Below are 144,179 nucleotides of genomic sequence, written 5' to 3'. Positions count from 1 at the left end.
ACGTATCTTGCGCGCCGACGTAACGGACCCGCGACGACGCACCTGGCCCACCGACGTCTCGGACCACCCGCGACGACGTATCTTGCGCGCCGACGTAACGGACCCGCGACGACGCACCTCGCGCGCCGACGTCTCGGACCCGCGACGACGTATCTTGCGCGCCGACGTAACGGACCCGCGACGATGCACCTGGCGCGCCGACGTCTCGGACCCGCGACGACCTATCTTGCGCGCTGACGTAACGGACCCGCGACGACGCACCTGGCGCGCCGACGTCTCGGACCCACGACGACGTATCTTGCGCGCCGACGTAACGGACCCGCGACGACGCACCTGGCGCGCCGACGTCTCGGACCCACGACGACGTATCTTGCGCGCCGACGTAACGGACCCGCGACGACGCACCTCGCGCGCCGACGTCTCGGACCCGCGACGACGTATCTTGCGCGCCGACGTAACGGACCCGCGACGACGCACCTGGCGCGCCGACGTCTCGGACCCGCGACGACCTATCTTGCGCGCTGACGTAACGGACCCGCGACGACGCACCTCGCGCGCCGACGTCTCGGACCCGCGACGACGTATCTTGCGCGCCGACGTAACGGACCCGCGACGATGCACCTGGCGCGCCGATGTCTCGGACCCGCGACGACCTATCTTGCGCGCTGACGTAACGGACCCGCGACGACGCACCTGGCGCGCCGACGTCTCGGACCCGCGACGACCTATCTTGCGCGCTGACGTAACGGACCCGCGACGACGCACCTGGCGCGCCGACGTCTCGGACCCACGACGACGTATCTTGCGCGCCGACGTAACGGACCCGCGACGACGCACCTCGCGCGCCGACGTCTCGGACCCGCGACGACGTATCTTGCGCGCCGACGTAACGGACCCGCGACGACGCACCTGGCGCGCCGACGTCTCGGACCCGCGACGACCTATCTTGCGCGCTGACGTAACGGACCCGCGACGACGCACCTCGCGCCCGACGTCTCGGACCCGCGACGACGTATCTTGCGCGCCGACGTAACGGACCCGCGACGACGCACCTGGCGCGCCGACGTCTCGGACCCGCGACGATGTATCTTGCGCGCCGACGTAACGGACCCGCGACGACGCACCTGGCGCGCCGACGTCTCGGACCCACGACGACGTATCTTGCGCGCCGACGTAACGGACCCGCGACGACGCACCTCGCGCGCCGACGTCTCGGACCCGCGACGACGTATCTTGCGCGCCGACGTAACGGACCCACGACGACGCACCTGGCGCGCCGACGTCTCGGACCCGCGACGACGTATCTTGCGCGCCGACGTAACGGACCCGCGACGACGCACCTCGCGCGCCCACGTCTCGGACCCGCGACGACGTATCTTGCGCGCCGACGTAACGGACCCGCGACGACCTATCTTGCGCGCTGACGTAACGGACCCGCGACGACGCACCTGGCGCGCCGACGTCTCGGACCCACGACGACGTATCTTGCGCGCCGACGTAACGGACCCGCGACGACGCACCTCGCGCGCCGACGTCTCGGACCCGCGACGACGTATCTTGCGCGCCGACGTAACGGACCCGCGACGACGCACCTGGCCCACCGACGTCTCGGACCACCCGCGACGACGTATCTTGCGCGCCGACGTAACGGACCCGCGACGACGCACCTCGCGCGCCGACGTCTCGGACCCGCGACGACGTATCTTGCGCGCCGACGTAACGGACCCGCGACGATGCACCTGGCGCGCCGACGTCTCGGACCTGCGACGACCTATCTTGCGCGCTGACGTAACGGACCCGCGACGACGCACCTGGCGCGCCGACGTCTCGGACCCACGACGACGTATCTTGCGCGCCGACGTAACGGACCCGCGACGACGCACCTGGCGCGCCGACGTCTCGGACCCACGACGACGTATCTTCCGCGCCGACGTAACGGACCCGCGACGACGCACCTCGCGCGCCGACGTCTCGGACCCGCGACGACGTATCTTGCGCGCCGACGTAACGGACCCGCGACGACGCACCTGGCGCGCCGACGTCTCGGACCCGCGACGACCTATCTTGCGCGCTGACGTAACGGACCCGCGACGACGCACCTCGCGCGCCGACGTCTCGGACCCGCGACGACGTATCTTGCGCGCCGACGTAACGGACCCGCGACGATGCACCTGGCGCGCCGACGTCTCGGACCCGCGACGACCTATCTTGCGCGCTGACGTAACGGACCCGCGACGACGCACCTGGCGCGCCGACGTCTCGGACCCGCGACGACCTATCTTGCGCGCTGACGTAACGGACCCGCGACGACGCACCTGGCGCGCCGACGTCTCGGACCCACGACGACGTATCTTGCGCGCCGACGTAACGGACCCGCGACGACGCACCTCGCGTGCCGACGTCTCGGACCCGCGACGACGTATCTTGCGCGCCGACGTAACGGACCCGCGACGACGCACCTGGCGCGCCGACGTCTCGGACCCGCGACGACCTATCTTGCGCGCTGACGTAACGGACCCGCGACGACGCACCTCGCGCGCCGACGTCTCGGACCCGCGACGACGTATCTTGCGCGCCGACGTAACGGACCCGCGACGATGCACCTGGCGCGCCGACGTCTCGGACCCGCGACGACGCACCTGGCGCGCCGACGTCTCGGACCCACGACGACGTATCTTGCGCGCCGACGTAACGGACCCGCGACGATGCACCTGGCGCTCCGACGTCTCGGACCCGCGACGACCTATCTTGCGCGCTGACGTAACGGACCCGCGACGATGCACCTGGCGCGCCGACGTCTCGGACCCGCGACGACGTATCTTGCGCGCCGACGTAACGGACCCGCGACGATGCACCTGGCGCGCCGACGTCTCGGACCCGCGACGACCTATCTTGCGCGCCGACGTAACGGACCCGCGACGACGCACCTGGCGCGCCGACGTCTCGGACCCACGACGACGTATCTTGCGCGCCGACGTAACGGACCCGCGACGACGCACCTGGCGCGCCGACGTCTCGGACCCACGACGACGTATCTTGCGCGCCGACGTAACGGACCCGCGACGACGCACCTCGCGCGCCGACGTCTCGGACCCGCGACGACGTATCTTGCGCGCCGACGTAACGGACCCGCGACGACGCACCTGGCCCGCCGACGTCTCGGACCACCCGCGACGACGTATCTTGCGCGCCGACGTAACGGACCCGCGACGACGCACCTCGCGCGCCGACGTCTCGGACCCGCGACCAAGCACATCGCGCGCCGACTACTCGGTCCCGCGACCAAGCACCTCGCGCGTGGATGAAACGCAGTCGAGATTCGGCAGTACAATTCAGGCTCACTTGGAACCGCACTACATATCGATGGACGCTTCTCGTGGGCGAGCCGAGACAGTGCAAGCATCACTCAGTTCTGTTTCGGCGACCGAGAGAAAAATGAAGCTCACACGTGAGAGAGGAAGTTGTGCCGATGTGGAGCTGGCGGATGAGTTTTTGGTTGTGCAGGTCACAGCATTGAATGCTTTGTACAAGGATGCCTTCTGCCAAGAATGCTCTAAGCCGGGCCTGACTGTTCATTTGGGAACAAGGCATGGATTGACTGCACGATTGCTACTGACCTGCAATGCCTGTGGCATTGTTGCAAGTGAATGGTCATCGCCGCGAGTAGAGGTTGGTAAGGCTTTTGACGTGAATATGCCTGCAATGCAAGCTATTAAAACCACCGGCAGAGGGGCAACTGCACTGACTGACTGTTGGTAAGTAATGAATGTTTCCCACAGAGGCTTGCACCATAAGACATTCCAAAGACATCTGAAATCATATTCAGGCCTGCTGGTGAGATGGCTGTGGCAAGTCTCTTTTCTGATGATGTGGCAGCCGTGCGGAACGTTTACAGCGAAATGGACCTGGCATTCACAAAAAATGTGACGGTAGTCTACGACGGGACATGGATGACACATGGTCATACATCCCATATTGGTGTGCCCACAATAATTGAATTTCGCACTGGTCTGGTGCTTGACTGCGTTGTGCTCTCGAACAGATGCCATGGATGCACGCTTGGGCCGAAAGAAAACGATGAAGGCTACAGTGAGTGGAAAGAGAATCACGTGTGCCAATAGAACACCGATGCAAACTCAAGCCGAATGGAGATAGAGGCAGCGTTGATCTTGTTCAGAAGGTCACTGGAAAGGAGTGACTTCCGCTACACATCTATTGTTTGTGATGGGGATAGCCATACTTTCCAGGCCCTTTGTGAAGACGAGGCTTATGGCTTCATTACATTCACCAAAGAGGACTGTATCAATCAAGTGAAAAAGAGGATGGGTACAGCCCTGCGAACACTTGTCTCAAAAATCAGAAGTAAACCAATTAGAGGGAAGGGTGGCCTGACCCAAGACCTAATCAAAAAGCTCACCAATTATTAGGGCATGGCCATACATAACAATAGTGAAGTAGATGATATGCAAAGGGCCATAATGGCAACCTTCTATTATATCACTTCAACAGATAAAGATCCTCATCATGAGCTCTGCCCTCCAGGGCCCCTGAGCTGGCGCAGACACCGGGCTGCACAAGCTGAAGGTGAACACCAGTACAAATTGGCAACACATGTTTCAGCTGCGTTGCTGCCTGTGTATCGACGCCTCTAGGATTTTCAGCTACTCAGCCGTTACCAAGGCAAGAATACCCAGAATGCAGCCGAGGGTGTCCACTCTATCATTTGGTCAATTCTACCAAAGGAGCAAAATGCTTCATTGATCGCAGCGGAGACAGCTGTCAATGAGGCAGTCTGCAAGTACAACGCCGGAACGCTTCGTGCATACAGACAGTTTTGTGCCTCACTTGGCTTGAAGCCAGGAAAGTATTCCCTTCAAAGAGCTGCGGAAAAGGATGGCCTACGAAAAAAAAGCATCGAAAAAACATCAGATGAAAGGTCACATGCCCAAGAAGCCCCGGTGTGCTAAGGACACCAAGGAATACAATCCTGGTGCATTTTAGGAGAGTGGAGGCAAGGCAAAACTTTGAAGGCCTTTTTCTCAAAACTGTGTTTTTGCCTCTCTGCTAAGTTTGCGGAGCTGATTTCTTTGTTACCGTTTGGCCTATTCTGACTTTTTTTTGTCTTGCTCCTTGGACTACAGTGCAGGTCGTGATATCCTTGCTTTTAGGCCTTGACGTTGTATAAATTTATGATGTGGCTATTCGTTCACTCCGAAAGTGTGCTTGATACGAAGGTAACATAAAAAATGACACTCAAAAAATTTGTGTTGAAAAAAAGCAAGAATGTCACGACCTCCAGCGTGCATTTAGCTACGCAGTCAGTACTTAACAAGCCTTCTATCACGTTCTTTAAGTTCCCCAGGCTCTTCACAAAGTTCGAGGTTGAAACATTCTGCCGAATGAAATTTAATAAAATGTTCTCAAGGTATCACTCTGAAACTTTTATGGAAGTATCAGGGAGACATTCTAAACATTTGTGCCAATTTTCATAAAAATCCATGAAGAAATAAGGAAGCTGATTTTCAAAGCCACGTCCCCCCTTAAACGATTTCTAAGAATCGATCTGTCCAAGATCTGGCAACAATGCTCTTAACATGCATTGTGAATGGCAGTCTGAATGTTGGCCGTGTAAATAGATCAGAGTAATCGACATGCCATCTACTACAGTGTGGCAGCAGTGTTCAGAGTCTAATCTGAGTGAATGTTAGCATGAGGCTGGGGCGCACTTGACTGGGGATGCAGAGGTTGAGGGAGTAGGGGCGAGGTAGGGGGGTCAGGGCTTTGTCAGCCACATACAGACATCTTGGGGAAGGGGGGATGTGTCCTTCGTGCCCCCCCCCGGTATATACCACTGACGTTGCTACAGGAGTTTAGCACTTGTGGCACATTTCTTAGTCAACTTTAGGCGATCCCTAAGCCCAAGTGATGGATTGTCTAAGGGTCACTCCAGGACAAAGTCTCTGAAGAGATATTTCCTGTGTCCGGGTAAGGTCACAGGCAAGCAGCAGACTTATCGGGGAAGTAAGGCACATATATACGTGTCCCACCAGAGGCAAGATTCCAGTGCGTGGTGAAGAGCATGGGGATTATATGGAAGGAATACAGTTAGGTGTCACAAATGAGGCAGTTGATTGAGCCAATTGGTCTGCCCAAATGGTTGAACCAATTCCATCTGTGCCCTTGTACTCAGCGCACCTCAATACTGAGATGTGAGGAAGTGTAGTCTGTGAATTTATTGACAGATTTTAGCATTATTAACAGTAACTTGTTTGAGCTGCTTCACTGCAGTAAGTAATTGAATCTTCTATCGTAAGTGATAGAGAGGGACTTACACTATTATGATGTTGGGTGCTGTACAGATGGACTAGATGGCATCATGAGAGGCTTGCAATTAAAGTAGTAGCGAGTTGGGCGTTTCTGCCTTGTACGTGACGAAAAATCCAATAGCGGGGTGAGATGGGCTCACATAGTTTTATTGTGCTCAGCATGTCACACATGCTTATTTCTGGTAAGCCTCACAAGATTCCATAGTGCCATGTTGTGTAACAAGCTTTTTTTTTTAATCTGGAAATATGTAGGTAGAAAGAATCTGATGGGCTCAGTGTATACCAATTGTCATTGATCGTCACTTTGCCCTCCCTAAAGCCGCATTGATAGCTTCCTAGAGAGTGTAGGAGATGATGCGATTTATCATTTTCTTAAAGACTTAATTTGCATAGACAGCTATGGTAAGTTTCACAGACCTGTTGCTAGCTGCCAAAGGTGGATCCTAATCTTGCTCCTTGAGAAGAGGAATTACAATGGCTTTCTTTTTTATGCAGAACAAAGATGCCTGAAATGACAGATTTTTTTTATAATTTAAAGAATCATTAGTGTTTCAGGATTCAAGTGTTTTAATACCTCGTGTATGTATAATTCCCTCAAATGCCAGGGGCAGACTTATTACAGAAATTTAAGAAGGCTTTAAGCTCAGAATGATAATAGCTATAATGTGGACCATACTTGAAGTTTACTTGTTTTCGTTCAGCCATTTCACATAAAAGAATCTTAATAATGTGCATCACTATAGGAAATAGGTTCGAAATGTGAAGCTCCCACTCTCCCCAGGTGCATTCTTTGCCTGACCTCGTAATGTGTTCCCTTAATTTGATAATTGGCCCATGGCAAAGCATGGGTTTGCTTCTGTTTAAGCCTTCCAAGCCCAACAAGCAACCACGACTGGGTCACCTTTCATTATACATTATCTTGAATACATTTTCAAGATCTTCGGGACCGGCCCAGTTTACTATTACTCTTTCAAGGATCCGCTCAATTTACTCGACGATACGCACGAGGATGCGGCTAATCCCGGGAACGCAGGAAAAGAAAGCTTCTGTTTATAATTGAGCACAATGGTGGTGGCCACATCGGTTTCTCCGCGATCCGAGTCAGTAACATTTGCGCAGCTATGATGACATTAAGACGCACGGCGCTGCAGGAAATGGGGTGTCAAAACTCGTTCACTGGTTGCTTCGATCTCGAAAATGAATCGTGGTGACAGACTTTTCTGGTAGACAGCTAGCAAAGAAATCGTATGGGCCCGACCCTTTGAGGAAACATTCGAGTGACAGTGCGAAGACTGCAGTTTCACGTATCCGTCACACTGTATATAAATCCATATTGCGGCGTTTGGAGACTGCTGTAAACACACCGTGTGGCGACGTAAACGTGGGCATGTACGCTTGCAGCGCTTTTCGTCTGCTGCTCCAGAGAGGAAACGGGGGAGAAGCGTGCGTGTGCTTGAGGCCCCACCACATTCCTCGGGCACTCGGGTGACGCACGAGACGCTCAAAAAAATTGCTTTCCATCTCTACAGGCACCTGATAGATAGTATAATATTTTTCTGCCTTTTAATATTGAACGCTGACTATTATTATAGAAAAACGCATGACAGTATAGTTGAAATCATTTTGCGATTATGTCTTTAATCGAAATGTGTACATTCTTTAACGCATAAGACAACTTTCTTTCATATCTTTGCAAGTTAAACGCACTGTTTAGTAAGATTTGATATATTTCAATTGTTTTTAGTTTAATTTATTAAACTGACGTCACTTGAATTCCGTGCGTTGCAGGAGTCGATTCGGTGTGGAGTCGTCTGGGGAGCACCGCTTCGCACGAGACGCTGCATTGTCGGATTGAGCTCTACAACACCAGGCGGCTGCACCACACCGGCCTCTCACGTTTACGCCCCCGACCATCCGGTAATCCGCCCAAACCGCCCCGGTTTGCCGGAATAGCGGACACACTAAATGTCTCTAATGTCTCAGAACGTCTGAAATTCCGGATGCAAGAGCCCTTCGCCATCTGATTTTCCGGACTTTTTGCCGCGGCCGCAGGTCCAAAACGCCATTAATCAGAGCCACCACTGCCGCCGTTTTGATTAGAGAGTTCTAGAATAGGGGCCCCAAAAAATATAGCGTCGAAGCCACTGGGCATGCGCGAGACGCAAACTGCGCTTGCGCTATTTCCCCGATTTAGCGGGAGCCTTAATAGCGGCCCCAAAAGCTTTGTGGCAGCAAACATCGCGGCACCCATTGAAGCGACGGCTCTAACCTAGCACCAAACTAGGTTCGATTCGTGGTAACGCGCAAAGTTCGCAACCTAGGAGAAGTGACTGCGGTTATCGCTTCCTCTCAACTAGCGCGTGTTATGAAGATTGATTCATCAGACGCCGCTGACTCCGAATTCGATTGTGGATTTTATGGCTCGTAGGCCTAACATGGCTAAGCTTGGCTGGTGAAGGCACGTAAAGTTGGTTTGCTCAAAACTAAGCGTAACTAATTGTTTGCTGCTTACAGAATAACCTCTAAATTGTAATTAAACGCGAATACACGTAAGTCAAACCAGCGCTGGATAAGCGGTGGGGGGGTGTAAGGAAGCCGCAGCCCAGGGCCTCACCTCGAACAGTAGAAGGGGGTCATTTATTCTAACCTGCTTAGTATATGGAACCATGGGCAATTGAGCTTCGAGCGACATGTATGAAGCCAAAAAAAGAACAGAACGAGCAGACGGTGCTCCCCGCCTAATGTAACAGCATGCGTTTAACCTGATCATTTGGGGAGAGCTTGTCGAACTGCAAAAACAGGAATCCGCCGCCACCCCAGTGGGGCCCTCTTTCTTACGAAGCGACCTGCGTTTGCTTGGAAGAGTTTTCTTGGTTTTCTGTCCAGTGCTGTCTGGAGAGGAGGGGCAAGGGGGAAACGCCTAAAAGATGTAATGTGGGATGAGGACCTAAATCTTCCTTGCCCCTCGTCACCACCACGCCACCCTCCACCTCTCAAATAGTTCCGCCGCTGTCCTTTTCATAGAAAGGATGTGCTGCAGTACCCAACAGTGCCTCCCATTTGACTTTTCTTTACCGTGATGATAATTTGGGCAGGGGAGGATGAGTCCGATAGCAGATGATGAGTCTGATGGCAGAGTCTAGACAGGAAAAGAAAGAAGACGTCACACGTGTTTTTGTCCACGTGCCGAGGGGCATGGAATGTTCACTGTTCGGGCTAGGGTTGTGGAAGAGTGAAGGGAGAAGTTGGAGAGCTGGACACAAAGGCCTGTCTCCAGGGCCCACTCCTGCCTAGTGGCTGCGCACCCTCGCGCGCGCTCGTCAAAAAAGTAGGTCAGACTGGCCACCGAACTTTCCAGAAAGTAGAAAAAGATGACTCAGAAGCGACGGAGGGCGCGAACTTCGCCCGCGCTAGGAGTCGCCCTCTCCCCTTCGTTCTCGCGCTCGGCATCGACGGGGCGAAAGAAAAATCGAGGTCCTCCCAGAACAGACGATTGCTCCTAGCCAATAGGAAGACGAGACCGGAACGGGAGGAGTGAGTTTGTACGGAAAAGGGGGGAATTTGTACAAGAAACTCTGTGCGTATGTGAACGCCTGCTTTGGCGCTAGTAACAAACAGACGCGGCGCGCGTCTATAAGAGGAAGTTGATCGCGGGCTGCGATTCAGACATGAGCCGCCGGTTAAGCTTGCATAAGCCCGCCCGCTGAGGAGCTCCCGGGGGACACACCACTCTCCGCCAGCCCCGAACGATCCAGGCAGCGTGCGCCAGTCATCGGGGACGGCCACCGTTGGACACCTGCGGTTGTGTCAGACTGACGAAGTGCCCGGTGAACAATTAGCATCCATTCATGCGAAAATGATCGTACGGAAGCATCAAAGTGGTGTTTTAAACGAAAGGCGAAGTTAGAGAAGAGCTTGAAAAGAAGCTACCAAAGATGACAAAGTACCTACTGAATGCAGCTTCCGCGGAGCAGTGTGATCGCTCTACCCAGAGTCCGTGTCAAACTTCCAATAGTACCGACTGTGCTTCTGTGGAGGACTTGCCAACTCCATCACCACGGTTTCCTGGCAAGAGACAAGGTTAAACTCATCTTGGATGTCTGGATCCTGTGAAAATGGTGCCAACCTCGGTCGTCCATATTTATGAGCAACCGACGCTAACCGAGCCCTGTCCTGTTCCTGAGTCAGCAACGTCTATACTACTCGACCGGGCCCCTGCCACAGAGCTCCAGGTGTCCGGTCCGCCACGCCCGATTTCTACTACTGCTTATCAACAGATGCCAAACCTCCCCGATGAGCCTCCTTCTACTGACGAGCGCCAGGAAACAACACTCCAAGAACCGACTAACTACTTTCCTGTTAGTTTGGCTTCAAATAATCATGTTCCCACCCACATGTGCCTCGAGAGGACGAATGAGACGGCTTCTCGTTGCAGCAACAGAGACGTACAGACACCCCCGCAGCAAGAGGTACGTTGCGAGATTCTCCGAAGTGACCCTGTTTAGTGGCCGGACGTTATTACTGACAGCTTTCATAGTGTATGCCTTGAGAAAGGGCCATTGTATTTTCAAAATCGGGCAGAAAATTTTCTGTCTTCCGAACGGCAATACAAAACTCAGAAACGCTATATGCCACCTCTTTTTTTCGTGCGAAAGGCTGTAAATGGGGAGGCGTACGAGCGACACTGTTTAATCTACTCGGAGTCCAAAGGTTCCGTTTACTGTTTCATGTGCAAACTATTTTCGATTTCAAGCAACCCCAGTGCTTTCACCACGCACGGCTTTTCTGATTGGAAAAGAGCAGAAGAAAAGATTTGCGCTCATGAAAAAAGCGTGAAGCACCGGAACTACGTGGCAGCATGGCTCACCCACTCTATCTCGAGCAGCACAATTGAGAGAGAGAATCAACTTTTGTACTGAACCCTTAGTGACGGTTGGTGCGCGCTGGCACCAGATGGGGTGGAACCTTCTCAGGTCCCATATGTGTCCAGCAGTTCCTGGCCCCTAGCCGCCAGCGCGAGCTGGGTCGGTAGGTCGGGGCTGGACAACAAGGTCTCCCATCGCTCGGGGGGGTTGGGGCTGGGGAGGGTGGGGGGTAGGGATGGTGGGGGGTTCTTGAGCTTAGTGCACTCGGCAAGGATGTGTGCTAGAGTGCCTTTTGACCGTCTGCAAAAAGGGCATGCAGTGTCATGCTCTGTTGGAAACATCTTGTGCAAGAGCACGGAATGCGCTAGCGACCCCGCTTGCGTGCGTCGCACGATTGTTTGCTGCATTCGGCTGAGTTGCGGATGCGGACGGGGAAGCCTACATCTGCCGCTTCTGTACATTTGCGTGATTTCTTTGTAGCTTGTCACGGGGTGCGGTAGCTTGCGTATGCGGTCTGGGAGTCTGTGACCACGGTCCTGACTCCCGGTTGTGCGAGTGCGAGGGCCACGGCCACTTCTGCTTCGGCTGCATTCGTCGTCCGTATCGACGCGCCTGTGACCAGTTTATCGATGGTGGTGACGACCGCCGTTGCTCTGGTTCCGTGCTTGGGAAGCGAGGTGTCCGCGCAGAGGACTTCGGGGTCCTCTTCCAGCTGTCAAGCCAGTGCCTTGGCCCGCGCAGAGCGTCTCTCGTTGTTCCTCCCCGGCTGCATGTTCCGGGGGAAGGGCTTGGTCTTAATAATGTCTCTCCACGTTGTGGGGAGCGGCACCGTTGTCGGTTGCTGTTCAATTTGCCATCCTATCTTGCGTAGGACGGCCCAACCGTGCTCTGTCCGGCTCAGCCTTACTCTCTGGTGGGATAGGTGTGCTTCCACCAGCTCTTCCACCGTGTTGTGGGCACCCATTTCCAGCAGCTTCTGTGTTGACGAGTAGACTGGGATGCCCATGGCGAGTTTGACTGCTTTCCTTATCGTCGTGTTCAGCGTCTCGCGGTTCACCTTCGCAAGCTGGAGGTACGGGGCGGAGTACGTTACGCGTGACGCGACGAATGCCTGCACCAGGCGCAGTGCGTCTTCTTCTTTGATTCCTCTGTTCCGGTTGGTGACTCTCCGGATCATGCTCAGGACTTGCTCTGATGTGGTCTTGATTTTGTTGACGGCTGCGTGCGCCTTGCCGTCGCTGCGCAACAGCAGGCCCAGTATCCGGATCTGCTGCGTTGGTTTGATCTCTGTGCCGTCGATGGTGATGATTATGTTCTGCGGCGGCTCTTTCTTCGGTCTTCAGGGCTGTACCATGAGCAGCTCCGATTTCTGTGGAGCGCAGCTCATGCCGCAGGTAGTGGCGTACCCGTGGACAGTCGTTGCCGCTCTCTGCAGGGCTTCCTCCGCCCGGGCATCGGACCCCGCGCGGTTTGTCCCCACCGTTATATCGTCGGCATAGAACGCGGGGTCCACGCCCTCGATCTGATTGAGTAGTTCGGGCAGAGGCAGGAGTGCTAGGTTGAAAATCAGAGGCGACAGGACAGACCCCTGTTGGGTACCCCTGTCTCCGAGCTCCACAGGCTCTGACCGTTCATTTCCTATCCGGATAGTTGCTGTTCTATTTGTTAGGAAATCTTTAATATAGCCGTAGGTCTTGTGGCCACACCCTGTCTTGCACAGGTTCTCGAGCACGCTGGCGTGGGACACGTTGTCGAAGGCCCCTTTGAGGTCCAAAGCCAGTATAACCTGGGGCGCGTGCCTCGTTGCTCTTTTAATCACTAGTTCGTGTAATTGGGTCAGGACGTCTTGGATGCTCAGGTGCTGGCGGAATCCATACATGGTCGCCGGCATCTGGTTTGTCTCGTCCAGGTGTGCTTGAAGTCTTTTGAGAACCATGCGTTCCATGACCTTGCCCACACAGGACGTGAGCGAGACAGGGCGCGTGTTCTCGATCGTCAGAGGTTTGCCGGGTTTTGGTATGAACCGTACCTCGGCCTCTTTCCATTCTGCGGGCAACTTCCAGCTTTCCCAGGTTCTGTTGATGTGACCCAGGAGCCCGCGTGCCGCCGCATCACTCATGTTATTGAGCAGCTTGTATGTAATGGCGTCCGTTCCGGGTGCGCTCGTCTTATTACTCTCGTCTATGGCTGTTAATAACTCCGTGATGGCGAACGGTTCATCCAATGCCAGATTTCCCGGTCCCCCGTACTCCTCCGGTATCGGAAATCGCCCTCTCTCCGTCTTGAGGTAGATCGCCTTGAGGTCTTCAATGAGCCTTTGGCTGTTGCCATCGTAATTAGCGTTCAGAACTTTGGTTAGGCTGCGGATGGTAGCGGTCTTGCTGTTCAACGGGTCGATCAGGTGTCTGAGCATGCACCAGGTCTTGCGCGTCGACAGCTTTCCCTGCAACCTGTCGCACGTACTCATCCAGTTCTCTCGGCACAGCTTGGTTGCGTATTCAGCGATCTGTTTGTTGAGGAGCACGATGCGTTTGACGAGCTTCTTGTTTCGTCGTTGACGCTTCCATCTTCGCGTGAGCGAGTGCCGCGCCTCCCACATGTGTGCTAGTTTGGCGTCGACGAAGGGCGTCTGCATCGTTGTCACAACTTCTTGAGTAAATCTGTCGAGCGCGATCTTTTGTTCTCGCGCCCATTCTGCGTAAGTTTGATGTCTACCCTCCTCCGCGTTTTCTCCGGAGGTCTCGTTTTCTTCGTCCGTGTGCTTGCGCATTCGGTCCCAGTCGGTGGTCCGGGCTTTGCCGAGGGCTGCCCGGTACCTTGGTCCCTTGATCGTTACACTTTTGATGCTGTGGTCGGAGCCCGGGTCTACGTCTTCGTTCCGCCAGGCCACTTCTAGGGAGCCCGCCATCCACGACAGGTCCGGGGTGGTGTCCCTGTTGACGCTGTTTCCCTTTCGGGTGACGACGCCCGGTTCATTAAGGAGCGCCATTTCTTGGTCCTCCATTGCCTTTGCTAGAGCCTTGCCTCGTTTATATTGGTATTTGTAACCACATGTTGTGTGAGGAGCGTTGAAGTCGCCTAGGACCAGGAGCGGCCTGTTCCCCGCCAATCTTTTCGCCTGGCTCACTGTTGTGTCAAAGTCGTACTGCCTTTGTGACGGCCTGCAGTATGCGCTCATCACAAACAGGTTTCCGGCACTGCCAATAGTCCTTGTGTGAACCTCGACCAGCGTGTGTTCGCAGCCATTTTGCGCCGTGAGGTGCTGGGTGGCTGCTATGTTGGTGCGCACCAGTAGCGCCGTCCCGCCTTCCGTCGGATCCGTGTCGGTCACGTAACCCGGGAGTCTGGGTGTGCCGTGTGTCTCTTGTAACGCGATGATATCCGGTTTCTGGTCGAGCCCATCTATGTGAAGTTGTAACTCGGCTTCCCTGGTGCGGATGCCCCTGCAATTCCATTGGTAAATGATCGTTGTTTCCCCCCCGCGGATTTGCTTTTTACTGTTCGGCGTCTGCGCCATCTTCCTTTGACGTTTTCATGCGACCGCGCCTGTACGCGATCGATTCCTTGACTTTATTGGCGCGTTCTTTCCTTAGCGCTGCGAACTTGTTCTTCACGGTTATCGTCGCTGTCTTCGCCGCCAGTCGTTTGTGCTTGACTGACAGGATCTTTATTTGACCCTCGAAGACCGCTAACCTGGCATTCATATTGCCGAGATTCTCGTTAATTTGATTGATGGCTGCGAGTATCGCTGCCAGTTTGCCCTCTTGCGGCGGTTGCTGTTGTTGATGTGACGTCTGCGGTGCCGCTGCTGCCGTCTTGCAGTCAGAGGTGGTTTCAGCGTCCATCGCTTCTTGAACATTCAATGCTTGTTGCATGGGCTGCGCCTCTCTTCCCCGCTCTTGGCAGGGCGAGAGGGGTTCCCTCCGCGGCACCTTGCGTTTCTCGTTGGCGTCCTCGGGCGCCGTGCTCGTTTTGGTTATTTTAGTCGCTGAGCTGCCGCTAGCTAGCGCATCTATTTTGCTCATGAGTGCTCTGATCTGCACATTCTGTTCCTGAATCTGGGCGTTTTGCCTTTCGATTAGTCTTTTAAGTTCTGTACATTCGCCGCACTCTTGGCGTGTTGCGGCGTTTTGGTTAGAGGGGGGAGGTGGGGTACGTAGGGTTGAGGGGTGGGAACTCTCTGTCGTTCCCTAGATCGACGGAAGACCTGTTGGTCCAGCCCACCTTTTTCTCGGCGAGCATCACTCGTTGGTTCGACTCGACCCGGGTTCTTGATCTGGTCCGGGACCTCGAACGGAATCACCGACGTCTTGCGCTCGAGCTACGACTGCCCTTTTTTCCCCATCGTCTCCCAGCAGCGGCCGTCCTTGCAGCCAGCCGAACGGCTCCGCGAAGAGATTCTGCGTTGGGGTCGACCTGCAGGACCTCTTCTTGGCTGCTGTCGTCGATGGCCCGGCGCCGCACCACGTACGGAGTCTTAAATTTTGCCTTACAGGCCCGGTCGGCGGTGAGATGTTTGCCGTCGCACAGGCCGCACTTGGGCACGCACGCACGCTCTTTGTCCGGGTTGGCGATGCCGCACCCCCGGCAGATGCGATTTTGGGGATTGGGGCACACGTCCATTCGGTGTCCGACGCGGCCGCACTTGTAGCAGACATCGATCTGCTTACGGTGCAGTGAACATTTAACGAGCAGGTTCCCGTAACGCACGTAATTGGGAACCTTGTGTCCCTCGAAGGCGATCACCACGGACTTGGTCTTGCCAATCCGTTTCGCCTGCAACGCCGTCGGGTTGTGCTTGTGCACCACAAGGTCTTGAATTTCTTCGGCGGTGTCCTCTAGCGGGATGCCCCATATAACTCCTTCAACTGTTCCACGAGGCGCCGATTCATAAGTGCTCACCACGTGGGCCGTTCCCCGAATGTCGATGCGTTTCACCATGGCGTACTTGTCGGCGTGCTCCCTCTTCGAAGTACTCACGACGATTATGTTCTGTTGATGGTTTGGACAAATAATATCTTCTCTTGCTGCAATCGCATCGACTTGGGCCGCCCCAGTAATGGCTCGGCTGATTTCGACTGGGCCACATCGCTCACTTGAAGCCCGCCGCGTGGCCGCATCACAATCTTCACGTCTTCACGCCGGAGGTCCGGCATTCTCGCGCCCTTGAGCAGCTTGCCCTTATTTAGTCGCTCCATCCTGTGACGAAGGCTCTTGTCGGTGGTGCCATAGATGTCATCGCCACGTCTGTTGCTGACGTCAACTGCGGCTTCGGCGCCATCTTGGCTTGCGTGGCTCCTTTGCTTCAACTTCTCGCCGGCGGTTTTCCACCCCTCGGCTCTCGTGAGCTGATCCGGCGAAATTTCTTCGCCATCGACCTCAATTCTCATAGCGGTCGACACGTTTGGTCACTGTCCGCTTGCCAAATTAGCGATTGGTCCGTAATTGGCTGCGGCTCGATGCGGCCTGAGAGTAGGCCTACCGCTTCCCTCGGCCGAAGCCGAGGCCGGTGGGCGCTCTTCGTGGGTCACAAAATCGGCTCTAATTACCGAAGAAATGGACGCCTACCTCGGAATTGGGTATCCCGGTGGTCCACGTAGGTTCATACATCCGATCGATGCACTTTCATGAAGATCCGAGTTGAATAATCGGCGCAATTAGCGAAAATTCAGAGAGCTGACGTGGAACACGTTCATTCAGCAACGCAATGGCTCATACTCCCCCACAATGGACACGAAGCTGGTTAGGCATCTTGTCACTGAGACCGCTTACTGGACAGAGGTGTTGAAGCGCGTAGTCGTTGTAGTTAAGCTTCTAGCTGAGCGCAACCTAGCGTTTAGGGGCAGTGAGGAGATTTTCGGTTCACCGAGAAATGGCAATTATATGGGAGTGCTTGAGGCTATTGCCAAGTTTGATGCCTTTCTAGAGGAGCACATCAAACGCTACGGGAACAAAGGAAAAGGTCACTCATCGTATCTGTCAAAAATCATTTGTGATGGATTTATCGAGCATATGGCAAAGGCTATCAAGGAACGTCTCGTTGACGAAGTGAAATGTGCAAAATACTTCTCTTTAATTGTTGATTCGACTCCAGACCTTACTCACGTTGATCAGCTGCCAGTTGTTTTACGATACTATATTGACACGTGTATTTATACTTATCGGGCGACCAGGTTTCACCGCCTAACAAATCTTATCGCACATCGCGGGACGCGCTTGCATGTATCCGAAGTTTCTGGAAAGTTATCGATGCTTCTATCCGCAGTCTGTTGTTGCCGAACCTTGTGTTATCTGATTTATTCGCCTGACGCGAATGGTGTAGAACTTTGTAGAAGGCATGCGGGTCCCAACGATTAATCTGGAACATTCGATGACTGCTGTATAAAAGCCGACGCGCTTGACCCGCTGATCAGATTTTCGACGATCGCCGACTGTGTTCGCCGCTATCGTTGCGCTTTAAGTGTAGCCTCTTTTGTGGGCACAGGTTCGTCCAATAAAAGCTAGTTTTGTCTTTCACAGTACTGCTACTGTGTTCTTTAACGTCACTACCAAGTGACAATATAAATGGGAAAGTGTACGAATGCTTTCTTGCATTTGTTCCAATTGAATCGCATGCCGGGTTGTATCTTTTCGATACTGCGATGTCCCTCTTGACGACCAATGGCACCGCAATTGATTGTAGCGGCCAAGCTTATGATAATGCGATAAGATGTCAGGAAAATACAAAGGACTGCAAGCTCAAAGCAAGCACCTGAACGAATTGGCAGTCTACGTCTCGTGTGCTGGTCATTGACTGAACTTAGTTGGCGCATATAGCGTTGACAGTTGCCTTGAGGCAGTCAAATTTTTACTGCAATTCAGAGATTGTATGTGTTCTTTGCTGCCTCACCCAAGCGAGAGATGTATCTTTTGGACAGCATGGGCGTAACTGGCCAGCAGCTTGTTTTGAAAAGTCTTTTCGAGACCAGGTGGTCAAGACACGCTGAATCATGTAAGGCCATTCTGAAAAATTTCAATGCAGTCTTGTGTTGCCTTGAAGCTCTATCAAAGAACGAGGAAGAAAACCGTGACACTAGGAACGAAGCGCACTTTCTCTTCAAGAAAATGACAAACTAGAGACTGCATTCACGGCGATTTTCTGGAGTTAAATCTTGGAACGCTTTGACAAAACGAGCGTAGCACTTCAGAAACCAGGCCTAGACATTTCAACTCCTGTAGACCTGCAGCTCTCTAGAAGGCTTTGTTAATTCTTTGCGGCCTCTCTTTGATACCTTCGAAGAGAGAGCACGCACGCTAAGTACCAATCAATGTTATCAGGATGAGGGCAAACGCATCGTTTTGAGTAAGCACCCGGACGGGAAAAGCGATAGTGCGCTACAAGGTAGAAAAAAGTTTATCGTAGAGACCTAAATGTTGTACTTGACAGCCTAGGCTCTGCTTTGCGAGTGCGAAAGGCTGCCTACACTGAATCCTGCGAAAGGTTCGCATTCTTAAAATTGCTGACAGAAGTTGGGAGCGAGGCCTCTCTGGCACACCAGGCTGAGAAGTTGGTGAAAACCTACAAAAATTATTCGGAGCCAGCATTTCCCGCTCAAATCATTCTGTTTGCGAACTTTCTGCACAACTCTGTGTACCAGGAACGAGTCCCCTGGGAATAATGAAGTTGTTGCACGAAAGAATCCTTATTGATGTGTTTCTGAACCTTTATTGCTTTGCGAATGTACTTAATGCATACCCGTGGCAAACTGTGAGACCGAGCGATCGTTTTAAAGTTGTCGCTGATAAAAAATCGCCTTGACGACAAGGTGAACTCACTTGCTATCATGTCTATTGAAAGTGTTCTCCTCCGCGATCTATCCTTCGAACAGACTATATGTGATTTTGCCAAAGCAAAGGCGCGAAAGATGCCTTTTTAAAAGAGGACTGCTTGCGCTATACACGAATAGTTCCAATAAGTTCATTGTGTCGCCTCCCAGCCTCCACGTTGCCAATGAAACGCTGAGCAGTGTAATTCAAGATATGCAAATCTTCGTTGTTCGTCTCTTAAATTCTTTGTTCTTCTTGTGATATTTAGCGTGCTTATAAAGAACTGTATTTTTGTTGTTTTTCATACTGCCACGTTTATTTGGTGTCGTCCTTGCTTGCCTTACTTTTAACGAAAATATTTTCAAATAATGTTTTGTAATTACAGTTGGTAATTTTCATCTGTATTCTAGTGCATATTTATGGTCATTGTATGCCTTAAGTATTGTATATATCTATTGCATGTTTATAGAGTAACGTGTATAACGATTACTACGTCTGATGCTTGAATTTTAATAAATAATGTTTTGGATACAATCATGCGTCGCCTCACGGGATTAAACTTAGTGATGCAAACAAAGCCTACCTTCAGAAGGATCGACATCTGAGCTGTGTTGTCTTTTCTACGTTTTTGTTCCTCTCGAGTGCACTAAACTTTTCAGCTTTTGCTGAAAGCGGAATGCAGATTAATCACAAAGTGAACATATGTGTTGGTGTTTACAACAGCACGCATATTTCAAGCAAGTTTTGTTGTTTTCCTCATAATAATCACAACAATAATAATCCCGTTGATCGCACTTCGTTCTTTTTAATTTGGCGGAATTAAAATGAAACATGGAATATTTCCAGTAGCGTAGCAGGCGACAGGGGGCGGGAGGGGCGTCAGTATAGGAAAAAGGGGCCTGTATGCGCATTAGCCCAGGGCTTCCATTTTTCTTAATACGGCCCTGGTAAAGATTACTATACCTATCATAAAATGGTATATTCTATTTATTTCTAATAGCTTTTCTCTGACGCCGTAGTGGCGCTGTCAGCGCAAGACGCTATCCGCGAACGCAAAGCCGTACTCGAAAACTCTTCACTCCTGCATGCCCCAACGTTAACACCCGCAAAGATCTTTGGCGCCCCAAATTATTGGGGCCCCTATTCCAAAGCTCTCTATTACCTCGCCACCGTGGTAAACGCTAGGCCTAGCTGCTTCGACATTCATTATAAAGCTTCTTGCCGTTCGGCGCCCTGTTTTTCATTGAAAGAATTCACCGCTGTAAGCAGCGGCACTGACTCCGTTTTTGTGGGCCTCGCGATTGGCTTCGAACCTCGGAAAGTACGGCGCGTTGCACAATGCTGGTTCCCAAGTCAGCTTTGCCTCCATGCAAAAGTGTTACGCGGTGAAGTATAACCAGCGTGGGAATGGGCAATTTTCGCGGGACACAGTATCTATTCCTTAATAATACACGCGTCCATCCACCATCTACTGTCACAGTACAGGCACCGATATGCTTAATAAGCATGCTGGTAGGCGTTTTTGGATGTGCCTGCGGCGATTTGAGCCTTTAATGGCAGTAATAGACGTGCATTAATTTTTACGGACTGCCCGATTTTACGGACGTTTTCGCGGCTCTTAGGGAGCCCGAAAAATCGGACGTTGACTGTACAGCAGACGAAGAGGATGCTTCAAATGGTCCGTGGCGCGAACGCGTGCTAGAAAGAGGACGAGAACAGAAAGGACCTACGCACTGAGGAATGAACGGGAAATGAAATCTGCCGCCGCTTTTTTTTTTTTTCAAGGAGCTTCAGCTAAATAAACAATGTGTTGGCTGACGCTTGAATGCAGGTGTTCCTCATCCAAACCGAAATAAACTCGCTAAAGAAGTGAAATACTACATTGATTTGTTGTGCTATATGGGCTGAGAGTACGTCAGGAGAGTTGAGGTTGACACAAAAGCTGTTGAGAATCTAAGTTGTGACAAAGTTCACACCTCACACCAATTAGGTTGCTATAAATTGATAAAGGTAGCTCGTATTACCTTCAGTCACGGCGTCCACATTTGTAGACGCGACCTGTTTTTGCCATTTCTGTGCAATGATAACAAGGAATAGAGCATGAACATTAAGGTAATGGCAAATTGAAGGTTCTGATAACCTCCATGTTGCTTCCGAGTTATATGTATCGTTACAGAGTATCACTTTGGTGAAGGCACTACCAGCATGTTGATCATCTCCAATGAAAATTGTCATCTGCCATTGGTGTCATTGTTAGTCTGCGTCGCTTAATAAATCCCAACCAAGGTAAAAATAATGCTATACAATGCTCTGGTGGTATCTGTCACGCAGTATTGCATCATGGTGTGGGGTACAACTGGTGTGACAAACAAACAAAGAAGAGTTGTGCGTTACTTAGGTGATGTCCATTATAGATTCTCCACAGAACCACTTTTTTCTAAATATCAAATTCTTCCTGTGTTTTGTTTTTACAATTATAGGTTGATGTGCTACAAAGGTTTAGTAAAATTTGGCATTGATGATACAATTCATCTGGCAAAACTTTGAGAGAATACAAATATTCATCAGACCCGACATATAGAAATGTGGTTCGTACCCACCCCGAAAACTTCCTATGATGAGCAATTTTTATTTTATACATTACCTTCACTGTTAAACTTATTAGACTGACAAAATTTTGATCCCTCCAGAAACCGAAACTCTTGCTTTAAACGTTTTCATCAACTTATTTATTTGCAAGACTAGACCATGCCTTCTTTTTCTCCTATTTTTGTTCCCCACTGTTGTTCATGTGTGTTGATTATTTCTTGCCGTCTTGTACCCGTTGCTTTGTGAGGCTTTTTTCATTTGTTTTGTATGACGGGCCGTCATCTTTCTGTTATGCCACCTTGCAAGGGGTTGGGACCTCGTCAAGCCATACGAGCTTTTAGTCCCGTACTCCTCCTTTTTTAAGGAAATAAAATGATTGATTGATGTGTTACGTTCACTTGATGTGGAGCATGTCATTAGCAACCTCTTTAAATTAAAATAAAAAATTAGAATTAAAAAAAATTATACATATATATATATTTTTTTTTTCTTAACATGCTTGAGGCTAATGAATAACTTGTGCACGTAATTCGAGCGGTGACTTAATCCTTTTTATGAAGAAGTGTAGCATGATGACTTTACAATATTCAAATATTTATTTACTCTGTAATTATAATGGCTCATCATAAAATGCTCAAAGAGTCATTCTATCACCTTGATTTACTTTCAGTAAAGTCTCAAGCACCACCTATGTTTCACACATGTATCGACAGTCGATCATAATGCGTGACTGAAGCGGATATTCGAAAGGTAGTGACTACAGTGACGGGGCCCGGCACTTTAAGATCTGTACTACAGTGACGGGGCCCGGTACTTTAACATATGCGTGCACTACAGTGACGGGGCCCGGCACTTTAACATCTGTACTACAGTGACGGGGCCCGGCACTTTAACATACACACTACAGTGACGGGGCCCGTCTCCTTAACCACAGACGGGACCGGCACTTTACGTCGACACTGTAGCGACGTCAATGGCCGCACTTCTTTCAAACATTCTATGCAAACAACTTCGAGCACTTCACGGCAGGCAGTGAAGTTTATTAAGGTCCTGAGGAGCGACTCCGAAACCCCCTTATGAGGGAGGGGGCCGCCGCGAGCCGTTCCGACGTTGGGACGGGCAGGCCGTGCCCGGAGCCGTGGTCCGTAACGAGGGACACCGCCAGAGCATGTGTTCTAAAGTGCAGAATGGATCTCCGCAATCCGGACACCTGCCCCGCACGGACGCGGCATTAGGTTGCCCCTGTGATCCACCACGGCCGCCGCGAACCGGTCGGACGAACCGTATTGGGCGACGTCGACGAACGCGACCGATCGTGGTTCGTCGGCGACGGATCCGAGAAGTGCGGCCCGGGCCCGGCGTGTGCCTACATTGCGTTGCGGGTGCACGTTGCGCGGGAACGGCGAGACCGTGACGGCCTCCCGCGACCACGCGTCGAGCACGCACCGCCTTTCCCTGACGGGTTAAAGTCCAGGTGACTAACTTCTGTGACCCAACCTCATCGAAAGTGTTGTGGACCCCCAGCTGCATGAGCTTCTCGGTGCTGGCGCCTATGGGGATGCCAAGCACTTTACGGACCGCGGTATTTTATTCCAGTACTGTCCACAACACCACGTGAATTTCACGATGTCATCAACTTCCGTGCAGTAATCGAATACATTGATTGCACACATACGGATCGAACGACCGCAATGGGTACTTGTCCACGAATGTACAATCTTTTGCGTATGCACTGTAACACGTATGATGATTATAATAAAGAAAGAAATTTCACTCTAATGGAAGGGGAACGGTAAAAACGCATTTAAAAAGTCACGGCCCATGTTCCTGCTTGTGAGCACCTGACAATCAATATTCTACTGAATTAAGAAAAAGAAGCAGCGGGTAATTGCTCGCTTAGAAGACCGATAAACATGCAGTTCGATGAAATTTGAGAAATAATGATATTGAAGCTTCCAAGACTTTAGAAGAAAAGAAAAAGAAAATTAAGACTGAATCATCGCGACGGAACATCACAAGTCGCTGTAGGCGTCGAAGACCCTAGCTATAACGAAATTATTTTTGAACAGCTCCGATAGTGTCCATGCAACAATGGTAGCTTGCGTACTGTCAAATGCTCATATGCTGCGGCATAAAGCTCACGGCACGGTGCGAAAACGTGCTCGGAGCGAAAGCGAAACATTGCGCGCAGACGCGCAGCGAAACATGCATGCATGCAGACGCGAAGTCTGTCACCGCGAACCCGTGCGATCGCTGCATTGCAGCTTCATTCTGTTATGCTACATTTATTTACACAGACAGCCATCCCACTATAAGAACATATTTCACATAGTTTTCTCAGCGATTGCTTACGTTTCACGCAAACCGGTTCGGTGGAATCGATTGCGGCGACCGCTCGCAGTCCCAGTTTACTGTACGTAGTAGGCAAAGAGATAGCGTTTGTAAACCATTATGTGCTTTCTGTTTGTCCAACATGATTATTTTAAAGGTAAAATACTGCCATTTCGAGAGTACTTGCAAAATTGTTCAGGAGGGCTGCCGCGTAGTATGTTTATTTAACCTTTATTTAACGCCGACGCATATGAGGCGCTTCCGACAGATGGCGACTCCGTAAGTCGACCTCGCCGTCGGTGTAGTGTTGTTGTTAAAGCGACGGGCCCCGTCACCGTAGTGTGGATGTTAAAGTACCGGGCCCCGTCACTGTAGTGCAGATGTTAAAGTGCCGGGCCCCGTCACTGTAGTCACTGCCTATTCGAAAACATTTGTTTATGTATGCATCTCGTTTTTTTTTTTCGTATTTGAGTGTTCCACTCGATTTGCAATGAGTTTAACCATTTCTTTCAAAGTTATTTTATTTGCTGTGCATTTTACTAACCCCCTCGCTACAGATTTTTTTATATAATATAAATGATACTCCTTACTATTCAAACTGGATTAAGTCATTTCTTAGCATGCTTACTAGAGAGTGACAGCATCTTGTCAGCCTGTCTTGACGTAAAACAAAGTTCTGTGTTACTCAGGAAAGGTTGCAAAGGCACTCAGGGAAAACCTGTAAAACTCGGGGATTTTGCAAATGTCAACTTGGTAGGCACCCCATTTCAGGATTGCACTCAACAAAAGTCCTGTGATATCCATCCAAACTAGTATAACAAAAGGTGTATAGTACTATCTGTACTGACATGAACAAACAGAGAATACTTATAAACTATACTGGGTGTTAAAATAATTTTATGTGGCTAATACATCTTTTCTGAGATAATTGGATTCAAGTATTATTAGTCCCAGTAAATTAGAGACACATATCTTCAAATTCTTAACGAACATGCTAACAAAATTTACCGCATTTTTTTAAAAACTTGGAATCATGCCATTGCCAAACTGCACCTACCTCATGCAGGAAGAATATCTATTTGACAGAAGCTTCACAAGTGGCACCAGTTTAAGAATATTCCAGATGCACTGGCATCCTGCTGTCTATTCTCCTGCATAACTATGTTTGTTCAGTGGAAAGATTTTGCATGCAACTTTTAATTCCAATACACATTTCTTGAAGCTGTTGCCAGTTAAGATACCTACTAACGAATACTTTCCCAACTGGCTAGCTTTGACTTTTGTTACTACATGGCCTCTAAAACTAATACGTAAAAATCTTTAGCAAGCTGTTTGCATGTTCATGAGCAATTTCAAGATATGCACCTGATGTCCACCACAGCAAATAATGGATTAGCGAAACAAATGTACAAATATATCCAACTCTTTCTTTATATCTACTTGACTTAAACGCACCATAGGTATAAAAGATACTGCAGTGTTGCAGTATATGGATAATACCCGACGTCCTGAGAGCCAGAGGGATTGGCATCCAATCCCAAGTTGCAGCAGAGACGACACTGCGCTTGCACTACTTGAGAAGCTTTTGTTTCCACCAGATTAGGATAAGAGCAAGACGTTTCTGGCTTGGATGCAAGTGAAGAAAGACCTAGGTGCCTCTGTAACGCCAAACAGCTCAAGTGCTGACCAGTAAGAGAAGCCCATGGGTTGAAACGTATAAATCTGTTCCCATTGCAAAAGGTGCACCTTTCCTTGTGCAGTAATTCATTTATTTATTCACTGTATCTTACACTCTCTCCAATGAAGCATTGCATAAGGGGGGTTATATGACCAATAATACATAACACTACATAACTTTCGTCACAAGCTTGACATGAATTTTTTTCAAAAGCGCTGTATCATGGATTAGTCGTTTAAGTCCATAATTTGTATACTTTGAGATGTGTTGCATTTCCTCCATCACTTGCAGTCAAATGCTCTTTTAGTGCTTATTTCACAAACATATTTTGTTGTGTTGCATTTTGTTTTTGGCTCACTTGCATTGGAACCTTGTTTTGTGTTTTGCAATTCACTTTGTTGAGTTATGTTTCGATGTTCACTTGCTTACTAACTCTGTTCCTTACTCGTTTGCTTGTACAGAAGACAGCAATCCGATCTGAGCAGGTCCATCGATTTGCTGGAATGCTGCTGCTTTGTCTGGTCAGAGTTGTCCAAAACAAGCACGAGAAGGAGCAGTGACACATGACACATCACTCTTCCTTCATTTTTAATATGTTACGTACTGGATCCACTAGGTATTTGAGGACATGATGAAGACTTCAGGAACAGCAATGATATTTAGGCAAAATTCAACATATTTGTTCCAAACCTTTGCATTGTTTCTTTGACCACTGATTTCTAAGAGCTATCTCCGGCTTCGACTATTGACAAAATCTGGCTTTGATAACTGCTGCATCTTTGGGTCAAATAGTGCGTGCTGATGTTGGGCAGTGTTTTCAAGATAGCAGCATTTAGGGAACCTTAAGAATTGCATGGCTGTTTGTTATTCTCTCTCTCAGCGACGCCTCTAATAAATAGCAGCATAGCAGCTTTCAATATAGGTCAGCGGGATGTAAACATTGAGGCTGACACGGCCATAGAGGGTGACAGGCTGCTGATTTTGGGTCGAACTGGCAAACAAATCAATAGTTTGCTGTGGTGCCGAATGACATTGGGCACAGAAATCTTGGCTGTTGACTTTGCCAGCAGAACCTGCTAGGCAATTACCATAAGTGGCTTTACTGCGTTCACACCCACGATAACCCCCTCCTGGTGAAGAAACCCAACCACCTGAATGGTGCCTGGCTACTGGCAGCACCTATTTTTTTGTCACAGATGACAATTGGCCATGACCACTAGTTTCAATCTCTGTTTTACCCAGAAAACGAAAGATTCCTGATATTCAAGAAGGTGCTGATCACGAAAGTCGATGCGGTTGGTGCATAAGGTGACTAGGACAGTTCATGGCTTCATCTCCTGTGTCCGACTTGAAGTTGCTACCCTGGAATAAATATGCTAGATAGGTTACAGAGAAGCTGGTGAATGCAAAGTGTCTAGGCAGAATGTTAACATCTAAGGTGATTCGAAGCCGCGTCCTCAAATACCTTGCGCACTCGGTGCTCTTACGTTTATGATGTCATCTGTTATGCTAGACCTCCTTGCTCACCCACAAGCACGATGTGCTTATATAGTGTGGCAGCACATGTATGTGGATGCTTTTCTGCAATTATCACTGTTAATACAGTCGACTCTCGTTACGACGGACCCTGATAATCCAACAAAACATGTGTTTTACCCGAAGTCCGTAATATCCAAAATGCCCCACTTCCGAAACTTTGGTCGCGAAGTGTAACATTATTGCAAAGAGTGAGTGACGAATATCCAAACAAACAAAAGTCACAGTTTCACCCGAAAGGCGATCGAAGAATCGATTGCAATAGCAAATTAGTAGACAGCTATGCGAAGTAAGAATAGTAGTTTAATTGCCCGTGAATTGATCGTTGCGCTGTCTCTCGCTTCAAGGCAAACAAAATGTCGAAAGCATAAGCACAGTGCATACAAAGCTGCCAGCACTGTGCGCACTTTGTCCACATCGCAGGTCGCCTTGAAGATGAGGCCCGTGCGGGCACTTACTTTGTCCACAGTGCAGATATCTTTCAAGATACGGCGCCCGCACGGCTGTGCCAATAACAGCAGCCACCAGAGTAGAGCTCCCCCTCCTCCTTTGCCTTGCACGTGATACATGGCACCCCACTCTCCTCCCTCGCACGCGCAATATTGAGCTGCGATCGTCAGCCGACTCTCGCAAGCCAATTGCCAGCTCGTGTCGGCATGGCAAGTTTGTTTTACACACCCTATTTCGACAAAAATGACCTCTACTTTCGTCCATTGTAGCGCGGTCCATTAAAAGCAAACTTTGCATTAATAAAATAGGTAGAGCAAACAAAGGTTTCAATATGGTCCGTTATAACTGAAAGTCTGTTGTACACAAGTCCGTTGTAACAAGCGTAGACTAATTTACATAGAAGCACAGTTTCAGATGCACAATTCAGTACAAAACAGCTTGCCTGACAAGCCTCAAACTTTGTTACTTTTAATGCAATAGCATTAAAGGCCCCGTCCTGCAGAAAATCCGGCATCGGGCATCCCGCATCCAGCGTTGGATGTCACTTCGGCAAAAAGAATTTCGAACCACGCATACCCAACCACACAGACCCTCCAGGTGGCGCAAGGAAATTACTGAATTGAATTTCTCAAGGTAAAATACGTAAAAAGATCGTAATGTACGACTTGCACAACCTAAAGGCATGATAGCATCGGACTAAAATTTGAATATACAAGACAACATAATTCTGTTAGTGAGAAGCAAAAAAAAACCACAAACCCTTTTTCAGCCTTTCAACCATTCATAGAAAGGTCATGGTCTCGCAGATTTGCGCACGCAAATATCAAAGGCTATAAATCAGTGCGCCCAGTTCCTTGCAACATCTCTAGACGACGCTCGCCTCCGCCGCATCGTGGCCCACACAAGAAAGCGTTTCTGCCAGAAAGCTCGCCTTCATGCATAGCATTCGCTGCCAGCATTTCTCGGTAAACATTACAGTTACATAAGCTGCAGTTGCCAGAAAGCGCAAGAAGCACTAGAGGATCTTTTAATGCTATCGCGTTCCACTCTTAAAGGCGAAGCTTAAGCATCCTCTAAATTTTTCCCTGCATTGCTCCCTAGCAATATTAGTTACCAGTTAGTCCCAAGCAGACACTGTCCAAATTTCAAGCTGTCACAATAAGCTAGTACAAACACTTGCATGCAGTCTTTTATGGCTTACCAATACTCGACTCACTGCGAACATCCAACTTTTGCATTAGGTCATAGGGCAAACCAAATAAACACTGAACTCCGCCTTCTACTCATTGTACGATGGATCTTTCTCAGTGAAACTGGGAGTTTTGCTTTTTGTGCAGTGAATGCTGGCATGCAGCAAGGTACTTGATATGGAACAGTCAGCAACACATTAGGTCATAGGGCAAACCAAATAAACACTGAACTCCTCCTTCTACTCGCTGTACGATGGACCTTTCTCAGTGAAGCTGGGAGTTTTGCTTTTTGTGCAGTGAATGCTGGCATGCAGCAAGGTACTTGATATGGAACAGTCAGCAACACAGCCTGTGTGAGAGAGAGAAACAACTTTATTTAGTCGCCTGCAGAACGACACCATGACTAAATGGCACCATGATGCAGGCCCTGACGTCTTCTCAGTGCGTGGTCTCTACTCAACTCCAGCGCGTGTTACTCCCGCAGTCAGTTGCCCTGAGGGGCAATGTTCCGTCGGTTTCACTCGGCCTTTGTCTTTCAAGAGCCACAGAGACCTGCTGGACAGCGCAGGTTTGGATTTCGTGGTCGTAGCATTCTGCCACAGCCTGTGTTGGATTTACGAAAGTTTGCTTTGAAGTGCAACAACAAATGATTACAAAATAAAAGTTGCCTTGCATATACCTCGCTCATATAGACAACCACTTCCTTATGCATTTTTTTTTCTTTTTGCCAATAATCTATAACTTTTCTTTCTCACGTCACATTTTACCGGCCCCACATAGGAAGTCAGCTAGGAGTTTGTATGGCTGTGGTGGTAAAGGCTGACGGCAACATCCTGCAATGCAGCCCCAAAGCGGCCATGTGACCAAGGTGTCGGTGATGAGTCGATAACAACAGCCTGCAAACAGCTTCACGGTCTTTGACGTATCACTTGCTTACATCGACATGTATATCTGCAAAGGGCATTCCAGAAAGGAAATTTATTACTCCAGCTGACAATAAAGCTGTTGGTGACCTATGCCCTGATGTAGCCGTACTGAGAAGTGGCAACTATGGAATCAGCCTTCAGGTGGCAGACACTATTGTCATATTGTACAACTGCCTTTACGGGCATCAGGATTGACCAGAGAAATGTCCAAGACACAAAGAGCTGGAGAAGAAAAAGAAAGCAATGAAAAAAAACGAAAGCATGCTTTATTGGGCAAATGAAACATTTAATGATGTTCCACACTCCCAGCTCACTAGACACGTGGAGCTTTTCATTGAATGCATTGGGTAGTCAACACTACCCATAAAACAAACTTTCTAGTTTGATCTTGCAGCACCCCTTTAATTTTCATAATGTGTACAACATAACCCAAAAGAAAATTTATTTTCGACTCAATCTTCTTTCCACTTGTGCAATGCAAAAGCCACCACGCTGACAACTGCTTCAGTGCTTGAGGAATCAGTAAGCTCGATTGACAAGCACGTTATTGAGGAACTGCAGTCATTATCTGCTCAGTGTGACCAGTCCACTTGAACACCGCCAGCCAATGTTGGTTTACGTAATGCGAAAAGAACCTTACTAACTAGTGACATGATGTGCAGTGTTGGTACCATGAAATCATGCCAAAGCAAAAAAGTGTGACAATTTCCACAAGAAACTACAACAAGAAGAGGTAAACTTGGCATGAGCAACTTTGAAAATGAAAACTGTGAGAAAAAAGAATGAAAAAGAACACATATGATACTAGCGACTAAATCAATGTTGCTGGCAGTAAAAGTAAATTTACGTATACACTTGCCGAGATTCACACATGCAATGTGTCACAAAAGAGGGACTGCTAGACACTACACAGTTATTATCAATCACAACCTCCATGATTTGTGGAATGTATTGCTGCACTCAAACTGCAGTTGTCGATTGCATATACAAACACAGCCAGCTTCATTCTCTCGAAAATCTGTTGGATGGGTGAATTCAGTGTCATGTTCAGAGAGTGTCACTTGATCAAGGACTGCAGTCCGAAGTGAGTGGTGGTTCTCATTGTGGAGACCATCAGAACAATGAGTGTTCTACAAAGTATGTTGTCTTAACAGTAGCACTTGTAAAAGGTAAAAAAATAAAACAGGAAAAGCAACTGAAGAGCTTGGCACTTTTGTGCTAGCACAATTCCAATCGACAAAAAGAACAAACAGTCTTGCACTTCCTATTGCTGAACTTCAGCACTGGTTGCATTTTGCAGTACACTGTCGTCCTTTATGAAAGGGAACCCGCGAGCGCGTGACCTGCGCTCTGCAGCGGCTGCCTACAGCGCCCTCAACCGACAGCTAAAGAAAGCACGCTCGCTTTTGGTGTCATCTATTGGCAAACAAAATAAAGAGCCATGGCCGGCGGACAAGCGCGGCTAGATTGCGCTTCCTCTCCGCTCGCACAACGAGCGATGCCTGCAGCGCGTTGTCTGCTACCAACAAATCGAGCGTGGTACGTGAGCACGGTCATTATTTTGTTTGCGAATAGATGACGCAAAAAGCGGACATTCTTTCTTTGATGGCGCTGTAGGCAGTCGCTGCAGAGTGCAGACCACACACTCACGTGTTCCCTTTCATAAAGGACGACAGTGTACGTGTACTATTGCAGAAATGCATCTCAGGCACGCAATGGCGTTGCCTGTCTCAGCAGTTTCTTTCAGCGCCAGTTGAGATGCATCTTTTATAATGAAAAAAAAAAGCAAAATTAAGGACAAATAAGAACAATTTTGAGTGCTTTTTGTACCACCAAACTGCTACTGCCATTACCTCCGAATGACAGTGTTTTGCTGTGTACCCCCTTAACATCAAAGTGGCATTCAGCGAAGCAAACTACGCTAGCTCAAAGTGACACTAAAATTGCCAGTCTAGGTGTAACATTCCAGCTTAAGGCTTGTAGCACGCCAGCAGATATTGATATGCATACAGCTGACAAGCATTAAAGATCAGAACCTGTCCATGTAATCTGTGAAACATCCCTACATCGCATACAACGTTTGAACAATGTGTTGTTGCATTTTGAACCAGTACACTGCTGATAATGTAGCCCTTCGACCCTTGATGGGCTGGTTAAAATTGTGTGCGCATGCTAAAGAGTCACCACAAAACAGCCGAGTCTTGAGAAAAATACTTGCGAACACCAGTAAAAAGCTTTCTTTACAAGCAAGGGCGCAAAATAACCATACAAATGCATTAGCATAGACACTATACATTCAAGTTGCTATGTACACAGGCGCAATAAAATGGAGGTATTATAATTCTCAAGTGCATTCCCTTCAATATGTGCTGCAACATTCATGATTACCATGCACATTAATGGTGAATCACAGACTTGAAATGCAATGGCCAAGCTTGGCTGATAGTTCATGCACCACTTTCATGCTAACCCCTAACTTCAGCTGACTGTTAATTAATAATATACACATTGAACGATCTGCATGCCAAAACACTGGTACCGACAATTCCGAGTTGTGTGCGCCTGCTGATTAGTTCAGGGAGCACGTCGCAACACACTTGCACCACAGAGAACAGAAGCATGACTTTTAAGTGATGCTAAGTAATTACAGCCCCAAATTCAGAACAGGGATGTAGAAGAAGCACTTGGCAAAGTCATGTGACTGAGCAAAATTTGTGACAAGAAAATGGATCACATGCATCAAAAGTTGCACACCACAATAGCCATTATTATACATGGGTGTAAGACAAAGATGCTGCACGGTTGCTACCCCTAACATTCTCATAGTCAGGTGCTCAAGGCATGTAAAGGATCTGTCAAAAGTCGCCACAGGCATTCCTACAGAACCTATATGGGCACTACAGCATGATGAGAAAACTCCAGTGACAAAGCCAGGAGTGAATATTCTTTCAACAAAATCAGAACGCTAGCACGGCAGCAGTTGCACATACACGTCAAAAACAATGCTGATCGCTAACTGCTAAGCTATACGAAATTTGGTGTCACTACACACTACCAACCATTTCTGAAATGCATAGATTTAAAGCTGTATACACCGAATTCTACACTGCACTCGATTTCTGGATTGTTATCTCGTCACTGCAATTTATTAGTGCTGGTGTTATAAAAATAAGTTAAGGCCATTTAACTCAATATGTTTGCTGTTTTGACACTGAAAAGAATGCCACCACTGGGTGGCACTGCCTTCACTCCGAATGGAGCTTTGAATGAAACAAGGTTTAGTAAAACTGAAGAGCACAGACTTTTGGGCTAGTTTGTTACGCATAGCAGATCACGGTCAAGCACACACAAACGTGAGGAGTAGACAACACGAGCGCTTACTTCCAGTAAGCGCTTGTGTTGTCTACTTCTCACTTTGTTCTTGTTTGTGCGCACTTGACCGTGATCTGCTTTGTAAAACTAGTACAATGGGACTTTGCTGCTGTTCTTTCTTTGCGTCACATTTGTAGCTACTTCAAATAAGTCTTCTTTCAAGCTAGCATTGAGTGTAGTTAATTCTAGGCCAACAGATTAAAGCAGTTGCATATAGAACTGTTCCTTGTTGAATAGTCTGCCCCTATCAATGCACGGGTGAACAGATCCTACTTTGTAAAACAGTGACTCTTCAACATCTAAGCACCCGTGATTTTACACCACAAAGCTTTCAATGCAAAAACAATTCTGTTCCAACCCCCATTTCGCAGTAAGCACAAGGATTTTATCGTGTTGAACATAGCTCCAGCAGTGCCATCGTCACTATGCTCGACCAACATTATTTAATATTTATGAAGAGAATGCTAGAAGCAACAAGCAGATACAAATAAAAATCAAGTTAATTAGGCAGTCTTAATTGAACTGCAGGAAATATTCAAGGACATGGCAGAAAATTAGTCTTCACCCCTTCAAGTGAATTAACATGAAAAAGAAAATGTGCTGATCGACATTCTTGATTCAGACATCTGGAAGTGGTATAATGCGAAGGATGCTTACAACAAACCGATAAAGCTGAGGTTACACATTGCAGGGACTGTCACACGTTACTCAAAACAGAATTAATTCCATAAGCTAAGAAGAGTCCTGGAAAGTATTAAACAGTGGAGACACCAGTCATTAGTGACACGCACAGCCTAAACATTCACACATGCGTTTCCTGGGTGCAAGACAGGATGATAAGCCTTCAGTAGAGTAAACCACATTGTGGTTTAGATAACACTCCCTGTGGAGGGCAACACTAGTTTTGCTGCCCATCTCTCGATACTACTCGACTATGCATACAAACAACATCACAGTGCCTCAATGGTATGCCATTTGCCAGTGCAATGACCTGCATTTTTGTTCCAACTCTGAAAGGATTTTGTTAGCAGTATGTAAATACTTCAAATTTCGATACCAGGACACTAGTATGCCCAGCGAGTTTTGGTGTCTGAAGGAATTGGAGAATGCAGGAGTGCGTCGCTGCTCTCCAAACATGTCGAGCAGCTGTCCTTCTCTCACAATGACATTAAATAACTGCAGTTGTGATACAGCCAAGCAAAACCACAAAGCCTAATGTTCCTGTATGTTATTTGCTGTGCAATAAACTTACTTTCTTTTTTGTCCCTCTGGTTGGTGAAAAAAAATTGAATTTTCCCAAGAGCTATATGGTATTCATATTAAAAAGATATTCAATTCGCAGTTGGTTTTCATTATTTCAACTCACTGTGAAATTGACAATTTTATATTCACACACCCCTAGATTTCGTGCTTACAGCTGCCCTGTTTTCATTTAATTTTTAAAGATGAGGGTACATTTCTCGCTGCACATCATTCAATACACCACTTGGCACTGCTGTTTGCCTTGCAGTGTTAGTTGCCAAGAGGCATTGAAACCAGTCTCTATCGTGGCAGAAACAATGACAACATGTGCATACAATGATGCTTTCATTTTCTTTTTCCACCAAAAGCAGGCAAGCCAAGTGTTCTGTTAAAGAACGGGAGAGCGCAAAATGCCGCCTTGTAGTGAAATGTTAGGGAAAACAAAACAGCAGCAATTGCAAAGCCGTTAGAATGAAAATGCAGGTTACTGCCTGTGCTCATCAGAAGTGCGAAAGCCAGAAATGCAAGAGCAGTTCTCAACAAATGTACACAACGAACGCTTAGCAAGAGTTTACCAGCTTACGGCCATGATGGTCGAAGTGATGTTCATGTTATGTGCCATGCCTTGACAGTTGCCATGGCCGGCACACATTGGCAAATTGTGAGCAGTGTCAAAGCAACTCGCATAGCAAATGTGCCATGGCTAGTTACCACATTTTCCCTGCAGTTCTGCAGCTCCTTATGCAAACTTTACGATAAAGCAGTGCAAGACTTGTCCACTCAAGTGCAACAGGACATCACGCACGAGACTTCAGCATAAGAATCATAGCTCGAGCAAAAAAAAAAGTACGGTGCCAAATTAACAAAGCAACGGTACGAGATTTGTCAACTCAAGTGCACAAGCTTGTGGTGCACAAGACACCTGGATGAGAATCATGGCTAGAGCCGTGCAAAAAATGAGGCAACAGCATAAGGGGGACCACCCTAACTGCTCTGTCGATCCTGTGCCACTCATCATGTCGCCCCAACGTCCTGCACTCTGCACACTACGATACATCCCGGCTTTCAAGAAGTTAATTGTGGGAGGTGTGCTTAGAATCCACGGGACTTCTGTGCAGCCACAAACTCGGGGTAGTCAATGAAGCCGTCACGGTTGCGGTCGTCCATCTGGAGGATGGGGTCAATCATGGACTGCAGCTCGGCGTCAGTGAACAGCTTGGTGGTGCCGTGAGGTGTGGGCTGCTGCTGGCCCTGCTGGGCCAAGTGCTTGCTCTCCTCGACTGCGTGAGAAAGACAGCGCAAGAAACGAATGCTCACTGAACATCAAAACTGCGTTGGTGCCTTTATGGCACACACCATCATTACATGAAGAGCAGCGTGCTACTTGGGAATCGAACACAGGGACAACAAAGCATGAAAGAAAAACAAGACATGAAAAGCGTGTGATGTTAACTTAAAAATCACTTGAACTCCGTGGTGGAGCAAGCGTGCCCGTTGCAAGATGTAGTCATGCACGTGACTGGCGGTGGACAGCCAGCCATTTTAAGACATTTTAGGTGGCAGTGCTTAGCCCCCAATCCCAGGCAAGCCAATGAACACAACTGTACAAGTACTGGGCATGTGCTCCAAATTCTAATCCACCGAACGAGAAGTCCCGCAGTCCGGAGGGGCTCAACAGAAACCCTCCATAGACATTTTCACTGACCAGGTTAAGTATTTGTTCAACCTATGCTTTCTCCTATGTTCTCCTCTCGAACTTGTCTCCTCAGCTTCTGCTTCCAAGCAGAAGCAACACCAAACTGTATATTTTCGATTACGAGTAGGGGCGTGCGAATAGTGATTTTTGTGATCAAGTAGAATATGAATCAAATAGCGCCAGAAGTGAATCAAATTGAGTACTGAATAGTTTTCTAATAATGAACAGCCGCCATCACAAGCAGTACAAAATGATGTGCACATTCTATTATTCTTAAATTTAGCTATTTTCTGCCATTATATAGTATGTTATGAAATGTTGTTTATTAAAAGCACAAATGGAGCATTAGGAACAAACAAGTACAGTAGAACCTCATTGATATGTTCTCATTACGTACGTTTTTCCAGCACCAACGTTCGCAATCGAAACACAAAAAATGACCCAACCGAATTACGCTCATTTTTTAACAGTTCGTACCGACCTAGAAAACATGATTTTTCGGCACCAACGTTCAGTACGTCGCCAAACCGCGATATGTTTTCCGGCCGCTAGGTCCCATGTAAACAAGAAAAGGTACAAGGCACGTGCGATTGAGAAGATTCTATAGCTACCCGCCGCAGCAGCTTCAGCGCAATACTCACCTGCACGTCCTATGTGAAAACGCCGACACAAACTCAGTTTCTCATTTTGGTATTAGCAAATCTTGTCCAGAGTCGTCGCACATGGTGTTCACAGCTATCACTGCCAATCCTATTGCAAGAGGCATACTCGTCTACCTGTTTCACAGCACCTGACGCCGTCAGAGGCATAGCACATGCTTTCTATAGGCGAAAACCAAAACGCACCGCTATTCCCTGCTGCAGACTGCGATCGTATATGTTTTCTTACCGCTAGAGCTCATGCGAACAAGAAAAGGCATGAGGCGCACACAATCAAGAACACTATACAGCTGCCCATCTCACCTGAAAACGACGGCGCGCACACTTTCTTATTCCGGTGCCAGCAAATCTTGGCCCTGGTCATTGCAAGCAACATCCACAGCTATCGCTGCCAAACCTACTGCGATAAGTATCTTCACCTGTTTCACAGCATGTGGTGCGTAGTGCCATTGGTAGCGTACTGTATGCTTTTAGTAGACAATAATCCAAATGTGCCGCCATTCCTTGCAGCAGGTGGTGCGATGTGAGCATCACGTTTCCCTTCGGTGGCATCCGGTTTCGGCCGCCAGCTCAATTTCGCTTCAGTTTCCCGTCGCTCACTTAAAACGCCACGCAATAGGAAAACAACAAAATGTGTCTCGGGCTGCTGGAGCACCACCAGCTCGACACGCATCGGCGTCTCAAGCTGCAGCAAAGTGCACGATGCTTTGCATTGCATAGATGTTAACAGTAGTTGAATCTGTCATTTTTTTTAATTACAGTAATCCCTCGTTTAACGAAATCATTTTACTCGAAATATCGCTTTATTTGAAATTTCTTCTGGTCTCGACCCAAACATATGCATTTTAGGTTGCATTACTTATTTTTTATTTATTTATTTCCAATACTGTGAGCCCTGTCGGGCTGTTACAGGGCAGGAAGCGCAGGAAGAGTTTGGCCCACCTAGTAAAGTGGCGAGTGGAGGCATCGCCGCTAACTAGTGGCAGCGACCCCTTTGTGAATGAAGTGTCAGATTAATATTGCCGACGAAATAGTTTCATGCAGGCACAGAAGAGACCACAAAGTACCAAGCCCACGACCGATGACCGCCTAGTAACGGGTACCAAGCGAGTGCCGAGTGCTCTCAGCTGTTTACTGTGGAGCAAACGGAACCTGTCAAATTCCATAATGCAGTGCGCCCGAACCGTTAATCTCGAGTCACAATCGCACTGTTGGTGTCCCCCGTGATAGAATCCACATGAAAACAAAGTTTTCCTGATGCTTTGTGATGCCAGAAAACCGCAGTCTCTGGGATGCCGAAAAGTGTCCAAAAGACCGCAGGCAGACGTGCCATAGCATTCCATGGAGTGCACTCGATGAGCAAAGATTTACCGTTCTAAAGAGCACTTCTGATGCTGAAATGTGCCAAAAAGCACAAAAGTGTCCCTCCGATTAGAAGTGCCGTGTTCGACGCGAGGAGGTGCATTAACAAATAGGGAAGACGACTTTGGGGAAGCCAGTCTAGAAATTTGCTCACCGCTCGCCACAATCGGCCTGCATCACAATAAAACACCGCCTCTAGCTTCATTGCACTTTTGACAGTGCAAATTGACTGATAACTCGCCGAAAACAAGAAAAATCCGAGCATCACTAGCGGCGAGTGAGGCTGTCAACATGGCGGGTCAAGTTTCCCCAGCAATTTTCTCGAGCCAATCGTGCACGATTCGCGTCATCCGAATTTAGACAAACGGTCTAAATGTGTGGTAGGGTCACTGAATTTTGTTTCCCCTTCCCCCTGAACTCCTCATCTTCATTCATTTAACCATTAGTGTGTTTCTAAGGACTGGACCCACAAGTTGATCATAAGCACTCACTTGTGTCCGTTCTACACGTGTCGTTGTCTAAGTAGTCTATCCACCTGTAATTAGAACCAAAACCCAATTATCCATCCAATGACAGCTTACACAGCCTTGACAGCCTTTGAACAGTGCACAATCAGTGTGTACGGACTGAATCTTTCCTTGCACATGAATTGCACATTTATTTTTTCTGTTAGCGGTGCCATACTGTGGAGATATGCAGCAGAGAATAACCCAGTGGCTTAATTACCATCCCACAAGTAAATATGAGACACCCATGCAGAGAAATTTCTAGCATGCCCTTGCTAGGCTAGCAGTACCGTCATTCAGCACAAACACGGTGGCAGGGATGATAAGTTCCAGAAAAGGTGGCCAACTCGAACTGAAAACCACTATTTTCTCTTTTTCGTTTCCTTACGGAGTGAAAATATAATGCTCCAAGGGTGGAAATTTGGGCAAGCTAGTATATATACCAGACATCTGTGTATATATACTGCTCGTCTCGAAAATAAAAATCAGTTCTAAATCCATGTTCTTTCTCATCTGTACTTTTCCTAAAGCTATTCATGCGCTGCACGGAACACCGCCATGCTATCATGTTCCAGTCAGGCTCTGGTTTGCACAAAAAATGTTTCTTTGTAAGGTTTTCATTTCAGTTACAGTTCAACATCTTGCACAAGGGAAAGTAACCTGCAGAACTGTATAAACATCTCACCGTGCCAGTGAATGAGGGACTTGATAAGCTCGAGGCCATCCAGCTTGTTGTTGTCGTCATTGTCATGCAGCTTGAAGTAGTGGAACTGCAACTCCTCCTCGCTCATCTTGCTCATGTCCTGGTTGGGGCCCAGCATTTCACTCAGGTGCTCCTGGATGTGGCTGCATGCATTACAGTTTCCGCGCTTCAAACACCCTGGCCAAGACAACTCATTATAGTCTGCGCTCTGCCTCGAGAGGGCAGGTGGTGCCACCTTCTGGTGAATGGGAACAAGGGGGGCACTAGTGGCAAGGAAGGCTTCTCAAAGAATGCAAACTGTGCCAGTGATACCCATGTAAAACAGGAACATCAGCCAGAGCAAGCATCGCTTGGAGTTAGCATCATTTGTAAGCTGTCACATGAGAAAGTTTATGACAACACTTGTTGCATGAGCATTCAGTGACCTTGTTTAATCTTACCAAGCTCCCTTCAGGTACAGTCTTGACAACAGCAGCTGCAAGAGCTAGCACAACCAGAAAAAAAAAGAATACAAGAACGAAAAGTTTGGTACTGTAATGAAAGTACTTTTCAAACCGCATTTCCTTCCCCTACCAACACAATACAGCAGTTTTGCGCTTGCAAGTCTCAGTTTCAGTGGATGATGCTACTGCTTCTTGGAGACACTGAAATAGTTTAACCCAAGTGTCACCTTCTTGCGACTTAATTTTTTTAATGCCACGATATTGATTGATCAATATGCCTGGCAAATTTCTTGTTAATTGGATGAAGTTTCTTGCCAGTAGGCGAATTTACCCAGAAGTAAAGTGTAGGGAATGGCGAATATTCTAAATTTTGAAAATGAGTAAAACATGATTTTTAATATTCATATTAACACATGTGCTTGTTTGTCTTTGTTGGGAGACCACTTTTCACCGTTTAACTAATATCACTCAGTGCGGCATGTGCAGGCATGTATCGGAAGTTTCTCAAATGTTTCTTGAAAGCAGCTACCTATATGCACGACTGGTCCGATCTCCTTTTCAAACTGTTTTTTCCAACTTGGCTATCGAGTGGTACGTGGTACATCAACAATAAGTTTAAGTGTGTAATGAATGAATAGAATTTACTGATAGGAAAGACAGAGAGGTCGACCTGAGCTAGTGCGCTCTAGTCTGCTACTCTGCACTGGGGAAGAGGGAAGGGCAGTGAAAGTATTTGGATGGATGATGATGATAAGAGAAGTGGCGAGTGCTTATGTACATGAGACAGTAGCCTCGCTAGAGCCGCTCGTCAAGCTTGGTGTCCTGCAGGAACTTCAACAATACTTTTGTTGCACGCATTGAAATTGCAGTGTTAGGCCATGGGCCGAGAATAGCTTCCTCTGACAGTAGTTGTCTGCCAACGCTGGCTAGGAAACTGTCTAACGTCCTTCGCTCCAGCATATATGCTGGGCAGTCGCACAGTACGTGTTGCAGTGTTTCGGGCATCTGGCAGTGTACACAATCAGGGCTGTTCGATTGGCCGATGAGGTGTGCGTAGCGACGGGTCAAAGCAACGCCGAGCCGAATCCTGTGTAGCAATGATGTTTTGCTCCGTGTAAGCTTCGGGGGCAAACAGAATTTACCGTCTGGGTCAATCATATGTAGACGTCTGTGAATGTTATCAGAGTGGGCTCTGTAAGCTTTTGTAAGGTCCTGCATGAGTACCTTGATCATGGAGTTGGTGTCAGGTCGCAAGTAGGCAATCCGTACTTCATCAGAGGAAGAGGAGGCCGATCTTGCCTCACTGTCAGTGAGTTCATTACCAAAAACACCACAATGGCTAGGCACCCATTGAAAGGTGATCACGTGGCCACTTAACTCGGCACTGTGATAAAGTTTGACGATTTCCAGCACGAGCAGATAATATGGTCCTTTGTAAAAAAAGTATTTTAGCGCCTGTAGCGCTGATTTGGCATCGCACAATATTGTTCATTTATGGGGTGTCTGCGTTCTCATAAAATGGACAGCCTCCCGTATTCCCGCAAGTTCCGCAGCCGTAGATGTCGATTTGTGGTCTAATCGAAATCGTTGAGTAATTCCAAGTTGTGGGATGACAAATGCGGCCGTTGTGGCACATGGCGTGACCGAACCATCAGTGTATACTTGTACAGTCCCACTATTTAAAGTAAATATATGGGACAGGGTGAGCTGCTTCAAGCCAATGGAGGAAACGTGAGATTTCTTCCTAATTCCGGGTATCTGAAGCCTCACTAGTGGTCTTGGCAATGTCCATGGAGGTGTCGCGGGGATGTCGGTTGCCTGGAATCTTGCAGGTACAATGCTTGCGTGACATGCAATAGCTTTAGAAAAAGCACAGTCTAGGTTGATGCTTGGAAGCGTTGACAGTGGATGGTGTGAGTGTCTGGTTAGCAGGCGAAGATAGGTTCGCACAGGTTCACAAGACCTGTATATGTCGATAGGACAAGCCCGTGCTTCCGCTATTGTGCCCTTAGTTGACGTGCACCGTGGCAAGCCAAGACATATCCGTAGTGCTTGAGCCTGAAGGCTCTCCAGCGTGCGTATACAAGATGACCCCATGTTAGATAACACAGGCATGCTGTAGCGTATGTAGCCCACAAAAAGTGCCTGGTAAACTTGGAGCAAACTTCGCTCAGAGGGGCCCCATCTCAGTCCCGATATTACACGAAGAACGTGTATGAAGTTGGTCAGTTTAGCCCTAAGCGCAGTAACATGTTTGGTCCAAGAAAGACTGCGGTCTATTATCCCACCAAGAAATCTGTGGTGGGTGACTAAAGGGAGCGCCGTTCCGTCGACAACGATTGGATAATTTGACATCGATTTGCGCGTAAATGCCATGACTGCACACTTAGTTGCCGAGAGTTGCAGGCCTCTACGGCGCAAGTACTTCGCCGTTATGGTAACCGCACGTTGAAGCCTTGCACGCACTTGTGGATGTGTGACCCCAGATGACCAAATACAGATATCATTCGCGTACCTACTGATACGCGCTGTTTCAGGTAGCTCGTCTGCAAGGCCCATCAGTATCATATTGAACAATACTGGGCTAAGGACACCACCCTGCGGAACACCCCTGCGAACTTCATGTCTATCAGTCTCGCCATCCGAAGTGGACATGAAAATGGTGCGGCCACTGAGGTAACTCTGCAGCCATGCATACATCCGGCCACCAACACCAATATGCTCAAGCGCCTGAAGAATCGAATGGTGGAAGACGTTGCCGTAGGCACTTTTGATGTCCAGAAATATTGCGCATACCAGACGACGGCGTCTCTTTTCCTGTTGAACAGAAGATACTAGGTCGATCACACCATCAATGGATGATTGGCCTCTTCTGAATCCATTGATGAAATCAGGAAGTCCACCACCAAGTGTGTACATGCGTGGGCTGAGTAAAGCAGAAAAATCACGCTATGAAAACAAAGTGTGCTTGCAGGACTGTGTCAATCCGCTTGAATTCAAAGATGATGAGCTTCAGCTTGATGTCGGACTACTTCCTCGTGTGAATCTCGCAGACATCAAGGACTACTTTGTTAATGCAACGAGCTTCATGACTCGTGAGCAACTGAAAGCCTACAAGTAAATGGAAGGCCACAATTACCGTATTTATTCGCATAATGATCGCACCGTTTCGTCAAAAAAATTGACACAAATTCAGGTATGCGATCATTACGTGGGTTAAATTTCCCGCGAAAAGAAAAAACTCTTTTTTTTCATCCCGCGTTTGCTGCGGGATGACAACAGGTCAACAAATAAGCGGCTGCCGTTGTATGTAGTGCGGGACACCAAAACAAAAATGGCGGCCAGCGAAGCAAGCTGAACGCAATATTCTTTCTTCTCGCGAGTACATTATGTATCATTAGGTTACGCGAGTACATCACGTATCGCGAGTTTCTTCCGTATCAGTTATGAATAATATTGTTAATATCGGCAACTTTGCGGCAATAACGTAGCCATGTTCACTTTGAGGGGACAGAAACAGATGGGCGCGCTTAGCAGCCAGTGACATAGAAACGCATGGCAGGCATGCTGTGGAAACTGCAGCATTTGTCTTCACTACTACCCTAATACGACACATTTCCACTAAGGGTGGACGAATATCTTAGCTGTGCTACAAGCGTTGGCGTATGAATAGGGTACACTTCTAACATATCAGTGTAAACGTGGCTACTATCACTGCCGCTCGCGATTCGTTGCGTGCCCATGAGTGCAGACAAGAAGAATCGAAAGGCGCCTTTGTTGTTTTGTTGACCACGACCATTACAAAGCCTACACATAATAAAGGCCAGTTTGGTTGGAGCTTTTTCTTGTCATGGAAATGTGAAAAAGTGAGGAAAGGAATGAAATAGTGCGTCTGCTTAAGAATGTTTGGCGCGTGTAGACCGCTTTGTTTGTCTTGAATAGTCATTCACGTAGCATTCGGCAGATGGTAAGCGCGATCATTATTAGCAAGACTTGACACACGACATATCACTGCGGCAAGTTTGGGGTGCTTTGTTGTCAAATTCAATTTTAAAAAAAATTGAATTTTGACAACAAAATTCAGGGGTGCGATCATTATGCGAGTAAATACGGTATCTGATCAGTAGCTGGGTGCAGCAGCCATGTGCCAAAATGCTCACATAACATGATCGCCTTCATTATGGAATTAACTGTGTTTTGTCCACCTGAATCATTAAAGGTAGTGTACTGAAAAAGGTAGCTTCACTGAAAAAAAAAAAGATGAGAACTAAGCACTGTGATCCTACAGCCTTCCTCATTTTTTATGTTGCGTCAATTCTGCTGGTCCTGCAAAAACAGTTTCTTTTGCCCTCCCAGGTGCGTCAACTACAATAATTCAATGAAAAGCCACTCACACCATGACTTCTCATAAAAGAAGATGGCAAGGTACTGGCTGCACACTGCACCAGCAAGGCAGGCTCGCACACAGCTGCTATGCTCTTTTATGCTGAGGCTGTAGCAAAGAAGGTACCAGGTACCGAGAACTACCCCATCTGGGCAACATTCCTATCGCCGGGCTTCTTTCTTGTGCAATTGCTGCAGCCAAACACAGCACAGTTCAACATGACGCCAAAGCTCTGTTGACACACGGCCACGGCGCATAGTCTGTCTGGATACGCAAACATTTTACGTAGGCCTATTCAATAAACAAATACTAATTTAAGTCCATGAGGCAAACGGCGGGCCCTAAGATCGTACGAGAATGACCGCTAGCATTTTCCCGACGCTCTGTGACCGACGCAACCATAAACATGGCACGGCTGCTCTGGCGTCGCTGTCGTCACCTTACGGAACGAGCTCAGCGCAGAGCACTGCACAGGCCTGATTTTTTGAAGCCTTGAGCCCAGCCTCAACCCGCGATACTAAGTCCGGGGCTGGCCGTAGGTGACAGAGCCCAGGCCCGTGTTACTAAGCTTAGCCAGGGCCCGCATGTCCACAACCAGGCTCGGCTTGTATATAAAGAAATATATTTTTTCTTATAGATTGTACCGTATGTGTCAGCCTCACCTTCTCAGTGTCTAATCAACTGCAGTGTATAAACAATAAAAGACCAAACTCTCCGTTTATCCCATGGCAACGTCAGTGATCTGGCCCATTGCCTGTGCTGTTATTTTTCCGCTGGTGCGCATGCATTTGATCATATTGTTACGTAGGAAGACGCCGACAAAAAGCTATGTACAAGTATATTTACAAGAAAATACACCGCGCTTGGCCAAGAGGCAACAGCCCGCGCTAGCTTCTAATCGTCGTCGTCGTCTTCACACTGCTCGCCTTTTCGTGATCGCACATATTGTTCCGTTGGGATTTGGATAGGACCCCCGGCTGCAAAAGCGCCGTCCCGGAGCGACTAAAGATCAGACTCGGAAGCAGTGTAGTAGGCCTTGAGTCTACTAACATGCACAACATCACTAGATGCCAGAGGAGAGGGCGAGGTTGAACCCACAGGAGCAATTTCGTAAGTCACAGGCGTCACCTGAGGCAGCACGCGGTAGGGCCCTGTGTATCGCAAAAGGAGCTTCTCTGAAAGTCCGACGTGACGAGAGGGCGATCACAGGAGCACGAGCGCACCAGGCGAAAACTCTACGTCACGATGGCAGGCATTGTACTGACACTGCTGAGTGGTTTGTGAGGCTGTCAGTCGAGCACGGGCAAGCTGGCATGCATGGTCGGCGAGGGCGATGGCGTCGCGCGGATACTCGCTTGTTGAGGTCGCAGCAGGAGGAAGTGCCGTGTCCCGGGGCAAGGCAGGTTCGCGACCGTACAGTAGATAAAATGGAGAAAATCCGGCGGTGTCATGCCGGGAAGAATTGTACGCAAATGTTACGTAAGCAAGGGCAATGTCCCAGTCGTGGTGGTCCTTGGAAACGTACTTGCACAGCATATCGGTAAGAGTACGGTTTAGCCACTCTGCCAGGCCATTGGTTTGAGGATGGTATGAGGTAGTCAGTTTGTGTTGAATGGAGCAGGAACGCACAATGTCAGCGATAACTTTCGAGAGGAAGTTTCGACCACGGTCAGTAAGCAGCTGTCGCGGGGCGCCATGAAGCAAGATAATGTCACGCAAGAGAAAGTCCACGACATCAGTGGCGCAATTGGTAGGGAGAGCCCGCGTGATAGCGTATCGGGTGGCGTAATCAGTCGCCACGGCTACCCATTTGTTCCCAGAGGATGACGTGGGAAAGGGACCGAGCAGGTCTAATCCAACACGAAAGAACGGTTCCACAGGACAGTGATCGGCTGGAGATGACCGGCAGGTAGCACCTGAGGTGTTTTCCGACGCTGGCAGGGATCACAGGCAGCAACATAGCATCGAACGGAGCGAGCGAGACCAGGCCAATAGAAGTGGCGGCGGACGCGGTCATAGGTGCGGGTTACCCCAAGATGTCCTGCAGTGGGTGCGTCATGCATCTCAAAGAGCACAGTCTGTCGTAGCTGTTTTGGCACAACAAGAAGAAGATCAGAGCCGTCAGGGAGGAAGTTCCTTGGATACAGAATGCCGCCCTGGAGGACATATCGGCGAATGGATGCGTCGGTACGTGTAGAGCGCAGACGCTCGATAAGTGCTCGCAGCGATAGGTCTCGGTACTGCTCATCGGCGATGTTAGCGAAGGCAGACACAGAGAAAATGCCGTTGGCGCTACTACTGTCGGCGTCGTCAGGCGCGTCGACCGGGTGGCGAGACAGGCAATCAGCGTCCTTGTGTAGTCGGCCAGATTTATAGGTGACAGTATACGAATATTCTTGGAGGCAAAAGGCCCAGCGACCAAGTCTTCCTGTAGGATCTTTCAGTGAGCATAACCAGCAAAGCGTGTGATGGTCTGTGACAACGGAAAAGGGTCAGCCATATAAGTATGGGCAGAATTTCACAACTGCCCAAACTAGGGCCAGACACTCACGCTCAGTGATGGAATAGTTGCGCTCCGCAGGTGCGAGGAGCCTGCTGGCATAAGCGATAACACGGTCGTGGCCACGCTGGCATTGTGCCAGTACTGCGCCAATTCCGTGACCACTGGCATCAGTACAGACTCGGTAGGCGCAGACGGATCGAAATGGGCCAGAACGGGAGGCGTTGTGAGAATGCCGATTAGATGTGAGAATGCAGAGGCCTCGTTATCGCCCCACTGGAAAGGGGCGTCTTTTTTCAAAGGCTCGGTTAGTGGTCGTGCTATGGCAGCGAAATTTCTCACGAAACGGCGGAAGTACGAACAAAGGCCGATAAAGCTGTGCACATCCTTGACACACTTCAGAACAGGGAAGTGCGCAACAGCATGGATCTTGCCTGGGTCCGGTTGAACTCCGTTCGCGTCAACGAGATGTCCAAGAACGGTAACCTGGCGACGGCCGAATGGGCACTTCTATGCGTTGAGTTGCAGACCGGCTCGACGAAAAATGTCCAGGACTGCTGAGAGGCACTCGAGGTGAGCAGCGAACGTAGGGGAGAATACGATGACGTCGTCCAAGTAGCACAGGCACGTGGACCATCTGAAACAGTGAAGAAGAGAGTCCATCATGCGTTCAAAAGTGGCAGGGGCGTTACATAGACCGAACGGCATCACTTTGAATTGATAAAGACCGTCGGGTGTTACAAAAGCAGTCTTCTCGCGGTCGAGATCGTCCACGGCAATCTGCCAGTAGCCGGAGCGAAGGTCAATAAAGCAGAGATAGCGAGCAACAAGGAGGCAGTCAAGGGCGTCATCAATCCGAGGTAGGGGATACATGTCCTTTTTGGTAACCATGTTAAGGTGCCGATAGTCCACACAAAAGTGCCATGAGCCATCCTTCTTTTTGACCAGTACAACAGGTGATGCCCATGGACTATATGATGGTTCAATAATGTTCTTGGCAAGCATTTTGGGAACTTCTGCATGAATAACTTGACGCTCAGCTGGTGACACTCGATACGGGCGGTGATGAATAGGAGGGGCATTGCCAGTATTAATGCGATGTTTGACAGCTGTAGTTTGGGCCAAAGTACGATCGTTATAGTAAAAAATATCATGGTAGGAAAACGGAACGCGGTAGAGTTCACGAGCGTGCTCGGACGGCAAGTTGGGCGCAATCATTTTCTGTAAGTCAGCGATGGTACAATTTGCTGAATGCGATGGTAGAGGAGTATCGGATGAAGTGTCGTCTACTGCAATGGATGCTACTGAGTGATCGTCGAATGAGCAAAGCTGGGCCAGAGACATCCCGCGTGGCAGCACTTGTGTCGTCAAGCCAAAGTTGACCACTGGCAGGCAGACGCAATTCGCTGTAATAGATAAAACTGTATGAGGTACTGTGATCCCGTGTGTAAGGAGGACGTCTTGCATAGGAGCCGCGATGTAGTGACCGTCGGAGACTGGTGGGGATCACACGAAGTCAACGTAAGTCAGTGCCGAAGATGGCAAGTCGACGGAACTGAGGCGACTGGGGTGTGGTTCAGCGGGATCCAGAAGAGGCAGGTGAAGGCGGAGAGTACTGGCGGAACAATCGATGAGAGCAGAATGTGCGGAGAGGAAGTCTAAGCCGAGGATGATGTCGTGGGGACAGTGGGCGATGACTGTGAATAGCACGATTGTTGAGCGATCGGCGAAGGAGACGCGGGCGGTACACATACCAATTACGGGGGCTGTTCTGCCATCGGCGCCACGGACAACAGGCGTCGTGGCGGGCGCGATAATTTTCTTGAGCCGGTTACGAAAGTCAGTGCTCATTACGGACAAATGCGCCCCAGTGTCTACGAGTGTAGACACAGAAACACCGTCGACTTGCACGTCAAGAAGGTTCAGATGAGTGGGCAACGTCAGTAGAGGATTTGGCGGCGTAGGGAGCAATGCAGCGTCACCTCGAGACGCTGCATCGTCTAGTTTTCCGGCTGGGTGCGGCATCCGAAGGGAGTCGGCGAATAAAAGCGACGGGGCTGGGGAGAGCGAGATTGTCGTTGTTGGGGCAAAGGCGAACGAGAATAGGGGCGGTTCGGTGCAGGAGAATCAGCGGCGGCATTATCGGAGCGTGCGGCATAGGGACGAGAAGGGCCACCTGGGGGGCGAGAGTAGGCAGTATAAGTAGACCGGGTCGGGGAACTCCAGCGACTGCGACAGTGCCGAGAAATGTGCCCGATTCGATGGCAGTGGAAACAAATGGGCTTGTCGTCAGCAGTGTGCCATTCAGATGGGTTGCGGAAACGTGGTGGGTAAGAAGATGCGGGTCGGGGCGGAATCGAAGAAGCCGGGCGGGTATCAGGGCGATGGGCCGAGCAGATGGTGTGAAGACCCATGTTTTCGAACTCCTGGTGGACAACTGCCTGGATCGGTGAGACCGTGACTGCAGATGTGTTGGTGGGACTGGAGTCGAAGGCAGCCGGATAGGCGGCCTCAATCTCACGCCGGACGATCCTGGTAACATTGGCAGTGTCGTTGGGATGACGAGCATCGGCACAGGAAGATGTCACTGGGGCGTTGGGCAGACGGGCAAACTGCTGGTCAATACGTCGGCTTTTAGCGAGTTCCAGGCGGCGGCACTCCTTTATAACAGCATCCACCGTCACTACGTTGTTGCAAACGAGCAAGTTGAAGGCATCATCGGCAATGCCTTTGAAGATGTGGGAAACCTTGTCTGACTCAGTCATGTGGGTGTCAACTTTGCGGCACAGAGCCAAGACGTCCTGAATGTACGTGACATAGGGCTCTGTTGACGTCTGCACACGGCCAGAAAGCGCCTTCTGCACGGCAAGTTGGTGACCGTAGGGGTCGCCGAACAAGTATTGAAGCTGTGTCTTAAGTGAATCCCAACTAGTGAGCTCATCTTCGTGCATGCGATACCAAACTCGAGGTGTGCCACCGAGGTAAAAGACTACGTTGGCGAGCATAATAGTAGGGTCCCACCGGTTATTGCGGCTGACGTGTTCATACAGGCTGATCCAGTCATCGACGTCTTCCCCATCTTTGCCCGAGAATACGCCAGGATCACGGGGAGTGGGGACAGTGATGTAGGTCGTCAAAGTGGCAGGAGGTCTCGGAGCTGGCGGAATCGGGTTGTCGTCGCCGGGAGCCATGAAGGAAGGCTCGACGTACCGTCCACTGCGAAGCTCCGTGACGAGGAACAGGGAACGTCCACCTCCATCAGATATGTTACGTAGGGAGACGCAGACGAAAAGCTATGTACAAGTATATTTACAAAAAAATACGCTGCACTTGGCCAAGAGGCAACAGCCCGAGCTAGCTTCTAATCGTCATTGTCGTCTTCACACTGCTCGCCTTTTCGTGATCGCACATAATGTTCGGTAGCAATATGATTTGGTCCTATGAGCTCATTCAGCATGTGAGTATATATGTATGTGTATATACAAACAGGCAAATTCCCGAGCATACAGCATAAAATAAACACACAAGTAGAAAGAGCTAACGCACCCTTGCGTTAGCTCTAAAATAATGTAACAGTATCGAGAGTTGTAATAGTGCAATCGCAAAAGCGATAACGGGAAAATGGTTTGTATAGGGGTATTCTGGGTAATTTATTTTTCCTTGCATGGAAACAATGTTTGTATTGTGGAAAAGGAAAGAAATTAAAACTTGAACTCTTTTTTTATTTCCTTTGCTAAGGTACACAAGAGCCAGCTCTTTCCTCGTGTCACTTGAGCTCGGCACAGGATGCCTTGGACCATGCAATGCATAATGTTCATGTGTTCGAAAGCACGACTTAGGCCCTTTAACCAGCGGGCCTGAGCCTTGCCTGGGCCGGCGGCTTCAAGCCTAGGCCCGGACAAGACCCACCGAGAAATGCTTCGGACGGCCCGGCACCATGCAGTACTCTAGCTCAGTGCATACACCCTATAATGTCTTACTGACCCACATTTACAGTAAGAATAGTTATGTTTACAGTAAAAAAGAAAGAATGCATTTGCATGTGAATATTTCATATAAATTTTGTATTTGTATTTTGTATTTATATAAATTTTGTATTTTGTACTAAAATTCTACGCGAAAGCGGCCCCAGATATTTACCCATTTACTCGAATGTAACGCAACCACTATTGTAATGCAATGGTCGACTTCTCCACCCGCAAAATAACAAAAATAAAAAAATAAAGGCGAAAATTTTACGCAATATGAATGAAAAGAGAAATGGTACCTTTATTCAAAGAATCAATTCGGAAATGACTACTCTTCACTTATTACTGTTGTCCGAGAAGGAGACGAAGCTTTCCTTAGGCAATACTCTCAAGCAACCTGGCAACAAAAGCGCCCCCGACAAGTGTTTCTGGCGCTGTGCCAAGCTCGTTATCAGTGCCAAGAGCGCTGTCAGTCACATTCTTCGAGGGGTTCGATGCCACAACGAGCCAAGTCTCCCGAAAGTGATGCTATTCCGAAAGTGATCGCCCGAGAATCAAGTCATCCATGCTGTTGAGCTCGTTTGACATTAAGTACAAAGGACTGCATTGGGGACAGTACGAGGCCATGAAAGGCCCTTCCGACTGGCCCTGCATTTACAAAGGGCACAAAGGGCCTCCCCATTAGCGGCACTATCCAAGATTCGTCAACTCAGACATGGAGCCGCCGAGGTGTTTAGCAACTCGAACAAAAAAATGAATTTGGCTTCAGTCAACTTGTCTATGGATTGAATCAAGAGGTAAAGGTACAGGATGCCAACTTAACATTAAAATCCGTGGAATTTAGAATATTTGTTTTAGGATGTGATGTGGAAAGATGATTACACTCTTTGGATACACGCAAATGAACATGAAAATGTGTGGAAATATGAATGTGAATATTGTCACAGTCTGTAATGTGGGAAGAAGAGGACATTGATGGTGGCCTTGGAGACGGCGAAGAAGAGTTTAGGTTTTTCACTGCTCTACATTTGTTGGCTACACCATTAAAAGCCATCTGTGATAGACGTACGCTTCTTCCTTCCCGTAACATCATTGGTGGAGGTGCGGGGTAATCACTTACGCAAGACAGCTCCACGGCAGCAAAATCGGCTGCCATGTTACCCGAAGGAGAGTCTAAAAGCCATCTGTGAATAGACGTACGCTTCTTCCTTCCCGTAACGTCACCGGTGAAGGTGCGGGGTAATCACTTGCGCAAGACGGAGCTCCGCAGTGAATGTAACCTGGGCGCCATGTCGTCCGAAGGATAGTCTTCAACCATGGCTCCGTCGTTGTCAACCACGGTCATCCTGGCCCAGCCTCGCGACCCTGGCATGTTTCACAGGATTGACAATGTTGACGTCGATGACGGGTTGCAGAATTACAAATGGGTCAGCGCACACAACAGGTGGGATAACATGCTTATGCTGGCTAATATAATATTCCACCTAAAGAAAACAGCACGGGTCTGATCCAAGACACATCAGAAGAGATTGCAAGTTGGGACCAGTGCAAACAGAAGCTTAGAAATTTGTTTAGGAAGCCTGTCGGCCGCTAACGTGCTGACCTTGCAACCCGTGCACAGACGTCCATTGAATCTTACCGCATTTACACGATTGTAGGTCAACCCATTTTTTTCAATTTTGACAATCTAATGTTGGGGGGTCGACTTAGAATTGAAACAGAACCGTGAACCGCTAGTAACGGAAAGAGAAACGAGAAATCAGGGACACTACGGCGTGGTTACAACTTTGCACCTATGTTTCCATGGTTACAGTAGAAGCATAGCGCATTAATTTACCATATTGCATACATTTTGATGTCAACACAGGCGATCCCCACTTTGAAAGTTGGCGCTACCAATGTGTGCCCATTGGCCACCGTACCTAGAGCGACAAACCTCCCACCATCGAGTTCAGAAACGTATTGAACAATGTGATACGATCCTGGCTACGTTAGCGCCGTGAATTGAACCAAGGATTTCGCTAATACTCATTTTGCTTATTAGAGACCAGCAAAACACTCCTTGAATGCGAGTAACATACTCACGAGGTGAAGGAAATCGCATACGACTGCTTTCGTCAGCCGCAGGTCATTTATTTTGGTATCCCGCAGTGCAGCAGTGGCCACGTCCGGTTGCTTAGATGGTCGTCATCTCGCAGCAAATGTGTTCTTCTTGCTAATAAAGTTTCATGCTCAGCCCACAGTGTATGGTTATTCAACAAGCTTGTACAGAAGCTTTTTTTTTTTTTTAAGAAACATTTACTGCGCACACCGTGAGCACAAGGCTCTTGTGGGAGCATCGATCATTGAAGGAAGAGTCGCCGTTTGGGGGGTATTGGTATTTGACAGAAGAGCTTCTCTTTGAGATACGATTTTTTCGACGGCCACGCGATTCTCTCACTTCTGTTGTGCCGCTTGTGCTGAATCGTCGTGCCTGTCACGAGTGCCCTAGGTCCAACGAACTTTTGGCGCTCGTTTGGAGCAGCATTCAATGGGCTGCTGTCCTCCATGCCAAGGAAACTGCGCTGCAGGACACAAGTTTTGAGTCGGTGAATGTGCGGTGCGGCAGTGGCGGCTTCAGCACGAGGAAATTTTCTCAAGCGACTCCAAGCGCCGTGGTTTTCGCGGGCCTAAGTCGGGACGCTTTCCGGGGCTGGAGACGAAGCTTGCAGCATATGCGACTGATCTACGTGATCGATCACTGTTGGTCACACGTGAAATGATCATGCAACAAGCATGCATCTTCGCTTCGGAAGCAGGGATACCAAGAACTCAATTCAAAGCTAGCAAGGCCTGGCATCTTAATTCATGTAGAGAGCTGGCTTCTCCTTACGTAGACACACCAACGTGTGCCAGAAGTTGCCGGCCGCACACAAGGGGAAGGTCCTCTCCTTTCATAGGCACTTCCCAAAACTTCACGACTCCCAATGATATTTCCTTGGCCAGATCGGCGATGCCGACCAGACTCCCGCATACTTCGACATGACCAGCAATATGACAGTGAGCGTTAAGGGAGCATGCGATGTGAATCTACTAACAACAGGCAATGAAAAGCTGCGTTATACTGTCATGTTGTCATGCTTGACAGATAGCACCAAGCTTCGCCCATACATCGTGTTCAAAAGGAAGACGATGCCTAAAGAAGTACTTCCTAAAGGCATTGTGGTACGAGCGAATGCGAAGGGCTTTATGACAGATGACATAGTAGTGGAGTGGCACTGTCTGGTGTGGCTCCTGAAGCTGGGGAAATCCCTCAATGGAGACATCCCCAACCTGCTAGTGTAGGACTCATTCTGGGGCCACCTTACCAACCAAGTGAAAGCGGTGCTTCCCAAGGAGCACACCGACATGCTTGTAATCCCCGGTGGCTTGACGGGGCAGCTTCAGCCTCTCGATGTAGGGGTCAACAAGCCTTTTAAGGACCTGCTGCGCTGCAAATACAACAAGTGGATCCCCAGAGAAAACCGCAAACTTACACCAAGCGGGCGTGTGAGGAGGGCCTCCTTGGCTACTGTGTACAGCTCTCTGCGTGGGCGGCGGTACCGCGCAATGTTGTGGTGCGGTCGTTCTCCAAATGTGGACTCACACTTGATGACGACGTGCTGTGGGACCGCAGCAGCTATGATGGCAGCAGCACCAGAGAGGATGACTCCAGTGACTATGAGTAGTCTTCATCAACCACGTCAATAAACTTCTCTTTCGTGAAATGCGTTCGCACATCTTTTTTTTTTCCTTTGAGGCATGCGATTTTGGGGAGGGTCGACCTACATTCGAGTCGATTTACAATCATGTAAATCAGGTACTTGGCGTACATCCAGGACGTCCTCGCTCTTTGCCGCAAGGTGGATATAATATGGCAGAGGCAGACAAGGTCAGCCACGTTTTAAAAGGCATTGCGGACGAAGTGTTTAACCTTCTTGTTTACAAGAATACAACGACGGTCAACGAGATCATTAATGAATGTCGCCACTTTGAAGTCGCGAAAACCCGCCGCATAGTTCAACAGTTTACGCGACTACCCAATACCATAGCTTCATCAACGTGCGAAGACATTTGTCTACCGCATGAGCACATGTCCTCCGAGAATGTCATATGTATTGTTCGACAAGAAATCGAAGCAGCATCTCCTGCCACGCCACTGGCGCGGCAGGAGATGCTTTGATGTTTCTCGGCCACTCGTGTCTCTCATTCAATCAGCCATTTGCCAAGAACTTGCCAATGTGGGTCTTCTGCCCATCTGCTCCGCCAACCATTTACTTCGTCTGCTGCCTCTCCCCTTGTTCACCGGTACCAATTAAAGTCCATATCCGAGCTATCACAACCCGGCCAAATGGCAGACACATGTCGATAGACCCATCTGCTTTATTGTGAACGTGTGGGCCACATCTCTCGCCACTGCCAAAGCACCTGGCCAGCACATTCTCGACCAAGCTTTCCCGCCTACTGCCACTCCTCACTGAATGCTCACCCACCTGCACTACTCTACCGAGGTTGAACATGCACCTGACAATGATCAAACCACTGCGACTAGCCACTCGCCATCCCCAAACAGTCGCCACTCCCGTTCGCTCCAGCTGCATCGCTCCCAGTCCCCAGCTTACCATCGCCGCATTCCGACGGGAAACTAACTGGGGCAGCTCCTGGAGGTGATGCTGCTCTATAACCCCGGCCTGAAATTCCTCTGCTGACCCTGCCTACTGATTGGAACCTTCTGCATGTGGACATGGATGGTTTGCTCGTTACAGCACTCATCGACACTGGAGCGCAAATTTCCATCATGAGTGCGGAGCTTCGAATACGCTTGAAGAAAGTACTTACTCCTGCTCTGGCTCGACTGCTCCAGGTTGCCGATGGTGGAACTCCGGCTGTGCTTGGAATGTGTACTGCTCGTGTCAGTGTCGCCAGTCGCCACACATCCATTTTGTTTAGTGCGCTCAAACGTTGCCCTTACGATGTGATCCTCGGACTCGTCTTTTTGACTGCCCATTCTGCTCCGATTGACTGTTCAGCTGGTGTTGTACAACTTGACCTACCCCTTCCCATTGACCTTCCTGCTCAAGCTCCAACTCAGTTTTCTTCTGCAGATTTTATTTGCCTCCTGTCTCTAGCAGCAACATACATGAGTGCTTTAGCCTGCCCACCTGTACTTGACGGAGACTACATCCCTACTCCCGCAACTTCAGTCCTGCTTTCCCGTAATGTGTCCTTGCCACACACCATTGTTTCTGTAGCGGACAATCAGACATGTCTTCCCATCCTAAATTTCTGACAGTGCCCTAAAGTACTTCCTCGAGGCATGTCTCTTCCCACGTTATCACAGTCGCACGAGTGCCACATTTCTGCTCTATCTGTTGCGTCATCTTCGACCAGTGCTCACGCTACACCTTCTGCATCTGCCCCAGCTGACAAATTTGCAAAGATGATCGCACCGGACCACTAAACCTAACAACCAGCAGGCTCCATGGCCTCCTCAAGTCGTACTAAGACATTTTTTACCTGAACAATCGCCCTTTAGGTCAAACTATGGTCATGAAGCATTGTATAAACACTGGTGATGCAACACCTGTTCGCTGAGACCCTACCAGGTGTTGCCCTCTGTGCGACAAGTTATCCTGAGCGAGGTTGACAAAGCGCTCGCAAAAGTGATTATTGAGCACTCTTCCAGCCCATGGGCTTCCCCTGTTGTTCTTGCGAAAAAGAAGGATAACAGCTGGCGATTCTGCATTGACTATCGCCATTTAAACATGATCACCAAGAAAGATGTACAGTACAATCTCGTTACAACTAACTTCGGGGGACTGCCGAATTTAATTGGTTAATTTGAATTATCGTAGTTATAGGGGCGCGAAATGCGTCCGCTATAGACAGACGCGCGCAGAGAGAAGAGAACGAACTTTGAGAGCGACCAGCGAGCAGCCGAGCGGCGGTGAAACTGAACCTTTATTGTACGTGCCTTCCACGCCAAGGAAGCCGGCGCCGCGAACATAAACATCCGCTCGTTGTGCAAACGCTCACGGCGGCGGCGGAATCGGATCCACTACAGGGCTCCCCCCCGTAGATACAAAGGTCGCTGCTGTCGCGCTGATGCCCAGGACACGTGCTTGCTCACGGGGCAGGGTACGGATGGGAGAGAATCGGCCGGGGAACGAGTGGGGAGTGCAAGAGGAACGCACAAGTTTGACATGTACGCGGGCTTCACACGGTCGATTGAAATGACGTTTTCACGGCCGTTCACAGAAACAGTAAAAGTCTTTTCTCCGCGTTGTAGCACTTCGAATGCGCCGTCGTACGGTGCAGTGAGGGCGGGTCGGATGCCTTCGCGGCGCACGAAAACGTGAGTTGAGGCAGCTAGGTCTTTGCTTACGAAAACGTCGTAAGTGGAGGGCTGTCGAGGTGATGTTGGTCGCAAGCGCTCAAAGAGCGACCAAAGTTGCTCAACGTAGGCAGGAGGCGAGAGGTTGGGGACTGCAGGTGGTGCGAAGAATTCGCTGGGTAGACGTAGTGTCGTCCCGTAGACCATTTCGGCAGCTGTACAACAGAGGTCCTCTTTTATGGCCGACCGAATACCTAGTAGAACTAGCGGCAGGTCGTCGACCCATGAAGTTCGAGCGTCGCGGGCGATGAGGGCGGCTTTCAACTGGCGGTGAAGCCTTTCCACAATTCCATTTCCTGACGGATGGTATGCAGTTGTGTGGATGTGGCGGATACCGAGGATGCTTGTTAACGCTCCGAAGAGCTCACTTTCAAATTGTCGTCCGCGGTCGGTTGTTACCACGCTGGGGCAGCCAAAACGAGATATCCAACCGGCTACGAAAACGGACGCCACGGTTGGCGCCGTAATATCGTGTACGGGAAACGCTTCAGGCCAGTGCGTGTAGCGGTCAACGCAGGTGAGGATGTATCGTTTACCGCGCGATGAAGGCAGCGGACCGACAATGTCGATGTGAACGTGGTCAAAGCGAGAGTCAGGCGGACGGAAGGGTTGAAGTGGTGACTTGGTGTGGCGGGTCGTTTTTGCACGTTGGCAGCGTTGACATTCTCGAGCCCAGCGGCGGACATCTGCGTTGATGCTGGGCCACACATAATGGGAGGTGATGAGGTGCTGAGTGGCGCGAACACCAGGATGGCTCGAGTCATGTAGCTTGCCAAAAACTTGACGACGGTGCGAGGAAGGCACAAATGGACGGGCACAGCCTGTTGACATGTGGCAGACGATCGTACCAGAGGAGAACGGCAGTGGCACCTCAGCAAACGAGACAGATGTGGACCCTGCACGCAGGTCACGCAGCTCGTTGTCAGAATGTTGTGCTTCTGCGATGATGTCGAAATCCACAGCAGCAGTGGAAAGCGCGTCGACACGTGACAGGGCATCGGCAGCCGCATTCACGGGTCCCTCGATGTACCGTAAGTCTGTCGTGAATTCGGAAATAAAATGCAGGTGCCGAATTTGCCGGGACGCGTGTGTGCTGTGGTTTCCACGGAAAGCGAATATCAGTGGCTTATGATCCGTCAGTACATGGAACACGGTACCTTCGAGAAGGTGGCGAAAGTGGCGAATGCCAAGGTAGACAGCGAGGAGTTCGCGGTCGAAAGTGCTGTATTGAGTTTCTGCCGCCTTCATCTTCTGCAAAAAGAAACCAAGTGGACACCACAGATTGTGCTGGAATTGTTGTAAAACTGCACCAACGGCACTGGAGGAGGCGTCGGTGATGAGCCGCATGGGCGCGTCAGTTAGGGGATGCACTAGGAGGGTGGCTTGTGCCAGGGCATTCTTGGCTTCTTGGAAGGCGGCGTCTGCTTCGGATGTCCACTCCAAGATCATAGATGGTGCCTTTGGAGCCTTCAGCATGTCGGTTAGAGGTAGAATGATGCGCGCTATAATCGGCAGGAACCGACGATGGAAGTTCAGAAGCCCGAGAAATTCGCGGAGCTTGCGAAGCGACGTTGGACGTGGAAAATCCCACAGAGCTCGAACCTTCCTGTCCAATGGCTTGATTCCTTCAGGTGTGACAAGGTGTCCAAGAAATTCGACGTTGTCAACACCAAAGACACATTTGGCTGTGTTGATAGTTAAGCCATGTTCCTGCAGTCGCGAAAACAGCAACCGCAGATGGTCAGCGTGCTGCTCTGGTGAAGAACTTGCCACCAGCAGATCATAAAGATAGGCGATGACGAAGTGCAGACCACGTATGACTTCACTGATGAAGCGTTGGAAAGTTTGGCCTGCGTTACGTAACCCGAAAGGCATGCAGACGTACTCGAATAGGCCAAAAGGTGTTGTGATGGCTGTCTTCGGTATGTCCGCTGGTTCCACAGGAATTTGATGATATGCCTTGACTAGGTCAATCTAGCTAAATATGGTTGTTCCAGCAAGAGTGGTAGCAAAGTCGTGAATGTGCGGGAGCGGGTACCGGTCGGGAGCGGTGCGGGCATTCAATGCACGATAGTCTCCACAAGGGCGCCAATCTCCGGGGTCACGCTTGGGCACCATGTGCAGTGCAGATGACCAGCTGCTTGACGATGGGCGGATTATGCCTAACTGCAGCATGTGATCAAATTCTCTGCGAGCTGTGGCGAGGCGGTCTCCAGCAAGACGTCGTGGCTTGCAGGACACTGGAGGGCCCGTGGTGACGATGTGGTGCGTCACAGTGTGCCGCACTGGAAGTTCCAAATTGGTAGGTTTGGTAAGTTCAGGAATGGAATGGAATGGAATGGAAAACTTTATTCACTCTTTAAAGGTTTTAGCGGGTCGAGGCCGAAGTCTTCATTCTTGAAGCTTGAGTCCTCTTCAGCCATGGATGGGCCCCTAGTCCAGGGCTCCACTGAGCCGGGCCGCCTCGCACGCGTGCGCTATTAGAGCTCTTTGAGTCTCTAGCTCGCGGCTGGTGAGCCAGCTCTCCCATTGCTCCGCACTTGGTGTTTTGTGTTTGTGGAATGCCTGGTTTCTTGTACACTCCCATGTAATGTGATATAATGTTGGCTTAGCTCCACACCACGGACAGGTTGCGCTATACTGCGTGGGGAACATCCTACTTAGTAGGTGTAAGTTTGGAAAGGTGCCCGTTTGCAGTCTCCGCCATCCTGCGGCCTCCTCCTTTGTTAATGCTTTATGTGGTGGCGGATATTGATATCTTAGACCCTTATAGAGGTTTAATAGCTCTGAATAGCTGTTCCCGCAGTTGATCTGTGGCCCCTCTGGGGCGGTTGACGTTCCTGCTCGGCTGGTCATCCCTCGAGCTAGGCAGTCCGCCCCTTCGTTACCCCTGATCCCTGCGTGGCTTGGTATCCAGATAATGTTATGTGTGGGTTGTCCCTCAGCGATTGGAACTCTGCTGAGGATCTTGAGCGCCGTGTTACTTATTCTGCCTCTTATATAGCTCCGGCACGCCTCTTGTGAATCTGTTAGAATATTGAGCGATATTCCTGTTCTATAACCTTCTTCCGCTGCCAGTGCGACAGCAATTTCCTCTGCCTCGGTTATGTTAGCCACCTCGGCCGTGAGTCCTGTGATTAATTCTCCTTGATTATTTACTACTACCGCTGCCGCGTTGTTTTTGTGTGCGTGTGAGTATAGGGACGCATCGGTATAGACTGTATTGTCCCGATGTCCCATCGTCTTTTCGTAAAACTCTGCCCTAGCCTGTCTCCTACTCGCATGGAGGTTTGGGTCCATGTTGCGAGGGATAGGTTGTATGCGTAGGTTCTTTCTTAGTGGGTCTGGTATTGTGGCCCTGCTACTTTGTGATTTTTCTACTTCCCGACCTAGCTTTGTCAGGAGCGCCCTTCCCGTCGTTGTATTGCTGAGTCTTCGTACTTGTGCGTTGAGCTGGCATTCCCTTAGTTCTTCAAAAGTGTTGCTGATTCCAAGTTGCATGAGTTTGTCGTTGGATGTGTTCCTTGGGAGGTGGAGAGCTGTTTTATACGCTTTCCGGAGGATGGTCTCCACTTGCTCTTTTTCGGTTTTGGTGATTGCATGGTACGGCAGTGAGTATGTGACCCAGCTGACTATCAGGCTGTTGACCAACCTGAGTGTGTCCTCCTCTTTCATGCCATATCGCTTGTGTGCCACTCTGCTAATCATTCGGCCCACCTGTCCTGCTGCTTTGTTTAGCAGGCAAATTGTGTGGCTGCATTTCCGGCTTCCTTGCAACCACATGCCGAGGATTCTAATCATCTTTTGTTCCGGGATGTTCTGTCCTTCTAGCCTTACTTCGAGCGGGGCATCAGTGGGGTGTCTGCCCACCCTGAGGAGTTCAGATTTCTCCGTGGAGCATCTGAGGCCTCTTTGCTTTGTGTATTCTTCGATGCAGGTGGCAGCTTCTTGTAGTGCGTCTTGTTTATCCCCTAGTGAGCCTTGAGTAGTCCAGATCGTTATGTCGTCCGCGTACATTGCGTGACTGATTCCTTGGATCTTGCCAAGTTTCTTGGTAAGGTTGACCATCGCTATGTTGAAGAGTACTGGCGAGATTATTGAGCCCTGCGGAGTGCCCTTGCATGGCGTTTGAAAGGCGTCACTCCGTAGGTCTCCTAGGCCTACTGTCGCTGTTCTGTCGGTTAGGAAGCTTCTGATATAGTCATGGACTTTCTTCCCGCAATTAGTGGTGTTAATCCCCTCCATAATGGCGGCGTGGGAGACGTTGTCAAAGGCTCCCCTAATGTCGATGGCCATGACCACGTTTTCTCCGTGTTTCGGCATTGTCTCGAGTACCTCTTCTTTTAGCTGTAGCAAGATATCTTGGGTAGACAAGTTTGCCCTGAAGCCGAACATGGTGTTGGGGTACCATCCTCCGTCTTCAAGATGCGTTTGGATTCTTCGAGTCACTATTCTTTCGTACAGCTTGCCTAGGCACAGGGTGTCTACCAAGTTGACATTTCCAAATTCCCTGAGTTTTCCAGGTTTTCCCTGAGTGCCATTGCAAATTTCTCTGAGTGATGCAGAACTATGTTTTATATCAACACGGACTGATAACATATCGCCTGATGCTGTCACTCTCTAGTAAGCACATGAAAAAAAAAAGCAACTTAATCCCATTTGAATACTAAGGAGCAGTGTTTATGTTATTCAATAAGAGAATAGAAGGCAGGGGTTAGTAAAATGCACAGCAAATAAAGTGTCTTCGAAAACAATTGCAAATAGGGTCGGACATCATCAAATACGAAGAAAAAGGAGATGCATACAAAGGCAAATATTTTCTAATATGAACTATTTCTATCAACTGATAGCAACCTGAGTGGGATGAGGCCTGAACTCTGTCACTATTGAGATTCTCTCTCAACAGCTCGTAAGTCAACCTCAACAGTCCTGACATACTCTCAACCCGCGCACGACGCCCGAGTGTTGTGTTGCACTGCTTCAAAGAGCGTATTTTGGTTTGGATGAGGGACACCTGCATCTCGGCATCAGCCAAAACTTTACTTTTTGAGCTCAAGCTCTTTCAAAACGGCGGCAACAAGCTTCCTTTCTCGTTTATTCCTCAATGCTTAGGTCACTTCTGTTCTTGACCGCCTTCCGCCACTCGTTCGCCCCAAGGACCATTTGAAGCATCTTGATCAGTTGCACATTCCACGACCGATTTTTCGAGCTCCCTAGGGGCCGCGAAAACGTCCGAAAAATCGGCCAGCTGGAAAAAAATAAATGCGTATCATTTACTGCCCTTAGGGGCTCAAACCGCCACTAGCACGTTCGAGAACGCTCTGAAGGCCGATCGGTACACATATTAGGCATACCTGTGCTCGTACTGTGACAGGAAATGCCGGGTGCCCGCGTGTATAATTAAGATATACATACTGTATTCCGTGGCAATAGCCCCTTCCCACGCTTGTTATGCTTCACTGCAATACTTTTCCGTAAGCTTTACCAAGTAACATTTCTGTACAGAGGCGAAGCTGACTTTCACGAACCGGCATTATGCAACGCACCGTGTTTTCCAAGTTTCTAAGCCAATTGCGAGGACCACAAAGGTGGAGTCCGTGCCATTGCTGACAGCAGCGAATTCTTTCAAAAAAAGGTCGGAACCCAATGGCAAGAAGCTTCATAGCGAACGTCGAAGCAGCTAGGCCTAGCGTTGCCGCAGTGGTGGCAACGGGTGCCAGCAGATCTGCGTGCGAGAGTGCCGGTTTGAGGCGGCGAAGTAATCAAAACGGCAGCGGTGGTGCCTTTGATTAATGCCGTTTCGGACCTGCGGTCGCGGCAAAACGTCCGGAAAATCGGACGTCAAAGAGTTCTTGCGTCGGAAATTTCACACGTTCTGATACGTTGACACTATGGGGTACGAGGTGGCGCCGCGAAGCCGTCCAAATTATCGGGAATCCGGAAAGTCGCTCGTTGACTGTACACTGGCAACTCCTCCTGCCAACGACAGGGCGTCAAAGACGATTCATTACAATTCCTGTCTGCTACTCGAGCCAGCATTACCGCGACTTTCGACCCTTTCAATAAAATTGCCGCTAATTTTCCCTGATAGAGGCCCAAATTCCCTGAGTTTTCCCCGACTTTTTCCAGATTACTCAAAATCCCTGAGAATTCCCGGTTTTCCCGGTTTTCCCGGTTGGTAGACACCCTGAGGCATGATGTAAGCGAAATTGGTCTGAGATTTTCAATTTGGAGTTTTTTGCCAGGTTTGGGAATCATCACCACTACGGCGTGTTTCCACTCCGCTGGTACTTTGCCATCCTCCCATAGTTTGTTGAGGTAGAGGGTGAGCTGATCAATTGCTTCGTCGCTGAGGTTTCGAATTAGCGAGTTTCGGATTTTGTCCGCCCCTGCTGCTGTGTTCTTTGTTGCAGCCCTTACAGCCTCGACGACCTCTTCTCTTGTGATGGGTCGGTCCGTAGTTGAGTTTTCGTCACCCTGGTAGTCGCCTCGGTAGCCTTCTATCGAGATCTTTCCGTAGCATTTTTCCCGTACTGCTTGGAGCAGTTGTTCTTCTGTTCCTTCATACTGGTGGATTAACCTCTGAATGGATTTGCTGCTTTCCGCCTTGCTCTTGCTCGGATCCATGAGTGTTCTGAGGATATGCCATGTTCTGGCTGTGCTTAGGGTGCCATTCAGTGAGGTACTAAACTGCTGCCACCCCTGCCTTGCCAGCTGCGTTGCATACTCCTCTGCTTGCTGAGTTATTTCGGCAATTTTCTTCTTAAGCTTTCTATTTAGCTTCTGACGCTTCCACCGCTTGGTTAGGCCTCGTCGTGCCTCCCATAACCTGAGGAGTCGTTTGTCCACTTCTGGTGCTTGTTCTGTTCGTTCCACTTCTTTTGTGTAGAGATCTCTTATTTGTCTGAGTTGATGGCTCCAATCCTCTGCCGAGGTTATGTCCCCTTTTAGCTGTTTACAGTGGACTCTAAAGGCATCCCAGTCTGTTAGACTTGCCTTGCCAATCTTCCTCCTGGTGATCAGGAATTCACTGAGGATAGAGGCGAATTCTGATGATGGTGAATGCGGAGCTGGTTGCATAGAGGCGGACAGCGGTGTGAGGATACCTTGCACGGAGAGGCTCGTCGTACAGTCCACAAGTTGACGGGAGCGGAGATTCACGTTCAAACCGAAATGGGTAAGAAAGTCCGCACCTAGTATGGCGAAGCGCACGTCGGCGATGATGAAAATCCACCGAAATATGCGACGCAGGCCCAGGTCAATGGTGAGGGAGCGTTGGCCATATGTTGCGATTGAGGATGTATTTACAGCTTGCAAAGGCGCAGTCCTCGGACAACGGTGTCGGTCCTGGCGAGAGGCAGGAATGACGCTTACCTCTGCACCAGTGTCCACAAGAAAGCGATGGCCTGCGATCCTGTCTGTGATGTAGAATAGGCGGCTTTCCGTAGCGGTTGAGTCACGCGCCGCCATTAGTGACTCGCTTCCATGTTTCCCTGCCAGCGACAAGGCTGTCGACATTTTGCAGCGCTGGCGCCGAACCTGGTGTGGTACCAGCAGAAGCTGTCAGAAGTGTGTCTTGGGCGGGAACGGGAACCCGAACATCAGCCACCCCTAGCCACTGGAGAGCGACGAGGCGTGTTCATCTGCATTGCTGCCATGGTGTCCATCAGCCTGTCAATTTTCTCCTCGAGGCGAGATTGCCGGGCCTCGAGGTCTGATGTGACAGTGGTCGAGGACACCGCAGATCTTGCGCCGGAGTAGTCGTTCACACGGTCCGCGAGCTCTGCTAATTTGTGAAGAGGCATATCATCCGCAGCTGCCAAAACCACGACAAGTGTCTGAGGCAAGTGCTGCAGAAACAGCTCGCGCAATAGTGGACTCTCGGAGTCTTGGGTACGGTCGCCGAGTAGCTGTCGCATTCGATGCAATGGTTGCAACGGTCGGCGATCGCCGAGTTCTTCCGCGCTGAGGAGTTGCTGCAAGCGGCTTCTTTCGGACACGGTTTTGCGTGTAAGCACTATGGCCTTGAAATGGTCGGAGGGCGCGGCCGGATGTGGGGCTCTCATGACGTCGTCAAACTCATCAGCTACCTCGGAGGAAAGTGCTGAGACGACATGCAGGTACATCACACGCTGCGATGTGATGCGCCGCAGATCGAAGAGGGCTTCTACTTGCGTGAACCACACGGCTGGATTCTTCGGCCAAAACGGCGGCAGCCGCAGCTGGGCATTGGAAATGGCATCCATGGCAGCGCTGGGGGCAGGGATGTCGCCTGGCACTGTTGATTGGGGCTGAGGAGCCGGGGCGTCGTTGCTGACTACTGTAGCGTTCATTTCGTCTTCCATTGCGTGAGCTTGCTACGTCCGGGTCACCAAGCTATAGGGGCGCGAAATGCGTCCGCTATAGACAGACGTGCGCAGAGAGAAGAGAACGAACTTTGAGAGCGACCGGCGAGCAGCCGAGCGGCGGTGAAACTGAACCTTTATTGTATGTGCCTTCCACGCCGAAGAGGCCGGCGCCGCGAACATAAACATCCGCTCATTGTGCAGACGCTCACGGCGGCGGCGGCGGAATCGGATCCACTACACTAGTACTTAAAAACCAATATTTTCATGTCGGTAATGTAACACAGCGAAAATTACATACCTTTGCAGCAGATGCCCGTGTTTGCACGTAAATAATAAACGAGAACACTGTGCACAGTTTAACTATAATTCACTGCTTGAAGAAGCCTGTAATCATCTTCTGGTGAGTAGACAGCAAGCGCTGCAAGACGAACGCCTCCACATTCTCGACCTTCCTCTAAATGTCATTGGGGACATCTTTACAGCGCCTGAGGAATGATCACATCTTTTCTAGAAAAACTAAAACATCCAAGCTGGAAACAGTCTCTTCCTCTTCAGGTGTTGATCCAGTGTCGGCATCGTCTTCGTCACTACCGCAATGTTCTTGCTCACGCACTTTATTCACAATGTCTTCGTTAGTGAGTTCCACGGATGTAGCCGCCGTGCTGTCGCTGTCGATGTAATCATGAAAGGTCACCGCGGTGTTGACAGAGAACTTTTTGGTAAGCTCATTCCACAGTTCTGGGTTGAGCTCCTCTGTGTCCTCGCAATCTTGTGGCATAGGTGAAGCCTTTAAAAGGCCTGCCTTTTGCAAGCAGTTGCTGATCGTGCTTGCCTTCATGTTCCACCACGACCCCTGTAAGCATTTCTGCCGCTTGATGGATGTTTACCTGTGTGGGCAGCTTCAGTCGAATATTGATCAGGAGGCGCGGCACAAGACGCTTCCAAAATTCAGCCTTCACAATCTGATGATACCCCGGTCCAAAGGTTGGAGCAAAGAAGTATAATTCGGGGGCATAAATTCAAGTTGCACATTGCTCAATCGCACGTTCACGATAAGTTCCGAGCAATTGTCAATGATGAGAATTTTTCTGTCTTTCTTCTTCATTGCGTCGTCGAGCTGCAGCAGCCAGCGAGTCTCGCGTCATCCACGATTTTTGGTTGGCTCTGCAGTCGCAAGGCAACAAGACGTTTTTCAAGCAGCGCGGTTTAGCAGGCTTGCCAACAACTAGCGGCTCGAGTTTTTCTGTGCCCGTGGAATTACAGCAGAACAGAACCGATACGCAGAGAGGCAATTTCTTTCCGCCCTTGCACCTGTCACCTTTGAAGTTCATTGTTTTATCAGGCAACAACTGATAAAAGAACGCCGTTTCATCACCACTGAAAACGTCGTCTGGAGAGAGACTCGATCTCTTGAAAGCGCCCGTTCCATCAGGCAACCGCACTCTCAGCATCTGCTGCCTTTTCTTTGCCACAAGCAACCTGCCACGCAATGCCATTCCTTTGCTGGAAGTGGTAAAGCCATCCGGCACTTGCATCAAAACCAGAGACGTCCAAGGCGGTCGCGAACTGTAGCCCCTTCTCTTGAATAATTGGGCCTGACAATAGCACATCGTTTTGTCTGGCATCCTTAAACCATGTGAGGATGGCATCGTCAACGTACTGGTAGTTGCCAAGCCGGTGGCGTTTTCTTGAGGGAGCCAGCTGTGACTCTCTATGAAATTTCATGATCTTTTCCCGATCCTTGAGCATCGTTGCCATTGTTGATAGGGAATATCACGCTTCCTGCCCAGGTTGACTTGCTTTCTTCCAGCATTCAGCTGCGTGAAAATGTCCACTTTTTCTTTGAGCAAAAACTGGCGTCGCATCTTTTTAACACGGGGACCAGGAGAACTCTTGTCAGCAAAGCGAACGCACCACACAATCACAGCACCGATAACTTCACAGCTCCTGCCGATCACTATCAATGTGGCGACACCAGGCCTGCGCCGTAGCAGGAGAGTCCAAACATGACCATACATTACTATCGGCTGATGCCGATGCTGCTGGGGCTGTACCCGTTGAAACAGGTTCCCCAGCACATGGCTGCTGCTGCTGCGGATGACGATAATAGGTGTAAGCCTCAGGGATTTGGTACCAAAACTTCAACATAACTTCGTAATAACGAAGCATCTTGGTGATTACGGGATTAAATTACGTACGTTATTCTGAAATATTCGGTACTCTGAAATTCGCAGTACTGAAAGTTTTTTGCATTGAAAATATAGGCATTTTGGCGGGGATTAAAAAAAATTCTTAAATCTGAAAAGTTCGTTAATGTGGTATTCGTAGTAACATAATTTTACTGTATATCCACTTCCCCACATTGATGATGCTCTGGATTGCCTCTACGGTGCCACTTATTTTTCATCAATAGACCTTTCTTCTCGATATTGGCAAATTGCCGTGCATGAAATGGACCATGAAAAGGCCACATTCGTCACACCAGACGGCCTATATCAATTCAGGGTAATGCCTTTTGGCTTGCGCAATGTCCCGGCGACCTTTGAACGGATGATGGACATGCTCTTGTGTAGCTTGAGATGGTCCATCTGTTTATGCTACTTGGATGACGTCATCATATTCTCTTCAACATTTGTGATCCACCTTGAAAGACTTTCATCTGTTCTTTCTGTTTTTTGCACCGCTGGCTTGCAGCTCAACTCTTCCAAGTACCACTTCGATCACTGCCAAATAACCATGCTCGGACATCTCGTCGATTCGTCAGGCATTCGCCCAGACCCCACTAAAGTTCATGCTGTGCAGAATTTCCCTGTACCAACTTGCACCAAAGATGTTCGAAGCTTTATTGGCCTTTGCTCTTACTTCCACAGGTTTGTGGACAATTTCGCCCATGTTGCCCGTCCCCTGACTGACCTCCTCAAGAAAGACATTTCTTTCTGCTGGGGCTCTGAACAAGCATCTGCTTTCTTGCAGCTCATCATGCTGCTCACCATGCCTCCTGTTCTGGCCCATTTTGATGCCTCCACTCCGACAGAAATCCGCATTGATGCCAGTGGCTACGGCATCGGTGCAATTTTAGCTCAACGCCAATGTGGGCACAAATGCATTATCGTATATGCCAGCCACCTCCTCTCCCCCTCCAGCCGAGTGCAATTACTTGATTACCGAGCGCAAGTGTCTCCCCTTTATTTGGGCGGCGGGCAAGTTCCGACCCTACATTTATGGTTGACCATTTACAGTTACAACCGATCACTCTTTGTTGGCTTTCTTCCCTCAAGGATCCCACCAGACGTCTCGGTCGCTGGGCCCTACGGCTACAGAAATACACATATACTGTAGTCTATAAGTCAGGTCATCTACATCAGGACGCTGACTGTCTCGTCATCCCATCAATGCACCGAACGGTTTAGTGGAGGTCACACCGATCTGCGTTCCTTCGCTTTCTGCCTTGAAAGACACTGGTGCTGAACGACGCAATGAATCGTTATGGCAGCTTATCGAACACCTGCTCTCTGATCCGTCCGACTCATCCCTTTACATGTTTGTGCTACAAAATGGCATTCTGTATCGCCACAACATGCACCCCAACGGGCTCGAGCTCCTAACCGTCATTCCGTCTCATCTTCGACAGATTGTACTCCAGCAACTACACGACATCCCCACCGCTGGACACCTTGTCGTTTCTCAGACCTATGACCGAATTCGGCGGCAGTTTTTCTGGCCTCGTCTCAACCACTCCCCATCTGGCGCTATGTTGCCGCATGTGAATCATGTCAACACCAGGAAAGAGCAGCTGTGCATGCTGCTGGTCTGCTGCAGCCTTTGGATATACCAACCGGCCCTTTCTTTTGCATTGGCGTTGATCTTCTCGGACCATTCCCTATATCAAATGACAGAAATAGGTGAATTACCATCGCTACGGACTACACAACCCGCTATGCCACTACTAGAGCCGTACTAACCAGTTGGGCTACAGACATCACCGACTTCTTGCTTCACGACGTTATCTTACGCTTTGGTGCACCTCGTCAACTTCTCAACAATCGCGGAAGATACTTTCTTGCAAAAGTCATAAACAACTTATATCTATCATCTGCTACTAAACACAAGCTTACTACCACTTACCATCCTCAAACTAACGGTCTTACCGATCACCTGAACCGCACATTAACTGACATACTAGCAATGTATGTTTCCTCTGATCATCGCAACTGCGACACTGCTCAACCATTTGTCACATTCACTTACAATTCCTTGCACCACAACACAGCCGGCTAGTCACCCTGCTATCTCCTCTTCCGCTGTGAGCTGACTTTGCCTTTCGAGACTCTGCTTTCGACCACACTCGACTCACAAACAGAGTACACTCAGGATGCCATAGCCACAGCGACCCAAGCACGCCAGATTGCCCGCATTCATCTTTCTGCTTCACAGACACGCCAGAAGTGTCATTACAACCAGCACCATCACAACGTGGAATATGAACCAGGTTTTCTTGTGCTAGTTTTGTCTCCGACTCAGCGTGTTGGTCTTTCGGAGAAACTCCTCTCACGATACTACAGCCCTTACCGCATCCTCCGCCAGGTGACCCCTGTTACCATCATACCTTGCTGGTGAAGCAGCGCACAGACACGGACACAGTGAAGAGAAACAGGAAAAGACGACACTCGCTGCACTCGCAACTATTTTGCGAGTGCAGCGAGTGTTGCAAGTGCAGCGAGTGTCGTCTTTTCCTGTTTCTCTTCACTGTGTCCGTGTCTGTGCGCTGCTTCACCAGCAAGGTATGATGATCACTCACCAACTAGCCCAACTTTCCACTTTACTGGACCCCTGTTACATATGAAGTGTCTCCACTGGATGCCACCGTGTCTTCACATCCCTCTGACATCCACGTTAGCCATCTCAAACCGTACCTTTCTCGAACCAATGAGCCACACCAATAAGGTGCTTTTTCTGCCGGGGGCGACGTCACAGTCTGTAATGTGGGAAGAAGAGGACACTGATGGTGGCCTTGGAGATGGTGAAGAAGAGTTTAGGTTTTTCATTGTTCTACGCTTGTTGGCTCCATTATGAAAAGCCGTCTGTAAGTAGACGTATGCTCCTTCTTTCCTGTAACAACATTCCCAAGAATGTGTGTGCAAACACGTGTTGTAAATAGTGACAGAGCATCTAAAATCAGCAGCATGCCTACAACTGCCACTGCGCAACATGCAGTGAGTACAGAACTCACGCCCGGTCCTGGACATGCGCTTTCTCGCGCATCAAATTGCTGCCTGCTGGCACCTGGGGGACCATGCCTGGCTGCTGGGAGACCATGCCTGGCTGCTGGGGGACCATGCCTGGCTGCTGGGGGACCATCCCTTGCTGCGGCGCCCCATAGCTGTGAGGTACGAGAGAAATAAAAGAAGAAATAAAATGCATGTTTGTATAAACACGACACTATCAAAACACGTGACAATGTCTTGTGATGTGTCTAGTACTAGATGTTGTACTAGTATGGCTAAAAAACACCTCTATTACTCATTAGTACGCTCCCACATTCATTACTAGGGCTATTTCTTTTTTACCCACATTGGCTTCACAACTGTAGCTAGTGTAGGAAGTCGCCACTTCTTTCACTTGGTGTGGAAAAGTGTATAGTTCCACCCACCTACACGAAGCCATTTTTTTATAGCTGTAGTGTAGCATGAAAACTACTTTCTAGACTGTGGTTTTGATGAGTGTAGGCAGCAGATGACAAACAAGCAGGCTAGCACTGCAAACACTTGGTGCCATTTTGTCTGTGACTGTTGGCGCTGATAAGCAACGATAGTGAATATTCGCTGCAAGGATGGTAGCAAAGTGCTGGCATGACCATGTGTCACAGAAGAAGGCTAGCTAATTTTCCAAGATAAAAATATCTTACTTGCAGATGGTGTGGGCTGTTTCAGACTCCGCACTGTATTATACATACGCATTGAGAAGTTGTCTTCATGAACTGCGCATTCGTGATGTATTTTACCACAGTTTGTCTAAATTTGTTGATGGAAGGAAACTCATACATTGCGTTTAGTTTCAGGCAAGGGCACATACACAGCCAGTAAGTGCAGAGTTGGACATCTTTCGTCTGCTGGTGCAGAAGACAACGTGCTGCCTGCTTCAATTGGCTATAGCCCAGCGAGCCAAGTGCAGCACACAACATCATAGCATCTGTCCGACACTAAAGTCATCTACAGGAGCCTGCATGAAGTGTAGATAAAAAAAATAGCCCTACTGTTAAGTACTTGCATGCATGCTATGAGAAAATAAAATATTGATGGCATTTGCTTGCTTCAAAATTTAGCCTTGTGCAAAATTGTATAGATTGATGTCATATAGCACTGATCTCTAAGCGACATCAAATACAGTAGAACCCTGCTGATACGTTCCTTGTTCATACGGTCCTTGTTTTGCCATGTAAAATATCGCCAAATCCCGGTTCTTGCAAAACACTCGTAGACCTTTATGAATTAAAATCCCCTTTGAAATGTTTTCATTCCCCTTACCCTCCCACACAACACACTGCAACATTTGCGCATAATTTCATTTCATTTAATGTGCAGCCTTAAAGGCCCAAAGGCATTACATAAGGAGGCAAATACAGGCTAGTAGAACTGTTTGTGAAAGAAATACACAGGACAAAAAAATACAGGAATGGTGAGAAAATACAGAATGGTGAATGTCTTCTTCAAGTGGCCTTGAAGAAGACAAGTCCACTAGTTGAAACATTGGCTCCTACTTTCACCTTGTTCTCATTTTGCTCATCGTTCTGAATTTACACTCCTGACTTCCCCCTGTTTTCCCAGGAATGGTGACTGTAATTCAAGCACATGTATACTTTCGTAAAGAAAAATACACATGCTTTATCTATATATATATACAGTAAAAGCTCGTTAATTCGAACCGCAAGGGGAAGCCGCTTCAGTTCGAATTAACGAAAGTTCGAACTAACGAAAGTGAAGGAGGGCAACAGTACACTGCGATTTGGAAGCAGTAGGGCATGTCAGAAATTTGGCGTGTCAGAAAGTGATGGCATGTGCCGCGGGCACACGCCATCTTCAAGTCGAAGCTCTGGGTCCGACTGTGCCACACTACCGATGTCCACCGAAACGAACGTTAGCCGAGGCTTAACACCATCCCAATGAATCGCGACAGCCGATAAGCTGAAAACAGAGGTGCACAACCGATGAAGACTGCCGAGACAAAGACGCTGAACATGTGAAGGTGGTGAAGGCCCTGATTCGTTGGTTCTTGATTGCAAGCGCAGCTGCGACGTACTTGATTCGCTGTGTTTTGGAACTTGCCGTGCCATCTCCGCACAACATTAGCAGCTGTACAAGATTTGCAGAGCCTCCGAGATTCGCAATGGGCAAGAAGTGTCCGAGGTTACGTAGAACGGAGAGGCGGCAGCCGCCGCTGCCTTCTGGCTGACCCCGCGTTGGTTAGATTTTTGTCCGATTTTGCCTTCTCTCGCCGTTCTCTCCATTTCGGAGGCAATACAGCCTTGTGTGTAGGCAGTAGGCGCGTTTCTCTGGCCGTGTGCCAGGCGAGCGTAGTTCGAATTATCCGTGAGGGAACCTTCTCGCGTTCAAATTAACTGACTTTTTTATACATAGACTTCTATGGAGCTTGGCCAAACCAAATCGTACAGTTCGAATTACCCATACATTCGAATTATTGAAGTTCGAATTAACGAGCTTTCACTGTATATATATATATATATATATATATATATATATATATATATATATATATATATATATACACACAAAGAACCAGTCATCGTAAACGCACCAGGCAATATCTCACGCATTTCAACATATTCAAGTATTCATTCTTTCCTCGGGCAATCGAAATGTGGAGTGTATTGCCAAAGGAAATTATCTCGTCACATTCTGTGGATGGCTTTGTCACAATATTGGTGCCAAATTTTGGTTTTGCATGACAGTTGTTTAGTGCATAGTTTGCAATATAATGCGTAGGATGAATGTTTGGGCAAGTGTACATGTGTATTTGTATGCTACAAATGATTTGTGTTGTACCTATTGCAATGTACATAAAAGTAATATTTTACTGAAACCCCTGTAACTGCAATAATGTCATGCAACTAAGAGTGTAATTGTGATGACCACTTGCTGTTCCTTTTTGATTGTTGGGAAACAAAAAAACTGTCTTGTGTTGAATAGCAGTGTTAGTGCTTTCTTTTCTTTTATTCTCATGCTCATTTTCACAAGCTACTTCCTGTATTGGTCTGTGCAAAAAGGTGACAGCGTTGTTAAATAAGAACGAAGGGATATAGCAACCTGGTAATTGACAGTAATTATACAAGAGAAAGTATTGCTATTGTACTACCACATTTTTTCGTTCTTGTTTAACAATACTGAGCTTTTGAACAGGCCCATACAGGAAGTGGCTTGTGAAAATGAGCATGAGAATAAAAGAAAAGAAAGCACTAACACCATAGGCTCCGACTACAGGGGGGCTACGGGGCAGGAGCCCCCTCCGGAGTTTTCTGGGGGGGGGGGGGCAGAGCCCTCTGCTACGCCGAAATCTAGCCCCCCCCCCTCGCATAAAGTGTGAATACCAGAGTTTTGTAACTCGCATCATCTGAAGTTTCTTTTGACTTGCCTTGACCTTTTCATTACAATCTTATTGTAGCTAATATCTTACTGCATTACTGTTGGCGCGGACATGCACAGATTTTAATTCATACTTTCGCTTTATTTCTGAAAATCCTGACAATAGGAGGGCAAGCACATTAGAAGCACCAGTGGTGGCTGCCTCGTCCGTATTTTCTCACTTCAACATTGTTTTAAATTTCCACTGTAAACATCATACACATACCAAATATATTTAAATATATACAAAGGTAGAAGTTTATTACATTTTGGATGAGAAGGGGTTAGCCAATTAACAATTATTTCTCATCATATAGATTGACTATGCCTAGAGAACGAATATGTTGCTGTATGTCCACCTGCTTCACTGTATGTTCACTTGCTTTGCAAGCTTTTTTGACCCCGAAAAAAGAAAAAGCCCTGTAAACTACAGTGATGCCTTAGGCACAGTCTCTTATCAACGGCATTGAAATGCAACATCAACTCAAATGTTTAAAAGTGTGTTTTGTTTCATCCCAGTCACCATGTATTTCACTAATGAGCAGAAGGAAAACATGATCTTTGCCTTGGGAGCTGCAAATGGCAACAAGAGGAAGGCCACAAATATATACATCAGTCATGGAAGTGTGGCGGTGGAGCAAACGCGTCGAGTATCATCAGAAATGATGAAAACCTGAGACAATCCAGCAGCTTCAACAAACAGCGGCGGAGCACTCCATCTTTGAGTCGTAGCCTACGCACGGATGTTCTAGCACTTATGACCTCAAACCCTCATGCGGGACAAGGCCGCACAGGTACCAATTTCTGAGTCACCAGTATGGAGGATTCTAAACCACTCGCCCTTGCACCCGCACCATCTTAACCTGAACCAATGCTTGGAAAATCAGGACCTGCAGAATCGTCTAGATTTCTTGAATGTGGTCCTAACAAAAGCCGATGAGTCACCAGACTTTTTGATGAACATCATGTGCACAGAGGAAGCCAATTTTTGAAGAAACGGCCAGGTAAATTTGCATAATGTATATTATTGGAGTGACTCTAATCCAAATTGGGCAAAGCACACTCAGCACCAGTACCAGTGGTGGTTCAATGTGCGGTCCCGAATTTACTTGGGTACTGTAATCAGTCCCATCTTCTTCGATCAAACACACTGACTGGACAGCATTATGTGAGCAAAACTCATCCACCATTCCGGTGGATGAGTTTCTGAATGAAGTCTCGCTGTCACGTTTTCCACTTCTGCAGTATCAGCAAGATGGGCCACCAGCCCACAGCAGCAGCTGAACCCGAAAGTGCCTGGATGCGACTTTTAATGTGCAATAGATTGGAAGGCATGGGCCTACATGTAAATTGACTGGCTAGGTCACCTGACCTCTCTCCATTTGATTTCTTTCTTTGTGGTTATGTGAAAAATCGTGCTTACATAATCTAGGTTTGTTGAGCAGATTTGTTGAAAGATGGTGGGCAGATTGTTCTAGAGAAACTGGCCACACTGTATATGCAATGCCTCATGACCTCGAGCGTACAGGAATCTTGGAAGAATGCTAATATAATCCTAATCCATACGAAAGGGGACGCCAAAGACTTGAAAAATTATAGACCGATCAGCTTACTGTCAGTTGCCTACAAACTATTTACTAAGGTAATCGCAAATAGAATCGGGAACACCTTAGACTTCTGTCAAGCAAAGGACCAGGCGGGATTCCGTAAAGGCTACTCAACAATAGACCATATTCACACTATCAATCATGTGATAGAGAAATGTGCGGAATATAACCAACCCTTATATATAGCTTTCATTGATTACGAGAAAGCGTTTGATTCTGTCGAAACCTCAGCTGTCATGGAGGCATTACGGAATCAGGGTGTAGACGGGCCATATGTAAATATACTGAAAGATATCTATAGCGGCTCCACAGCCACCGTAGTCCTCCATAAAGAAAGCAACAAAATCCCAATAAAGAAAGGCGTCAGGCAGGGAGATACGATATCTCCAATGCTATTCAGAGCGTGTTTACAGGAGGTATTCAGAGACCTGGATTGGGAAGAAGTGGGGATAGAAGTTAATGGAGAATACCTTAGTAGCTTGCGATTCGCTGATGATATTGCCTTGCTTAGTAACTCAGGGGACCAATTGCAATGCATGCTCACTGACCTGGAGAGGCAAAGCAGAAGAGTGGGTCTAAAAATTAATCTGCAGAAAACTAAAGTAATGTTTAACAGTCTCGGAAGAGAACAGCAATTTACAATAGGCAGCGAGGCACTGGAAGTGGTAAGGGAATACATCTACTTAGGGCAGGTAGTGACGGCGGATCCGGATCATGAGACAGAAATAATCAGAAGAATAAGAATGGGCTGGGGTGCGTTTGGCAGGCATTCTCAGATCATGAACAGCAGGGTGCCATTATCCTTCAAGAGAAAAGTGTATAATAGCCGTGTTTTACCAGTACTCACCTACGGGGCAGAAACCTGGAGGCTTACGAAAAGGGTTCTACTCAAATCGAGGACGACACAACGAGCTATGGAAAGAAGAATGATGGGTGTAACGCTAAGGGATAAGAAAAGAGAAGATTGGGTGAGGGAACAAACACGAGTTAATGACATCTTAGTTGAAATCAAGAAAAAGAAATGGGCATGGGCAGGACATGTAATGAGGAGGGAGGATAACCGATGGTCATTAAGGGCTACGGACTGGATTCCAAGGGAAGGGAAGCGTAGCAGGGGGCGGCGGAAAGTTAGGTGGGCAGATCAGATTAAGAAGTTTGCAGGGACGACATGGCCACAATTAGTACATGACCGGGGTTGTTGCAGAAGTATGGGAGAGGCCTATGCCCTACAGTGGGCGTAACCAGGCTGATGATGATGATGATGATGATGATGATGATCGAGACGAACGTCACATTACCTCAAGGCAAGGACAACGAATGTCTGCCCTATAATTCCAGCGTCAGTCATCAAGAAAGCCACTGATGATGTGATAAAGCAGACTTATTAATTAGTGTTTTATGGCGCAAGGGCTACAACGGCCAAAGAGCGCCAGCAACAATGTTTAGTAGTGCAGTAGAATGTTATAAAGATGACAGCGGGTATAATGGGTTGCAATGCCTGTGATGTACTGCGGTGGCTGAAAAGGCCTAGGAATTAAAAATATAAGGCTTGCATTTCTTGGGAGAATTTAGGATAATTATGTAGGATTTCGGGTCGCGTAAGGAAGATGAGTTTAAAAGCGGTAAGATATATTCTTCAAAACATTCACATCATTAAGATAACTTAACAGACGGTCGAGGGGGAACATCAGCTCAGCCGATAGGAAAAATGCAGGGTGCATAGGTAAATTGGTGCGGTAAAGTTCAGGAAAGTATTTTTTTCGTGTGGCTTCCATGACAGGGCATTGTATAAGAACATGGATGACTGTGAGTTGATTTCCACATCTAATGCAGACCGGTGGATCAGTACCGGTTAGCAAGTATGAGTATGCTGCATGTGTGTGTCCTATCCTCAGTCTCCACATGATTACTTCCTCCTGTCTATGCCAGTGTACAGGTGTTTGGGTAATGTAGGGTTGGATGATGTGAAGTTTGTTACGCGCATCGTTCGCCGTGAGCTTGAGGCCATGGCCCCGGCTCCAGTTCGTTCAGACTGTCGGGAAAGCGTAGCCGCTATCTCCCTTATACAAGCGGTCATTCGGGAGGAAATAGCAAGTTTGGGTATTCCATCTCCCTGCTCGATCCGTCATACAAACACCTACCGAATTTCTCCGACCGCTCATTCCCAAACGCAAAGCTTTCCTCCACTCCGTCACAACCCAGCTGAATGGCGCACAGTGGATGATAAACCCATCTGTTTTAATTGTTCCGGTATTGGACACATCGCCCGTCATTGCCGCAACCACTGGTCATCGCCTCCTCGGTGGTCGTCTCCGAGTCACTACCGCCAAGTACCAGACAATCGTACTTTCTCGCCCTATACGCCGACTGGGAACATCAACGCCCACAGTGCTCCACCAAGATCCAACCGCTCCCCGTCTCCGTAAGGTCGTAGATCCCGTTCGCCTCTCGTTCACCGCTCTTCGTCCCCTTCTGCAACTGGTCGCTTCGCTTCGGGAAACTAGGCGGTGCAGCTCCCGGAGGTGAGGCTGCAACTCCGACCCGGCCCACAAATCCTCTGTTGACCCTGCCTACATGTGAAAACCTACTGGACATTGAAGTTGATGGCGTTCCTGTTCGATCTCTCGTTGATACAGGAGCGCAGCTTTCAGTTATGAGCGCTGCTCTCCGCCGAAGGCTCAAAAAGGTTCTGACCCCCGCCGTACCGTGCACCGTGCGAGTCGCCGATGGGAGTACGTCACCTGTCCTTGGAATGTGCACAGCACATGTGACCATTGGGGGCCATTATACCGTTGTTCTATTTATCATCCTTGAACACTGTCCACACGACCTAATTCTCGGCCTCGACTTCCTTTCGAAACACTCTGCCCAAATTGACTGCTCCGCAGGCGTTGTACAGTTGGATCTGCCGCTTCCTGCCGACGCAACCACTTGTGCTCCACACCGCTTATGTTCTGCTGAATTTGCCAGGCTGTCTCCACAGGCGGCTACAAATGTACTCCTGACGCCCTGTCCTCCCGTACCTGATGGCGAGTACGTCGTGTCGCCGCTTACTGACGTGGTTTTGTCGCGTAATATTGCCCTACCGAGCACCTTAATTCGGATGCGCGAAAACTGCGCTTGCGTGCCCATCCTCAATTTTGGGTTTTCGTCGCATGTGCTGCCACACGGTATCGCCATAGCGCATATCACTCCTTTGGAAGAATTTCAGATTTTTTTTTTGACCTCTGAATCCTTCCTCAGTACGAATGGACCTTTGTTATCCACTCCTTCGTACTCGACGCCTGCGGACGATGTTTTTAAGATGATCGCCCCCGACCTTCCTTCCGAGCAAACAACAGCTCTTCGTCACCTCCTGTCATCTTATCGGGACATCTTTGATTTGGACGACCGTCCACTTGGCCAGACATCTGTTGTCACGCATCGCATCAACACCGGTGACGCCAGCCCCATTCATAGGCGGCCATATCGTGTCTCGGCAACAGAAAGGGCCATCATACAGAAAGAGGTAGACAGGATGATGGACAAGGACATCATTGAACTTTCCAGTAGCCCGTGGGCATCACCGGTTGTCTTAGTAAAGAAAAAAGACAACTCGTGGCGCTTCTGCGTTGACTACTGTCACCTCAACCAGATAACAAAGAAGGATGTTTAACCCCTGCCTCGCATTGATGACGCTCTTGACTGCCTTCACGGATCCCATTACTTTTCATCAATTGACCTCCGCTCCGGCTATTGGCAGATTAGCATCGATGAGATGGACCGCGAGAAAACCGCCTTCGTCACACCGGACAGTCTGTACCAATTTAAAGTCATGCCCTTTGGATTATGCAATGCGCCAGCTACATTCGAGCGCATGATGGACTCTCTCTTGCGCGGTTTGAAGTGGTCTACATGCCTGTGTTACCTCGACGATGTGATTGTGTTTTCGCCGAACTTTGAGAGCCACCTGCGGCGCCTCACAACCATACTCTCCGTGTTTCGCAGGGCTGGCCTTCAGCTAAACTCCTCCAAGTGCCATTTCGGTCGCCGTGAAATTAACATGCTTGGTCATCTCGTAAATGCCGCTGGAATCCAACCTGATCCACAGAAAGTTCACGCCGTGCAAAATTTTCCTGTACCTTGTTCAACGAACGATGTCCGTAGTTTTCTGGGCTTATGCTCTTATTTCCGGCGATTTGTGAAAAATTTTGCCGACATTGCTCACCCTCTCACTGACCTTCTTAAGAAAGACGCCTCTTTCTCTTGGGGACCACTACAGGAGAAAGCCTTCTCTACCCTGATTGAGCGGCTTACAACTTCCCCGATTCTCTCACACTTTGACCCTTCTGCGCCCACTGAAGTACGAACTGACGCGAGTGGTCATGGCATCGGCACTGTCCCCGCTCAGCGTCAACAGGGCCAAGACCGTATCATCGCTTACGCTAGCCACCTTCTTTCCACACCCGAGCGAAATTACTCCATTACTGAAAGAGAATGTCTCGCGCTCGTATGGGCGGTCGCGAAATTTCGACCGTACCTTTTCGGTCGGAGCTTCTGCGTTGTAACCGATCATCATGCCCTCTGCTCGCTCTCCTCTTTGAAGGAACCAACTGGACGACTTGCACGTTGGGCATTGCGCCTATAAGAATATACATTTTCTATTACATATAAGTCAGGACGCCTGCATAAAGACACTGACTGCCTGTCCCGCAATCCCGTGGATCAACCGGACAATACCGATGCAGACTCGGACATCAGTGTTCTGTCCCTCTCCGGCTTCCTCCATATTGGCGATGAGCAGCGCAAGGATCCTGTTCTTCGAACACTTATGGAACGAACACGTTCTTCGAACACTTACCATCCCAATGACCCGTCCCTTCGGATGTTCACCTTGCGCGATGGAACTTTATACCGTCGCAGCGTTCGTCCTGACGGCCCAGAGCTCCTCCTAGTCGTCCCCAAGCACCTTCGACTCGCCGTGCTCCAGCAACTTCATGACGCTCCTACTGCTGGACATCTGGGCGTCACTCGTACTTACGACCACCTGCGGCGCCGCTTCTTCTGGCCCGGCATTTATCGCTCTGTGCGCCATTATGTCGCTTCTTGCGACCTGTGCCAGCGCCTGAAGACGCCTGCTATGCCTCCCGCTGGTTTGCTTCAACCAATTGATATACCTACAGAGCCCCTCTTCCGTCTGGGCCTCGACCTCCTTGGTCCGTTTCCAATTTCCATGAAAGGAAACAAATGGATTGCTGTAGCAACCGATTATGCCACTAGATATGCCATCGCACGAGCGCTGGGACAACCAGCTGCGCTACAGATGTCGCCGACTTCTTACTAAAAGACGTCATCCTGCACCACGGCGCCCCTCGCCAGTTGCTGACGGATCGCGGCCGCTACTTTCTATCGAAGGTCGTTGATGATCTGCTCCGCTCCTGTTCTACAGAACATCAGATTGCTACCGCGTACCACCCTCAAACGAACGGCCTCACCCAGCGACTCAACTGCACACTCACTGAAATGCTCGCCATGTACGTTTCCAACGATCACCGCGACTGGGACGTCACTTTACCATACGTCACTTTCGCATACAACTCGTCCCGTCAGGACACTGCCGGATTTTCACCATTTTTCCTTTTGTATGGCCGCGACCCCACATTGCCTTTTGACACGTTGCTACCTTCCACAGTACAGTCACCCAGCACTGGTTACGCTCGCGATGCTATTGACTTAGCCGCCCAGGCCCGAGATGTCGCCCGTCATCGCCTCCAAGTCTCGCAAGCTTCTCAAAAGCGACGCTACGACCTTCGGCACTGAGACCACCAATTTTCACCTGGTTCCCTTGTCCTTCTCTGGACGCCTTCACGTCGCGTCGGCGTGTCGGAAAAACTACTGTCCCATTTTTCTGGTCCGTATCAGATCTTACGCCAACTGTCCGACGTGACATACGAGATCGCCCCAGTCAGTCAGCCTTCAGTGCCTCCCAACATAACCAGCGATGTTGTTCACGTCACCAGGCTCAAGCCCTATGTCCCCCCATTAAGTGAGGCTGTATAACTTGCACCGGGACGACGCTACCCCGCCGGGAAGGTGATGTTACGGTGAAGTGAAGGAAGAAGTTGAATAGGACTAGAGAAAGACGAAGTCTGGCAGTTGCCTGAACGCCATATCCATCATTTGTAAATATACGTTATTTTACACTCGTAGGCCTGCTTTCTTCCCGCAAAATTTTTTTTACAGCAGAAATATTTATTTCTCCACATTAGGTACTGTGCCTGTACTCAATCATTAGTAAAAAAAGCCAGCTTATTGCCTAGGACAAAGAATTAGTCTTAAACACAAAATTACTAATTTTCAATAAAAACTACACTAATAGACTCAACACCTCCAGAACCAGATTGCAAACAAGCTTTCCAAAAGTGAATGGCTGTTATGTCAATTATTAAGGAGGGGAGTCTGTTCAGGCCCTGAAGAAAAATGTACAGCAAATTGCAAAGGCTTAGATATCAGTGAGTGAGTGAGTGACGAAACTTTGTTCTGAACGCCTGCAGAACGGTTAGCCTTCCCCTGTTAGGGAGGCGTTACCGTGACGCGGGAAGTGCTATGCGTCCACATGAAGATAGCACAATGAGAGAAGACAGTTGGGCTAGTTGGTGACTGTTACAGACTTGAGACATCATTAGCTAATGTGAAAAAGACATAGGGTGACAGCAAGAGGCACACAGCTCCTGCCTAGGCCCCAGGTCAGGAAACGAGAGAGTAGTGGGGTTGGTGAACCCAACACGAACAATTTAAAACAATTCGCACTGTCATATATGCACTAATATACAAAGTTGCAGCCAAGGAAAAGGAAAAGTAAAACACTTGGAACACAAGAAAAAGGAAAAGGAAAAGTAAAACACTTGAAACAATACAGGTTACAAGCACATTTAAAGTCAAACAATGGATAAAAACAACACAACTTCTTCAACTTGGGTCAAAAAGTAATCTTTCTTTCTGAATGTAGGAACGAATATTGCTCACTTGTGCAATATGCACTAAACCATAATAGGCACTGCATATTTGACAGGCAAGTGATTGAGTGTCGTAATTTGTACTTGGCTGAATCAAGGCAAGTGTGCTCATACTGTCTTGGTGAAGTGACGAAGAGCAATGCAGTGTCAAAACTGTGAGTTACAAATTTACCTCCCTACTGTTGAACATGTGCTTGGCAGAACAGCTAACACTCAAGCACGAAAGCAGCGAGAAAATTTGGCGATTGCCGAGAATCTGATCAGCAGATCAAGTGCATCAGCTGCTATACATGACTCTTTGAAAGTTCCAGCATAACTTGCTGGTGCTCGCACACCTTCCAGAAAGTACAACGCTTTTTGCACCACGCATGCTATGCGATTACACAAGGTTCAGAAGAACTTCGGTTTGGCCTAGTTGGTATTTACTGCAAATCATATTGACCGCAAAAAAGACGGGGACATAGGAAGAAAACACATAAACACAGCATACCGCCTGTGCTGTTTATGTGTTTTCTTCCTATGTCCCCGTCTTTTTTGCGGTCAATATGATTTACACAAGGTTCGGCGAGAACATGCACAACAGATAGAATCAATGATATCATTCAAGTAAGTTCCGAATCATGCGGGCACATTTTGTGCTGAGTGACAACACTTAGCAATTATTAGCAAGTGAAAAGCAGTCACCAGTAAAAGACAAAGTACACATGTAAATACAGAAGCCATAATGTACACTCCAACTAAGGTACAGGTGCAGCCACTGCTAGCGGGAACACTGGAGCCCATGGCATCGCTCCGTGGAGTGGCCCACCACCAGTGCCTCATGAAGTCTTACAGCGCAGGCGTAATCAAAGTGACTAGGTGAAAATTTTGAAGAGTTGTCTGCTGTGGCAAGTCGTCTGGCAAGACCTCAAGAGGTGCCAGTGGTGGCACTTCACGGAGTGCTGCCAACTTCCATGATACCGCTAGCAGTGGCCGCACCTGTACATGCTACTGAATGAAGAGATGCCTTGGTTAACATGGTAATAAATAAAAACTGCCAGGCTGAGCTTGTAGTATTCATGAAAAATGCATCACATGAAAAGCAACAAGTTTCCATGGTTATCAGGACTTCCAAATGAAAGTTTTATTGCTTTTTCTTTCATAGCAGTCAATTGATGTGTATTGGTTTCGTTACACCAGACCTATACTAAGTTGCAGTAAATGAGATGCCGAGTGAACACGAGAAAAATACAACTGTATTTTTCATAGTATGAAAGAAGATTGTTATGCAATTAATGATGCCTATGGTTTGAGCCATTTTCATTTTTAAGTTCACTGACATGATCAGTCCAGCCCATATCACTATTAAAATGCATGCCCAGAAACTTGCAAAAATTAACATGCATGTTTTCCAAATGAATAAAATATAGCTTCCCTCATGAATCTCACGACAAGGGTATCAGGTGCAAACCACTCTCAGCTGTGGGTGCTTAACGAAGACAGTGATGTGTGCTTGCTAGTCAGCCATGTTGAAAGATATCATGTGCTCATTTTAGCGAAGAGGTACCCTGACATTTAAGATTTACAGTATCTCTAACCATGGAATCAGCACGCCATTCATACTACTGTCACCTAAACTTGAATACCTACACAGACTTCGACATTTAAGTTTTCGTAAGTAATGCAAGTCCCCTGCTTTTTTCCCTTTATTAACTACACAGGCTTGCATAATTGTCTGTCACATAAGATTGTCATGATGGTTGTTCACAGTTTCTGCAAGATGTTAGAACAGGAAGTTCAGTAAAGTGGAAAGTTGGGCTAGTTGGTGAGTGATCATCATACCTTGCTGGTGAAGCAGCGCACTGACACGGACACAGTGAGGACAAACAGGAAAAGACGACACTCGCTGCACTGCCTGTTTGTCCTCACTGTGTCCGTGTCAGTGCGCTGCTTCACTAGCAAGGTATGATGATTAGAACAGGAATTTCTTTATCTTTGCTCACACAATTTATTGACACCTTGTTTCAAGACTCACACGGTTAGAATATAAGCAACATAGCGCCCTTATGGAAAGGAACATGTGAGTGTGTCGTCTACAATCCGCAGCCACTAATCATGCCACTACAAGGAAGTTGCAAAAAGCTTTACAAGTGCTATCACAAATGAGAGCGGCTGGTTTAAGCTTTTTTCATAGAGCCCTAGTCGTGGCTTGGTGTTCGCATTTGTTCTGGATGCCAACTGCTGGCTCCAGTAGCTGTTGACCCTTGCCTACTTGCCTGCTGGTGGCACCATATGTAGATGACATGAAGCGCAGGCCACATGCTGGCGCGTGCCCTTTCATAAGAGCCCTCTGGATACAGTTGATCCCAAAATAAAATTTCGTTGTTGAAAGCAGGCGCTGCATACCTGTCGTTCTTTCTGTGTCCATGTCCATGTTGTGCTACTCTTCATCCCAACTGTTTAGGTGCTGTATCACAACAGTGTCACTTTAAATTGTGAGACTTATTTGTTACCTGCACACACAAGGTTTTTGAGAGTTCATCACATTTAAGTGTTATGCCTATTGGGGGTGAGCTCCGCCACTGGAAAAGCTGGCGCCACTGTCGGTGTGACATGACATGAGGGATCACGTGGAGAAAGTGACCACATCGGCTGCTTCAGAAGCGCTGAAGTGAACAGAAAACGAAAGCTTAAAGTTCCACCTGTGCCGCGGTTCTGATTAAGTGGCAAGGCTTTCCCGCCTTGGGGGTCTGCTTGACAACATCTTAAAGCACTATAATTGGTAGTGGCTGCCTTTGGAGCTGTACAGCACAGTAGGCTACTGCATGCTCGTTGCCCCAGTGCTGGACGTATGTAACGGAGCCCGGCATCAGCCTTATTCGCACGCAGCCGCAGGACAAGAAGCTGCGTGAAGCTTGGCTCGTGAAACTTAGAACCGGCAAACAGCCATTGGCTACAACCCAAGTATGCAGCAAGCACAAACGCGATGATTTCTGCTACGGCGCCGGGTCTGCAATGTTCGGTGAGTGGCAGAAAATGCGCACTGAGACGCTCGCTCGCGCTCACTGCCCCTCTGTCATGACGGTTTGTTCTGTGAACTTGTTGATGCTAGATACTGGCAACTTCATTGGAATGGAAAGGGAGCAGTAAGAAGCACATTAAAAAAGGCATGGCATATGGTCATGTTTGTGTTATGAATTAATACACTGGTTTACGAAAACGAAGCAGCGGAAAATCGCACGCTGAGAAGATTGATATACATACAGTGCGACGCAACTTGAGAAATAATATTGAAACGCCCAAGAATTTAGAAAAAAGAAAGATTGAATCGTCGCGACGGCACATCGCAGTCGCCGTAGGCGTAGAAGTCTCTAAAACAAAAATATTTTTTAACAGCTCTGATAGCATCCACACAACAATGGTTGCTTGTGTACTGTCAAGTGCTCATATTCTGCAGCCTAAAACTCGCAGCAATGGGCGAAAACGCGCACGCAGCAAAAGCGAAACATTCTGCGTGGACATGCACACAGAAGCGCAGTCGGTCGCTAAGAACCCGTGTGATTGCTGCATTCGAGTATCATCAGAAATGATGAAAACCTGAGACAATCCAGCAGCTTCAACAAACAGCGGCGGAGCACTCCATCTTTGAGTCGTAGCCTACGCACGGATGTTCTAGCACTTATGACCTCAAACCCTCATGCGGGACAAGGCCGCACAGGTACCAATTTCTGAGTCACCAGTATGGAGGATTCTAAACCACTCGCCCTTGCACCCGCACCATCTTAACCTGAACCAATGCTTGGAAAATCAGGACCTGCAGAATCGTCTAGATTTCTTGAATGTGGTCCTAACAAAAGCCGATGAGTCACCAGACTTTTTGATGAACATCATGTGCACAGAGGAAGCCAATTTTTGAAGAAACGGCCAGGTAAATTTGCATAATGTATATTATTGGAGTGACTCTAATCCAAATTGGGCAAAGCACACTCAGCACCAGTACCAGTGGTGGTTCAATGTGCGGTCCCGAATTTACTTGGGTACTGTAATCAGTCCCATCTTCTTCGATCAAACACACTGACTGGACAGCATTATGTGAGCAAAACTCATCCACCATTCCGGTGGATGAGTTTCTGAATGAAGTCTCGCTGTCACGTTTTCCACTTCTGCAGTATCAGCAAGATGGGCCACCAGCCCACAGCAGCAGCTGAACCCGAAAGTGCCTGGATGCGACTTTTAATGTGCAATAGATTGGAAGGCATGGGCCTACATGTAAATTGACTGGCTAGGTCACCTGACCTCTCTCCATTTGATTTCTTTCTTTGTGGTTATGTGAAAAATCGTGCTTACATAATCTAGGTTTGTTGAGCAGATTTGTTGAAAGATGGTGGGCAGATTGTTCTAGAGAAACTGGCCACACTGTATATGCAATGCCTCATGACCTCGAGCGTACAGGAATCTTGGAAGAATGCTAATATAATCCTAATCCATACGAAAGGGGACGCCAAAGACTTGAAAAATTATAGACCGATCAGCTTACTGTCAGTTGCCTACAAACTATTTACTAAGGTAATCGCAAATAGAATCGGGAACACCTTAGACTTCTGTCAAGCAAAGGACCAGGCGGGATTCCGTAAAGGCTACTCAACAATAGACCATATTCACACTATCAATCATGTGATAGAGAAATGTGCGGAATATAACCAACCCTTATATATAGCTTTCATTGATTACGAGAAAGCGTTTGATTCTGTCGAAACCTCAGCTGTCATGGAGGCATTACGGAATCAGGGTGTAGACGGGCCATATGTAAATATACTGAAAGATATCTATAGCGGCTCCACAGCCACCGTAGTCCTCCATAAAGAAAGCAACAAAATCCCAATAAAGAAAGGCGTCAGGCAGGGAGATACGATATCTCCAATGCTATTCAGAGCGTGTTTACAGGAGGTATTCAGAGACCTGGATTGGGAAGAAGTGGGGATAGAAGTTAATGGAGAATACCTTAGTAGCTTGCGATTCGCTGATGATATTGCCTTGCTTAGTAACTCAGGGGACCAATTGCAATGCATGCTCACTGACCTGGAGAGGCAAAGCAGAAGAGTGGGTCTAAAAATTAATCTGCAGAAAACTAAAGTAATGTTTAACAGTCTCGGAAGAGAACAGCAATTTACAATAGGCAGCGAGGCACTGGAAGTGGTAAGGGAATACATCTACTTAGGGCAGGTAGTGACGGCGGATCCGGATCATGAGACAGAAATAATCAGAAGAATAAGAATGGGCTGGGGTGCGTTTGGCAGGCATTCTCAGATCATGAACAGCAGGGTGCCATTATCCTTCAAGAGAAAAGTGTATAATAGCCGTGTTTTACCAGTACTCACCTACGGGGCAGAAACCTGGAGGCTTACGAAAAGGGTTCTACTCAAATCGAGGACGGCACAACGAGCTATGGAAAGAAGAATGATGGGTGTAACGCTAAGGGATAAGAAAAGAGAAGATTGGGTGAGGGAACAAACACGAGTTAATGACATCTTAGTTGAAATCAAGAAAAAGAAATGGGCATGGGCAGGACATGTAATGAGGAGGGAGGATAACCGATGGTCATTAAGGGCTACGGACTGGATTCCAAGGGAAGGGAAGCGTAGCAGGGGGCGGCGGAAAGTTAGGTGGGCAGATCAGATTAAGAAGTTTGCAGGGACGACATGGCCACAATTAGTACATGACCGGGGTTGTTGCAGAAGTATGGGAGAGGCCTATGCCCTACAGTGGGCGTAACCAGGCTGATGATGATGATGATGATGATGATGATGATCGAGACGAACGTCACATTACCTCAAGGCAAGGACAACGAATGTCTGCCCTATAATTCCAGCGTCAGTCATCAAGAAAGCCACTGATGATGTGATAAAGCAGACTTATTAATTAGTGTTTTATGGCGCAAGGGCTACAACGGCCAAAGAGCGCCAGCAACAATGTTTAGTAGTGCAGTAGAATGTTATAAAGATGACAGCGGGTATAATGGGTTGCAATGCCTGTGATGTACTGCGGTGGCTGAAAAGGCCTAGGAATTAAAAATATAAGGCTTGCATTTCTTGGGAGAATTTAGGATAATTATGTAGGATTTCGGGTCGCGTAAGGAAGATGAGTTTAAAAGCGGTAAGATATATTCTTCAAAACATTCACATCATTAAGATAACTTAACAGACGGTCGAGGGGGAACATCAGCTCAGCCGATAGGAAAAATGCAGGGTGCATAGGTAAATTGGTGCGGTAAAGTTCAGGAAAGTATTTTTTTCGTGTGGCTTCCATGACAGGGCATTGTATAAGAACATGGATGACTGTGAGTTGATTTCCACATCTAATGCAGACCGGTGGATCAGTACCGGTTAGCAAGTATGAGTATGCTGCATGTGTGTGTCCTATCCTCAGTCTCCACATGATTACTTCCTCCTGTCTATGCCAGTGTACAGGTGTTTGGGTAATGTAGGGTTGGATGATGTGAAGTTTGTTACGCGCATCGTTCGCCGTGAGCTTGAGGCCATGGCCCCGGCTCCAGTTCGTTCAGACTGTCGGGAAAGCGTAGCCGCTATCTCCCTTATACAAGCGGTCATTCGGGAGGAAATAGCAAGTTTGGGTATTCCATCTCCCTGCTCGATCCGTCATACAAACACCTACCGAATTTCTCCGACCGCTCATTCCCAAACGCAAAGCTTTCCTCCACTCCGTCACAACCCAGCTGAATGGCGCACAGTGGATGATAAACCCATCTGTTTTAATTGTTCCGGTATTGGACACATCGCCCGTCATTGCCGCAACCACTGGTCATCGCCTCCTCGGTGGTCGTCTCCGAGTCACTACCGCCAAGTACCAGACAATCGTACTTTCTCGCCCTATACGCCGACTGGGAACATCAACGCCCACAGTGCTCCACCAAGATCCAACCGCTCCCCGTCTCCGTAAGGTCGTAGATCCCGTTCGCCTCTCGTTCACCGCTCTTCGTCCCCTTCTGCAACTGGTCGCTTCGCTTCAGGAAACTAGGCGGTGCAGCTCCCGGAGGTGAGGCTGCAACTCCGACCCGGCCCACAAATCCTCTGTTGACCCTGCCTACATGTGAAAACCTACTGGACATTGAAGTTGATGGCGTTCCTGTTCGATCTCTCGTTGATACAGGAGCGCAGCTTTCAGTTATGAGCGCTGCTCTCCGCCGAAGGCTCAAAAAGGTTCTGACCCCCGCCGTACCGTGCACCGTGCGAGTCGCCGATGGGAGTACGTCACCTGTCCTTGGAATGTGCACAGCACATGTGACCATTGGGGGCCATTATACCGTTGTTCTATTTATCATCCTTGAACACTGTCCACACGACCTAATTCTCGGCCTCGACTTCCTTTCGAAACACTCTGCCCAAATTGACTGCTCCGCAGGCGTTGTACAGTTGGATCTGCCGCTTCCTGCCGACGCAACCACTTGTGCTCCACACCGCTTATGTTCTGCTGAATTTGCCAGGCTGTCTCCACAGGCGGCTACAAATGTACTCCTGACGCCCTGTCCTCCCGTACCTGATGGCGAGTACGTCGTGTCGCCGCTTACTGACGTGGTTTTGTCGCGTAATATTGCCCTACCGAGCACCTTAATTCGGATGCGCGAAAACTGCGCTTGCGTGCCCATCCTCAATTTTGGGTTTTCGTCGCATGTGCTGCCACACGGTATCGCCATAGCGCATATCACTCCTTTGGAAGAATTTCAGATTTTTTTTTTGACCTCTGAATCCTTCCTCAGTACGAATGGACCTTTGTTATCCACTCCTTCGTACTCGACGCCTGCGGACGATGTTTTTAAGATGATCGCCCCCGACCTTCCTTCCGAGCAAACAACAGCTCTTCGTCACCTCCTGTCATCTTATCGGGACATCTTTGATTTGGACGACCGTCCACTTGGCCAGACATCTGTTGTCACGCATCGCATCAACACCGGTGACGCCAGCCCCATTCATAGGCGGCCATATCGTGTCTCGGCAACAGAAAGGGCCATCATACAGAAAGAGGTAGACAGGATGATGGACAAGGACATCATTGAACTTTCCAGTAGCCCGTGGGCATCACCGGTTGTCTTAGTAAAGAAAAAAGACAACTCGTGGCGCTTCTGCGTTGACTACTGTCACCTCAACCAGATAACAAAGAAGGATGTTTAACCCCTGCCTCGCATTGATGACGCTCTTGACTGCCTTCACGGATCCCATTACTTTTCATCAATTGACCTCCGCTCCGGCTATTGGCAGATTAGCATCGATGAGATGGACCGCGAGAAAACCGCCTTCGTCACACCGGACAGTCTGTACCAATTTAAAGTCATGCCCTTTGGATTATGCAATGCGCCAGCTACATTCGAGCGCATGATGGACTCTCTCTTGCGCGGTTTGAAGTGGTCTACATGCCTGTGTTACCTCGACGATGTGATTGTGTTTTCGCCGAACTTTGAGAGCCACCTGCGGCGCCTCACAACCATACTCTCCGTGTTTCGCAGGGCTGGCCTTCAGCTAAACTCCTCCAAGTGCCATTTCGGTCGCCGTGAAATTAACATGCTTGGTCATCTCGTAAATGCCGCTGGAATCCAACCTGATCCACAGAAAGTTCACGCCGTGCAAAATTTTCCTGTACCTTGTTCAACGAACGATGTCCGTAGTTTTCTGGGCTTATGCTCTTATTTCCGGCGATTTGTGAAAAATTTTGCCGACATTGCTCACCCTCTCACTGACCTTCTTAAGAAAGACGCCTCTTTCTCTTGGGGACCACTACAGGAGAAAGCCTTCTCTACCCTGATTGAGCGGCTTACAACTTCCCCGATTCTCTCACACTTTGACCCTTCTGCGCCCACTGAAGTACGAACTGACGCGAGTGGTCATGGCATCGGCACTGTCCCCGCTCAGCGTCAACAGGGCCAAGACCGTATCATCGCTTACGCTAGCCACCTTCTTTCCACACCCGAGCGAAATTACTCCATTACTGAAAGAGAATGTCTCGCGCTCGTATGGGCGGTCGCGAAATTTCGACCGTACCTTTTCGGTCGGAGCTTCTGCGTTGTAACCGATCATCATGCCCTCTGCTCGCTCTCCTCTTTGAAGGAACCAACTGGACGACTTGCACGTTGGGCATTGCGCCTATAAGAATATACATTTTCTATTACATATAAGTCAGGACGCCTGCATAAAGACACTGACTGCCTGTCCCGCAATCCCGTGGATCAACCGGACAATACCGATGCAGACTCGGACATCAGTGTTCTGTCCCTCTCCGGCTTCCTCCATATTGGCGATGAGCAGCGCAAGGATCCTGTTCTTCGAACACTTATGGAACGAACACGTTCTTCGAACACTTACCATCCCAATGACCCGTCCCTTCGGATGTTCACCTTGCGCGATGGAACTTTATACCGTCGCAGCGTTCGTCCTGACGGCCCAGAGCTCCTCCTAGTCGTCCCCAAGCACCTTCGACTCGCCGTGCTCCAGCAACTTCATGACGCTCCTACTGCTGGACATCTGGGCGTCACTCGTACTTACGACCACCTGCGGCGCCGCTTCTTCTGGCCCGGCATTTATCGCTCTGTGCGCCATTATGTCGCTTCTTGCGACCTGTGCCAGCGCCTGAAGACGCCTGCTATGCCTCCCGCTGGTTTGCTTCAACCAATTGATATACCTACAGAGCCCCTCTTCCGTCTGGGCCTCGACCTCCTTGGTCCGTTTCCAATTTCCATGAAAGGAAACAAATGGATTGCTGTAGCAACCGATTATGCCACTAGATATGCCATCGCACGAGCGCTGGGACAACCAGCTGCGCTACAGATGTCGCCGACTTCTTACTAAAAGACGTCATCCTGCACCACGGCGCCCCTCGCCAGTTGCTGACGGATCGCGGCCGCTACTTTCTATCGAAGGTCGTTGATGATCTGCTCCGCTCCTGTTCTACAGAACATCAGATTGCTACCGCGTACCACCCTCAAACGAACGGCCTCACCCAGCGACTCAACTGCACACTCACTGAAATGCTCGCCATGTACGTTTCCAACGATCACCGCGACTGGGACGTCACTTTACCATACGTCACTTTCGCATACAACTCGTCCCGTCAGGACACTGCCGGATTTTCACCATTTTTCCTTTTGTATGGCCGCGACCCCACATTGCCTTTTGACACGTTGCTACCTTCCACAGTACAGTCACCCAGCACTGGTTACGCTCGCGATGCTATTGACTTAGCCGCCCAGGCCCGAGATGTCGCCCGTCATCGCCTCCAAGTCTCGCAAGCTTCTCAAAAGCGACGCTACGACCTTCGGCACTGAGACCACCAATTTTCACCTGGTTCCCTTGTCCTTCTCTGGACGCCTTCACGTCGCGTCGGCGTGTCGGAAAAACTACTGTCCCATTTTTCTGGTCCGTATCAGATCTTACGCCAACTGTCCGACGTGACATACGAGATCGCCCCAGTCAGTCAGCCTTCAGTGCCTCCCAACATAACCAGCGATGTTGTTCACGTCACCAGGCTCAAGCCCTATGTCCCCCCATTAAGTGAGGCTGTATAACTTGCACCGGGACGACGCTACCCCGCCGGGAAGGTGATGTTACGGTGAAGTGAAGGAAGAAGTTGAATAGGACTAGAGAAAGACGAAGTCTGGCAGTTGCCTGAACGCCATATCCATCATTTGTAAATATACGTTATTTTACACTCGTAGGCCTGCTTTCTTCCCGCAAAATTTTTTTTACAGCAGAAATATTTATTTCTCCACATTAGGTACTGTGCCTGTACTCAATCATTAGTAAAAAAAGCCAGCTTATTGCCTAGGACAAAGAATTAGTCTTAAACACAAAATTACTAATTTTCAATAAAAACTACACTAATAGACTCAACACCTCCAGAACCAGATTGCAAACAAGCTTTCCAAAAGTGAATGGCTGTTATGTCAATTATTAAGGAGGGGAGTCTGTTCAGGCCCTGAAGAAAAATGTACAGCAAATTGCAAAGGCTTAGATATCAGTGAGTGAGTGAGTGACGAAACTTTGTTCTGAACGCCTGCAGAACGGTTAGCCTTCCCCTGTTAGGGAGGCGTTACCGTGACGCGGGAAGTGCTATGCGTCCACATGAAGATAGCACAATGAGAGAAGACAGTTGGGCTAGTTGGTGACTGTTACAGACTTGAGACATCATTAGCTAATGTGAAAAAGACATAGGGTAACAGCAAGAGGCACACAGCTCCTGCCTAGGCCCCAGGTCAGGAAACGAGAGAGTAGTGGGGTTGGTGAACCCAACACGAACAATTTAAAACAATTCGCACTGTCATATATGCACTAATATACAAAGTTGCAGCCAAGGAAAAGGAAAAGTAAAACACTTGGAACACAAGAAAAAGGAAAAGGAAAAGTAAAACACTTGAAACAATACAGGTTACAAGCACATTTAAAGTCAAACAATGGATAAAAACAACACAACTTCTTCAACTTGGGTCAAAAAGTAATCTTTCTTTCTGAATGTAGGAACGAATATTGCTCACTTGTGCAATATGCACTAAACCATAATAGGCACTGCATATTTGACAGGCAAGTGATTGAGTGTCGTAATTTGTACTTGGCTGAATCAAGGCAAGTGTGCTCATACTGTCTTGGTGAAGTGACGAAGAGCAATGCAGTGTCAAAACTGTGAGTTACAAATTTACCTCCCTACTGTTGAACATGTGCTTGGCAGAACAGCTAACACTCAAGCACGAAAGCAGCGAGAAAATTTGGCGATTGCCGAGAATCTGATCAGCAGATCAAGTGCATCAGCTGCTATACATGACTCTTTGAAAGTTCCAGCATAACTTGCTGGTGCTCGCACACCTTCCAGAAAGTACAACGCTTTTTGCACCACGCATGCTATGCGATTACACAAGGTTCAGAAGAACTTCGGTTTGGCCTAGTTGGTATTTACTGCAAATCATATTGACCGCAAAAAAGACGGGGACATAGGAAGAAAACACATAAACACAGCATACCGCCTGTGCTGTTTATGTGTTTTCTTCCTATGTCCCCGTCTTTTTTGCGGTCAATATGATTTACACAAGGTTCGGCGAGAACATGCACAACAGATAGAATCAATGATATCATTCAAGTAAGTTCCGAATCATGCGGGCACATTTTGTGCTGAGTGACAACACTTAGCAATTATTAGCAAGTGAAAAGCAGTCACCAGTAAAAGACAAAGTACACATGTAAATACAGAAGCCATAATGTACACTCCAACTAAGGTACAGGTGCAGCCACTGCTAGCGGGAACACTGGAGCCCATGGCATCGCTCCGTGGAGTGGCCCACCACCAGTGCCTCATGAAGTCTTACAGCGCAGGCGTAATCAAAGTGACTAGGTGAAAATTTTGAAGAGTTGTCTGCTGTGGCAAGTCGTCTGGCAAGACCTCAAGAGGTGCCAGTGGTGGCACTTCACGGAGTGCTGCCAACTTCCATGATACCGCTAGCAGTGGCCGCACCTGTACATGCTACTGAATGAAGAGATGCCTTGGTTAACATGGTAATAAATAAAAACTGCCAGGCTGAGCTTGTAGTATTCATGAAAAATGCATCACATGAAAAGCAACAAGTTTCCATGGTTATCAGGACTTCCAAATGAAAGTTTTATTGCTTTTTCTTTCATAGCAGTCAATTGATGTGTATTGGTTTCGTTACACCAGACCTATACTAAGTTGCAGTAAATGAGATGCCGAGTGAACACGAGAAAAATACAACTGTATTTTTCATAGTATGAAAGAAGATTGTTATGCAATTAATGATGCCTATGGTTTGAGCCATTTTCATTTTTAAGTTCACTGACATGATCAGTCCAGCCCATATCACTATTAAAATGCATGCCCAGAAACTTGCAAAAATTAACATGCATGTTTTCCAAATGAATAAAATATAGCTTCCCTCATGAATCTCACGACAAGGGTATCAGGTGCAAACCACTCTCAGCTGTGGGTGCTTAACGAAGACAGTGATGTGTGCTTGCTAGTCAGCCATGTTGAAAGATATCATGTGCTCATTTTAGCGAAGAGGTACCCTGACATTTAAGATTTACAGTATCTCTAACCATGGAATCAGCACGCCATTCATACTACTGTCACCTAAACTTGAATACCTACACAGACTTCGACATTTAAGTTTTCGTAAGTAATGCAAGTCCCCTGCTTTTTTCCCTTTATTAACTACACAGGCTTGCATAATTGTCTGTCACATAAGATTGTCATGATGGTTGTTCACAGTTTCTGCAAGATGTTAGAACAGGAAGTTCAGTAAAGTGGAAAGTTGGGCTAGTTGGTGAGTGATCATCATACCTTGCTGGTGAAGCAGCGCACTGACACGGACACAGTGAGGACAAACAGGAAAAGACGACACTCGCTGCACTGCCTGTTTGTCCTCACTGTGTCCGTGTCAGTGCGCTGCTTCACTAGCAAGGTATGATGATTAGAACAGGAATTTCTTTATCTTTGCTCACACAATTTATTGACACCTTGTTTCAAGACTCACACGGTTAGAATATAAGCAACATAGCGCCCTTATGGAAAGGAACATGTGAGTGTGTCGTCTACAATCCGCAGCCACTAATCATGCCACTACAAGGAAGTTGCAAAAAGCTTTACAAGTGCTATCACAAATGAGAGCGGCTGGTTTAAGCTTTTTTCATAGAGCCCTAGTCGTGGCTTGGTGTTCGCATTTGTTCTGGATGCCAACTGCTGGCTCCAGTAGCTGTTGACCCTTGCCTACTTGCCTGCTGGTGGCACCATATGTAGATGACATGAAGCGCAGGCCACATGCTGGCGCGTGCCCTTTCATAAGAGCCCTCTGGATACAGTTGATCCCAAAATAAAATTTCGTTGTTGAAAGCAAGCGCTGCATACCTGTCGTTCTTTCTGTGTCCATGTCCATGTTGTGCTACTCTTCATCCCAACTGTTTAGGTGCTGTATCACAACAGTGTCACTTTAAATTGTGAGACTTATTTGTTACCTGCACACACAAGGTTTTTGAGAGTTCATCACATTTAAGTGTTATGCCTATTGGGGGTGAGCTCCGCCACTGGAAAAGCTGGCGCCACTGTCGGTGTGACATGACATGAGGGATCACGTGGAGAAAGTGACCACATCGGCTGCTTCAGAAGCGCTGAAGTGAACAGAAAACGAAAGCTTAAAGTTCCACCTGTGCCGCGGTTCTGATTAAGTGGCAAGGCTTTCCCGCCTTGGGGGTCTGCTTGACAACATCTTAAAGCACTATAATTGGTAGTGGCTGCCTTTGGAGCTGTACAGCACAGTAGGCTACTGCATGCTCGTTGCCCCAGTGCTGGACGTATGTAACGGAGCCCGGCATCAGCCTTATTCGCACGCAGCCGCAGGACAAGAAGCTGCGTGAAGCTTGGCTCGTGAAACTTAGAACCGGCAAACAGCCATTGGCTACAACCCAAGTATGCAGCAAGCACAAACGCGATGATTTCTGCTACGGCGCCGGGTCTGCAATGTTCGGTAAGTGGCAGAAAATGCGCACTGAGACGCTCGCTCACGCTCACTGCCCCTCTGTCATGACGGTTTGTTCTGTGAACTTGTTGATGCTAGATACTGGCAACTTCATTGGAATGGAAAGGGAGCAGTAAGAAGCACATTAAAAAAGGCATGGCATATGGTCATGTTTGTGTTATGAATTAATACACTGGTTTACGAAAACGAAGCAGCGGAAAATCGCACGCTGAGAAGATTGATATACATACAGTGCGACGCAACTTGAGAAATAATATTGAAACGCCCAAGAATTTAGAAAAAAGAAAGATTGAATCGTCGCGACGGCACATCGCAGTCGCCGTAGGCGTAGAAGTCTCTAAAACAAAATTATTTTTTAACAGCTCTGATAGCATCCACACAACAATGGTTGCTTGTGTACTGTCAAGTGCTCATATTCTGCAGCCTAAAACTCGCAGCAATGGGCGAAAACGCGCACGCAGCAAAAGCGAAACATTCTGCGTGGACATGCACACAGAAGCGCAGTCGGTCGCTAAGAACCCGTGTGATTGCTGCATTGAGGCTTCATTCTGTTATGTTCCATCTGGTTATGCAGACAGCCTACTATGAGAAAATACTTCACATAGTTCGCTCTCAACGTTTGCCTACCTTTCACGCGAGAAGCCGGTTAGGGAGACTCCATCGCGACGACCGCGCACAGCTGCGTTCACTGTACCTATTTGGTAAAGAGATAGCGTCTGTAAACGATTCTGTGCTTTCAGTTTGCCCAAGATTATTATTTCGGCAGTTAGAATTTCCCTTGTTTTGAGATTACTTACAGAAATGTCAAGGAGGGCTGCCGCGTGGCGTTATTATTGAGCGCCGTAAGCCAAACCTATGAGGAGCGCACCGCGCGATCCCTCATACTACGCAAGAGAAGCCCTTCCGACAAATGGTGACTCCGTAAGTCCTCGCCCCCAATCCTTGGTTCAATAAAAGCTGTTCCAGCAATCATATTTTTTTCCACATTCAGCAGATGATTGGAACTCTTTGTCCTGTGCTACTGTACAGTTTATTATACTGTTGATGCTTTTTAATATAGCCTATGAACACCTTAAACGTCCCCTGCTTGGGCAGCTCTAGTTGCTTGCAGTACAGTCGAACCTCATTATGATAAAACGGGATGTAACGCACATAACGAAGTAAATAATATTCCCATTGAATTCCCCATAGAGATCCATGTATATAAAACCTCAATGAACAAATTTTCCTGCAAATGGGTATAATGAACTTGATTCGTCTCTGAAACCAAAAAATACACGACTGTTGCATGTCAATAACATCGTTTTCCGCGGGGTTTAGCACTCATTCACCGCGGCAGTTCAAAACTGCCGCATCCCCATATCGAATATGTTGTCGAGCAACACTGGTCTTTTTCACCACGGCATGTAGCTGCACTAGACTGTACTAGACAATGGTCGAGTGGGCTGAACTACGCCTTCTCACTTGAGGCGCCGTGTGCGGAAAAATTGTGCGGGGCCATTGTGAGCAAACTGGATTGGGGCGGAGATGTGCTTTGCGGCATACTCAACATACTTTCGCTGCAGGCGCTGAGACCGATTTTGTGTGTATGCTCTTAAAATGCTGCTTTATTTCAACTGCAAATTTATAATGGCACCTTTTTACTGCACATACATATTATTACGATATCATCGAGCGTTGCTCTAGAAACAAGCCGCCGCGAGAACGACGATGAAGTTGGTCGGTGCGCTTGGTGCAAGCGAGTGTCGGCCTGGCTGCCAGGCTCCAGTGTAAATAGCCTGTAAATAGCCTCTTCTGTGTGCGTCTTTCCACACGCAACAATACATTTGTGGATTTTGATTCCACGCTTTAGAACTGTGCAGTTCCCTTGCATTAATCATTTATTGGACTGAGATAAGCCAACTTGTAAACGTGCCTTTCTATTTCAAAGATAATTTCTATACATGTGCCAGCCAATTACGTTCGCTCGTTTTTTATGACTTAATTCAAGGCATAGGCGAACTTCCTTCAGTGTCTGCGCCTCGGGGGAAATGTGTTTATGAACGTTAAGACACGCTAGGCAAGCGCACTGTAGTTATGATGATGCAACTTGCACTGAATGAGGTTTCTTTAAAAAGTATGGTTTTATTGTCATCATCATCACCATCAGTCTGGTTACGCCCATTGCAGGGCAAAGGCCTCTCCCATACTTCTCCAACAACCCCGGTCATGTACTAATTGTGGCCATGCCATCCCAGCAAACTTCTTAATCTCATCCGCCCACCTAACTTTCTGCCGGCCCCTGCTACGCTTCCCTTCCCTTGGGATCCAGTCCGTAACCCTTAATCACCGTCGGTTATCTTCCCTCCTCATTACATGTCCTGCCCATGCCCATTTCTTTTTCTTGATTTCAACTAAGATGTCATTAACTCGCGTTTTTCCCTCACCCAATCTGCTCTTTTCTTATCCCTTAACGTTACACCTATCATTCTTCTTTCCATAGCTTGTTGCGTCATCCTCAATTTGAGTAGAACCTTTTTCGTAAGCCTCCAGGTTTCTGCCCCGTAGGTGAGTACTGGTAAGACACAGCTATTATATACTTTTCTCTTGAGGTTTCATTGTATTGCTTTAAAAAAATATGCGAGAGATGAGCAATATGCAAACAATCTAATCTTGTTTTCGGCTATACGTAGTCAGTGACAACCAAAGAATTCAGTGCAAGCTCCGCCACCCAAACTGCATTGTACCTGCTCTCCGAGCCTCCGCATTTCAAAGCATACTTTCTTGAGAAACACCTCCGCTCCACCGTTATAGAAGAGCTCCATGACGCACCAACGGCAGGACATCTCAGCGTATCTTGAACGTATGACCATGTATGTCGTCGTTTTTTCTGGCCGGGTCTTGCCCACGTCGCCACTTGTAAAGTTTGCCAACAACGCAAGAAGCCTTCCCAGCTCCCCGCTGGTTGCCTGCAGCCGCTTGACATTCCTGCCAAGCCCTTTCGTCATGTCGGCTTAGACCTTCTCGGCTCATTTCCGGAATCTACATCAGGGAACAAGTGGGTTGCAGTCGCGGTGGACTACGCGACCCGCTATGCCGTAACCCGTGCTCTTCCGACCAGTTGCGCAACTGATGTTGCGGACTTCCTCCTACATGATATTATTTTGATGCATGGTGCTCCGCATCAATGCTTACAGACCGCGGCCGCACCTTTTTGGCCAAAGTCATTGACGACATCATGCGTGCCTGCACAATACAGCACATGTTTACCACCTCCTTCCACCCCCAAACTGAGCATTTGAACCGCACCCTTACAGACATGCTATCCATATACGTTTCAGACGACCACCGTGACTGGGACGTGGCTCTACCTTACATTACCTTTGCATACAACTCTCTTCCCGTCTCGAAACTGCTGGCTTTTCCCCATTTTCTCTCTTGTATGGCAGCGAACCAACGCTACGACTGGACACTGCTTCCGTCCACCACAACTTCACTAGCGATTATGCCCGTGATGCAATCGCCCATGCTGACCACGCTCGCCAACTTGCGCACGCTCGTCTACAAGTGTCTCAAGATAAGCAGAAGCAACGCTACGACCTCCGTCACCGTGATGTCCATTTTGTGGCCGGCAGCCTCGTGTTGTTTTGGTCACCTTTGCGTAAAGTTGGCCTATGTGAAAAACTCCTTTCTTGTTACACAGGTCCATATCGCGTGCTCCGCAAAGTGACCGATGTCACCTATGAAATCTTTCTAGCCATGCCCACTACGTCCTCTGCTGTGACAACCAGTGACATTGTCCACATCGCCCGACTCAAGCCCTACAACTCTCCATGCGCCTTGGATATTTAACAGCACCGTGACGGTGCTATTGCTGTCGGGGGGGGATAGTATTACAATATCATCGAGCGATGCATGTGCAGCTGCTAATGTTGTGCGGCAGATGCCGCGGCAAGCACCAAATCACAGCGAATCAAGTGCGTCGCAGCTGCGCTTGCAATCAAGAACCAATGAATCGGGGCCTTCGCCACCTTCACATGTTCAGCGTCTTTGTCTCAACAGTCTTCATTGGTTGTCCGTGTCTGTTTTCAGCTTAGAAGGTATCGGCCGTCGCGATTCTTTGTGATGGTGTTAAGCCTTGTTAGGAATGGCCGTACAGGGTGGCAACGTGCCAGCTTTCAGCCCGCTGCACGTGTTCCAAGCCCACCAGACGGGGCGCCCTTCGGAGAACTGCGGATGACCGGCAGCCACGTGGTGCGCGGTTAGCTCAGGAATGTGGTACTCAGCAGCGCCACCGGGAACGGAGCAGAGTTCCACGAAGCCCTCTGACGTCGGCGACAGACATCAGAATGTGTGTGCTTATGTGTACATAAACTGTTCTGCGGAACGGCGCCCCTCTGTCGTCGGCGCCGGACATCGGAATGTGTGTGCCTATGTGTGCGTAAACTGTTCTGCGGGACGGCGGCAAGTTTACAATGACTGGACGAACGTTTCCGTCCACTGGGACTCCGTCCACGTGGACCTCTAAGAGCGACGCCGAACGATGATGTCGAACTATGACGTCAAGCGGAGAGCTTATAAGCAGCGTTTGCCGGCTGCTAGAGTGTGCTTGTGTCGTGCTCGTCGTCGGGAGCCGAGTGCTCGTTGTCATGCTCGAAATGTAGTAGTGAGCTGTGTGCTCGTAAACTGTTTGCTGCATGTTAGTTTTGCGGGCTCCATATGGGAGTCGCGCTAGACTGCCAATGTATCTTGCTTAAAATGTAAAATATGTAAATAAATCCTGTTCACCGAGTTCCTCTCTACGACCTTCAACTCCTTCAAATGGTGGCAGCGGCGAGGTAGTTCAACGACTCCTACATCTGGTTGACAGCGGTAGGATCGTCCGACAACTCTTACAACTGGTTGGCAGCGGTAGGATCGCCTCCAACTCCTACAGCCTCGACTAACGTTCGCTTCAGTGGACATCGGTGGTGTGGCACAGTCGGACCCAGAGCGTCGACTTGAAGATGGCCTGTGTTCGCGGCACACGCCATCACTTTCTGACACGCCAAATTTCTGACGTGCCCTACTGCTTCCAAATCGCAGTGTACTGTTGCTCTCCTTCACTTTCATTAGTTCGAACTTTCGTTAATTCGAACTGAAACGGCTTCCCCTTGGGGTTCGAATTAACGAGCTTTTACTGTATTGTGTCATTTTATGCGTGCTTCTTGTTGGTGCAATATTCATCAGGGACAATGATCAAAGAAAACAATATTGTAGTGAAATAAAGCAGGTTTATTAACTGCATAGCGCGAAGAGATGCTGATGACCAGTGCACTTCTAGGTATGGTACATAGGTACACTTCTAGGTAAGGGTACATAGACATATATATATACCCGATATACAAGGTGTTCTAGCTAACTTTAACTTCTAACTTTAGCCAGAGTTTAAAAATGTGTGAATGCCACATAGCTGGACAGAACCAAGGTAATCTTGTTTGCCGTCGCCTTGGAGATACTCAAATTAGTTTTTCTAATTCTGTCTAATTAAATCATTAGACTTAATTAGCTTATCAACTATTATATTTAGATGAAAAGAGAATGAGAAAATTATACAGTGACTCGAAAAACTCTTGATACAGCTTTCTGTTGCTCAATACATCCTACATAAAAGAATTTTTCTGCCCGTGAGGAAAGCCCACAAATGCATGCAGAATTACTGTGCAACTGGCCGCTGGACGCACTTGGCTGCACTCGCTCGAGCCTCGCCGGCTCGAGCGAGTGCAGTGGATCACGTGATGTAACGTCACACCTTCACACGTGCATGCCGATGGCTGAAGGTCAAACGCGTGCCAAGATTCATCTTGGGAGTTGTACCTCAAGGAGCAGAGCTTTCGCTCTAGAATTAGTGCATTCACTTTTCTTTCTCTATGGCATGCCGCGCACGCAGCTGGAACTGGGCCTGGCCTGAAGAGACCTCTGGGGGCTATCTCAGGGGTCACGCCCAGGCCGTGCACTCACGTCTCCCTCTCCCTGCAATGCGTGGGCTAGCAGCCGAGTGTGGCCTCAAAGATAACACTGGCATCGGTGCAATCTGGGAGGCCACAAGCCGGCCGAGCCAAGCCGGCATGGCGAAGTCCGCTTGGCTTCTCGATCACACAGCGGAACACTGTGTTGTGTGCCATGTGCTGCTCGACTTCAACGAGCCAAGTGGAAAGTGGATGCGAAAGACCATCACAACAGAACAGAAGGCAGCTATGTTGCATAAGGTGCTAAGCCACGTGCTGCACAGCTGTATTTTGTTCTTTTTCTCAAATTCCATTGCATACAATGGCCTTGTAGTGGTTCCGCTGGCTGCAAAGCCGTCTTCTTATTTCCATGTTTACAACTACGCACTCCACTGTGGATATAGTGCAACGAACGGTAATTATGCATGTAATGTAGTAACATCTATAACAACGTAGTATCGGCTGCCTCTTCAACTTCACTATAATGAGGTTCAAGTGTATTTGTTAATAAACAAACAATTAATTAATTTAATTAAATTCACTACGTGTGTGCTTACCCTGACTGCTGTGGCATACCAAACTGCTGCTGCTGCGGCACCTGCTGCTGTTGGTAGCCAACTTGCTGCGGCTGCGCCATCTGCATCTGCGGGACCTGAATCTGGGGCACTCCACCCTGCTGTGGGTGCATGCCAATCTGCTGATGCATCTGCGCATGCTGCTGCTGCATCTGGCCGCTGCAACCCAGCGCCAGAGCCACAAGGAGGGTCCAACAACGCGGCATCCTCTGCAGAGAGTTCGTGGAAAAGCAGAGATATTTGCTCACATATTCTGCAAGGGAAGGAGGGAGAGAGCAGGCCTCAGGAGAAAGACAAAAGAGGAGATGCACACTCTTGTAGAGCAAGAGTGCATTCATGTGTGCATTGCCACATTTTTCATTGTCGCAGCATTGTTTGTGTGCTGCACCACTGTCTCTTCTTCCATCTTTGCGCCATTTTATAAACAGAATCTTGCACAGAATCAGGGTGTCTACCAAGTTGACATTTCCAAATTCCCTGAGTTTTCCAGGTTTTCCCTGAGCACCTTTGCGAAATTCCCTGAATGAGCCAGAACTTTGTTTTATGTCAAGACAGGCTGACACCACATTGCCCGATGCTGTCACTCTCTAGTAAGCATGCTGAAACAAAAAAATGACTTAATCCAGTTTGAATAGTAAGGAGTAATATCTATTTTATTTAAAAAGAAAACAGAAGGAAGGTGTTAGTAAAATGCACAGCGAAAGAAATGGTAAAGCTCATTCCCAAATTGAGTTGAACATTTTCAAATACGAATGAAAAGGAGATGCATACATAAGTAAATATTTTTTTAATATCAGCTATTTCTATCAACTGATAGCAAGTTAATCTGTATGAGGACCTGAACTTTGTCACAACTAAGGTTCTCTCTCAGCAGCTGGGAAGTCAACCTCAACTGTCCTGACATACTCTCAGCCTGTACACAACATCTCAGTGTTGGGTTTCACTGCTTAAACAATTTATTTTGGTTTGGATGAGGGACACCTGTGTCTCAGCATCAGCCAACACTTAGTTTTTTTTTGCTCAAGCTCCTTCAAAAAGGCGGCGGCACCTTTCCTTTCCCGTTAATTCCTCAGTGCGTCGGTCCTTTCTGTTCTCATCCTCCTACTACCACGCTTTCACCACATGGATTATCTGAAGCATCCCCTTGGTCAGTTGTACAGTCAACATTTCATTTTTCAGAATTCCGAGGGGCCGCAAAAAAAACGAAAAAAAAACGGACAGTCTGAAAAAAATTAATGCATGTCTTTAACTTCAGGCACGTCTGAAAAAGCTCTGAAGGCCTGCCAGTACGCTTATTAGGCATATCAGGTCTTGTACTGTGACAGGAGACGGGGTGCACGCATGTGTAATTAAGGAATACATACTGTGTCCCGTGACAATTGCCCCCTTCCCAAGCTTGTTATGCTTCACCGCCTAACACTAGTGTACTGAGGCGAAGCTAACTTTCGGAGACTGGCATTACGCAACACGCTGTGCTCTGCGAGCTTCAAAGCCAATCGCGAGGATTACAAAGGCGGAGTCGGTGCCATTGGTGATAGCGGCGAATTATTTCAATGAAAAACACGGCACCGCTCGGCAAGAAGCTTAATAGCGAACATAGAAGCAGCTAGGCCTAACGTTGCCGCGGTCGTGGTTACGGCTGCCAGCGGATCTGCCTGCGAGAGTGCCGGTTCGAGGCGGCGAGATAATCAAAATAGCGGCGGTGGCGGCTTTGATTAATGCCATTTCAGACCTGCAGTCAGGGCAATATACATTGACTATATGGAGTACGTGGTGGTGCCGCAAAACCGTGCAAATTATCGGGCATGTCCGAAAAATCGGGCGTCTAGAAAATCGGTCGTTAACTACTCTGGCAATACATCGTGCCGATGACACGGCGTCAATGACGATTCGTTGCGATTCATCTGTTACTGGAGCCAGCATTAACACGACTTTCGTTCCCTTTCAATAAAGTTAGAGCTAATTTTCCCTGATAGAAGCACAAATTCCCTGAGTTTTCCCTGAGTTTTTCCAGACTGTTCAAATTCCCTGAGAATTCCCGGTTTTCCCGGTTGGTAGACACCCTGAGAATGTTTACAAAACGGTGCAAAAACAAGACAGCTGAGATATCACTACATGCAAGGCTGCCTATTTTGCCATGTTCCAAAGGTGCCTCTTCTACAAGGGTTCACAGCGGTTTTGTGTAAAAAAAATTCAGGCAGAATGCATCCTTTGAGGATGCTTATTGTCATTACTGCAATTAACATTCAAGTGGTGGTGCACATATAATTTGGTGGAAGAGAATTCATTATTGAGAGAATTGGCAAAGTCTTAATTTATCGCCATTCTTTTCTTATCGCATGAGTCGTTTAAACATTTATAGAGAGAAATAAAAAGCCACCACCGAAATTTGTCATGTACGAGCGGTGCACCGTGGCTGGGTTCCTCTCTCGCGCTCTCTTCTGGAGACATTGAGTCGTCTGGCAGAAAGCATGGGCCTCCAAGATTGCACTGGTGGTGGCACACCAGTGCATGCTAATGCTCAGAATTAATCCCTCACTGCCCGACCCGTGGCCAAGTTGATACAGCGTCGGCTGCTGTACTCGGGGACCCAGGTTCAATACCGACCAGCACCAAAGTTTTTAGTCTTTCTTAGACAAACCACCGGCGTAATGAGGCCAGAAATACGATACAAACCACAAAGTGCGGGTAGTAGGCTAAGAATGCTAGCCACATTAAAGTTACCGACTCTTTTTGCAAAGCAGTTTGCTCTAGAAAAACAAGATTCAATTCTGGCCAGCATGGGAGACATTCTACATAGACAGCTGAGACAGCTTCAAGGCAATGTAATGGAACAGATTTCTAGCCGTCTGAACAATGTATGGAAGACGCTTCTGCGATGTGACGTCGCCTTGTGTCGACAAGAAAAAGTTGAGAAACGCATACATTATTTCTGTATTTTGTCTTTGTGCCTACAAACCTATGAAAAACACAATATAGCTTACATCAAGGGCATATGATAGCGTGTCGAAGTTTTATTGCATGCAGACAAGCTTCCCGTTGGCTTTCCTAGCATCCTGCTCAGCCTTGTTTGGACAGGAAAGTAGCCTGCATCGTTTTTGACTGCGATGCTGTCTTCATGAAGCAGCCTACTTTGACGTCTTCGTAAGAACTGGAAGACTTAAGATGGCTGCTGTCTGCATAGCCATCTTAAGCCTTGCCACCTACGGCCAGTATTGGAACAAAGCTCATACTTCTGCGAGACCATCTCACGAGGCCTAGGAGCAACACACCAGAATGGACAAACATGAGCGTTCGAACGCACCACCGTTTGCATGACCGCACACGCGGATGCCCAGGCATCATGTCCACGGATGACCAGGGATGCCGTGTCCAGCATGGAGGAAACATATTCACTCTATATCCAGTCGCGGTGATGTGGACTTACTAGATTTATCACGCACCCATTGGCATGTTCTGCAGATAGAAATTCAGCTAGCAGGCATTAGCGTATGAAAGGTGCAACAAATGCCCTTGTGATTGTTTGCACTACTGCGCTGTTCCTTTGTCCCAAGAGCACGGGTAACACCCCACAGGGTGCATACTTTAATCAATGTGCCGAAGTATGGGTGACAGTGAATACATTTACAGCACACGAATGTTTGAAGCTGAATGTTTCGTAACACTCCACACAGTAAGTGAGTGACTAGTGATAATATGTATTTGCTACAAGCTATTACAAAGTACAGAACATCGACATAACAACCCTCATGCCCAGCAATAACAAACTTATCACAACTGAGCACACCCGTGACCGATCAGACAATTAGGTAGTGAGAACCCGGGCAACCTTACTAACTCGGAAACGTGACAAGCTGCTGCTTAAAGGTATTTCTAAATAAAAAACGAAGAGCTAAACACAATGATACTGATTCAATTCATAAGCAGGAAGTTAGGATCACTCGGAATACATTTTTAGGCCCACTCCTATTACAAGCATCATTTACGCTGCTCACGCCGTTTGGACGAAGCGTAATGAACTCTAAAAGCACTTGCATGTCTTTTGACGCTGTAGCCAAAGGTTCGCGTGTCATCCACCAAGTCACCTTCTAGTATATCCCGCAGAAACAAGTTTGCAGAGCTGCACCGGCGTCATGTACATCCATTGTAAACAAAGAGCAAACGGAGGCAGATGAGGCAAGCAATGGGCGCGTTACCATGTGATCAAACAAGGCAGTGGCCACAGAATCGGCATTAAAAGGGTCAAGAGAAAAAAAAGGCAAGAGCTTTGAAGAATATGCAAGACCCTTTAAAGCGGCCAGGACGCAGTCGTCCAACTATGCGAAGTTTGCTGTTGTAACTGAGAGAAGAAGGGCCAATATGGTAGTACATAAGTAACTTGGACTCTTAGTGCACATTTTAACTTGAAATTTCAATTTGAAATCGCTGCCTCTAAGTCCCTCCAACCAACAGTGACTGGTATTCTGGCATGGAATGTGTGACATTGGGAAGCGCGGGGCCACATCTGTGCCACTTGCTCCTAAGCAGTCCAAAAACAAAGCATAGTGTGCTTTAACTTCATTGCAGTGAAAAAGAGACATTATTGTGCTTTGCTTTGAACACTGCAGCTTCTTTTGCACAAGGTATGATGCTTATGTTCAAAAGCTCTCACAAGAATCCTGCAGAGCCCTCACATTCATGACCGACTTTCAACTACAGCTTTCGCCATCTGGTCTGAAACTAACGTGCACTGAAACAGTAATATCCATGTCATGATCATTATAGTATGCCATAAACTTCTGCGATACTCTTTCAATGGTCTTTTCAGAACAGGCAACAAGTGATCATCACATTCCTCGTGTACAGGTAGCAATAGTGGCTTCCTCAATGATCACTCCTTGTCTATGCCCAGAGAAATATGAAAACTAGGCAATGTGAATACTGTAGAGCTGGTGTTGATACGACAGCAGCAGAACTGCCCGATGGATGCGATTTTCCTGACCATTTTGTTTGACATGGTTGTTGGATTTCTCCTGTTTTGTACGTCGGATAATAAACGATGACGCTGCTGGTAACTTTGGTTGCCTTTCCATTTACCTCTAGTTGACAAAAAGAAATTCCATTTAGCCTAAGTTTGCTAACATTGTGCCTTTGGGTGGTCAAACAACCAAATACAGTACCACTGTTCCAATTTATCAAGTAATTCTGCTTAAGTGGGCTTTGTTTGAGTTCACTGCACACTTTTTTTCCTCACACAAGAAACAAGGCTCGATGCAAAGACGACTCCTGTGACATGTCTGACCTTTACATTTGATGCAAAAACGTACAGCTATGTCGAACACAAATGGTACCACTGGTAGGTGGCTAAAGATAAGAGACTGGATGAGAAGTCCTGCACTCACTGGTCGCCAGTTCCAAGTGTTTCTTTCCATTTTCCTTGTTTACTTGTTATAAGTAAGCAAAATGTAAACGTAATTCACATTATGGGCAACCTAAGAGTTGCTATGAAGAGCCCTGATTGCTTTTCACGCCTCCTGGCAACTGAAGTGTATGTAATCAATGTTTCCTGGAAAGCAGTGGCTGCGAATGCTACACACAAAGGCGGGCCTTCTGGTAGAAATATGGCCTCTTGAGTGGGCCATGATGCGGCACAGGCGAGCACCATCTGGAGGTACTGCAAGGAACTAGGCACGCCGCTCCGTGTCCTCCAAGACACTCACACGCTGGTGTGAGCAAATGGCGGACACCATGGCTGGTCTATGAATGGTAAAAACACTGGAAAAGGGGTTTTTGCGTAACAGAATTATGTTTTCTCGTATAGTCAAATTACCATTCAACGCTACCATGTCTGTAGGTTGTGTGTAAGTCGTACTTTATAATTTTTCTACATATTTTAGCTTGAGAAATTTAATTAGTTCAGTAGCTTCCTTGCGCCACATGGAGAGCCTGGGTATGGGTGGTTCAAAAATGTTTTTGCTGAAATGACGTTTGACGCCAGATTTTCTGCGACACGGGGCCCTTAACGATATCGTGTTACAACTCAATGGCTAAAGGGGACACAAACATGGCCAGCCTCCGGACAGATATTGCCACATCTTAAAGCTAGACTACTGAAAACAAGAAAGTGAGCAACACTCGCATCAACCTTCGAGTGAAGGTAAAGTTGGCACTTTAGCTCGTCAACTATAGTGACAATGGTTACATACATTTATGTTTGCCAATTGACTGTGTCTTTATGTCACTAGAAAGCACAAAGAATTTAATTCTACACCTGTCGCTATGCCTCCTCCTTCCTCCTCATGTCAAAGAAATTTATTTTCTGTAAATTCCTGGATACTGTGAGCTTGCGCACAATAAGACTGAACAGTTTGGCAAAAGCAGCACGTGATGGGCCCATATGTTTTTTTTAAACACTGAACGTTACCCTGCTGGCTGTAGCCAGAGCTCCGCCAGTCAAGCAGCCCTTCTGCTGACAAAATGGTAATGGCCAGCCCTACACAGGTGACCATTCACTATCCTTGTGTTCCAGACATCTTGCATGGTGATGCCCATGTTGCTCACCTTGTTGTCCTCGACAGCCTCGTTTTAAGATGCAGCAATATTAGACACTCCTATACATGCTGACTGCCACTGCATGCACTTCTTGAAACACCCGCTGCCATTTTGTTACGATGGAACGTGTAGCATGATGGTCATGCACCAGATTTCTTTGGACATCAATTAGTACTTCCACCTAGAGCGAAAATTTTTCTCTGCCATGCTATTATCGCTCTGTGGCTGCTCCACTGCTACCAGCTCGGGAAGCACGTGGCAGAGAATGAGGCCATCTCCAGTATGTCGTGGCCAAAACACAGGCGCTATCTTCTTTCACATTTCTTCTCGGATGCCATGCCCTACCTCGGAAGCTTTCAATAAAATGGAGATAGTCTAACCGACCACTATTTCACCATCGCTCAATTCAACTTCATCAGAAAAAGATTACAAATGCACATTAATTTAAAAATTATGCAGATCCCAGCACTGTGGGAATTGATGCAAGCGAAGCTTTCTGTGCTGGTTGCTTTGATTGATGATAGTTAGCGGCGATGTTGACGGCAAAAGCTTAATTTCTTCGACGTTTGGTCTAACACAAGAGTGGAGAGTTGATGTTACCTTGCGTGCACCACTGCTGTTTGTCTGTGTAGTACACAGAACACACAGGGAGAAGTGTTTGCTTGAGGCGTTGTTGAGTGCCATATTTGATAACCTCCGTGGGTTGAGCGTTGTCATTGGCTCACATGGCACATCACATCGTGGCAGAAGTATTTAACTTGAATTGGATTATGGGCTGTATGTGCCAAAACCACAATTGGATTATGAGGCATGCCATAGTGGCAGACTCCTGATTAATTTTGACACCATGGTGTTCTTTAATGCGTCCCAAAATCTAACTGCATGTGCATTTCCTATTTCAGCCCCATCAAAATGTGGGTGCCACAGTCGGGATCACATCCCCGACCTGTAGCAATGCCATAGTCGCAAATCTACCGCGATGGGCACAGAAGTGTTGATTTGACAGTTGAATGCTTCTGTAGTGTCGCCTGGATCCTGCGGTGTACTTTAATTAATGCAGCTCTGCTACTGTGCATCTTGCATAAGTTGTCTGCTTGACATATTTACATGGTGTTTATTTTTCTGAAATAGCAGGAACGCACCATACCTTGAACTTAAGCTTATCCAGTTTCCCTGCAAACGATGTTGTATAATAGTAGGGGTTTCCTTGCCTTCTCATGTCACCTCCCTCCTTGTATGGGAACTGCCTCTTCTTCCTCCTCTCTGCTCACTCCTGTCATGTATACACACTCTCCCCCCCCGACGCGGTGTGCCAGACAGCAGCAGCCACAGCAACAGCAGTGGGGAAGTCAAAGGAAGAGGCGAAGAAAGCTTCGCTTTCAAAAAGCACAATAAATGATTTCAGTTATGACACTTGGTGTTTAGCGATAACAGTGCAATATGTGCTGCCTCTTGCGTAGCACACAGTGCCATCACCGCTGCTGTGGTGGTGCCACTTGAGGGTGGAAAAATGGCCATTTACTGCAAAAGTTTACAATCTGGGGCACACTGCAATTAAGGCCCTGTGGTAGAACTGCTGCTGATGGCTATCTGACAGAATACATCTAAAAGCTATACAGTTACCCAAGGTTCTAGCCTAACAATAGAAATTATTAAGGCATACCTTTATTGTATTACCCCATGCTGGAACTTTAAAGGTATACTAAGGGAAAATATTAAGCCAGGTTAGATAGATTATGCTTCTGTTATAATGTTACCTCTCATGTGGAATCAGTACTGGACTCACAGATGTGGGGATTATGGCAACTCGTTCATTTTGGCATGGGCAATTCAGATTGAGGAGCAGCAACAGAACCACCTTCAATGGCAATGTACTAAGCAACAAACTCGTATATTGGTACACAGAAAACAATTACTTAATAGCTTATCAATCTAACCCAAGCTTAAAATTTTCCTTTAGTGGCTCTTTAAAAGGTGTACCTGTATTCTATGAATAAAATTACTTAAGAGTGATGCCTCTGCTGTCCTGTCTTTTTTCCTTATTGTTTCACATCTTTTCCACCACAATTATGTTGTTTCACTGTATTGTAATGGCTGTGCTGCATTTTTGAAACTGAGTTGATAATTCACACATACCATGTCGGTCATGCACACACACGTTTGAGTAAAGTGCCTTTTAAGTCTAATGCTCTGACCTATCACCTCTTCTTTTTGTCATTTTTTGTTTCTTCTTGTTGTTTCTGGGTGAAATGCATCACCTAAGGCAACGTCAACAACCTGTCCAAAAAATTTTTCTTGATAAGGAATCCGAACATCAGCCCAGCAACCTCCCATTTCTTTACTGCAGCATTGTCTGCATTACAATATAACAGCACTCCACAAGTATCAACCGTTTGGTCATGTGCCTCTGAACAATATGAAATTTATGAAACAAGTGTCCTACATTTCTCTCCTAGGGAGTTTTGCTCAAGACCTGCTCTGGTGGCTATTGGTAGAGCTCTCCAACAGAGTAACAGAACATTGGCCGAGAGAAAGAAAATGCAGTTGAGGTTGGCGGAGAAGTAGGTGGTGCAATGACAGAAAATTTGCAGGCTTAATAAAATCAGACTGAGAGAAGCCTCGCCCCGCACGAGACATAGAACAGGCTGACAAATAAATGATGAATGGGTTTTAAAACCTTTTCAGTGTAATTGACGTACCAGCACATTTCCGTACTGTCCCGCCATGTCACTGACGTACCCATACGTTCTCCAATAGCTCCTCCTCAGATACAAAGGGTGCATTTTTCATTAACCATGTAATTTTTTCTTCTTTCTACACCACCAAAAAACCACTTTGTTCGTTTTACAATATCTCGAAAAAAGAAAAACTTAACACTGAAAGGGCTAACGTCCCAGTGCAACACTGGGGCTATGACAGACAAAGCAGTGAAAAACTCCAAACTTATGGCAATTATCTGTGAGAGAGAGAAATTGATTTGAAGTAATGGTCATGAGGACAGACAGAAGGCTTGTGTCCAAAGGGCCCGTTGATGGCCTTGAGTCTACATCTGCATTAATAAATATTCTAAGAGAGCCTTGATGGCTTGCTTTCGATATTATGTCTGGCCAAGGGCCCAGTAATGTCTTCACTCAACAGCCTGTCACATTAATTAGTCCTAATAAAGAGGTCAGTGCCTGCAGTTCAAAGTAAAAAAAGTAATATCTGGGAAAGAAAACAAGCATGTGCTCCACTTGGTCAAGTGTATTGCACATATCACAAGCTGGCAAGTCTGCACATCATATGAGAGGTAAAATATTGTCTAAGCATGTAGTTTTAAAGAGAAACACTAAATCAGTTTAGACTGACAAAATTTTCTCATTAATTTTGTGGCATTATTAGAAAAAGAAATAAAAATCAAAGTTCAATTTTTTTTAAATATTGTGTCAAAACTTTAGAATCAATATGTTAGGTATAAGAGTTAGGGTCGGGCATGAAATAGATGGTAGCTGGCCCATGCCGTCGTCCGACTCATCCACGCTAAGGACATTGTTGAAAAGAGGGACTTCTCATCGAGAACAAGGAATATGGGATTTATTTACAATATCTACATGAAGGGCGGAGAACATTACATTTCATCAGTCTAGCATGACTGAAAGAGAATGCACACCGAAGAGCCGACAACGGTTGCTTAAGAACACTCTGTCCTCCACAGATCTCTAGGTGAGGGAAAACTGCCATTCAACCTTCGTCCAATGGAAGTCACCGTAGTCGACCCGCCCTTGAGGGGGAGGGTTCACACACACTTCCGCACTCTGGTTTCACTGAACACACCGAAGCGAGGGGGTTCTTGTAGACAGGGGTTTTGACCCGAGCAAGGCACCTCTTGATCCCAGAGCTGACCCCGCACAGTCAGTGGCTGCTGTGTCTGTCCATTGACTGTGACGACTTCTAGTGCCCGTGACATCGCACTGTAAAACACCCTCTTCCAGGAGTTCTCTTGCTCCAAGCAAACCATGAAGGCAACAGCGAATCACCTAATACTCAGCCCGCCGAACGTGGTTAGTCATGCCGGCGCTGTTGGGCTGTTGAGGCGGCGCATTGCTATCTTTACAAAGTGATTCATCACAGCGGGCTGGGAAGGGCTTGCAGGTTGCTTCTCTGAAGATCGCTAGCCTCTGCAAGCCGATCGTAGCAGTATAATATCATGGATCTCAAAGTATATTTTAACATTTAGGCCAATCATGGCTCCATGAAGTTTTTAAACTTGCCACTTTCACTTGCTAGCTCTTTTAGAATGACACGCTCCATTTTTTCTGATAAGAAATCAACTAGACCTGAGCAGATGCTATCAAAACCCACGTCAGGGAAAGCTGGTGCAGAAACTTCAGGTTAGTGTCACCCCCATCTTCCATTTTTGCATCTATGCTAGCTCACCAAACAAATCCTGTGTGCTTAGAGGAGTAAGAGTGTGTGTGCGTGTGTATATGTGCGTGCGTGTGTGGTAAGGAGGGTAGTTTACTAACCACAGCTCAAATCGACTCTCCCTTGTGGGGATGCGCGACTCTCACGCGTCCCCTGATATGTTGTTTTCTCGCACGGCGCGTCTCCTGTAATCCGGCTTTGCCGCATGGCCTGGCGCCCGCGGCGGTCGGAGTGGTTGAGGCGCAGTACGAGAGAGGGCGCGAGTGTTGCGCTGCTAACGCCGCCGACAGGTGGGGTTACTAAAGACAAGGCGCTTCCTCTTTGGTTCGGGACAGCAAGCAGTGCGGACGTGCCGTGCCGCGCGTGCGCCGATCCGTGCTTCTGCGAGACCGTCTCGCGTAGCCGCCTTGGAACGCGTCCCTGTTCGCGTGACTGTACACGCGAACGACCAGGCGTAGGGATCCAGCATGGTGCGAACATATTCGCTCGTTATCCGGTCGTGGTGAGTCGGACTTCCTAGATTTGTCGCACGCCCATCGGCATGATTTGTAGATAGCAACTCGGCGAGCAGACATTGATCTATGAAAGGTGCAATAAATGCCCTTGTGATTGTTTGCACTACTGTGTTGTCGTTCCTTTGTCCCAAGAGCACGGGAGGAGAACACCACACCCTCAACTGTCCCACTAATGTGCACCAAAGGCTCAACACCTAAGTGTTGCTTACATCCTGCTCCAACGGGAGCCTGAGCCTGTGGAGCCTGTGGCAATGCGGGCCCTGTGGCTGGTAGTCAAGTACGCAACCTCCAGTTTGGCAACAGAATGCCATAACTACTGAAACACCATGGCGAGACCCTTCTATTGAAAAGGGTTGATTATTAGCCAAGGAGCTATGGATGTTTTACTTAATATTTTGTGCCCAGGCCACCATCTGTGATGTTAGAGTGGCATCATACATTCATTTGCAGGCCATTCTCGAGCATCTAGAATGCGAAGGCAATCTTCAAATCAGAGTGCCTTTTGCAGGCAGTCTCAAGTCACGAGCAGCTAGCCAATATCCTTGGAAAGAAGAGTATGCAATTGGTGCATTACACCAGTACCAACTTAAAGGACCCAAAACATGTAGAATAAAAAAAATCTGAGAAGATACCAAGGGCCACACAGCAAGAGATGGAACAAAAAATTATTGCCGCAATTGAAAGACAGGAAAACAGCTGTATGGATTAGGGTGGCAACACAGACAGCTGATGTGTGATTAGGAAAATGGTGTGGGCCATGTATTTCACTGGGCAAATAATTAGTGCTCTATTAAAGTAACGCAACTAGTATGAAGGGAACAAACGCAGCCAATGATGGCAGAGAACAGGGTAATGAGGCTACAAAGTTCGCAGCCATAGGGTGAAGTCAGCAACGCATGACTCGAAAAAAATTAGATCACTGGGAGAGCCCATAATTCATATTGCAGCACTTAGTTTCAGATTACAATTTAACCCTCTGTTGATAAACAATTAACTAGCTCCTAGAATATGTAGAAATTCATGATGCCATGGGAGTTACTGCAGAAATTTTAATTTGCATATTTATTCTTTTATTTGTGCCTCCTTCTTGCCCAGCTAAGCTTGCATTCACTATGAGACAGACATAGAATCCCCAAGTGGGTTCTATCAATCTCGTCTACTTTGAAATAACCTGTTCTTGGGCAAACTGCTTGATACTTGGTGAAGCCATTGTAGCACAATTAAAATAAGCACAAAGTACAGAGGACTGCAAAACCATGTGTGCTACACTCAGAACCAATTTATTGGTTCTGAGTGTAGCATTGTAGTAGTATTATTGTAGTAGCATTGTATTGTAGTAGTGTTGGTTCTGAGTGTAGCAAACAATTTATTTGTTTTCCAACTGAGCAAACAAGACTTACAGAATAGTGTGCAAGGGCACACAGGTTAAGCACAGCAAAGAAAAAAAATCTTACTTCCAAATTGGCAGATGGATGTGTCGCTGATGTGACTATTTTCTGGTATGAAGTGCGTCCAAAAGCTTGCATACAGTGGTTTCTTTGCTTCTGTCCAAAATCTTGGAAACCAAGGTTCCTACTTAAGTGGTGGGAATGCCCTTCAGCATTTTGGAGCAGCCATTCAAGCAGGTTTAAGCCTTCCATGAAAGTGCACGCAAAAAATCGAAATATACTTTTTAGTTCACATAATCATTTACTCATTAAAAACTAGGAGCAAAATAAGCGATTCACCGCAGCAAGCTAAGATGGCAGCAGCAATCCTACATTATCAGCAACATGCAATTGGCGGTACTGTGCACAACCATGCAAGTAACATTAAAGGGACAATATATAATGAAACACTTTTCAGTTTTATGGTATTAAGCAGATTATTAGAACAACAAATGATGTTCACAGTGCTCAATAAATTTTGGCCGCAATACCAGCGCTAGCTTGACGTCATGAATTTCAAAGTACTTTTCTGTATTTGGGCCATTGTGGACCTGTAGAAGCTCTTGAAATTGGCTAAGTAGTCTTCTGCGGTTGGAATGTAGTTAAACTCCACTGAAGAACAGCTACCAGGGCCTGAGCAGTTGCAATCAAAATCCGTGTTGTTAAGGTGAGCTGGGGCGGGCAATCAAAGACGGGGTCGCCACTTGTCGTTCGTCCTAATGCCTCTTCTGGCTTACGAAGCCTGTTTTAACGGTAAGAAGGCATTATACCAGTGCAGCTGAAATTAGTCTTCTTTTATTTTCCCATTAAGGAAGGGGTCGACCCCTTCGAAGGTTTGATATTCTGCACATTTAAATTTTGTTTTATGAACAATATCAGGGCAGTGCAAGCACATGATTTTCTTTATTCCGCCACAGATGTGCACTCGCAGGAAAGATGTATTGGGCAAGACTACTTGCCCATTCGCGTTTAACTTTTTTACCACAAGCTGTAGCAATGGCACATGCATTACCAAAGACATAGGTGACAAAGAGCATGAACCGTGGTCTAGTACCCGATTACTGTGCATTTGGTTGTACTGCTGAACGTTACACTCAACTACCTCAATTTCTGTTCAAAAAAATAAGTTATACAGTGAAACTAATAAAGTTGCAAGCAAGCAATACAAATAAGTAATAATACTGCACTTAGTAGCTTCACAACACAGACTCCATTTTGTTCTATAGCACTTATTCTTTATTCTCTTTTCTCCCCATGCCCTTTATGTTGTTTCAACTTCTCCTATTTGCAGGCCATCATAGGATTGCTTCAAGTACGGTGGACACTGACCACCTTTTTGTCTACAAAGCACCATCAAGGGTTAGCCCTCGATGCGTAAAACTACTGCGTTGATCGTGCCATCGCAAAGCTAGCACGGCCACCCATTGAAGCCTCGTACACGCTTAACGGTTGATGTGTAAAAATGAGAATCAATTAAATTCTGTCGCCTGTGACAGTGCCAGTCTTGTTGGCTGTAACGCCCTGAACGAATGCAGCCAATGTATGCAATGGAGCCAGTTCGTTTTGTATTAGGTGGAAGCTTAGCAATTTTCACCCTGCCATAACTACACTGTGGTGCAACAGTGGTGAAATTTAAGTGAAAAAGACACTTTTGGAGCAGTGTGGAGCAACAAATTCCTGTCGGCTCAGATTGGCACAATTGGGGCAGGATTCCCACCAATGCACTTACAAACCAAGCAATGTGTTGGGAAGATGGACACTGACTTTATTCTTGTTTAAAAGTTTGTGCTCCTGTGCTTTGTCATTACTGCAACGTCCAGTTTATCTGTATAGGCTTTCCCATATGACAGCGTTATGAAGCAAACCTTGCTAGTCGCACATTTTATGTATGACCTGGTGTGCTTCTTCTGGCATGCATGCTTTCTGTTCTTGCATAATATATGTGGGCCATTGGCCAGCAAGATTATGTGGTGCTGAAGAAATTCCTGGTACGCCACCCTCAACCGAAGCGAAGAAAGCACTGCATGAAAACGTTTGAAGGTTTTCCATATCAGAAAAAGAGGCACAGATTGCATCTTTGATACGCCTATCTGCCCATTTGGGAATGAGATTCGGTTTTTAGATTCTTTTTCTTGGCTGTGCTGAACTTGTTTACAAACGCATTATTGTGCATGTTTTTTCCGATTGGCTGGGGCACTCCAATAAATGAGCTGCGAGTGCAACACTCGTGGTGTCCTTTTAAAACGGCATGATGTTTGTGTTGGTTGAGCATACGCATGTGCTTCTGCAGGATCACAGGAAACCTGTTGCATGCAGTGGTCCAACATTGAGCAATTTTGCCAATGAATTAAGTGATTGACGTATTGGAGCACATTAAACTATGTCACAATGACAATTATCTCAATTACTTCGGTTCCATCCATTGAATTTATCCCAAATCTATCAACAGAGCTAATGCCTGGTTCTCTATTTCTATAAAGTCTCTGGTAAGCCGTTGTTCGAACCATCTCTCCCGAGCTAGATGTTGCAAAAATGGTGTCTCCTGGAAAGCAATTTATAATGCTTTATAACGCCCACAAATTAATGCATCAAATGTGGTGGGAAAACATCTCAGATGGGCACATCGTTAATAAAACACAGCCACAATTAGAAGATTTGACAATTTAATATTACGTTCGGGAAAGTTAGTATTGTGATATTGATTGCATACTCAGCAAAAGCTTAACACGCGTGGGATAGTTATATTACGTCTAAGGATGACTTAAACTGGGAAGACTAATTTTTTAAAAAGTATGTTCGGAAAGCCATTGCCTAAAATGACGTTTAGAGGAGAGAGAGATACCGACCAACACAAAATAGCTTAATTGGCTGTACAATAAGCTGTCTGTGATATGATATAACGGAAAAGAGTATGCAATCGTATGTATCATGCACTCCTGCTTGGGCTTGCAAAAGGAAGTCGGCAGTATTCCTAAATAACTATTAAAAAAGTATATCAAGATTAGCAAAGCATAAGAACACACGGCAGGCATTCAAAGCTTCATCTATTTCGCACACTGCCGAGATCAGTGTTCGGCCGGAGTGAGTTTTAGGGCGGTCACACTGCGACGGGAACTAGAGCGAAGGAAATCGCGCCAGCCTCGCAGTTCCACGTGAAAAATGACGGGGCTTCACTTAGGAGATAATTGAAGGCATGCGACGTGTGTACTGCAGGAAACTGATGGGCCGACCCTTAGCGGGTAGCGTGTCCAGCTGGCAAGGGTGACTTGGGCCACGTGTACATACGAGCGGTCCGAGAAAAGGGGGACGATGGAGGAAGACGACGAAGATGAAAATCCCGCGGCGGTGCTGCAGGCGCGTTGAATGGGCGCTCACCTGTGACGTCTTTCGAATCGGTTTCGACACGTGCCAGCAGCTGCTCAGAACTTCAGATAGCGCTCTGACGCCGGGAACTCGAGCTCCTCGATCCGATGACAGCCGGCACAGCGGGGTCACACACACGCTCGTCACACGCACACGCCGCACACTGCTCCATTTCTGCTTGTTATTTTTATTTTAAATCCGTCTCTGATTCTACCTGCGGCCGCACCACAGGTGTAGCGCCCCTTACCATACCAACACAGTTTAATGCCTTAGTAACACGCGAAAGTGGCAAATTATCAGACGCTATCATTTTATTTTATCACCATCGAAATTTCAGGTGTGCTAGACACGATGGTAGATATAACCGTAGAAATGGAGTGAAAGCGTAAATAAACAATGTTGTATTAGAAAAGCATGGCTCGGCGTGTGCATTACGGGCATAGCCTACAATTATTATATGCAACTAAATGGTAAACAAAACACAAGAAAACGTCTGAGTACACGACGTACAGGAATCCGGCTTTGTACGACCGCACGCATTCCAAGATCGTTGGACGGTGTTCTGTGGGAAAACTTCGTCAAAAATGGCTGTGGCTTAGCTAAGGTTAAGCCTAGGATGCGAGGCATACTAGCCTTTATTTTATTTGTTGAACCACTGTTTAACCTGGTGAACTGCTGTTGCTTGGCTATATTTGGTTCGGCTAGACGAAGAAACAACTCATGCAGGCGAGCGCACGAGCTGAGACCCGGCTACGTAGCTACGCGGCCGCAAGCGAGCGCACGAGTTGAGCCTCCGCTTTTGCAGCTGTTATGACGTCATATGGTAGCTACGCGGCGGCGCGCGACGCATCAAGGAAGAGCGTGTTTGTGCGGCTAGTATGCTTCGCATAAAACACTGCAAAAGAAACCGACCTTGGTGCATCAATTTTACATAGACTCCAACATCTCCAAGGAAGGTTAAGGTAGCTAAGGTTAAGCCTAGGATGCGAGGCATACTAGCCTTTATTTTATTTGTTGAACCACTGTTTAACCTGGTGAACTGCTGTTGCTTGGCTATATTTGGTTCGGCTAGACGAAGAAACAACTCATGCAGGCGAGCGCACGAGCTGAGACCCGGCTACGTAGCTACGCGGCCGCAAGCGAGCGCACGAGTTGAGCCTCCGCTTTTGCAGCTGTTATGACGTCATATGGTAGCTACGCGGCGGCGCGCGACGCATCAAGGAAGAGCGTGTTTGTGCGGCTAGTATGCTTCGCATAAAACACTGCAAAAGAAACCGACCTTGGTGCATCAATTTTACATAGACTCCAACATCTCCAAGGAAGGTTAAGGTAGCTAAGGTTAAGCCTAGGATGCGAGGCATACTAGCCTTTATTTTATTTGTTGAACCACTGTTTAACCTGGTGAACTGCTGTTGCTTGGCTATATTTGGTTCGGCTAGACGAAGAAACAACTCATGCAGGCGAGCGCACGAGCTGAGACCCGGCTACGTAGCTACGCGGCCGCAAGCGAGCGCACGAGTTGAGCCTCCGCTTTTGCAGCTGTTATGACGTCATATGGTAGCTACGCGGCGGCGCGCGACGCATCAAGGAAGAGCGTGTTTGTGCGGCTAGTATGCTTCGCATAAAACACTGCAAAAGAAACCGACCTTGGTGCATCAATTTTACATAGACTCCAACATCTCCAAGGAAGTGACCCGATATAATCTGCAGGAAGGCGACATTTTTTTACGTGTTTGGTCGAGTCTTGTTGCTTGCTTCTTTTGTTGCAATACAGGTTTTCTCTGTTTTTATTATTTCTGTACCCCACCCCACCTAAGGGCTGTAATACAAGCGGGCAGTATTTGCTAAATAAATAACTAAAATAAATAAAGGTGCAATGGTGGCGCCATGCGACGCCGTGGCCCACGCCGACTGCATGAGACACGGCATGAGACGACTGTTCTTTATTCTATGCTTTAGCAGCGAGTACACTCTTACTTTGTTCAAAGTAGCGTCATAGAATCAAGGTAGAGTGTACTAGAGAGAAGGTAAACTGTACCTTCCACAGTGCAACAAAAATAAAAATAGTGGTGGCGTTGTAAACTAAAGTATGCGACTGAGAGATGACGGTAGCAAATGCAAAACTAATATCATCATCATTGCGTACTGAGTATAGCTCTAGTACAGAGGCAAGAAGGTTTTGAAAAAAAAACCTTCTAGCCTCTATAGCTCTAGTACACTTGACCATAGAGTTTCCTACAAAAATTTTGTAGGAAATTCTATGCACTTGACCGCTACGGTCATAAAGTTTCTCACTACATTACCTAGAGGGAAATCTGGCGCTGCTGCGCTGTGGTATGCATAGGAATGCCGGTATGTTGTGGATTCGGATTGGCATCAGTTTCGTAGAGACAAGACACCTTGAACATAGAGTTTCCTACAAAATTACTAGAGGGAACTCTGGCGCTAGTGTCTACGTGAGCTACAATGGAAGCGGTTGTCCCAGCATGGGAATTATGGGAAGTACATGGATTTGCCTAAACTTCGTCTTTTTGGCTTCAAACGGCTTTGTGGCTTTAGAAACTCGTCATTTTCAACAGTTTATTGCGTAATAAATAATTAAATAAACATCATTAAAATTGCCCGACGGCAGGATTCGAACACAGGGACTCTAGTACAGAAGCCTGATATTGAAACCATTAAGCCCAGATGCATGTATCGACAAGCGAATGAAACGCACTTATGAATTTATCGCGGGCATGCCAGTGCTTTGAGACGCTTGGCGCGTTTCGATTTGGGCACATAGACAAGCTCAATCGTTGCAATTGATAGCAATTGTACGCGTTCCCGGCTTCTTCTGCACTTCGAAGAATATAGATTGCGCAGAAATATGCGACAATAAGATTTATATAGCGTAATATACAAAGCCACAAGAACGTTTGAATCCATAAGCACGAAGATCAGACAAATCCATGTACTTCCCATCATTCCCATGGTAGGACAACGACTGCAGCGCCAGAGTTCCCTCTAGTAATTTTGTAGGAAACTCTATGACCTTGAAGACGCGCTTGGCAAGCACCATAGAGTTTCTCACTATAACACCTAGAGGGTAATCTGGCGCCACCGTCTATGGGAGTTTCTTAAGGGGGCACCGTGCCGTCATGGGAATGACGGTATATGTGTCTGCGAGGCTCGTGTTGGCTGGTTTTGTAAGAGGCTTCGTCTAAAACGTGGATATGGCTACGCAAATAACGCGTTCTCAGAGTAAAATCTTCATAATATGTGTCCATTCACGCATATTACATCTTTACTCACCCACGATGCATGGCCAAGTGAATAAAAGCAAGAACAGACGACCAATTGTTTCAAAGCGAGCGCGAACCTTGTCGTCTGTCCTCCAACTTTATCGGCCCGCTGATACTTTTTACGTAACATGTAGTCGTACACACAATAACAAGTTCTCATAGTTAAACAAAACATGTTTTCGCGTAATAATAAAGCTAAAACAACTTTTCACGTGCTGTTCTAGTGGAAAATGAATCATTGTGACAGATGGAACGGTATCATGCCGAGTGCGTCTTCAAGGCGTCCTGTCTCTACGAGAACGATGCCAATCCGAATCCAGAATATACCGGCATTACAGTGTACTAGATAGGGGCAGTGTGTTCAGACGGCGCCGCGCGCCACGCACCGCTTTGAAGCCGGGAGCGTAGACAGGTCCCGGATGTATGCGGCGGCGCTGCAGTCGCACGGGCTGTACGGACGCGTTCTCCGTGTGTTGCGGCCAGTTGCACCGTGCTTGCCATGTGCTTGCTCTGAAGGGCTCTCGAGGAGTTCCTCGAATTTCTGTCTCGTTGGGAGTCACATGCAAAAGGATTGCCATTTGTTGGGCATGTTGGTAGCCTGACTTGGAAATCATATTTAGCGCCAGCGAACTAGGACAGAAGGGAAACGACACCACAATGCGCTAACTTCAACTTCATTTTCAGTAAACACCCGCCTATTTAACTGGGCATGGGTTAAATAGGTGGGTGTTTCCTGAAAATCTAGCTGCTGAAGTTAGCGCATTGTGGTGTCGTCTCCCTTATGTGCTTCTTCGCTGGCGCTAAATATGCTTTCCATTGCAATTAAAAGGACTTTGCGGCTTGAGCCAGTCGACGGGAGATAGGCTCCGTGTGACATTGTACAGCACTTTGGCTCTGTTAGAATACTTGGAAGGAGAGGGTTTTAAATACCTATTGACATCTAGACTAAGCCAATAAAAGTTGGAGAACTTCTTGTGTGGTAGTCGTGCGGATCCAACGATCACCCAACGCCGTCTCAATTTGTGATTGTTGTGAATTGCCTTTCTATATATTGGCGAAGGCGATGCAAACAGGGAACACAGAAGTCAGTAAATATTTGGTATCGCTACTTCACTCACCTGATAATTCTGACAAGGAAGGGGACGTTGCGTAACAATTGACGAGTTAGTTTAAGCTGGAAATCTGACGCTGGTAGAGCAAAGGCTAAACAATACTGCGGCAGAGCACCGGGCTTATGTGGAGGAAAGGAGTGATGACCGCCTCATCCATTATATATGGCAGGGTATGTCGCGCAGAAATTTTTTATTCGCAAGAAATGTGAGGACTTTCGCTCTCTTCTTTTGCAGAACTCTAGTGTCAGTAGCAGCCTCAAAATTCACGACATTTGTGACAGGGGTGGGTTGCTGTATCCCTCCAAGTTGCTTTTCGAAGCACTAAATAAACTTGAGGGAATTTATTTACAACCTTCTTCAGCAAAAAGGAGCTTTGCAGCGACAGCATAGCTGATGTCATGATTCTAGTGAAAGCTTTAAATTTGGCTATATATATATATATATATAGCTTAAAATTACATGCTGATAATTTCACATCAATAGTTGTGCGTCTTTATGTCCTAACAAGGCTGCACTTTCACGTTAAAGGTGTTAATCAGTGAAGAGAAGCACCACGAAAAAAGAAATTGCACTTTATAGTTAGCTACACTGTTCTTAGCAGGCTGGTGCAACATATGTATGCGGACACTTCTCTGTGTTTTTCTTCTGAATGCACAACTTCTTCTGGTGCATTCAAAAAGCTAACTTTGTGAATATAATTAAAATGAATTAAGTAATTTATTTGCGAATTATAATTCCGGTGTAGGTTTCCGTTGTTTGGGTAGGAATGTACTTGCACTGTTTTTCTGTGTTTTGTCATGCTGTGTGTAGTTTTGCAGAGATCCCTTTTACTTGGCGTCATTCCTACCTGTTTTATTCGTTCCATAGCAATGTAGGATGTCGGTGTGTCTCATACTCGCACATGAGCCTGACGTTCGGGAACACTTCATGATGTAAATAAATAAAAAATCACGAATAAACTGTGCAAATGTAGTTGCGGGGCGCTCGCGAAACCGAATGAAAGAACGAGGGACAAATGTTTATCGCGAAAGAAGGTAAATGACAAGCAGGGAAGCTCTTTGGCTTTGGGCTATGTACGTACATATTGTTTTGCCTTCTCTCCTACAACAGCGGCTGAGGAACTAAGCGCTTGACGTTGGCTCGCGGATGCCGCAGCCGCTTTTTTATGAATGCGAACCGCAAAAGAAAATGTGCGCACCTGGAATCCGAGTTAGTTTAAATCAATTCGGTGTCTTTAACTACGGCGTTATTTGCAGCCGACTTTTCTGTTCGAATAATTTCTAGTTACGTGGCAGCGTGGCTCAAAACAAATTCAACGGCTTTACGCCACTACTTCGGTGTCTGCAAAACCTTTGCTGTTAGGTTAATAAATGTGTCTAATGGGCATTGAGATGCGCTAGGAGTGCACATACAATTCATCTCTTATATGAAGTGAGTTTCGGGGATGCATCTTAACACCCGCCGATGATTTGCACGTCTATTTGATTGCGACAGAAAATTATTATCAAAATATCAGCATGCAGTGCTGGCGCTGCGCCATACGTTCCCTACAGGATGGATGGATGGATGTTATGAGCGTCCCCTTTGGAACGGGGCGGCGGCTTGCGCCACCAAGCTCTTGCTACTATGCTGCCTAATATCCTAGCTAGGTTAACCAATGAAAAAAAAACACTATGAACTACCACGTCCAAATTTTCTGATACCCTATTGCGAACTGTGCTTTTGTACGTCTCCGTCCTTTGTCGTTTCCCTACTTTTCTTCCACCAATCCTCCAATCGCCTCTTACTGATGTCTATTGCGGACCTGTTTGCTTTACCACTGCTCCCGCTGAACCCAAGGGCTTCAAGGAGGCCAGTGGTGCCTAAATCGACCGCTGGATAGACGTCTTCACATTCTAATAAAATATGCTCCGTCGTTTCCCTAGCTTTACCGCAGCAAGCACATGCTTCTTCTTCCTTCTTATATCTCGCTTTATAGGTGCGTGTTCTAAGGCATCCCGATCTTGCTTCGAAAAGTAATGAACTTCCCTTTGAGTTATCATAAATGGTTTCTTTCCTAATTTCGTTTTTTCCCCTTAAGTAGTTACTCATGGCAGGTTTCTTTTCCATTGCCGCCACCCATGAGATTAATTCAGTCTCTCTGACTTTCCGCTTGACCTTCTTTGTTGCTGTGTTGCCCACCCCACAGGCCGCATACTTGCTGGTAAGCTTCCTAGTTCTTTTCCTCCACTGTGAATCAATGTTTTGCCTGTACAGATACCTGAACACTCTCCCAGCCATTTACTTTCTTCCACATTCCTCAGCCGTTCTTCATACTCAATTTTACTGCGAGCTTCCCTCACTTCAAAACTAGTCCAGCCCATATCCCCCTGCACAGCTTCATTTGTAGTCTTCCCGTGAGCACCCAATGCGAGGCGACCCACTGACCTTTGGTTCCCGTCGAGTCCTGATTGTACCCCTGATTTAAAGCAAACAACCGCATTTGCAAAAGTAAGTCCTGGAGCCATTACCCCTTTCCACATACCTCGGAGGACCTCGTACCTATTGTGTCCCCATAGCGCTCTGTGCTTCATTATGGCTGCATTTCTCTTCCCCTTGACTGTTATGGTTTTTTCCTGTGTTTCCATATATCCGTTGCCTTCGTTTATCCATATACCAAGGTATTTATATTCTGTTACCCGAGGTATTTCTTGGCCCTGTATCTCCACTGTCTGTTCACTGTTTTCATTGAATACAATAACACCTGATTTTCTAACACTAAATTTCAAACCTAAATTGTTGCCTTCCTGTCCACAAATATTAGCCAGACGTTGCAAATCACTCTGGTTGTTTGCGAGCAACACAATGTCGTCTGCATAAAATAAACCTGGGAGTTGCTGCTCTATTACTGTACCTGCCTGTTTGTATGAGAGATTAAACCCGATATTACTTCCTTCTAGCGCCCTCTCCATCCTCACCATGTACATCATAAACAGCAGCGGGGATAAAGGGCACCCCTGCCTCAGTCCCTTGTTGATATGAACTTTCTCCGCGCTCCTCATCCCTTCCAATTCAACGCAAACAGTATTTTCTAGGTAAATCTCTCTCAAAAGCTGTATACAATCGTTACCTAAGCCTTCCCCTTCCAGAATATCCCACAAAATGCTGCGGTCTGCGTTGTCGTATGCTCCTGTAATGTCCAAAAAGGCCACATACAACGGTCTGCTTTCTGCTTTTGATATTTCGATACACTGAGTAAGAACAAACAAGTTATCATCCAAACGCCTACCTATTCTAAAGCCATTCTGAAGCTCTCCCAAAATGCCATTATTTTCTGCCCATGCTTGAAGCTTTAATTTGATTGCCTGCATTGCTAGCCTGTATATTACCGATGTAATGGTCAACGGTCTATACGAGTGAATTCTGTCTTTCTCCCCCTTACCTTTATAAATTAAATTCATTCTACTTTGTCCCCAACTATCTGGTATTCGTCTATCTTTAAAGTTTTTTCAACTGCTTTCACGAGAGCTTCCTTACTTTTTGGTCCCAGTTCATTTATCAGCCTAACGGGAACCTCGTCTAGCCCTGTGGCTGTGCGCTTAGGAATTTTCTCTTCAGCTTTCTTCCAGTTTAAATTTGTAAGCACTAGCTCCTTTCCCCCTTGGGTCTCTTTCATGCTCTTTTTTTCTTCAAATACAACCTCGTCCTTGCCTTGGAAAGATTCGGCTGTTACTTTTTGGATGTAATTTATTGCTGCTTCTCCTTCCAGTCTGTTTTCATCTTCGTCTAGGATATGTTGTTGTATTGTTGTTGACTTCCTGCCTAATAATTTTATGTGATTCCAAAATATTCTAGGTGCGGCCTTCTTTTTCTCACGTATTTCTGACAACCAACTTTCACTTTCACCTTTTAATTTTGCTTGCACCAGTATTTGAACCATAGACTTTTTCTCCCGGTATATTTCCAATTTACTGGTTACTTCATCCTGTGGCAACTGCGCCTTCTTTGCCTGCCTGTGCTCTCGAGATGCTTTCTGTCGTTCGGCGATCGCTTCTCGTATCTCCTTGTTCCACCAGCTTTTCGGTTTCTTTTTTTCCTTTCCAATGAACATGTTGTTTCTCTTTCCGTATTTCTGTCGTTACTACACTTAGAAGCTCAACATATTCCCACCCCTTACTTGGCGACTTGGCAATTTCTTCCTCCACTCTAGTGACTATATTTGCTATTTGTTCAGCGTTCAAATTTGGACTGGCCATTTTCCTTTCGTTGCTCTCTTTCCCAACTACATATCCCATTTTCAAAATGATGCGTTTATGGTAACTCCCTATGCTGCTAAACCCTTCCTCATCGATGACCATTTCTCTCAACTTATCATGAATTCCTTCTGTCATCAGACAGTAATCAATGGTCGATTGCCGGTTTCCCACTTCCCACGTGATCTGTCCTTCACACTTAGGCCCTGTATTCACGATCACGAGGTTATGTTGCTCGCAAAGGTCTAGCATTGACTTCCCGTTATTGTCGGTATAGCCATCTAAATCCTGTATGTGGGCATTCATGTCACCTAATAGGACTATCTCAGCACCATTCCCGAAACCCCTAATATCAGCGCTTATGCATTCCACTAACTCTTTATTCTTCTCTGTGCAATTTATTCCGGTCCACAAATACGTAACTCCAAGCCAAGTTTCTTTCCCACTCATTGTACCTGATAACCAAAGATGCTCAATTGACATTGTGAATTTACTCTTTTCCATTTGGCTCCCTGATGGATGAGCATTCCGACTCCCCCTCCCTTTCTTTCCGACTTAGTTCTGTTGCACCCTTCCCATACATAATTCTCAATAACTGGCGGCTCTTCTGAGTCTCTAAGGTGCGTTTCTGTAACCGCATACACCCCTATTTGTTCTCTATGTAACTGCTCCTCAATCTCTGCCCACTTTTCCTTTCTTCTGCCGCCCTGCATGTTTATGTAGCCTATTGCATGGCGAGCTCTTGTTCTTGCTTTCCTCCTTTTTCTCTTATCGACGGCGATGCTCTTCTGGTGTTCCCCTATGGGAACTTCTTTATTACTGCCTACTCTGACCTCCTGAGCGCCCGCGGGCCCCCTAAAAAAGCAACAGCGCGACCCCCAAGTCGCCAGCCCACTTCTCGTGCTAGCCTGTAATTGAAGTGGATCCCGTCTCGTTTAAAACCACCACAGCTTCTCACTTCCCTGTTTACTTCGACAACCTCGAAGCCCTTCTCTCGGCTCATTTTCCACATTTCCTCATTGGCAGCCATTACGGCTCTTTGTACGTGACTGTCACGCGCCAAGCGCTGGGCTAGTCCTGGCCGCAAATCATATTGACCGCAAAAAAGGCGGGGACATAGAAAGAAAACACGTACACATCACAGGCGGTAACTTGCCTACTGCAAGTTACCGCCTGTGATGTGTACGTGTTTTCTTTCTATGTCCCCGTCTTTTTTGCGGTCAATATGATTTGCAGTAAATACCAACTAGGCCAAACTGAAGTTCTTCTGTAGTCCTGGCCCTTTCCTGTACAGGACGTCATTTAGCCCACCTGCTACTACGACAAGGTTGCGCACGTGGGCATTTTCCGTGAGCTTTTCTTTTGCTCGCTCCATGACAGAACCCAGTGTCTGCCCTGGAAATGTCCCTACCGCCACTCTTTTGTCGTCTTTCACCCTCTCCACAATTGCTTTTGAGCACCCAGCCATGTTTGAGTCGCCAGCGATAATCACCCTTTCACTCTCTCCTACCTCTCCCTGCTTCCCGGCTTCCTGTGGCTGCAGCGTCGCCTCACTCGGGGCGTGTTGCACTGCTTCGCTATAGCTACGCCGATTCACCGGCGGCGAGCTGGCGACCGCTTGCTTTGGCTCCCTGCCTCCCACTTCGCCCTCGCTTTGGTGTCCTGACCAGACATTATCCGCTGCCCGAGTCTCAAGAGCGTCGAGCCGTCTTTGCAGTTCGGCGCTCCTTTCTTTCGCCTCCCCAAGCTCGGCCACAGTCCTCACCAACTGCGCGGCTTGGGCCGCCTCCACCTTGACGAAATTTTCAACATTCGCCTGCAGTGCTACCCGCTTCTCCTGCTCCTCCCTCAGGTTTGCCTTAAGCTCTTCAAACTTAGCCGCCCAATTCCCTTCCAGTTTTTGGACGGCTTCCCTGACGCCCTCGCACGACCTGCACGTGAAGCTAGACCCCACCGCTTCTGCTAAACTCTGGAATTCAGTATCGTCGAGGAAGCACCAGCGCAGGCACTCGTCGCACTGCACTTGCTCCCCGTCCCCCGCGGCCTTCACGTTTTTCGGTTTCATCGCTAGGCCTACGTCCCTAGGTCCAACGAGCAAGTTCGCCAAATCACTCACGCAAACCCGACCTCGACCGCTATCCCAAACAAAAACAAAGAATTATCACTCCCTAATCCATGTAAGAATCCGAAGAGCTAGCTGAAAGAACTACCCCCTAGGCCTAACGGGGGAGCCGCCAGACCTAGACAAAGCCGGTACGTTTCCTATTCCTACCAAAATTCAAAATTTGCGCCCCTACTCCATGCAAAAGAAAACACTTCAAAACACTAGCTAATAAAGATAAAAGAGTACTTAGCTACAAGCGAAGTCGCTGAAGCCTCGTCCACAGGAGCGTCCGCGAGCTACGACCAACCACCACGGCAGCGCCTCCAGACTACAGTGTACTAGATAGGGGCAGTGTGTTCACACGGCGCCCCGCGCCACGCACCGCTTTGAAGCCGGGAGCGTAGACAGGTCCCGGATGTATGCGGCGGCGCTGCAGTCGCACGGGCTGTACGGACGCGTTCTCCGAGTGTTGCGGCCAGTAGCAGCGTGCTTGCCATGTGCTTGCTCTGAAGGGCTCTGAAGGAATTCCTCGAGTTTCTGTCTCGTTGGGAGTCGCATGCAAAATGATTGCCATTTGTTGGGCATGTTGGTAGCCTGACTTGGAAATCATATTTAGCGCCAGCGAACTAGGACAGAAGGGAAACGACACCACAATGCGCTAACTTCAACTTCATGTTCAGTAAACACTATTTAACTGTGCATGGGTTAAATAGGTGGGTGTTCCCTGAAAATCAAGCTGTTGAAGTTAGCGCATTGTGGTGTCGTCTCTCTTATGTCCTTCTTCGCTGGCGCTAAATATGCTTTCCATTGCAATTAAAAGGACTTTGCGGCTTGAGCCAGTCGACGGGAGATAGGCTCCGTGTGACATTGTACAGCACTTTGGCTCTGTTAGAATACTTGGAAGGAGAGGGTTTTAAATACCTATTGACATTTAGACTAAGCCAATAAAAGTTGGAGAACTTCTTGTGTGGTAGTCGTGCGGATCCAACGATCATCCAACGCCGTCTCAATTTTTTATTGATGTGAGTTGCCTTTTTATATATTGGTGAAGGCGATGCAAACAGGGAACACAGAAGTCAGTAAATATTTGGTATCGCTACTTCACTCACCTGATAATTCTGACAAGGAAGGGGACGTTGCGTAACAATTGACGAGTTAGTTTAAGCTGGAAATCTGACGCTGGTAGAGCAAAGGCTAAACAATACTCCGGCAGAGCACCGGGCTTATGTGGAGGAAAGGAGTGAAGACCGCCTCATCCATTATATATGGCAGGGTATCTCGCGCAGAAATTTTTTATTCGCAAGAAATGTGAGGACTGCCGCTCTCTTCTTTTGCAGAACTCTAGTGTCAGTAGCAGCCTCAAAATTCACGACATTTGTGACAGGGGTGGACTGCTGTATCCCTCCAAGTTGCTTTTCGAAGCACTAAAGAAACTTGAGGGAATATATTTACAACCTTCTTCAGCAAAAGGAGCTTTGCAGCGACAGCATAGTTGATGTCATGATTCTAGTGAAAGCTTTAAATTTGGCTATATATATAGCTTAAAATTACATGCTGATAATTTCACATCAACAGTTGTGCGGCTTTATGTCCTAACAAGGCTGCACTTTCACGTTAAAGGTGTTAATCAGTGAAGAGAAGCACCACCAAAAAAGAAATTGCACTTTATAGTTAGCTACACTGTTCTTAGCAGGCTGGTGCAACATATGTATGCGGACACTTTGTGTTTTTCTTCTGAATGCACAACTTCTTCTGGTGCATTCAAAAAGCTAACTTTGTGAATATAATTAAAATGAATTAAGTAATTTATTTGCGCATTATAATTCCGCTGTAGGTCTCCGTTGTTTGGGTAGGAATGTACTTACTTGCACTGTTTTTCTGTGTTTTGGCATGCTGTGTGTAGTTTTGCAGAGATCCCTTTTACTTGGCGTCATTCCTACCTGTTTAATTCGTTCCATAGGAATGTAGGATGTCGGTGTGTCTCATACTCGCACATGAGCCTCACATTCGGGAACACTTCATGATGTAAATAAAAAAAATCACGAATAAACTGTGCAAATGTAGTTGCGGGGCGCTCGCGAAACCGAATGAAAGAACGAGGGACAAATGTTTATCGCGAAAGAAACTAAATGACAAGCAGGGAAGCTCTTTAGCTTTGGGCTATGTACGTACATATTGTTTTGCCTTCTCTCCTACAACAGCGGCTGAGGAACTAAGCGCTTGATGTTGGCTCGCGGATGCCGCGGCCGCTTTTTTATGAATGCGAACCGCAATAGAAAATGTGCGCACCTGGAATCCGAGTTAGTTTAAATCAATTCGATGTCCTCAACTATGGCGTTATTTGCAGCCGACTTTTCCGTTCGAATAATTTCTAGTTACGTGGCAGCGTGGCTCAAAACAAATTTAACGGCTTCACGCCACTACTTCGGTGTCTGCAAAACCTTTGCTGTTAGGTTAATAAATGTGTCTAATGGGCGTTGAGATGCGCTAGGAGTGCACATACAATTCATCTCTTATATGAAGTGAGTTTCGGGGATGCATCTTAACACCCGCCGATGATTTGCACGTCTATTTGATTGCGACAGAAAATGATTATCAAAATATCAGCATGCAGTGCTGGCGCTGCGCCGTACGTTCCGTACAGGATGGATGGATGGATGGATGGATGTTATGAGCGTCCCCTTTGGAACGGGGCGGTGGCTTGCGCCACCATGCTCTTGCTACTATGCTGCCTAATATCCTACCTAGGTTAACCAATGAGAAAAAATAACACACTATGAACTACCACGTACAAATTTTCTGATACCCTATTGCGAACTGTGCTTCTGTACGTCTCCGTCCTTTGTCGTTTCCCTACTTTTCTTCCACCAATCCTCCAATCGCCTCTTACTGATGTCTATTGCGGACCTGTTTGCTTTACCACTGCTCCCGCTGAACCCGAGGGCTTCAAGGAGGCCAGTGGTGCCTAAATCGACCGCTGGATAGATGTCTTCAAATTCTAATAAAATATGCTCCGTCGTTTCCCTAGCTTTACCGCAGCAAGCACATGCTTCTTCTTCCTTCTTATATCTCGCTTTATACGTGCGTGTTCTAAGGCATCCCGATCTGGCTTCGAAAAGTAATGAGCTTCCCTTTGAGTTATCATAAATGGTTTCTTTCCTAATTTCGTTTTTTCCCCTTAAGTAGTTACTCATGGCAGGTTTCTTTTCCATTGCCGCCACCCATGAGATTAATTCAGCCTCTCTGACTTCCGCTTGAGCTTCTTTGTTGCTGTGTTGCCCACCCCACAGGCCGCATACTTGCTGGTAAGCTTCCTAGTTCTTTTCCTCCACTGTGAATCAATGTTTTGCCTGTACAGATACCTGAACACTCTCCCAGCCATTTACTTTCTTCCACATTCCTCAGCCGTTCTTCATACTCAATTTTACTGCGAGCTTCCCTCACTTCAAAACTAGTCCAGCCCATATCCCCCTGCACAGCTTCATTTGTAGTCTTCCCGTGAGCACCCAATGCGAGGCGACCCACTGACCTTTGGTTCCCGTCGAGTCCTGATTGTACCCCTGATTTAAAGCAAACAACCGCATTTGCAAAAGTAAGTCCTGGAGCCATTACCCCTTTCCACATACCTCGGAGGACCTCGTACCTATTGTGTCCCCATAGCGCTCTGTGCTTCATTATGGCTGCATTTCTCTTCCCCTTGACTCTTATGGTTTTTTCCTGTGTTTCCATATATCCGTCGCCTTCGTTTATCCATATATACCAAGGTATTTATATTCTGTTACCCGAGGTATTTCTTGGCCCTGTATCTCCACTGTCTGTTCACTGTTTTCATTGAATACAATAACACCTGATTTTCTAACACTAAATTTCAAACCTAAATTGTTGCCTTCCTGTCCACAGATATTAGCCAGACGTTGCAAATCACTTTGCTTGTTTGCGAGCAACACAATGTCGTCCGCATAAAATAAACCTGGGAGTTGCTGCTCTATTACTGTACCTGCCTGTTTGTATGAGAGATTAAACCCGATATTACTCCTTCTAGCGCCCTCTCCATCCTCACCATGTACATCATAAACAACAGCGGGGATAAAGGGCACCCCTGCCTCAGTCCCTTGTTGATATGAACTTTCTCCGCGCTCCTCATCCCTTCCCATTCAACGCAAACAGTATTTTCTAGGTAAATCTCTCTCAAAAGCTGTATACAATCGTTACCTAAGCCTTCGCCTTCCAGAATATCCCACAAAATGCTGCGGTCTACGCTGTCGTATGCTCCTGTAATGTCCAAAAAGGCCACATACAACGGTCTGCTTTCTGCTTTTGATATTTCAATACACTGAGTAAGAACAAACAAGTTATCATCCAAACGCCTACCTATTCTAAAGCCATTCTGAAGCTCTCCCAAAATGTCATTATTTTCTGCCCATGCTTGAAGCTTTAATTTGATTGCCTGCATTGCTAGCCTGTATATTACCGATGTAATGGTCAACGGTCTATACGAGTGAATTCTGTCTCTCTCCCCCTTACCTTTATAAATTAAATTCATTCTACTTTGTCGCCAACTGTCTGGTATTCGTCTCTTTTAAAGTTTTTTCAACTGCTTTCACGAGAGCTTCCTTACTTTTTGGTCCCAGTTCATTTATCAGCCTAACGGGAACCTCGTCTAGCCCTGTGGCTGTGCGCTTAGGAATTTTCTCTTCCGCTTTCTTCCAGTTTAAATTTGTAAGCACTAGCTACTTTCCCCCTTGGGTCTCTTTCATGCTCTTTTTTTCTTCAAATACTACCTCGTCCTTGCCTTGGAAAGATTCGGCTGTTACTTTTTGGATGTAATTTATTGCTGCTTCTCCTTCCAGTCTGTTTTCATCTTCGTCTAGGATATGTTGTTGTATTGTTGTTGATTTCCTGCCTAATAATTTTATGTGATTCCAAAATATTCTAGGTGCGGCCTTCTTTTTCTCACGTATTTCTGACAACCAACTTTCACTTTCACCTTTTAATTTTGCTTGCACCAGTATTTGAACCATAGACTTTTTCTCCCGGTATATTTCCCATTTACCGGTTACTTCATCCTGTGGCAACTGCGCCTTCTTTGCCTGCCTTCGCTCTCGAGATGCTTTCTGTCTTTCGGCGATCGCTTCTCGTATCTCCTTGTTCCACCAGCTTTTCGGTTTCTTTTTTCCTTTCCAATGAACGTGTTGTTTCTCTTTCCGTATTTCTGTCGTTACTACACTTAGAAGCTCACCATATTCCCACCCCTTACTTGGCGACTTGTCAATTTCTTCCTCCACTCTAGTGACTATATTTGCTATTTGTTCAGCGTTCAAATTTGGGCTGGCCATTTTGCTTTCGTTGCTCTCTTTCCCAACTACATATCCCATTTTCAAAATGATGCGTTTATGGTAACTCCCTATGCTGCTAAACCCTTCCTCATCGATGACCATTTCTCTCAACTTATCATGAATTCCTTCTGTCATCAGACAGTAATCAATGGTCGATTGCCGGTTTCCCACTTCCCACGTGATCTGTCCTTCACACTTAGGCCCTGTATTCACGATCACGAGGTTATGTTGCTCGCAAAGGTCTAGCATTGACTTCCCGTTATTGTCGGTATAGCCATCTAAATCCTGTATGTGGGCATTCATGTCACCTAATAGGACTATCTCAGCACCATTCCCGAAACCCCTAATATCAGCGCTTATGCATTCCACTAACTCTTTATTCTTCTCTGTGCAATTTATTCCGGTCCACAAATACGTAACTCCAAGCCAAGTTTCTTTCCCACTCATTGTACCTGATAACCAAAGATGCTCTTGACATTGTGAATTTACTCTTTTCCATTTGGCTCCCTGATGGATGAGCATTCCGACTCCCCCTCCCTTTCTTTCCGACTTAGTTCTGTTGCACCCTTCCCATACATAATTCTCAATAACTGGCGGCTCTTCTGAGTCTCTAAGGTGCGTTTCTGTAACCGCATACACCCCTATTTGTTCTCTATGTAACTGCTCCTCCTTAGCCGATGTTCCTACAGCGCCATCTCGTGCTATCTACATGAAGCGCCTCAGCGGCGAGCATAGAGTTATTATACTGACTCTAGAGGACAAGCTACCCATAGGGCCCATGCATTAAAATCGGGAACCGCAAGAGCGCCGCCATGTTGCTACGCGCCGAGGTTGCCAGCTCCTGAGACGCTTGCTAGACTTAGTGACAGTAGTCAGTTTTAATCCGGCAACAGTAGCAGCGTAGCAGCATGGCGTCTCGCTTGTAGTGTTGTGATGTGTGCGTGCAGCCGTGTGTTTGGGCTTTATAATCTATGTTGCGGGATGGTGTGGGTGTGGTCCATGTTGGCCGTACAGCTGGCAGTTATGCAACCGAGGGATGATCCTGTTCAATTTTCCGGCGGTATGCGGTTTTCAGCGGTCACGTCTGTTGCAGGAGTGTCACTCGACGACGTTACGAGCTCGAAGCTGTGGTCAGATTCCTCGTTGGCGTTCCGTAATTCTCATCGCACGGGCGCGGTATTCCTCGTTGGCGTTCCGCAATTCTCATCGCATGGTCGCGGTATGTTGCAAAAGCCGCTTTCGCGATCTGTCGTCGTGACGATAGATCGGGTTTTTTATTATTATAAGTAATGATCCAGCTGTAGGGCACATGTAACCGACAAACGGAAGTCTCAGGAGAGCACCTGAGATGATAGTAGAGCGGGCGGCGCAGGAACTCCAGGGCACCCGAGGGACAGTGGGGGGATCAAAGCTCGAAGCAGAACGGTACGTAGGTTGGGGCCGCCGAGGCAGGTGTGTGCCAGGGAGTGTTCGCACGGACAGCTCCCCTGGCACGCGCAGCCATGCCTCGCAAGGTCGAGATACTTTAAAGGCACCTGCGCCCATGATCTTTCTTTTGCCTCGGCGCAGTGAACACGATTAACGAGAATAATGTGGAGGGCATCCGGTGCAGTCGCGAATGCATCATGACAATTGTAGCTCGCGTCGCCTGGCGTCTGTAGTAATATCAGAGTTGGTTGTATGAACTTTATGCATAATACGTTTTGTTAAGGTACCTTAACGGAATGGGTCTAGAGGACGGTGTTGGTACATTTTTTCGTACCGCCTTAATCCTATACCCCCACTACAAACACACACATACCCCCTTTTTTATGTATACATACATTTCCTTGCCATGACGGATCATAGCCTCCTTTATTTTTGAAAAATAGAGGAGGCTACCCAAGTAACCACGGATATCCGGGCGACGTCCGACGGACGTCCTTTCTGGATATTCGGGATGTCCGTGGGATATCCATGAATGTCCGACGTACGTCCGAGGGACGTCCCTGGGGAATCCAAAGGTAATCGCTTTGGCATCCGTAGTACGTCCGACGCGGACATCCAGCATGGACATTCAGGGGACGTTCAGGATATATATATATATATATATATATATATATATATTTATATATATATATGTGTGTGTATGTGTGTGTGTGTCTTCCCGGGGATATTCCAGATATACACATGCCTTGAAGCGACAGTAGTGGCCGGGACACATTCAAGCACCGGACCATTATATATACATATATTACATTGGTCTAATGCTTGAATGCATTCTTGTTTTAAATAAACGAGAAATGAACTTACACCAACTTCCAAATACAATTAAACGTTTATTGTCACCTTATACATATACATAAAAAGACCAATAAGCAGATATATGCGTACTGTTCAAAGAACAAATAAATACACGGATAAAGAAGAAAACTTGCAATTTCAATAGCACAACACAAGGTAGAGAACAGCAGAACAAAAAATACTTATTGCCCACCCTGCTTTGACATTTGTGTTTGCAGCATGGAATAAAAAGAAAGCAAAAATACATCAATTAGCATTATTAAGCAGCGAAAGCAACAGAAATGACATGAAGGAATTAATCTTGACTACATCACTTCACTAGCACTCTGCGACACGGGCACAAAAAATGACATTAACTGGCTAATGCCTTAAACTTTAATGTCATTCGCGGGGTGCCACACGGACATGCTTAATGGTATTGCAGCTTAAATGTTATTCGCGACGTAGTGCGTTCTCGTAAGTCAACTTGCCGTCAAATGCGTACTCTCGTTCCCAATGTCTCCACATTCTGACGTGGCTAAACGAACTATTAGTGAAGAACAATCAATATATTCTTCATTTTCTTTAAACAATAGCTCTTTCTCGTGGCGTAGTGCGTTCTTACAATTATTAAAACTCACTTGGCCATCGAATGCGTACTCTCGTTTACAATGTCCCCGCCGTGGCCGTAGTGACCATATTCTCACGATATTAAACAAACTTGTAGATAAAAACAACTAATATATTCTTCACTTTTTTAAAAGGAGCTTTTTATTTTTCGTAGAGATCAGCAGGCGATCTTGCTGCTACTGACGGCTACAGCTCTGATCATGAGCGCATTAGCCAGGAGAAGCTCTTTGCCAGGAGAATCAAAAGGGCGCCAATGAAGAGTCCGCGGTAGCTAAAGAAAAATGTAGACTCCGGGGTCCTGCTTACCAGAAAACCCGCATTGACTTGTGCGTACACCTCTCCTAACGGATCCTGTTCCGTTCTCACAGCGAAGTGAACCATCCGAAGCGTCACGTAGAGTATATCCATCAGGGAAACAAGGCACATTGTCCTTAGTGAGCGTAGTGTCACAACCACCGTCCTGAACTTCCGATGTCGCCTCGGTGCAGCGACCAACATCACAAGGCGTACAAATGTTTGCAGGGACAGCCCGACCGCACATGTTAATGCATGCGTGCGGGGTATACGCGCCACTGCACAGTTCTAGACTTGCGAATTCTCGAGCTGTTGACTGCTGCCTGCCGGTGCGAGATCCGAAGTCCTCGAATATCGTCTTTGTTTCCAGCGACGCTCTTTTTTCGCGCGTGCGGCTTCTCCCGCAGTCTAGGCATCCTGGCACCTGTGAAGAAAACACATTTCAATACCCAAACGAATTAAAAAAGAAATCGATGTAGCTGTCATACCTTGGTAGCTGAGTAGGAGACTTCGGCAGGCACGGAAGGTGACAAACGCTGCTCCGCTGCCCTAAAACGATCGCAGAATGAAAAAATGGCGTGGCGACGATGGCTAGAGCTTGGATTGGATTGGATGACTGCAGCGTTCTGTTTTGCCAAGGTTCTAACACTTCCACGTGCATCTACGCAAACATAAATAGGTTTTTAAAATATTCTATTATTACACAGTTAAATATTTACTTATTCTGGGAATATTCGGTATCTGATTTTCGAGTTTTTTTAGTTTCTGCTAAAGCTGTCGGCGCCAGAATAACATAGCCTTTGAGATTACTGTCAATGCATGGCGGCTCTGACGCATTATAGCTTTCGTAATCGCTTTCAACGCATGCAGCCACCAAAAGCGTAGCCTTTGAGATTTGTTTTTGTTACCTATAATGATATTATTGTATGCACAATTGAACACTGCAGACAACTTCCTGTTTTAAGAAACCAGCCAAAAACAGGCGCACACAGGAAACATACGAGAAGACAGGAAAGAGGCTGGAAGAGGCCTGTCTTGTGTATGTTTCCTGTGTCCGTCTTTTTTTTTTTTGCTGGTTTTTTTCTTAATACAATGCACCAACTAGCCCAACAACGTGTTTTACTTCCTGTTCCAATTATAAACCTGAACGTACATGTTAGGAGGTCAGGACCAAAACTCTATGATCAGGAACTTTTCATAATGAGGGGTAACTTGAGTGCTTGGCTCTAGGTCGAATAAGTGGCTTCAAATGGGCGCTTATATATTCTGCTAGTCATCCACAAGCATTTTTTTAAAGCAAACTACAAATTGTTTGTATGACCCACCGATAGAAAAAAAATCGTATTTTAATACTGCGATGTTAAAGTGGGCAGAATTTATATCAAGTTGGAAATATATTTATTTTGCTTTGAAAAAAAGAATGAACTGTGTCCGATAGAGAACAAAAATAAACAGATATAATATGAACAAACTAAAATTTCCGGCAATATATTTATGCTAGTTTATATATAACTCACTAGTGTATATCCTGGGCATGCCTATTTATGGACAGCCAGCGGACGTTCAAAATGGGATGTCCCATGGACATCCCGGTGGGATGTCCTTCGAACATCCAAACAGGATATGGACTTTTCATGTACGTCCCACGGACGTCCGTGTTGGATATCCGGATGGATGGACGTTGGGACTTATGGTGGACGTCCCACGGATATCCGTGGTTACTTGGGTATGGACCGATTGACCAGTTCAAGTTGTCAACTTGTCAGTAACTGTCGTAGGAATCACTGTAATAAACACAATTCCGCGATCAGATTGTTTACTTTCATTTTTTGTTGTAACACTGAGGACTACATAGAACTTTATTTTGTATATGTGAGATAAGTATGTGGATATCACGAGCTTAAGCCAATGTGCGATACACAGACAAAGCAGCTGCTACAACATGAACTGCATTGAGGGCCACACAACACATGCGTAATTAAAGGTGCAAAATATAGGGGGAAGCTTCAAAATACGCTCTGTAGCACTGCAAAGTATAACATATATTGTATGTGTACAATAAATGTTCAAAAATACAATGCATCAATGTCCCATTCGCCTTCAAGTTTATTATGAAGTTCAAGTTTACTGAAGTTTATTATGAACATATGTACAACAGGTATCTACTAACACACCCGCAGTCAAGGTGGCTGTTCGAGGTGTGCTGGCTGCCTCAGTGTAAGAAAAAGAAATTGGGTAAATGTCGACACCAGCGCCACTGCTTCTTGCCTCTGACCTGCACGTGCCTCTGTGGCATCTTTGTGCACAAGTGTGCTGGCGTGGCGAGGCGTAGGAGTCATCCGAGAGAAAGAGTATTGTTTACATGGAGAAGTGGCTGTTCACATTGCCTGTCACTTTCCCTCAAATGTTTCCTTGGCGACTAGGGTGACACACCCGCAGTCAAAGTGGCTGTTCGAGGTGTGCTGGCTGCCTAAACGAAAGAAAAATAAAGAAATTAGATGAATGTCGATACCAGTACTATTGCTTCTTGCCTCTTACCTGCATTTGCCTCCACGGCCTCTTGGCTTGCGGAGTCTGTTTGAGGGAGCTGCTGTGGCTAGGCGTAGGCATTGTCTAAGCAAAAAGAAAAGGCCATTTAAATGGGGAATTATGGAAATAAATGCAGTTATTATGTCTGCTTCTTGCACTCTTCTTGCCTAAATGTTTTCAAACATAGTGTCCAGAACACACCAGCACTTTGACTGCTTCTGCTTTTTACCTGCAGGTGTTGCTGCGAGATCCTTAGTATGGCTGCGTGCAGCATTGTAACACTTGGTGGAGGCATTTGAAGTGGTAGCCAAAAATATAAATAATCATCCATGTCTGCACGAATGCTTTCAATTTCTAAATGCAGTGGTAACTATCACTATTGGTGCAAGGCCCCCCCACATCTATTCGGCAAGTGCCATAGCTCGAAACTGAATTCTTCTTTTAGTGTTTCACAAGGCATCTGATATGTCCACATTAGATGTGATGTGTTTGTTTTTATCTATCCCAGTGTGGAAAGAGCATCATTAAATGGCTGAAGTACTATAGCGCCAAACAGACGACACAAGAAGAAGAGACACGGACGAGCGCTTATGTCCGTGTCTCTTCTTCTTGTGTCGTCTGTTTGGCGCTATAGTACTTCAGTAATATGCACCAACTAGCCTAACAAAAAGTTCTGCTGGAATATCATTAAATGTTTTTTTTATTTATGCGTGTCTTGTTTTTTGGTTTATTTCTGAATTTATCATGATGCTAAAGTGACTTATGTAATGACAATCAGCTTTTGTTTTGCAGAAAAACAATGCATTTCCTGACCCATTGTTTGACATCCCCTCACTCGCATAATTTTGCAGAGTATTCTACCTATATTGACTTGCTTGACCTCCACTAAAGAGTCTTGCATTTTCAAATACGACTCTTTCCTTAAAATCATTCGACACTTCTCATAATTTCTGTACCTAGGGCTTCTGATACTCTGCAGTCACCATTTTTGCTTGTTTCTGACTAGAAATATCTTCTTTAATTTAGAGCTAAAATTTTACTTTTGGAACACATGGAAGGGCTTGCCATTGCATATCTGCATAAAAGGGAAACATGCTTCATTAAACATTTGCAAAATCCAATTGAAGATTGATGAATGCAGCTTGCAGTGTGATATGACTGAATGAGCCATAAAAGTAACTCATCTCACTTGGAAAATGAAAGCACATATTAGTGTGATGCACAAGATACGTTACACTAACATGGTGGGTTCTCTTGCTTATACAGCAAAATAATCGGTGCGCGAGAAAAAAATTATTTTTGCATAACCCTTGTACACACTGACTTAAGGAAAATGAGCTGGAGCTGTCCACATGATGTACTTATTTTACCTGCGAGTATGGTCAACAAAAATGTGTCCCAGCTGCTTAGTGGTATTCGGGATTATGTCAGTATTGCATATGTGCCTGTTGTCGAAAATAATTGAATTTTGAAAATGCTCGCAGGGATATGATGTGCATATCTGCAGATTATGGATACATGTAAAAGACTCAGCATCAAGTGCAAGTGAACGGTCCCACAGGCCCGGAGTCGATCATGCAAATAGATTCGCTGCACAAATTTGTGACCAGAAAAGATATTCCACATGAAATGGCATGCAAGGAAGTGTTGAAAATATTGTACAGTTAATAAAACGCCTAAGCTAATAATATGTGGGTTGACGCACTCGTTATGCAAAACGGAGGTGAGGCGTGCAGACAGGACACAAGAGTAGAGTATTTACAAGCAAACAACACGAGCGCCGCCCACTTCTCTCTTGTGTCCTGTCTGCACGCATCACCTCTTTTTTGCATAATGAATCTTTACGAACTAGCTCAGCTTTCTGTCGTTCTAAGTCTCGATGCACTCGATTTCGGCCGCATTAGGCACTCGCCTCTTGATTACTTCGTCGCACAGAAATACTCGGCATCAGGCTATTTTTCCGCTGTGGCCTTTGTAGAAGCATGATTGTTCAAACTGCAACAATTAAACAGATTCTTTGAGTTGCTTGTGGCTTCGCCAGTACAATTCCGGTGGGCTGGTCCGCCTGTCCAGCAATTTCCTACTGAAGGGAAACCTGCAAATAAATACACCGCTCCGCATGCAGAAAAATGCTCTACTGTGACGCTTCTCAAACGATTGTGATGTACCACAAGAGCTGCCTACTCGCGTAATATTCTCAACAAGGAGATACATTCGTTTACTTACATGTGAAGGTATATGCCAGACCACTTCGGGGCTTCGGTGGCACATAAGGCCCGAGTGTGCCATAGCGTCCGATGTCGACGCGCGATCGCATTTCAAACCTAAACGAAACTACTACGCATCCAAAAAACAGATTCGAAACCGAAATTCGCGTCATCCTTTATTGCATGAATGCGTACATCGTGATTTACATAAGTCACGGACTTAGCGATCGCTTTCTGTAAGCTTAATATTAACGTACCACCTTCATAAAGCCATCAGGTATGCGTTTTTAGATGACAAAGTATAAGGTGACCTGTACTTGTTCTCAGCTCTTTCAATAGTAATTGCGCTGGCCACATTGA

At 47.4% G+C, this 144,179-nt stretch overlaps 1 protein-coding gene and 1 long non-coding RNA gene across 2 annotated transcripts; both read right to left on the bottom strand.

Annotated features, from left to right (window-relative positions):
• Window positions 1-29,941: 29,941 nt before the first annotated feature.
• LOC135907092 (lymphotoxin beta receptor inhibitor-like) lies at window positions 29,942-120,017 on the bottom strand. Its single transcript, XM_065438761.2, has 5 exons — window positions 119,842-120,017; window positions 103,572-103,798; window positions 70,523-70,672; window positions 39,220-39,380; window positions 29,942-35,591 (listed from the first exon to the last, which is right to left on the bottom strand). The coding sequence occupies exons 2-5, from the start codon at window positions 103,793-103,795 to the stop codon at window positions 35,404-35,406; spliced, it is 723 nt and encodes a 240-aa protein (XP_065294833.1). The 5' UTR covers window positions 103,796-103,798; window positions 119,842-120,017; the 3' UTR covers window positions 29,942-35,403.
• An 18,178-nt stretch (window positions 120,018-138,195) lies between these two features.
• On the bottom strand, window positions 138,196-139,686 carry LOC135907108 (uncharacterized). Its single transcript, XR_010565898.2, has 2 exons — window positions 139,572-139,686; window positions 138,196-139,507 (listed from the first exon to the last, which is right to left on the bottom strand). It is a non-coding gene; the product is annotated as an uncharacterized lncRNA (long non-coding RNA).
• Window positions 139,687-144,179: the final 4,493 nt, after the last annotated feature.

This window comes from Dermacentor albipictus, chromosome 7 (genome assembly GCF_038994185.2).
Source record: "Dermacentor albipictus isolate Rhodes 1998 colony chromosome 7, USDA_Dalb.pri_finalv2, whole genome shotgun sequence".
Lineage (NCBI taxonomy): Eukaryota > Metazoa > Arthropoda > Arachnida > Ixodida > Ixodidae > Dermacentor > Dermacentor albipictus.
Note: the sequence above shows the minus strand (reverse complement) of the source record. Positions and strands in the feature narration are given on the sequence as shown.

Coding starts and splice junctions, on each gene's coding strand:
- LOC135907092 (XM_065438761.2), bottom strand. CDS start 103,795: ATGCCGCGTTGTTGGACCCTCCTTGTGGCTCTGGCGCTGGGTTGCAGC. Junction 70,673..103,571: donor GGTATGCCACAGCAGTCAGG/GTAAGCACACAC, acceptor CGTACCTCACAG/CTATGGGGCGCCGCAGCAAG. Junction 39,381..70,522: donor GCGCATGTCCAGGACCGGGC/GTGAGTTCTGTA, acceptor TAATGCATGCAG/CCACATCCAGGAGCACCTGA.